Raw genomic sequence first — 144179 nt, forward strand, 5'->3', positions numbered from 1 at the left:
CCCCTCGCTTTAGAGATCTCCTTTAGCATCCACACCCCAGTGTGCCGGAGCATCAGATGCTGTAAGGATAACCTTTCCTATGCATAGAGATAGCCTAGACATGAGCTTGTGATCTACATCCTTTGACACTTACTGCCAATGACCAATGAGAGAAGGTGGTCACCCCAAAGCATACATTACTGAGCACATTTGGGTGCTCCCTTTAGCCACTGAGTGTAAGCGGGGCAACATTCCTGTGTCTCCCGCATGCCTGGAGGATGTACACACTTGATGCTGAAATCCCAATTTCCTTAGTATTTCCCTGGGCAGTGCTGCTGATATTTTCAGTGCTGGTGTTTATTCCCTGTGCAAAATTCTATTCAGGACACAGAGGAAATCACGCTGCTTCTAATCTGTCTTTGATTTTTTTTCTTTGCATTTTTTCAGGTCATTAATCTTAGTAAAAGCTCTGGCAATTAATGAATTACATCCAATAATTAGCAATCTTACAAATTAATTAAATCCAGTAATCATTACTCCTGCCATAACTCCTTAGATGCAACAGCTTTCGGTTGAGAATACGTAAAAGGGATTGATATAATAAAAAAAACATTTTTTACAAACATTTCTCTTGTAAAAATTACTTTCGTTAAAAAAAGAAATATTTTTTCTAATGTATAAAACGTCAGTAGGAAGGCATGCATGCGTATACATGTACTCAATGCCGTACTATAGATCTCTGAAGTAATACAATTAAGGATCGGGCACGCACTAGTGTGTTTGCTGCATTGTTCAAAAGCCACAGTTTGCAGAATGCACAGGACAGGAAAGGCACATTTTTTCCCCTACAAGGAAAAAAGAAAAAGGAGCATCAACATTTCAGCAGCAGCTTCAGCGATGTTTATCACCTAAAAGTAAAAATGGTATAAAACCTGCTCAGGGTTAGACATTAATAAATTAAAAGGAATGAATTCTATTTCCCAAACACTCTTGAAAAAGAAACTTTGGGCCATATGTAACAAACAAAACCTTTGCATTGCAAAGTTAGACAATCTTCAACATTGGAAATCACAACGTGGCAGGTATCAAACATAATCATGACTGAAATGAGAGACACACACATTTGAAGTGCAAACACAACAGGCTGCAAACTTTCAATAAAGATGAGATATCACCCATTCTCCTCTGAAGACATCATCCATCACTCGGAAGTTGCAAACTAAGCGCAACGTGCTGAGGGAACACAGGGCAATCCAGCAGCGCCCTAGAGTGCCCTGCTGCCTTGCGTGCTGAAGAGCACAGGGTGCTGGAGAGTGCAGTTGGCCAAACAAAAAGGGCAAGAGACATCAACCCACGCAGCACTGTCAGCCCTGAAAGAGCAGGAGAGTCAGTGGTGAAGCAGATGATGTGCAGGAAAGGTTTACCTGTACAATGGCTTGAGATCCTTGTGAAGGAAGTGACAGCGGATAGATAAGGCGTGTGAAGAAAGGTCCCAGAAAGTGCCAGAGGCAGTCAAATGTCAAATATGGGACTGCATAGAGGATCTGGGGAAAGCATTGTCCACACTTACCCTGCCACATAAGACATGAAGACAAACTGGCACAATGCTGGCCTCTATGCAATGATTGCAGCACACAACTGTCCAGTATGAAGGACAAGTGGAACCAACCAAGGGACAACGCCCTTTGTCAACCAAACAAAAACAGTTATGGGTATCCCAGAAAAGCAGCCCAGGATGCTAATAATATTAAACCATTCTCGATGGGGACATTATTGGAACTGACCCGGTAAAGCTGCTGCCCTTCAGGGTTAATTGCTTAAATGTTATGAACATGGCCAAATACAGAAGAAACAGACAAAAAAGGCTCTATGTTGTTTCCCTGCCCCGCCGTTCTGAATTCTTAAAATTTGTATATGCACCTCACACACATACATACATACATAAATACATGCACACACACACATTCCCGCTCCCCAAATCCCCTCCTTACCTCTGCTGCCGGCGTGGCGCAAGACCCTTTTATGCAGTCTTCTCCGACAGGCTGCCGTTCAGTGAAAGGGGCCTGTTGGGGAAATCCTTTGAAAAAACTGGCACTTCGGAAAAAAATAATTCAAGTTGTTGCTGAAACTTGGAAGGCATCCTCAGGTAAATACCTCTGGTACTTCCACTATTACGTATGGGATGGATGCACCTTACTTTATGATTATAAATTCACTGATTGCTAATTTAGTAATATTCACTGTCTGAACATCCGCAAATCTTCTGTTGGTCCCACAGAAATCTTTTGTGGATACCCTATCAATATCGACAGTGCATGTTATGGTGCAGTGGTAAGACATAATCATAGGATGAATGTTTATGTCAGAAGCTGTTGCAATATCTCAGGAGGTTTAAGATCAATATGTGAGTACATTTGATGGGTACATTCCTTTTCTTTAGGACAATCAAACCTCCGACCATCAAAGTGACAAATGTCTGTCGTAGGTGGACTCATGGCCTGCCAAGTCTTCTTGGTATCAGTACTTTTACACCTGGATGTTAATTCTTTAACAAGGTTACATGCTACGATGAAATTCCTGACTAACAAACACCATGACTGCCACTTTGACAATACACGTTCAAACTGGATTAATACAAAAACGTGAATTGTTTGTGTTTGGTGCATAAACTGTTGCAACTATGAAATAATTTTCACCCTTCGAGATCATTCTTTATCGGATTTCTTAATTGGAACACAGTTATTCAGGGCTAAGATTGCTGTATATTTAGCTGATGTAGGAAGCCGCTATGCAGCAGCTGCATTTGTCCCATATGAGCAAAATGCATTTTCCTTGAATGACCTCTCCTGCAACAGCACCAGATTAAAGGTGTATTGTTTCTGCAGTGGACATGCTGCTCTATATTTAACTCTGCTAATTATTTTCCATGAACATATTTAAATTTCGTCTCCCTTGATTCGGATTCTGTGACTCGATTATCCTGTTTTTTATGCTCTCTAGTTTGCAATAGCTGGTGAAGTAAATAAAAAAGCTATAGATGTGATCTGTCATCCTCAAAATGTAGTAGTCACTTCAGCCAATAAAAGAAGACAAAAACAGAATACATGCAAAAACACTTGCTCAAAATATATGAGGACAAACTGTTAACAAACGCATATAGATACATTCTGCAGGCATTGAGAGGATGGAGATAATTGTAAAATATCACTGAGTGCCAGAGGCGTTGTTTCACCAAAGTGCAAGTGGCAATGGAAGTGACATCATACGCCCAATGACATCACCAGAATCAATATCATGTGACCTTTGACTCTCATGATGTCAACGCAAGTGGCACCAATAATGTAAGAAAACTATACGCATAAAATATATACTAAAGCAGCCAACCGACTCTTTTAGCTACCAACAATATATTGAATAGTGTGACGCTCTGCTATGCCATGGGTGCAGCCATGATATGCCAGGGACACACCTTGCCACGGAATCATAGACAAAGGGAACAATGTCATATCTATACAGTCGTCAATGGCAAACGTCTGCCAATAGATGGCAGTTATAGCATTGCATGTCACGTATTGTCATCTAATGCTTAATGCAGTCTCACATGCCCCAGTGCTGCCAAAATGCACAGCCCCATATAGCCATATTCTTCCATAAACTGGTATGCACATCAGGGGAGTTGCTAGGTCTGGAAAAGACCCGGGGCTACGCTGATGTCAGAACTGTTGGGACTGGGGGCTAGCTAGTCTTTTGGCTTTAGCTCCTGAGATTCTATCCGGGGCTACAACCAAAAGATCAGGGGCTATAGCCCCCTTAGCCCCCCCCTAGCAACGCCCCTGATGCACATCAATATACATCCAGGTAACAGTGTTTCTAGGCACTGCCTCATATGGTAATGACATCCATCATTTGATATAAATAGCCTCATATAGCCATGCACTGCCATCATATGCACAGCACAGCTTCATATGCCCATATACTATTGTGGCAACCTCACAGGACTAGGCAGATCCCCATATGCAATATATAGTCATATATGTCAGGTACAGCATGTCAACGTGAAAGTCTTGCCTACACATGCTATGATATAATATACAAAGTGCACCTCAAGTGCCCATCTAATTCCCTGATATCATCAATTCAGCCTTACATGGTCAAGGATTGCCCCCATATGTTATGTTATGTTATGTTTATTAATTTTATATAGCGCTTTACTCCAAAGCGCTTTACAATAAAACAACACGATACAATAATGGAGAAGCAATAGCCTCATATTGCAAGTACACTTGTCATGTGACATATGCTAAATGCGCCACAGCTTTTTTCACTTGGAATTTAGATCTTGTTAGCTGGAGAAATAACAGTGGTGCAGGAAAAACCATGAAGCCACCATCACTAACAGTCATGGCAGTCCATGTCACGACCCGTGACCCAGAACCCCACTGGCATGGTCACATGCCAGATGGGGTTAGGACCCGTGGTTCATTTGGGGCCCCAAGGGCCTTATATCATCATCATAGACTCTCCTGGAGTCAGTCCTGGCGCCTTTGGTGCCAGTCTCATGTTCAGAATGGGACTTGAAGGGACTAATTTTTCTGCGAAGGCCTGCAGCCAACATGGAGGCACCCACACAGTATAGTTCCTAAGAACCAGACTGTGCGGTGCAGTGTTTTAAGGTGTGGTAGCCCAGACTACTTTACCTGGACTACTTTACAGGGAGGCTATATAAAACACACCCAAGCTACAGAACGTGCTTCGTGTGATTCTGCAGCAAGCGGCGTGACGCTCATCATGTTCAGAGACCAGCACCCGGCGATCCTGGAATAGCGTACCTGCAGAGGAGACGAAAGAACATCATTAGCAGTCTCTGCTTACCTGCAGCTTTCCATCCGTCGGTTCCTGCTGCTCGCGGTCTTCCATCCAGTTGGCAGCATCATCAGGACACCACGCACGCACCGGAACGAAGCACCTGGAGGGAGAGAGAAAGTAGGACAATGTTAAACAGGTTACTTACGGCATTCACAGCAGTAATCACAAAATCCTCCGCTGGCTGGGCATTTCTTGGCTGGTTCTGCTCCGAAAATCTTCACACGCCCAGAAAGACCATCGCGACCTGAAAAGGAATAAAGAATACAGGTAAGCAAGAAAAGACATTACCGCGCCGCACTTCGCGCTTAACCTACCATCCATCATACGCTCCTGCATCCATAATCCCGGCAGGAGCCTGATCCAAGCAGCGCACCCACCGAACCTCCTTACACCTAAGGGAAACAAATAAGAAAAGACATTAATAGCAAGAAAGGAAAGAAAAGACATTTAAAGACTGCTATAACCAGACTTACCTCCTTTAAGACACTTGAATGGGTTAGCACCAGTGAAGTTATCTTCACCTCGCAGAAAACTACGCACCCCTGCACAGAAGGCAGGATGGAGAGCACGGCAGACATCATAACAAGGTGAGGAAGAGGCCATCAGGCCGAGTCCAAGGGGCTGGTGGTAGGAAACGAAATATGTTCCTAAATCCAGTCCTTCTGTGTTTTCAGGCCCGTCCGCCCTAGAAGACATCGTCCCGAATTGGGAACGTCCAGGGTGAATCCGGCAACCAGGCCATAAGGGCGCCCCCGTGGATACCAGGTGAGTGTAACAGTCCATTAGTGAAGAATGCTGAATGGTTGGGTTCAGAGGCAGGGCTGTCTGTGCAGATCATCCCCAGTACTGTAGCAAGAGGAAGGCTATGGGGACTAGGTCTAGCTAGCTGGGAATGGGTAAGAGCCGCCTGCAGTACTCAGTGACAGCACAGCATGAACGCACATCTCATCAGTGTTTCTCATTGAATGCTGTGCATATGCAGTGAGCCACTGGGCCTGTGATGAGAGAGGTGTGCCCCAGTGCCTTCCGCCACCAATGCTGCCTGGGCACTAGGTAATCTGACCCAGATCTGCCAGACCTGCATCACAGGCACACTGTAGATAGATGCAAGGTGAGATAATTAATTTACATGAAGCTGCCCTGCGCCTTTGAAGTAAACCATCTGTTGCTTCCTCAACCCAAAAAAATAAACGTTTGGACTGGAGGGATAGCTCAGGGGCAATGCACTTGCTTTGGCAACAAGAGGATGCAGTGTAACATGGGTTCAGTTCCTGTTCCAGTGCTTAGAAGCTGGAGGAATCTGGCATTAAGCAAGATATAAAGGACCAAAGAAAATAATGAAATTAGCCTTTTCCAGGGGTGTTGTCATGCTGCTGCTGCTGCTGTTCATATTTAAAACATTTTTTAAAAATCTATTACTGTGACCTGCAACACATTGTTTCCCTCTATCTCCCATGTACCAACAAACAACTGTGGGTTACTTAATAAGCCAAAAATAAAGATGATGGCTGGAAGGTTTCAAATCATTCATAATCACTGGTACGCTCTGGGCAACCCATTGTTTTTCTGGTTGGACTTGTGTCGGTCAGTTGCTGTTTCCAGTCTGTGCTAGACTCTTGGCAGGCAGCGGATGTCTGTGCTTTGGGGTTTAGGCCTCTTCAAGATGTTCAGTCTGTTTACAGCTTAGCCCGAGTGATGTTCAACAGTCCAGGTTGTTGTGTTGGACGTCTGTTTACATTCACAGTAATTTGTTAATATGGGCCTATACACACTGATATTAACGCCACATATGGTGATGAAATGTAAATCACATTAAAGTGATATCGTAACCATATTTTTCTTAGTGTACTGAGGAACAATGCTACGTCATGCCACTGCCTGTTTTGTAAAGTGGTGAAAGGGCATGTGCCATCACTTCATCTGATGTCACTTGGGGTGAGGTCAAATTACATCACTTCCCGTGATGTCATCAAATGTCAATGGTTGTGTGATGTCACTTCCGCTACCCCTGGAATTCTGGGGAAATGACGTCCCTGATCATCCATTTGCACTTTGGAACGTGTCAGAGTAGATTCTTCAATCAGTACAATTTAACTTATTTCCTCAATTTTGAGAGTTCTGCAAATCAACACAACTGCCCTTTATTTGTAGGGCTGTTTTTAATCCGTCTGAAAATACCTGGTTCCTCTCCCACAGTGTATTAAAAATAAAAAAGCAGTGCTCCCCAGCAACTTCATCACCTCAAACTTCCGTTTGTTTCATATGTAGAAAATGTGAGATTACCGGACAATTCTCAAAAAGTAATGCCAATAAAAAAAGCGTATAGGATGTGCTTCTTTTACTTACACAACTTTGAGACATCCATTAAGGTGTCCATTGCATCACTGAGTGTGGGGGCGGTGGTCTTCAGTGTGAGCTATGCTCTGGCCAGGCACCTTCCATACACTAGTGTTAGGAGCACGGTCCTGATACTAATACATGACAGGTTCTCAGCACCACTGTGTGTGCTTTGAACTCTTTGCAAAGTGAGTACAAGTTCTCTAATTGCGAAATGTCAACACAAAAAAAAAAAAACATTTGTATCCCTGTTTGGAAGAGAGAAATGCAAGTGGAAAGCAGCAGGTTAAAGCTTTGCCGCCCAACTTAAAAACAAATGCATCTAAAATTCAGAAATTACCCTGTCATCCATTGTTATGAATTTGGGATGCATATTAAAAGGTACAGGAGTGCCCCTCTATTTGAGGAAAATGTGCAAAAAGCATGAAATATGGCATCTGAATGTGTGCATCCAGATTTCCTTTGCACAGCCTGTGTAATTTCTGTTTATTATTGGTGAAGGAGATGTTCTTAGGAATTGCATCACTTCAGGCCAATCTATTTTCGACAGTCAGTTCGTAAGTGTTCAATGTAAATGCTCACACTAGTGCCTTCTAGTAAAACATTTAAATGAATGAAAAGTCGTTTTTCATTAATAAAAGAAAATTAAAATGTTTAAAAGTTGTCTCCTTGTACGATTTATGGAATCCACGTGTATTCAGCATTACTGGGACAAAAGTACAACTGCAAGAACGAAGCAGCCCAGGTTGTTGTTGTTGTTGTTGTTGTTGTTGTTGTTGTTGTTCTTCTTCTTCTTCTTCTTCTTCTTCTTCTTCTTCTTCTTCTTCTTCTTCTTCGTATTTTTATGGTATTCATTCAGCGTGGACCTAGCAGCGAGAAGAAACAGAGAACTTTACAGAGGTCTACAACTGTACAGATGCATAAGATTGTGCTTTTCAGAGGTAACAACAGAACAGATATACAGCCCAGGGTAGGGTACAGAGGGACACAGACGTGAGGTACAGCTGTACCGGGTGGTGGGGCGGAGAGGAGCGGCTGGTGTCTAGTGAGTCAGGTGGAGTTAAGAGCGACATTATGGCCTAGGTGTTGAGGAGTAGAGACTCCTTGAAGAGGTGGGTCTTGATTTATTTTCTGAATTGCAGGAGCGTGGGGGCGAGTCTGATGCTGATGTGGAGGAGATTCCATAGTCTTGGGGCATAGGCAAAGAAGGCTAGTTTTCTAGTCCTTTCCTTTTTGCAGTGCCGATTTCATGTCTGCCCATGTACTAGCTTCTGGTGGTGCCCTGTCCATGGAAGATGCTGAGTTTCTCTGCAAGGTAGCTGGGTGGCTTTAGGGCGACTGCCGTATAGATGATGCAGTAAGACTTGAAAGTGATTTGTGCATGCAGTGGGAGCCAGTGAAGGTCGATGAGGTCCAGGGCGATCCAATTGTATCTAAGTAGAACCTCGATGAGACAAGCTGCAGCATGTAGGACACTTCTCAGAGGCACAAGGGAGAAAACGCATGGCCTTCTAGGGGTGCATTGCTGGCATCCAGGTGGGATAGGAACAGTGTTTGAATAGTGGCTCTAAAGCTGTCCGCAGGGAGGAAGCGCTTGTATTTCCACAGGAGGGAGGTTGATACCAAGCTGTCTGAGCTTTCTTAGCAGTATGTGTCTGGAAAGGTGTTTGTTGATGTGGAACCTGAGAGACTTGGAGCATGAGATGAGCTTGGGTGTGAACCACTCAGAGTTGATAACCAGGTCTGTATGTCTGGGAGTGGTGTTCAGTGGTGTTAGTAAGAAGTAGAAATTCAGTTTTGGAGGGGTTGAGCTTCAATTATGTACTGGACATCCAAGACTAGATCTGCTAGAGGCAGGTTTTGAGCCTATAAATGTCCTTGATGGAATCGAACTTTAGGTATAGCTGTGTGTCATTGGCGTATTGGTGGATGTGGATGTTTTGTGTGGCTAAGAGGGCTCCCAGCAGCTCCATGTATAGATTGTATGGATTGAAGATCACTGGGGAGAGGATAAAACCCTGTGGCAATACACATGTGACGGGTAGCATTGGTGAACTAGAGGAGTCCATCTAAACAAACTGCTGGAGGATGGCACGGTATGACTTAAGCCAGCGTAGGACAAAGTTGCTAATTCCCATGCGCCAATGTAGGGAGTCCGTAAGCGCCTGGTGGTCTACTGTGTCAAACGCACCTGAGAGGTTGAGTAAAACTAGGAGGCAGGGGTGGACGTTGTCACAGATGATGAGGGTGTCATTGACCACCTGTATGGTTGCTATCTCCGTGCTACATCTGGGTCTGAACCTGGAATGGTAGGTTTTGAAGCGATTGTTGCTGACGATGTCTTGCTGAAGTTGTGTGGCTACAGCTTTTTTGATGATCTTACCTAGGAAGGAAGATTGGTGATGGGGCGAAAGTTACCTAGGTTGTTGGGATCCAGGATATATATTATAAGCAGGAGGAAAACCGGTGAAGCAGACATGAATTGTGTAATTTATTAGTTACATATCAGAAGCGTCCAAACAGCTTTAGCTTGGCCTGGTGTGTGTCTTCATACACAGCCTCATGCTTCAGAGGCAAGTCATTTTGAGCTGGGTCTGTGATCTTCAAGCCAGGGGTTACAATTGTAGTGCCAGGGGTGTTAAAGGGATAGCCAGGGTTAGCAGCTGCTTCCTCTGGCAACCTCTAAATGACATCCCTGTGCATAAAAACCAAATGCTCCCCAATAATTCAGAACCTGTTCTAATGTTGAGAAGTGGCAACATGATATACAGGGCTTACCATACAGGAAAAGAGGGAATGAGCTTCTGTGATTGTGTGCTGACCTGTCACACATACAATAGGCCTTATCCAGAAACTTCACAGCTTGTAAAATAATTTAAGGGGGTTGCAAGACAGCAGAGAGTCGTAAGCCTCCTTCATTTCCACATGCTGCTGAAGTGCTTGCAGAGGCAAATCAGACTACGCAAACCTAGAGATAAGAGATCACATTCTCCTGTTGGGAAGCCAGAAGAGATCGGGATCCAAGCCGGCTGCTGTTTTTATTAACTAAACACGCCAGAATCTCTTCAGCTCTTTCAAAAAGTGTATCCTCCACCTTAGCCCTAAAATACCCTTTTACCTTACTCATGGTTGACATTTCCGTATAGTTTTTTCAGGCTTTGGCCAGATTTCTGTAATACTCAGATCCCACAGGCAATGACTTACGTGAGCCAATGGACCACCCAAGCCCTGTTCATCTGTAGTACACCTGCTTGTGATATGATATAGGAGTGCCATATGATCAACCCATGTCAGGAATGGCTTTTGTTGCATATGGTCTCGATGGGTACAAACACACCTCTACCCTCGTACAGATGGAGCAAATAAAAGCATTTTTAATCTCTGTTCTTTCTTTTTCATTTTTTGACAATTATCAGCCTCCATACTAGATCACTCACCTGTTTCCCTCATCAGATCCCACCTTTGCATAAAATAATCCCACTAACCACTTGAAGAGGCATCCCAACCTTGTAGCTGTCCCTAAACTCATGAGAACCCCCGATGATGAGGTCCATCCGACCAATGGAAATAAAAAAAGAAACATAAGGAAAAGGAAAGCTAAAGGCTAACATTATAAATAGGGATATGAGTAGTAAATGGAAGCGAAAACTTTCAATAAAAAAAGAACAGTTAAATTGTTCATTTAGATTTCCTTTGATGGTTAGTCTGTGCAGCCCAGTGTTTAAGGCCTGTAGTGCAATAGATTAGCCTCCACAGTTTCCCCTATAACAACCAGCGTAGGTTTAGCTGGATTTTATCAAATTCCTTCTGCATCAATGATCTAACATTTTTAAGCACTGATTTAAAACCCAACATCATTCATCAATAACTCTGCTGATATCAGATATCCACATTCTCCTAGGGCTTAGCTATCTTCGAGCTACTGTGGAACTGTAAAGAATTACTCGTCAATGATAATGTTCTATGAGTCTACGGAATACATTGTGATACATGCAATTTATTAATTGTCAACTCTAGTATACAAGGTGGGCACAGGCATTTGCATTTCCACAGACAACTTGTCCCTACTGAACATTTACCTAGACACTTTACATGAAGTTATGGTCTTCAAACTGGTAAACCCGTATGCATCCGTTTTCTGGGAGACTTTAATGCAAAATTGGGTGGTGCATCCCTAAATATAGAGGAATATCTCTTAAATGGTGAGGGTGGCCTACCAGCTCATGCTTTGAACACTGTATACAAACAACGCGTCAGAGATGTCCATGTGCTTCTATAACTTATGTATAAGCATGGTCTACAAACTTTAAGATGCTGTTCAGATCACCTTCACATCTAATAAACATTAAATCTTGGAATAAGGTAATCAACTTCAAGATTAATAAATGTCATCATAATCCACTGGTAGTTTTGTTTGATATTGGAGATTCATTCAAAGTCTTCCTAAGTCCTTTCTTTTCTACTGAGTAGCGCTCTGATGACCGTGAGATCAGAATTCATAAGAAATGTATCAAGTGGAACATGTTAATTCCTGAGCTTGCTCACTCCTCAAACATTTCACCAAGCCTAAAAAATATTGAAATAAATTTAAGTGAGACTGCTAGCCGCATGAGTTTTCTAGCTAGCAATGAATTCAATCACTTGTTCAAATAGCAGAGGAGGGTTGTTCCAAAACCTTTCCACTGGATAGTTCTGAAAAAAGACCAGGAAACAGGTGTGGGAAAAGATTATTATTGTAACTAAAAGACATCCCCACTTTCAGGCCTGCTGTAAGGAATGCACAAATATCTTGTAGGCATTTGACACGTAAGGAAAAGCAAACATATCTGCTCAGTGCATGTGAACATTTATTTGAATCTTCCCTTTAAGGAAACCAACATGCTTTCAGGTAAGCCAGAGCCAGGGGGTTTTGGATAGTGAACCCCTTGCTTTGAGCATCCAGGCGATCCAGTTGTATGGATCATTTTGCTCATTTATATGTATATTATAGTGACCCTAAGATACTCAAGAATAACCCTTTCTTTTAATGACATATACAAACCCAGTGCTCAGCTCCTAGAGTGTTTTATGGGAGAAGTTTTTACAGCAATTTAGTACCTGGCGAGGGTCAATCAAATTGTAACAATTAATCCGATTGCCCCTCGCCTCTCGGACATCATTTGGAGGTCGCCAGGGGTTGGAGATGGGACCCCTGTGGTCTGGTTTGCTACCCGTGTGGTCTCCCTTGCTAACCCTGGATTTAAAAAAAAAAAAAGAAAAAATTATAATAATTAAATAGAAGCTTCTGAGCACTGGAGTAGCGGGGGACCGCCACACCAGGCCAAGTCCTCACCCATTAGGTTGAAGGCTGGTCCAGGTCTTGCAGCGCGAGAAGGAAGTGCTCAGTAGGGTGAGCTGACCATAACATGCCACATGCCACGTTCAGCTCCAAGTCCTTCTACTCTGGCTTCCTCGTGGCTCATATACAGGAACAAGGAAGATCTGCCAGCTTCCTGTTTCCTGTTTGCGAGCAGCAGGGAGGAGCCAAGGGTGGCCTGGAGTGATGGACCAAAGCTAGAAAAAGAGGCAAGAAGGCCTTTTAAATGTTATTTTAATGTGATGGGTATTTTGCCAGTGTGAAGTTTGTGTCAGATGTATGTTTGTGCTATGGGCCAGTGAGTGGTGGGTGAATGAGAAGAAATGTGATAGTGTGTGTGTTTGAATGTTGTGTGTGTGTGTGTGCTGTGTGAAGAATGCAGTAAGAGTGGATGTAAGAGAAGGTGTATGAGTGAGTGACTGGTGGGTGAATGGGTAGTAATATAATAGTATGTGTTTGAATGTTCTGGGTGGAAACACGGGTGTTAGACGCATCTGAAGGTCATATGCCATAATTTCCTGTGATGGCATTTGTGGGCGTGGTGAAATTACAAACCTTCCTATGATGTTATCAGAGGTCAAGGGTTGTGTGATGTCACTCCGCTACCCCTGGAATTTTGTTGAAAACGCGCCCCTGCCTCGCTGTGTCAATACCCGGTCAGGAAAGACTTACCTGCTGCACTCCATTGGGAGCATCAGTCCCTCTGAGTTATTTTCTTTTCTTCTCTGGCTGCCATGGAAAGTTTCTTCTCCCTTTCTATGGTGGCCATTTTGTTTATTTACATTTCTTTCTATTTTTGTAATGGCCACCATGGAAAGGGAGAAGGGACTAAATGTAGTCCCTTCTACGCAATCCCCGGCGGCCATATTTTTTCTTTTTTTCTCGAGTTTCAGAACGTTTTCCACGCCGTTTCACAACTCGTGAAAAAATGCTATTAGTACCCCGGTACAACGTGCCAGGGTACTAATAGCAATAGAAACCTTGGAGGGGGGCATTACCTTACAGGTAATGATCCCGGGGCTACGTTAAAGCCCTCATTTCACTCTGGCAAATAACTATCCCCCCGGAGGCATTACTCAACGCACCCCTCCTCAGGTTATGTTGCTTAATTAAATGCAATCTGATGGTAATGGCTCCGGCCCAACTGCATTCACCCTGTTCTGGCCAAACATGACCCATTCATATGGCGTGCACTATTGACAGTAGGTTTTAACACCATTAAATCTTTCCTTGCAAGTCTGACACAGACGAAACCAGAAATCATTCTTACATTCAAGAAAGTCCTAAAGTAATTTATAAACTGTTACAGACACCCATACAAATTGTTTCAATGAATTTTGCATGCCAGATTATGGACCTGGGTGCAGCAATGTGAGATACTTTTTCCTTGCCATCTTGGATTCCACCTACTTCCGTAGTACTGACCAATCCGAAACGAAAATTGCTTAATCTTCAAACGTAAAGTGATCAGAAAAGAGAAGTTATTTTTGGCATTCTTAGGTCCAGTACAGCATTTAACATGGTAAATCTTAATGAACTTTGGAAAGTCTTGCGTTACACCAGGATTCCTAATGACTTACTGAACTGCCTTATAGCATTAAATAGTAATCATAAGAAAGGTGTCAGGTATAGCATAACAGGGCAATATACCAGACCGTTGTGCATTACCAGGAGGTTAGATTGATAATTTAGACAATAACAAAATAAATATTTATCTTCAAATGGTGAGGCAGGATGTCCCCAAATTTGGCTCTTGGCACACCCCTCGTCTCTTGTTTTCAGATGATGCAGTAGTTCTTGCTATTGCTAAAGCTGAATTCTTCAGACTACTAACTACATCTGAATGCACTTATGCTGACCTGGACGTTGTCATGAATGTTGGTGAATCAAGTTGTATGTTACTTTTCCAACAGAGAAGCCCAGGCTTGTACTTTAAAGTATGTGGTAGAAAACCTCAGGACCCTTATGACCCTTTGATTACCTGGGATTCTGCTTTGCAAGTAACTACTGCTGGACATCCCAGGTTAGGAAGGTTGTTTTGCATATTCCTGCACACTACGACAACAAGCTTTGCTTTTAGTGGAAGGTTTGGACACAAGTCATTCAAATCTGCTCATAACATCAATAGAGTGAAAGCAGTAGCACATGTTCACTATGGTTGCAAGGTGAGGCATCTTCAGGCTAACAGCGATTTGGGGTTTGTGATGAATCTGACAATTTGTCCATTCTCCCAAGAGGATAGACCCCATTTGGGGCTAGGGAGGTGAGCAAGCAAAGTAAGACCGTCCATATGGGTTTTGGCAAATAGGACCACACTGCGAGTGACTCAGCAGTTGGGGACAAGGACTCCCATTCTAGTAAGGAATTCCCAGTCTTTAACACCCTTTCTGCCTATATGGGTGTTGGAAAGACTTTGGTATCTCCCGTTATGACTATAACCAACAAAGAAGTTTCTTGCACTCTCTTATCTTTAGGTAATGCTGAACAGATGGTCTGGAGGGTTACCGAGGGCAATTGCCAGAGGTTTAAGATTTATTCTAAACATTCTATCCATTACCTCTTTGTTTTTGATTTGTTAACCCGAATAGGACAGGTAGGCCCAGACATGGGTCCCATGCTTGCTGGGCCTAGAGACCCAAGCTACTCCTCACTGATACCATCCAATGAGGCCAACACATATCTGGGGAGTCTTGTTGTCTCATGCAGAAGGGACGGACAGTCCCTTTGATTGTGGGACCAAGCCTGATTTTCATATGGTCTTTCCCATTTCTGTAATGGTATGGCTGGTGAAGAACGATATTCTGAAGGGTTGGCCAGAGCAATTACCAGACGTTTAAGATTAATTCTAAACCTTTCGGACATCACTGATTTGTTTTTACATCATCTGAATGTCACAATCAAAGAAAAACGACACAATTCTGTTGATACTGATGACATGTATACAAACGGAATGGGCTGTGAATTGCGAAAAGACTTCTACGAAGGAGAGCAACCGCTCACAGAGGTGAGTCTCTCCAGAGATGACATCCCGGAGGGGGGAAGCTACACCAAGCCATGGAACCATTGGTGGTATAGGAGAAGCAAGACCTGCTAGCTGCAGGCTGACAGGCAGGTGTGCTGACTAAGCAAGAGGCTCCTGTCAAGAGAGGAGTGGAGATGGGAAAACAACCGTCCTCACTGGTGGCACGCCCAAATGAAGGAAAGGAGCACGGATCCCTGAGCTCCACGCGGCAAGTGTTTTGCCACTGAGACGAATACCAACAAGGAAGCAAATGCTCTTAATGTGGGAATGCCAGAGAGAACTATAAACTTTGCTTTATGAGGTGTCCGAAACCAACAAAGTTTGGAGAGCATGAGATAACGGAAAAGGCACATGTCCAAGATAACACGGAGTGAAAGAGATGCAAACACTGTATGTCAAGTCTTGAAAAACCGACAACAGTATGAGAGCCTGAGAGAACGTAACAGAACGGGCACACAACCCGCATACAAAGGAGTGAAAGAGATACAAACCTTGTATATCAAGGCTGGAGAAGCCAAAAACAATATGAGAGCCTTAATGAAAGGAATGGGCAAACAGAGTGAAAGGATACATGTGCTTTATATCTGACAAAGGCACGATGAGCTGATAAAATCAGATGAGCATGCATTCTACGTGAAACAGATCAAAAGGAGTATTCATACTCTGCAACCAGGCTGGCAAAGCCAATTAGGTGTGGTCTACTGCATTTACTGTATTCCATTAAAGCCTTTACATGACGAAGCACAATCTTGTTAGTCAGCTAGTAAGTAACTTTCCATTCACTGCGCTGTCCCAAAATTAAGTATTTCTCTCACCTGTCAAGTAGCTCAAAATTAGGGGTTTTCTCCATGCACTGTTGAATCTCAAATTTAGGCGTTCCTCCATGTGCTGCTGAATCTCAAATTTAGACGTTTGTTCCCACTGCTCAACTATCTCATATTTAGACATTTCTCCATGCACCATTGATTCCCAGATTTAGGCATTTTCTCCCACTGCTGAAGTATCTAAAATTTAGGCATTTCTCCATGTACTGTTGAATCTCAAATGTTGGTGTTTTATCCCACTGCTCATGTATCTCAAACGTGGGTATTTATCCATCTACTGTTGAATCTCAACTTTAGGGGTTCCTCCATGTACTGTTGAATCTCAAATTTAGGTATTTTCTCCTACTGCTCAAGTTATTTTATGTTATGTCATGTTACTTGGCATTTATATAGCGCCTTATGTATAATTAGTATGATCTCAAAGCGCTGGTAGGTTGAACACCCTCGGGAACCGTAGTTCAAGTCAGTAGGGAGAGAGAGTGTCGTATGGTGCGTGGGCGCGCCAGATATGTGTGCAGCTGGTGTGGTTGTTGCATGATAGCTGCTTCTTAGCGGTAGGTGGGGGGCTGAGGAAATCAGTTGGATGTGTTCAGTCTTGAGGGTGGACACCCAGACTGAGTTCTGGCTGCGTTAGGCCTGAGGAGACGCCTAAGATAGCCAGTATGTGCTCAGCTAGCTGTGTTTTATTAAGATGATGAGGTGTTCGTGGGGTCATGTTAGTATGAAAACAGCTAGGCCGAATGTATCATAGTATAGCTGTGTTCTAGTTGAATGATGGTGTATAGGAGAGAGTAAGCGTAGTAGTGTGATATGGTGGTTATCAGTAAAGCGCCTGCGACGAAGCACGAGAGCAGGACAGGCGGGGTACATAGCGGCATACTTATATAAAGCGACAGGATGGAAAGGGGTAAACGTGATACAGATAACATGGGGATACAGGTACACAGCATATACATAGCATATACAGGAGATACAGAGATATAGAGAGATATATCCACTCCCTCCACTCCACCCACTCAGTCCTTTACATCCACTCCATTCACTCTATCCTATGCATTCACTCCATCCACCTTTTCCATCTGTTCCATCCGTTTCATCCACTCCATCCGTTCCATCCATTCCATCCGTTCCATCCACTCTATCCATTCCATCCACCCCACCCTTTCCATCCACTCCATCCTTTCCATCCACTCCATCCTTTCCATCCACATGGTGAACAGGTGTTGTCTCTATCCGCACCATAGTGACGCTATTAGTCACACTTTCTAGATGCAACTTCAACACAGTGACGCTATTAAGGCGCACTCAGTGGTGTTGGGAATAACTTCTAAGTTCAAATTTAACACTGTGATGCTATTAGGGCACAATCAATGATGTTGGGAATAACTTCTAAGTTCAAACTTTAGCACAGTGACGCTATTAGGGCAAACTCAATGATGTTGGAAATACTGTCTAAGTTCAAATTTTAGCACAGTGATGCTATTCGGGCACACTCAGTGATGTTGGGAACATTTTATACATTCAACTTTAACACAGTAACGCTATTAGGCATAATTTCTAGATGCAACTTTCACAAAGTGACGCTATTAGGGCACACTCAATGATGTTGGGAATTCCTTCTAAGTTCAGCTTTAACACTGTAACGCTATTAGTGCACACTCAATGATGTTGGGAATACCTTCTAAGTTCAACTTTAACACTGTGACGCTATTAGGGCACACTCAGACATGTTGGAAATACCGTCTGCAAACCCCCTACACTACTGCATACCCCTGCGCCCCTAAAGCGTCCCACAAACTGCGCAGACCATACTGTGGGCATACTGCCAGCTACACAATACTCTCCCCTTCTCCTCCCCTGGTCACTGTCTGTAGACTTACCCTACTCTCTGCAGTCTTCCCCGCCCACTCCCAACCCTGTCCTAGCCCTTTTCATGTCCCCTCTGAAGCACCCTTGCCTGATCAATATCACCTCCTGACAACCACTCAAACATGCCCCTCCCACCCCCATGTACAAGCAGCTCCTTCTCCTGATGCCTACCTCACAGCAAAACCCTCTTCTTCTATCCTGCATACTCATCAATGCCCGATTGGTTTCCAAAAATGAACATAAGATTTTTGCCCTCAAATCGACAAAAAACCCAGACTTTCTATTCATCACTGAAACCTGGTTTGTCAAATATTGCAGCCCCATCGCACATGAAGCCTTACTCCCGGATACTCCCTGCTCATACACTGAAGGCCCAGCAGAGCGGCGGGCCTAGTCATTCTTCACAAACAACACCTGTCAGTAATTTCTAGGGAGAGTCTTGCTGGTGACACCAAATGCAAATCCTTCCTCGCTAAGTTCTGCCTCAGCCCTTCAGTCACCAACAGCTTCCTTCTCCAATATAGGCCACCCGGCTATGACTGACACTTTGCCGATTTTCTCTGTGACTCCCTCTCACCCACGCTGATCCAGCACCCTGCAATCACTAAGTTAGGAGATTTCAACATCTGGTTTGATGTCTCCGTCCCCATGAGACGCTCCCTCTCTGACAATCTGGAAGCCCTCAGCCAGTCACAATTGATCTCACACCTGACCCACATTGCAGGACACACCCTAGATACATTGTTCTGAACTTCAGGTCAAGTCTCCGCCCCATGCCTCGCCCACTCATCTGGACAGATCACTACGCTATCCCTTTCTCACTTCAATACCTTTCCCCCTCCCCATCACTTACACTAATCAATCACTCATCTACCAGGCCACCCTCCATTTTTGGAACAAAATCATTGTCAATCCAGACTTGGCCAATTCCCTACTTTATACTCTTCCATATTTCTCTTGCAAGGAAAGACACCCCTTCATCAATCTCTTTGACCTATGGGTCTTTGGATCTATTTACCCCCTCACTGTCCCATTGTCCCTCCTGATGAACGACCCCATACCAACAGTTTTACACCCCCTCCCTCAAAACCCTCAAGCAGCGTCTAGACCATGCCCGGAGGACCACCTCCACTCCTCTTAACAAAGCGGTTCTGGCAAGAATAAACAGGGCATACTTGTACAAAATCAAGAAAGCTAAAAAAAAACATTATGGGAACAGAATCTCCAACTCCAAAACTCCTAGGGGAATTCAATTCCCCTAGCTGTCTAACCCTCCGAGCCCCCTGTGATACACTTTCCAACCACTTTCATAACGTTGCGCTTGAAAGACTCCATACCATGGCCATTAAACTACCTCATATCCCGCCATTGACATCCAGACCCTCCACAAACCTGAACAATTACTTGCCCGTCCAACCTACTTTCACTACTTTTGCCCCTCTTTCGCAGGCCAATTTCAGCAACCTACTAGCACTAGAGACCCTTGCCCACCGCCCCTTCTAAAAAAGATCCTTGCCTCCACCTGTGCTGGCAGCGTAGCCCACTCCATTGTAAATAACTTCCTCGTATCAGGCACTTTCCCAGAGGCCTTAAAACCTCTCTTGCAAAACCGCTTCTCAAAAAACCCAGCCTCTAACCACTCTCTCCATCAAGCTACCACCCAATCTCCAAAACCTGTTTCATTACCAAGCTAATTGACTATGCAGAATATACATAACTTGACCTTTTCACAGAATCCAATAGTTTCCTTGACCCAGCCCAATCAGAGTTCTCTCCCCTCTGTGGAATGGAATCTTCTCTGATCTCATCCTCCTGGACTTATCCGCGGCCTTCAATACAATAAACCACACAATACTGAGCAACAGGCTCCTCACACTAGGCATCAAAGTCTCTGCACTTAATTGGATCACTTCCTTTGTCTCAAATCAGATCGTTCTCCTTCGCCCTTTCTCCTCCGCCCCCACACAGTCACAAAAGCAGTGCCACAAAGAACCTCCCTTTCACCACTCCTTTTCAACCTCTTCTTAAGCCCACTGCCATGTTTCATCCACTCACATAACATTACCTGCTACAACTACGCAGACAAAATGCAGATCATTTTCAAAATCCCCACGATCCAAGCCTCCCCTCTTCCAGACCTCACCTCTTGACTGTAAGACATCGACCATTGGATGACTAACAGCCACCCAATCCTCAACCCAGGCAAATCAGAGATACTAATATATGGCAAAACTGCTATTTTCCCCCAACCTTTACTGTGGCCGGCTGCCCTTGGATCCCGACCGGCGCGTCCACCTCCATCAAAAATCATAGATGCACAATGGACGCAGACCTACCCCTTCCCAAGCCCATCACTTTGTATCCAGAACCTGCCAATTGCAGCTAGGCAACTAAGGTTGCAATTCCGCCATGGTGGATGGCGGAATTACCGCCCCATTCCAAGGTGAGTGGGGCGGTAATTCCCCATTCACCAATGGCCCCTTCCCCATTCCCATTTTTGCCCCATAGGGCATAATGGGAATGGGGAAAGGCGATAATTACGGCACCGTAAATTACGGTGCCGTAATTATCGCCAAGGTCCCTTTGCGGCATGGCTTTTAACGGCTGCAAAAAGCAGCCGTTAAAAGCCATCCCGCAAAGGGAACCTTGTAATCAGGTGTTAAGGGTCGCGCCGTTTACGGCGCCGTAAACCCCTTAACGCCTGAGTCGGAATGAGGGCCTATCATGCACCTTTCATGGCCCTACTGCCCCTAAAACACCACTAGCTGATTCACAGCACTCATATAAGTAATGTCACTGGATTGATGAATGACTGTGGTAGAAGCACAGTGGTGTGATAGTCCACATAAATGCTCTGCCTACTTACACCAGACTATGCCTCAGTACCTCAAACAGCAGAATGCAGCGCAGACCTATGACAAATTCAGGCACACCGAACACATTGCAAGTCTCTATCACTGACACCACCCTACTCCTCTCAGCAACCATCCACATGCCTGACCGTATGGGTTGCTTCTCTACAGGGGCCTGGCCAGCCCTGCTTAACATTTTTAGGCCAAATTCACACACGCATTCTAATTGTGCTCCACGATCTCTAACACTCTGGACATCGGTCCTCCAAAGGCGCTCCGCTCCCACTAACAGCGCATTGAGACTATAATAATGCTAAAATGGCGATGTATAAATGATAAGTACAATACAATACAATACAAGAACCTGCAATACCTGAGTGGGCAGATGCCGTAAATGTATTAAATATATTGAGAAGTAATACACCTGTCAAAGAGCCACGTGACTTTAGGGGATGTCCATGCCACGCAGTCGAGACACAGGAAATATTGTTAAAATTGATCATAGAGGGATCTGATCACTTATAATAATCTGAGAAAGCAATCTAAGAATATTTCTTATTTTCCAAGGGGAAGAGAATACAATACAGAAGATTTATCATTTTAATTATCAAAAAAGACTGGGAACTGTGTCATTATGTTCTAAAGGAACTTTGAAACTGAAAATAAGTCATCTATGAGTTGGGCCAGGCAGGAGCTCACACAAGTCTGTTGCTAAAGCCTCCCTTTTTCTTTTTATTTGGATTTTCTAAAGGGGTAGTGCCAGTTAGTCACCTAGGACTTGGAGGCAGGACTGTTTATTTTATACTTCAACAAGTACCCTTAGTTTTGTTTTAGAAGGTAGGGAACTTCCCTCTTAGCGATAGAGCAAGATAGGCATTTTCATTTGATTTAAATAAACACCATTGAACCATGACCCACTGTAGTCCAAGTCCTGCTTCTGGTTTGCCACAGGTTACAAACACATGTGATTTTAAAATGATTATTAGGGGGTTTGCAAATCTGTTAACAGCCTGATTGTACACAATGAAACCAATGTTCCTTATCTCAAAGATTATTAGTATTATTATTATTGATATGGTATTTATTGAACAGGGACCTAGCTTCGAGAAGCAACAAAGCGCTTTACAGAGGTGTGCACCAATACAGAAACATAACGGAGTGCTTTTCAGAGGTAACTAAATAACAGATATACGGTGGTGGTTAGGATAAAGAGGGGCACAGAGGAGGGGTACAGCTGTACCAGGTGGCAGGGAGGAGAGAGATCATATTTTACTAATGAGTGTAAACCTGTGGTAAAAAATATGGTATGTCAAGATTAGCTCATCACTATCATGTTGTTACGGGAACTGAGGTCCCATGAATCCTGGGACAAGTTCACTTGGCCAAAGAACAGGAAGGAAATCTCAATAACAACCAATAAGGATAACTGGTTACATAGATGGACAAAGGAAATCATCAAGCCTTTGTTTGCCAATTACAATCGTTTGATTGGAAGGCACAATTCCACCTTTGCCCGCCTGAAACTTTACCAAAGCACTGAATTACATTAAAGAAACTGTATGGATTAAATGACCTCCAAAACAGTTACTTCTAGGTGGGCTAGTCTTCATCTCTATTTGGAACATGTTAATGTGGTTGTCAGCGTTAAAGAATATAGAGCCCGCTTTCTATTTTCATGCAGTTGCTATGTAAATATAAGGAAGAGATGGCTGCTTCTTTTCAAAAGATCTTTAAATAGCTTCACCTGCAGGGATCCTGAAAGGGGATTGATGTTTATTGATTGGGACCTTTCTCTTGAAGGCCTTAAAAGCTAGGGGCAGACCCATGCATTTAGAATAAGTGTAATTATCAATGGCTATTTGTCGTTAAGGTGGTATGTTTTTGCATGCACCCTGCAGTTAGTCGTTTCTGTATGATTTTAACTTGTGACTATTATTTTTAAATTGGACAAAAGTGTTTTATAACATTTACAATCTAACACTGTTTAGGCAACATGTTTTAGGATTTGCTGCACTCCATATTCATTTTATTGTCTTATTTGTTTTGTTTGTTTGATGCACATTTTATCCAACATAAACAAAGTTATAGAACATAAAATACAACGGTCCTCATTGTGAGTGTGCCGGTCCGGTAACAACGGTCCCGATAAACATACCAGCACCGTTGTTACCGGACTAGCACACTCCAAGTTCTGTGGGCAGCTGCCAGCCGCTCGGCAGGTCAGACCTGGCGGGCGGGATGGCAGCCGCCCACAGACTTTGACGGAAGCACTCGCACTGTTGCACCTGGTGCCAGTGCGCCCATCCTCCCCATTCCCATTGAGTCATAAGGGACTCAATGGGAATGGGGAGTAACACTTTCCGGCACCTGGCTTCACGGACCGTCGGGTTTGTAATTCCCCAGTGATTCCCTGAAGCCAGGTGCCAGAAAAAAACACAACTCCGGCAGCAGCCTGCAGTTTTTACTGGCACGGCTATTGCCGGGTTTGTAATGAGACCCAATATCATTGTTATCTTCAAGCCCTTGAATTCACATGGTCTGTGAGAGTGGCAAAGCGTCATTAGTCATTAGTAATTTCTGAGCTAAAGGTAGCAAAGTAAGCAATTATTGGGTGTTCGGGTCTCACCTTTTTGTATCAATTATTTGAGATGACAAGCGCTCTGTGAATTTCATTGGACTGTCCCATTCCTGTATCGATTTTATAAAATTCCCACCCCTCAGTGATACCATGCTTGTTTTTTGCAAATCATCATTGTTAGTCTTAAGAGTTGTTACTGAGTCCCTCAAGGGTTTCAGCTTTTGTTTAGTATGCTTACAGGAGTTTCTGTGGAAATCCTATGTTCTTCCCTGACCAAGGATCTCATTACGAGTTTGGAGGTAGCTATGCCCTTAATAAGGTCATGGCTGCCTCCAAACCCGGGTCCGGGTCCGTGGTCCCTGAATGGGGAAATACCGGGCCATTCCAACCTTGGAGGACCCGGTATTTCCCCATTCAGGGAACACATCCCCATTCCCATTTGAGCCCCCATAGGGCTCGATGGGAATGGGGAGAGAGCTAATAACGGGCCCGTTATTAGCTCCCTGGTCCCCTCGCAGGACCCGCAAAGGACATCTGGTCTGACCAGACGTCTAGAGCGGGTACCGCAAGGGAACCTCGTAATAGGGCGGAATGGGTTTAACGGCACCGACACCTTTACTGGCGCCGTTAAACCCATTTTGCCTGGGTCGTAATGAGGCCCCAAGACTCTAGTATGAATCGTAGCAAGTTGTTGGGTAATCTGCAACATGATATTTAGCTTTTAACAAGTTATTCACCATTTTTTCTTTATCCAAACCCCACACAACTACACATCTGAAAGAAATGGATTAGGAAAAAAGGGGCAGTTCTAGCATGAACCGGGAACAGTCAATATATTCCTTGTTCATCTTTTTTAAAGGTAGAAGGGATGGTATTTAATGTACAACTTACATCCACAGTTATATCAAGTGATCTATAACATTGCATGTCTGCAGTGGCATCTATAATATGTCTTGATTTGTCCCACGACCAATAACAATTAGTTTAGTCTGAAAAGTTGGTATCGCTCGTTAAGCCCGAATGTCCAGAGAGTGTCGCCTTTATTTAAATGTAAGAGGCTGATTCTTTCAAGACAATATGCTCTAAGTAATCCTCTTTGCCTCCTCAAAGCACAGTACAGTTCTGAAGTCTGAATCCATTGACCAATGACATAATGATTTTAGCATGGGAGATATGACACCCTTTTCCAGAGTCATTATATAATGAAGGTATTTGGCAACATGGTTACTTTACTGCCCCCAGATACACAGAGTGAAGTATAATAGCATAAGCCATATTCATTTGGGAGTCTCTAATTCAAGCAGCTCAGATTTGTGCCCCTGCTGGTTTGCCAAATAACCACAAATAAGCAAGTGTTCTATGCCAAGTCACGTACTTGTAGGGAGACAATTGCGCTCAATATTAGTCAAAATTACAAAGTTAATAACAATTTCAGGAAAATACACAATTTTAGTACATTCAAAGTTGTATATATGAAGTACACAAATGAATTGCTAGAAGTATTGTTGTTTTGCTATGATAATGGATAATAAAAGACGAAATTCAAATGACAATAATATTAGGGAAAATTTAGACATAAGGACAGACATGAAACATAAGGGAATGGAAGGGGAAAGATAAATGATTAGAAAAATATGTCTATTGTGTCTTAGTATTCAAATATTGTATTAATCTATTCCATTTTTTATTGTGTTTATGTAAATAATCAAATAATGAAGCATGGCATTGTTCTTGTCGATGAATCGAGCAAATTGATTTCCACCAGAGATTGTGTGAGAGATCGGTGTCATTTTTGCAGTTACTTAACAGTGATACAGAATCAATTTGACTTATGACCGGATTGATCAAGGGTCTGATCATTAAATTAACTAATGTTAACGGTTCTGAAAAGAGAAAAATGTATTGCATCTGATGCCAAACTTCAGACCAAAAAGCATAAACATATGCACATTTGAATATTAAGTGTGTAAAAGCAGCATTAGGTTTTTTACATGACCAACATTTATTGGAAGCATCAAGTGAACATTTAGCAATACGGGAAGGAGTATGACAAGCTCTGTGAAAAATGAAAAAAAATATGTTTGTGTGATATTAGCAGCAGGTGATGTGGAATGCCAAATGTTCCAGATTTTTGTCCAGATATCTGGGGAATACTGAAGATTCCAATAATTTTCCAAAAGTCTGATAGTATTAAGATTTAAGTGAATTAGAGGAGGGAGGTTCATTCAGATATGTATACCACTTTGCAGCTTTAATCAAGGGATTATTAATAAAAAAGACTTAAAGAGGGGGATGGTGATTTTTGCTTAAAGGTAGTTATAAATTTAGCAATAGATTTGATTAGCGACGTGTGGAAAGAGAGGTCAGATGATGAGATGTTGTACTGTTCACAAATTATCAGAAAGGGGATTGCTGTTTCATTTTGAAATAGTTGTCTGACGTATTTAATCCGTGCGGAATACCATCTATGTATGGTTAAAATATTAGATTTGGTAGAGTTTTGCTCATTGAACCATAAAAGCATGTCTGTCAAATTAATTTTATTAAAGGAATTGTAGGAAGTTTAATCCAAATGTTCTTTAAGAAATGTAGTGAAGGATAAGACGTAATATTAGGCCATGAGGAAGTTCTAAAAACATTAACAAGTGATAATGGGGAAATAATGCCAGCTTCAATGGTGATTCAGAGAGGGGCTTTGTCTAAATGGGATTCATGATAGTTAAAGGAGGTAAGTTGTTTTAAAGTGAAGGCTTTGTGATAGGGTTGAAAGTTTGGGAATTTAACACCACCTAAGGATTTAGAAAGTTTCAATTTGTCAGCTGTAATGCGAGGAGTTTGATGATTCCAAAGAAATTTCAGTAGTAGTGAGTCAATTCTTTTGAAAAAGGAGGAATTTGTTGTGATTGGGATCATGGAATGCGAATAAAGGCTAATGGGACTAATCATCATCTTGATAGTATCTAAACGTCCCCACCAAGATAGAAAATGGGGCAACCATATTTCAGTCATTTCAATGATTTTCTCAGTTAGGTAATTAGTATTTAAATTAATAGTGGTATAAATATCATTAGCTACTAAAAGTCCTAGATATTTAATGTGGGAGGATTGCCAAGAAAGACCTGATAAAGGAGTGTTATTCTTATTGCAAGTGTATGTGGGTGGCATGACTTTTGATTTATCAAAGTTTAACTTATAGCCCGAAACAACAGAAAGGTTATTGATAGTGGGAATGTGTTATAGAGGAAGCCGGATTAGAAAGATATATGATAATATCATCGGCATAAGACAAAAGTTTAAGTTCTATAACATTTATAGATATTCCTTTGATGAATGAGTTCAGTCTGATGTTTTGAAGGAGGGGTTCAAGAGCAACATTAAAAATTAATGGAGATAAAGGGCAACCTTGACGAGTGCCTCTTTCAATTCTAAATGAGGAGGAAAGAGAATTATTAATGAGGATACAAGTTGTAGGTGAGAAGTATAGCATTTTGATCAGGTTGATGAAATAATTAGGGAGACCATGCCAAGCAAGAGAATGAAACAAGAAAGACCAGGAGAGGCGGTCAAAAGCTTTTTCAGCATCTAAGGCTACAAGCACTGAGGGTTCACTTGAATTTTGGGAGTGAGCTAGTATGTTAAATAATAATCTCGAATTAGAGGAGGTATGGTGTCCTTTAATAAATCCAGATTGATCAGGATGTATAAGGTTAGGGAGAAAGGTTTCTAAGCGTTTAGCAAGAATTTCTGCATAGATTTTTGAGTCTCAATTAATAAGAGAGATGGGACGATAATTTTTGATGAACGCGGGATCTTTATCTGGTTTGGGAAAAAGAATAAGAAGGGCTTCACTAAAGGATCCAGGACTTTGTCCCATATTTAAAAAGTGCAAATATAATCCAAAAAATGTAGGGGCTAAGGAATCAATACAAATTTCATAAACATCAAGAGTGAATCTATCAGGGCTTGGGGCTTTGTTATGTTTGATATCAAATATAGCTTTTTTTAATTTCGGAATTAGAAATAGGGGAGTTAAGTGGAGAAAAATCTATTTTGTTCTGTGGATTAGTATTTTCATTATCTTGGAAGAAAGATTTGATGTTATCAGAGTTGATGGAGGAGTCCTCTGAATATAAATTAGAATAGAAGTGAATTAATGCATCATTTATATCTTTTTGATGTGTTAGTCTATTACCTTCATGGAATTTAAATGTGGGAAATAAATGATTTTCTTTTTTCTTTTTGAGATATGTTGCTAAAATTCTACCAGATTTATTAGAATTGGTATAGCATTTTGTCTTAGATCTGAGAAATGAATTGGCTGCCTTTTCTGTGCAGACTTTATTCAATTCTAGACGTTTGTTTAAGAGGGTTTTCAATATATAAGGATCTAGTTTTGCATAGTATGATTTTTCAAGTTCTTTTATTGAAGTTAAGAAGGAATTATGTGTTGAATCAGATTGTCTTTTTTAATGGCAACGTACTGGATAATGAATCCCCGTAGGGAAGCCTTAAAGGCATCCCAGTTCTTGTGTACCGAAGTATGTTGAGGAAGATTGTTGAAAAAAGAATCTTTAATAAAGGAGTTGGTTTTATCTATAAAGGATTGATCTTTGAGAAGGTATGTATTGAATCTCCACTTTTGTGAGAGTTTATTAATTGGGGACCATTCAATAATAGTGGAAACTGGGGCATGATCGGAAGCAGTTATAGGGTCAATTTCAGAATTTAAAATGGAAGGAGCTAATGATGAGTTGGCAAAAATATAATCTAACCTAGAAAATGATTGATGAGGTGGGGAGTAAAATGTAAAGTCAATTGTTTCAGGGTGGCGAAATCCCCAAGTATCTAATATATTTAAATTCTGTATTAAAATAAAAAATAAAAACTGGATCTGGATTTGGAGTTAATAAAGTTAGATTTAGATTTACAATCCAGGACAAAATGTACTATCTGATTCATATCTCTGGAAAAAACTAGATTGTCTGAAGTTTTCTTAGTGAGTTTGCTTAGAAAAAAGGACCAATAAGAAGATTTAGGCGCATTAGGGCTATGTATATTAGGGATAGTTGTAGAAATATTATTAATGATACAATCTAAAATGATTCATCTGCCTTCTGGATCCTTTTCCTCATTGATAAGAGAAAAATGTATATGTTTATTAATTAAAATAGAAACACCTGCTTTCTTATCTAGAGCATTAGCAAAAAATCTGTGGCTAGTCCAAGGGGCTTTAATCTTGAGATTATCTTCATCAGAACATAAATGAGTCTCTTGTAAGCAAATAATATCTGATTTTTGTTTAGTTAACAAGCATATGATCTTACTATGTATTATAGGATGACTTAATCCTTTAACATTCGATGTAATAATTTTAATGGACATTGGAAAACATTAAACACATCTTATCATAAGTAAAATGTAGAGCTAAAGAATTATCATAAATACAATGCTTTGAGTAAATTGTTAGAAATATCAAAAATCTAATGGAATGGATAATATTAGATTCAATAGTAAACTTAGAACATATGGATAAGTACATAAGGAAGGGGAGACAACAAAGTGAGAGAGAATATAGGGAAATGTAGGTGATAGGTATGAGAAGATATGTGTCAATAAGTAATGACGAAAGAGTACAAATAGGATTTCAATAGAGATAGGGAAATAAGAGTCTCATAGAGGGTGTTGAGTATGAAGGTGGAAAAGGTACAACTGAAGAAGACAGGAGCTAGGAGATAATTATAAAGTAATAAGAAGTATTTAAACACAATAGAAAATCTGTATAGTTATATAAAGAGATTGTGTTTGAACATGTATATAGACTAATATTGCAGTTTACCTAAGGAAAGATATTAACATGCAAAAGAAACAAGTTTATCCGGGAGCAAAGGAAGGATCCAAAGTTTTTATTGGAAATCTAGATTTGGCTCTGAGATGACTTGAGGTGGAAGGTGTCTCTAAAGGGATTGATGAATTTGATCTGCGGCGTTTGGGAGTATATTTTATATGTTGGTTCTTGGGCGTTCTGAAATTGGGTATAGAAATCTCTGATTCAGCTGAAGAGTTAGTTGTCGATTTTGGTAATGAGGTATCCATCGGGGAAGTTTGCAAGGCTTGGAGTAAGTTATATAGTTTGTCAGGGCTTGTGAACTATTTGGTGGTTCTGTCAGGAAAAGTGATGATCATTCTTGCAGGGTCAAGTAGACCAAATCTAATATTGAGCGACTTGAGAGTGGGCCTCATGTCTCGGAATCTTTTCCTTTTCGCTTGAGTAGCGCTGGAGAAGTCTGGATATAGGAAGATTCTTTTGTTTTGGAAGAGAATAGGAGATTTCTTATTGGCCGCTTGAAAAATTTGCCGTGCCTGTTTATGACGAAGAAAACAAGCGATGAAAGGTCTTGGTTAAGCGTCTATACTGGTAAAACAAGGATTGATTCTATGGGCCCATTGAAGTTCTAGTGGTGGTGAAAAGGTGATGGCAAGGATAGATGGGATCCAGTTTGTTAGAAAGCTGATAGGATCATCACCTTCATATTTTTCCAGAATTCCATAGAAATGCAAGTTGTCCCTCCTATTCCTGTCTTGCAATTCTGTAACTTCACCTTCTAGCTGTAATGTTTTCATTTGCATACTCTCTAATCCCTCCACTTTTGTCTTCTACGGTACTGACTCTCTCATCTACTTCGTCTAGTGTTCCAGTAAAGAGTTTAATGTCATTTTTGAATCCTTTGAGTTCTTCGTGAATGGAAGATGAACGAGAGCCCAGAGTGGAGATCGAAGAACATATATTGCTGAGTTCTGCCAAAATCTTTTCCATGCATGCATTGAAAGGTGGATTCTCTGAGGACATTATATATATAAATGTCTAAGATTCTTGACTAATAGTTGAAAAGTATATTGATATAAGTAGAATAAGTCTACTTTAATTAAATCATATAAGGCAGAGTAGATGAAGTGTGAGCCTTATTTGATTGGCAACCTGTGGATATTGAGTTAAAAGATGTTCACATTGGTTCCTGTGATACCAAGCAATGGCGCACTTATAGTGAGGTATTTGAAGTTATAAAATGGTAAATGTGGCACTTTATAAGTGTTGAGGCAGTAGTAGCACCTTAGTAACACACTGATACAAGGCCAAACTTGTGTGGAATTCGTGAAAAAGAAGTGAATGAGTAATAATCCGCAATATAATGAGTTCAAATTAGAGATTATGTGCTCTATTATGCGATGAAAATGCACCTTACATGCATATCAATTTGTAGCTTAAATCATGAGAATAAAATTGGGATTAAACTAGTCCAGGTACTTTCTGTCATGAATACAAAAGTGTTTAGCAGTTAAATATACCTCTGAGATCATTTAGAAGTAGTCAGAGAAGCATGCTATGAAGTGCAGAATTAATGTAATAACTTTAAAATAAATTCAGGGTTACTGAGCACTTGAGGTGTTCCAGCAATGTATTCTAATTATTTAATATGAATATATTAATATATGGTTTGGTTTTATTTTTTAGATAAATCTGCTTTAAGGAGCAGAAAACCGTTTTCAAAAATGCCTCAGCAATACCTTGTCATAGCTCTCAACTCACACGCTTTTGGCGGGTGTTACCCGCCTTGTGAAGGGCTGACTCACCCGCCAAGCCTCCTGCAAGCCCATGCATTCCAATGGGCGTCTCACCCGCCAAAAACAAAATAGGGTGATTACACCCGCCTTTGTGACACAAATGGTTGAGAGCTATACCTTGTTATGAAGGATGTTCATATCGATAAATAAAAGAAAGAAAGAAAGATATCCCGTGTTGAGCGGTGACTCGCTGGCGCGTCTTGCCGGTCAGCTGACTAAACAAGTCAGATTGCCATGTACGCGAGCTTGCTGCTGCGAGCCTCAACATTCCATTCCGCATTGGTGCAGAGTTCTGAAAATATAAGGCTGAAGAGGGAGAGCAGCGCTAGAGTGCAGTTACAGCTCACCGTGGTTCACAGGGTTGCTGTGCCGAAGTGAATATATCACGTAGCGGTAGAGAAGTACGTTTGTCCCTGAGGTGTAAAAGTCTCTCAGCATCAGCGTACGAGGTATAAGGTCCAGCAAGCAATTCAAAACTAGTGCAGCTTACTTGACAGCCATTTTGCCGGTTCTAATATTATTCCGGAATTTAATGCAGGCATCTAAAATAATACACAGTTGTTTTAACGTGTGTTTAAGTGAAAGTAAAATCCTCCTGCTCTGTAGCTCGTGAGTTATGCGGCCATCTTCGAAGCCGCTCGGCCACGCCCCCGCCATGACACATTTCTGAGGGGGATGCAAAACTGGCATGGGAACATCTTCTGGTGGTGTTCTGTAATATTTGGTATACCATACCGATCCGGTACCCCCTGTCTTCGGCTGTCATCGTAGATCGCAGACCAAAGTAGGCGAGTTCCAAGCCTCGGTATGGGGTACCAAATGTTGCATAACACTGTCATAACGCCTGAGTTCCATATTGTCCAGTCAGGGGAGTATTCAGCATTGCAAGAGGGAGTGGGGGACAGCCACGGTGAAACTCCTGCTACTTTCCCCTCAAATGCAGTGCACGCAATTCCGGGTTGTCTCATTCGCGCCCACAACCCGCACACCCCTGCCCCAATCTATTTTTTTAGTAAGATTACTAGTGGCATCTCGCATTTTAACACAACAAAATAAAACGGCAGAATCATTACAAATGCAGGGAACTCATCTATTAGAGCTCTGTCCAGGCGCTCTGGGGCAAAATACATACACATCAACTAATTTGCATATGGATTGCATCAACAGACATTACTTCACAGAAAGCACAGCGCAAGGAGCATCATCAGTCTTTGATACTTGGAGGCAGAATGCAAGTGACTTTACAATATGTTGTCATAAATAAGCCAAGTGACAAATAATTTTGTGGTGCAAAATACCTAAATTGCACTGTTATATATGGAGCAAGTCATGCTTTTAAAAAAAAAAAATAACAGCATCATATAGTAACACATAAGCTTTGAAGTGAATCACTTACAGAGCTGCAGATAAGACACAGTCTGATTTCATGATCTGCTAAGGATCACACACTTTGGTTAATAGTGAAACCGGGATGGAGCATCTGAGCACATCTTCACAGTTTTAGTTTATTTAGATATTTATTAATGTTTCCCTTTGTATTTCATGTGCTTAATTAATACTTTATTTACATCAATGCCTTGGAAGCAAAGCACATTACATAACAAACTTTACACTATACATCATTATAGAAATATGTTGAGCAATAAGAGGATGGATTTGCTTTTATTATCCCCTCCCTGCATGCAAAGTCACAAAAGCATTGTGCAGATTAATGTGAGCCTAACAAATTCCCTTTGGGTAAAGCCATAGTCATTATTTCATAAAGCCTGCAGCATTATGCAACCTTTTAACACTTGATCACTCCCTGCCATGCACATTTCTAAAGGGACAAAAGTCCCTGCTAATAGTACCCCCTCCCTCTCAATAGTGCCTAATGTCTCACATTGAAATGCTCTGTTGACACAGAGCAACTTGCGAGCCCCTCTGCTGCTGCCCTGACCTCCTTGGAACATTGTCCTGCTAGAGGTTTCGGAAAGGGTAAGGTGTCCTGCTGCCAGGACAATTACTGTGCTGAGCAGGAATTACTGAGCACACATTGTCCTGCCAGCAGGGCACCTTTCTCGTTGGGCGGGAAGGGTGGCCCACTGACGAAAGTCCCGGTCAGGTTCTAAAAAGAGCCTGTGGAGTGGCAGCGTGCCCCCCCCCCCCAACCCCTGGCTCGGGACGCCACTGTTACTTGATCAGTCAGCTGAACTGCATTGAGTTAAATGAAACTTAGTTGGTTATATGGTTATTTGTAGCTTAGAAAAATCACAGCTGCCAACACTTGGTGGGTTATTTGGTTATTAGTAGCTGAATAAATTAAAGCTTCCAACAGTGATGGAAATGGGTACACAAACTACGCTTGGAAATTGAAAAAATACTCCAGAATACTACCTCTTTAGGGAAATTGTCCCGATAGATGGGTTCACCGTAGAGGGTGTTGTGTAGAAGTGCAGTCATCATGGCAGGCACGTAAAACACATACAAATAATGTTTCATTTTACAGGGTTGACATGAAACACAGATAAATCACACAATAAACGAGACTGACAATATATATATATATTACACATCTCACAGCATAGTGGGAGTATTTGTGGTGTTTCCCTTTTAAGAACATGTATTGCCCCTGTAAGGATGTCAAGAGAGGATTAGAGTCAAAGTCTACCCTTGTTCTAGGCCTTTGACTCTAATCCTCTCTTGACATTCCTCTCTACACTCTCTAGAGTCAGGACCCCTCACAAAAAAAGAGGGTCTCGCCCCATTTTTCTCACACCCTCTAAGGATGTGTCATGACAGCCTAATACCTGACTGGAAGGAGGAGCCCCCGCATGAACATGCAATACCACAGTGGTAGACTAAATGTAATGGCACTCTGTCTCTGTGTCGCACTGTGTAGGGCTTGCAGGCCTACCCCTTGTGATCACAGGCCTGCGGCCCTGCTAGTCTGGGTGCGGTCTGGGTGCCCCAGACCAGCATTTGTAACAGGGTGCCTCCAGGCCACTGGCCCTCTGTGTAATCGCAGAGCAGCTGCTTGTCCGGGTGCCCAAGGCAGCTGCGGTCTTGTTGTGTGACCACGACGATCAGGGTGATCCCTGCCACATTAATTTTGTGTTGCTGCCCCGAGCACCCGTTGGGCTGGCCCAGAGTCACAGTGCACAGAAATTATGTACTCCCCTCCCCAATTCAAGGGATAGTTCAAGCAGAGCGTTGTTAAATGTTACCCCTCAAAAACAAGGGGATATCAAATATTACAACCCTATATTAGCCATTATATTTGGTATCCCCTTCAAAAAAAGGATGGGATCGCTTCCAGAAGCAGCTGTCACAGTGAAGGATTATGATGTACTCCCCTCCCCAATGCAATGGATAGTTCAAGCAGTGCGTTGTTAAATGTTACCCCTGAAAATCCAAGGGGATACCAAATATTACAACCCTATATTAGCCATTATATTTGGTATCCCCTTCAGAAAAAGGATGGAATGGCTTCCAGAAGCTGTCACAGTGGAGGCCTATGATGTACTCCCCTCCCCAATGCAAGGCATAGTTCAAGCAGTGCGTTGTTAAATGTTACCCCTCAAAATCAAGGGGATATCAAATATTACAGCACTATATTAGCTGCAATATTTGGTATCCCCTTCAAAAAAATGATGAGATGGCTTCCAGAAGCTGTCACAGTGTAGGCTTATTATGTAATCCCCTCCCCAAAGCAAAGGACAGGTCAAGCAGTGCATTGTTAAATGTTACCCCTCAAAATCAAGGGGATATCAAATATTACAGCACTATATTAGCTGCAATATTTGGTATCCCCTTCAAAAAAATGATGAGATGGCTTCCAGAAGCTGTCACAGTGTAGGCTTATTATGTATTCCCCTCCCCAAAGCAAAGGACAGGTCAAGCAGTGCATTGTTAAATGTTACCCCTCAAAATCAAGGGGATACCAAATATTACAACACTATGGTCCTCATTACGAGTCCGGCATTACAACCCCGGTTTCCCAGGAATCACGGAGGCAGAATGGTGTTAATCCCCATTCCCATTGAGTCCTATGGGACTCAATGGGAATCGGGATCATGGAAACACTGGCAGCATCTCATAATGCTGCCGGTGTTTCCTCGCCCGCCTGCAGGCGGGCGGTGTTAAACCCGCCAGGTCAGACCTGGCGGGGACATCACCTCCTGCCTGCAGGAGTCGGGATCATGCGGTCTGGAAACAACGGTGGCGGCGGGTTTACCGCCACCGTTATTTCCGGACCACCTGATTTGTAATGAGGCCCTATATTAGCTGTAATATGTGGTATCCCCTTAAAAAAAAGGATGGGATGGCTTCCAGAAGCTGTCACAGTCAAGGGTTATGATGTGCTCCCCTCCCCAATGCAAGGGATAGTTCAAGCAGTGCGTTGTTAAATGTTACCCCCTCAAAATCAGGGGGATACCAAATATTACAACCCTATATTAGCCATTATATGTGGTATCCCCTTCAAAAAAGGATGGGATGGCTTCTAGAAGCTGTCACATTGAAGGCTTATGATGTGCTCCCTCCCCAATGCAAGGGATAGTTCAAGCAGTATGTTGTTAAATGTTACCCCTCAACATCAAGGGGATACCACATATTACAACCCTATATTAGCCATTATATTTCGTATCCCCTTCAAAAAAAAGGATGAGAGTGCTTCCAGAAGTCATTGCCTTCATTTGGCAGTGCTTCCATCTCCTGTTGTGGGAGCTCAGGTGGTGCGCTCTCTGGTTGTGGGCGACTCCTGTCGATGTCTTGCCTCCAATTCGGCCTCCAGTCACTCTCTAGGTTTCTTTCCGCCCAGCTCCACGCTTCTCTGGGATCGTGAAATGCACTGTCGTACCATTGTCGTATATTTTCAGTTGTGCTGGGAACCACTGGCGTAACAGGGGCCCCCGCCCACCCCCCTGGTGCGGGGGGCCCCACCAACACATGTCCTGGGAGGGGCCCCACTTGTAGAAACATTTTTCTTTTTTTTTTTTTGCAAAAAAAATATTTTTTTTTCTTTCTGGATTCCCTATGCATTTATAAAGAAATTATTTCTGTAACAGAAATAATTTCTTTATGAAGTCAAGAGTGACTTCAAAAAGAAACGATGGGCCTCATTACGGGTTTGGTGGCAACCGTGCCATTGCTACCAGCAGGTTGCCGCCAGACCCGTAATGATTTACCGGCGCCCGACTTCCCGGTAACACCGGGGGATTACAACCCTGGCGGTCTGGGAAGTCAGGCGCCGGCAAATGGTAAGTCCCCATTTCCATAAAGTCCTATCGGACTCTATGGGAATGGGGACCATAGAAGCACCGGCACCGTTAATAACGGCGCCAGTGCTTCCGTGAAAATTATGCGGGTCGGTGCCGTTCTGCCCGGCAGGTCTGACCTGCCGGGCAGGATGGCAACCGCCCGCAGAGCTGTAATATGCCGGCCCGGAAACAACAGTGAGCTTACCAGCACCATTGTTTACAGTCCGGCATAGTTGTAATGAGGCCCAATTTCTTTTTTAAGTGTTAGGGCTCCCCTCAACCCCATGATGTGTGCGTGTGTGAATGTATGTTGAAAGGGTTCACACTTAAATGTATAGGTGGCTGCCTGTGCGAGTGTATGGTGAAAGGGTGCACACTTAAATGTATGGGTGGGTGCCTTGGTGTATGTGCATGTATGGTGAAAGGGTGCACATGTAATTTTATGGGTGGCTGCCTGGGTGTGCCTGTATGGTGAAAGGGGGCACACTTAAATGTATGGATGGCTGCCTGGGCGTGCCAGTATGGTGAAAGAATGCACACTTAAATGCATGGATGGCTGGGTGTGCGTGTGTGTATATGGTGAATGGTGTGTGTGCTTGCGTTCAGGGGCGCAACAAAACCTAATTTCGGGGGCAATACCTCTGAGGAGGTGAAGTACGAAGTTTGACTTTTTAGAGACATCAGAGATGTGTGCAGAGAAGGAAAGCGTGTAATCAAAGATGACCCCAAGGTTACTAGCGTCGCAGGTAGGGGTAGGTGGATGGCCAAGGCAGGCCGGCAAGAGAGTGAGAGGAAAGGAGTTTGAGGGTGTGCCGATGAGGAGGATCTCTGTCTTGCTGGCATTCAGGCAGAGATCGTTGGCGGCACACCAATCCTGAATGGCAGATAGGCAATCAGAGATGAGAGATTGAGAAGAGGTGGCCGAAGGAAGCCTGAAAATGATTTGAGTGTTGTCAGCATAGCAATGAAAGTTGGAGCAGAAAATGGCGATGCGATGTGCGAGAGTTGGCAGGTATTGGTTGAAAAGCCAGGGTGAGAGGTTAGACCCCTGGGGAACACCACAGGCAGAAAGGGAGATAGATGAAAGGAAGGAGCGAAGTTGAACCTGGGAGGGTCGGTCAGAGAGGAAAGAGGTCAGCCAGGCCAGAGCCTGATCGGTAATACCCAGGTTATCATGGAGACGGTTGAGCAGGATGGTATGGTTGACCGTGTCGTAGGCAGAAGAGAGATCAAGTAAGATGAGGACAGAGGGGATGTTAGAGTTGAGGTTGGAAAGCAGATATTCACAGACGTTCTGGAGAGCAGTTTCCATGCTTCTGGCAGCTCTAAAGCCAGATTGATGGTCGTGGAGACAACCAACAGGATCAGAGTGAAGGTTAAGCTGCGAGATTGGCCAGCTTTTCTAGTAGTTTGCCCAAAAAGGGAGTGATGGAGATTGGGCGATAGTTAGCAGGGCAAGAAGGGTCGGCAGTGGGTTTTTTGAGAAGAGGGTGCGCAAGAGAGTGCTTAAGGGGGGGAAGGAAAGGCTCTTGAGGCAAAGGAGAGGTCACAGAAATCAGCAAGGGCAGGAGCAAGGGTGTCAATATGGTCCTTGATGGTTTTGGAAGAGCAAGGACAAACCTCTTTTGACAAGGCTTTCATAGATCGGACTTGTCTAGAGAGCTTGTCAGGGGAGAAAAGAGGAAAGGATGAGAAGGAGGGTGGGGGGGAAGCTGTAGGGGCACCAGAGTTCACAGAAGGAGGTGGGATGAGAGAGGGAGGCGGTGAGAGGGTGCACAGGATATCCTGGGTTTTAGAGATGAAGTGGGAGCCAAGGGCTGTGCAAAGGGCCTGGGAAGCGACAGGAGAGGTAGAGACTGCAGCAGGGTTGGCCAGCTCCTTACAGATTGTAAAGAGTTCGGCTGAGTTTTTAGATGCCGCAGAGACACAGGCTTGGATCTAACATTGATCTAACATTTTTAAGTACTGCTTTAAAACCCAACCTCATTCATCAACATCTCTGCTGGTATCAGATATCCTCCTTTTTCTGGGGCTCTGCCTTTGGCTATCTTCGAGATACTCTGGAACTTTAAAGAATTACTCATACATTATAATGTTGTATGTGCTTATAGGAAACATTGAGATACATGCAATTTATTGTCAACTCTATAACTCATTATACAAGTGGGGCACATCATTTGCATGTCCAGTGTCAACCTGGCTCTCTTGAACAATTTCCTAGACACTTTACATGAAGTTATAGTCTTCAAACTGGGCAACCCAGGTGCATCAGTTTTCTGGGAGGCTTTAATGCAAAACAAGGCCGTCCACATCTAAGTTTAGAGGATTATCTCTTAAATGGCGAGGGTGGGGGCTACCACATATAAACAACGTGACAGAGATGTCCATTTGCTTCTATAACTTATGTGTAAGCAGGGTCTGTGTAAGCATGGTCTACAAACTTTAAGGCGCAGCTCAGATCACCAGACATATTCTTTTAATCTATACCTGTTTGACATATTAATAGACTATGTTCTACTAAACACGAAATCTTGGAACAAGGTAATTAATGCCCCACTGTGCTTAGAGAGGCATCAGCTTCACCTCACTGATGATCCCCAACAAGGGTGAAACACGTGTATGGGGTTGCTGGTGGTACTCTCGTTCAGGTTGGAATTGCCATTGTATTTCGGTGCTGGACTGCCCCTGGGCAGGACAAAGACTGATATGCAAATGGATATTTCCCATCTGTGAAAGGCACAGTGAGTAAAAGCAGTGGCTGCGAACTCTCAAGTGGTTAATAACCACTGAACAGGTTATCATGTCTGTTCTTGCGAGAGAGGGGCGCCCGCTACCTTTGTAAAACTATTTTTCAAGGAACCTGGGATTGGTAACCCTAGGTCTCCTGGGGGCAACCAGACGTGGTCTCCCTCTCACTGTGCTTAGAGAGGCATCAGCTTCACCTCACTGATGATCCCCAACAAGGGTGAAACACGTGTATGGGGTTGCTGGTGGTACTCTCGTTCAGGTTGGAATTGCCATTGTATTTCGGTGCTGGACTGCCCCTGGGCAGGACAAAGACTGATATGCAAATGGATATTTCCCATCTGTGAAAGGCACAGTGAGTAAAAGCAGTGGCTGCGAACTCTCAAGTGGTTAATAACCACTGAACAGGTTATCATGTCTGTTCTTGCGAGAGAGGGGCGCCCGCTACCTTTGTAAAACTATTTTTCAAGGAACCTGGGATTGGTAACCCTAGGTCTCCTGGGGGCAATCAGACGTGGTCTCCCTCTCACTGTGCTTAGAGAGGCATCAGCTTCACCTCACTGATGATCCCCAACAAGGGTGAAACACGTGTATGGGGTTGCTGGTGGTACTCTCGTTCAGGTTGGAATTGCCATTGTATTTCGGTGCTGGACTGCCCCTGGGCAGGACAAAGACTGATATGCAAATGGATATTTCCCATCTGTGAAAGGCACAGTGAGTAAAAGCAGTGGCTGCGAACTCTCAAGTGGTTAATAACCACTGAACAGGTTATCATGTCTGTTCTTGCGAGAGAGGGGCGCCCGCTACCTTTGTAAAACTATTTTTCAAGGAACCTGGGATTGGTAACCCTAGGTCTCCTGGGGGCAACCAGACGTGGTCTCCCTCTCACTGTGCTTAGAGAGGCATCAGCTTCACCTCACTGATGATCCCCAAAAAGGGTGAAACACGTGTATGGGGTTGCTGGTGGTACTCTCGTTCAGGTTGGAATTGCCATTGTATTTCGGTGCTGGACTGCCCCTGGGCAGGACAAAGACTGATATGCAAATGGATATTTCCCATCTGTGAAAGGCACAGTGAGTAAAAGCAGTGGCTGCGAACTCTCAAGTGGCTAATAACCACTGAACAGGTTATCATGTCTGTTCTTGCGAGAGAGGGGCGCCCGCTACCTTTGTAAAACTATTTTTCAAGGAACCTGGGATTGGTAACCCTAGGTCTCCTGGGAGCAACCAGACGTGGTCTCCCTCTCACTGTGCTTAGAGAGGCATCAGCTTCACTTCACTGATGATCCCCTACAAGGGTGAAACACGTGTATGGGGTTGCTGGTGGTACTCTCGTTCAGGTTGGAATTGCCATTGTATTTCGGTGCTGGACTGCCCCTGGGCAGGACAAAGACTGATATGCAAATGGATATTTCCCATCTGTGAAAGGCACAGTGAGTAAAAGCAGTGGCTGCGAACTCTCAAGTGGTTAATAACCACTGAACAGGTTATCATGTCTGTTCTTGCGAGAGAGGGGCGCCCGCTACCTTTGTAAAACTACCTCCATCATGTATGCTGCACACAATGCCTATGTTTCTACATGAGCACCTTAGTATACTGGATGGACAAATTAGCAATTGATATTTATTCCAATAATCCTTGAGACTTTTTTTAAAAAATTACAATAAGAAACCCTTGTACAGACGTTTCATGAAAGATAAATGCACATGTGATGTCATCAGTGATGTCATCAATGACATTTGTGATGTCATCTTTGATGTCCTGGGTGTTAGTCTTAGCAGTGCACGGTGGTGGCACGAGTTATGGTTGCTTAGCGAATTTCAAGGGTTTTTCGGTTTTACTTGGAACCATAACATCCCTTTAACAAAGTTTTTTCACTGAATTTCATAGGTTTTTAGTAGCACAACTTAACCATAAAGTCACTTTAACAAAGTTTTTTTCACTGAATTTCATAGGTTTTTAGTAGCACAACTTAACCATAACGTCCCTTTAACAAAGTTTTTTCACTGAATTTCATAGGTTTTTAGTAGCAAAGCTTAACAATAGTAACTTTGACTTTATGTACATGTAATATGGAACATACTGAACCACTTCTACTGAATGTAATGTCCGTGAACATTTTTGATGTCCGCGGACATATTCGGACAGCAGTATCACTACCTAAAAAGTCTGGGGGCGGGGGTATGTTTAATTGTTATATTACAACATGATAACATTTAAAAAATTCACAAAGTAGTACACATACATATTATATGTAGTAATACATAAGAAATGTATTATGTAACCCATATATTTACCACACTAACCATTCATTTAAATACAATATATTCTAAAATGGAATATACCAAGAGAAGATAAATAGGCTTCCAACATAATTACCTCACAGACACTCCACAACTAAGACCAATACCAGACCTACAGAGTACTCAGTTTATATCTTACCTGAAATAGTAAGTGTACATCATTTTACTCATATCTTTATAAACTTTCTGTATTAGATTAAAAAAAAATATTGTATATTTTTTTTCTCACAGAAATGTCTAGTACTCTGGAATGGCTAGAGGAGTACTTCCCACATGACGAAATGTCAGAAAATAGTGAAGCTAATGGTACACACTTTACAATATAAACCATTTAATTGTTATTATTTTATATATATTAACATATATATTTCTTTTTGTACAGAGCATACCAAAATAGAAAATATGTCTGAAGAAACTGTTATGGAAAACACGCTTGACAGCTTAAAAGAAAAAATGGATTTATTATTGAGCAATTTTAATAATTTGAAAACTTTTGTTGAGGATCATTTTAAAACAAAAACCTCATACCATTGTCCCACATGTACTTGTCCCCCTTCACCATATCCCAGTCAATTATCCCCAAACCCTCTCCATAATCCAAAACGTTTTGATGAGACTTCCATCCCTTCTTCACCTGATACCAATCATGTTGTAACCCCTAATTCTCCTGTTTTTGTTTCTGTTTCTGCCTCACCTTCTCTGTCATAAATTATTAATATATGTGAAATAAAGTTAAATTTTTATTTTGTGTTGTAATTACTTCCCATTTTTTATTTTTTTAAAAACAATGTTGATGTCCGCGGACAGCGCGGGTGTTCTGAAATGTTCGAAAATAAACGAAAATGGAGGTGTCCTGAAGAACACTATACCTGTCCGTATTGTTCGCTAGAAAGTTGAAACTGTTCTAAGAACCCAATTGGTGTCCTGAAATGTTCATAATTAAATGAAAATGGAGGGTCCTAAAGAACACTATACCTGTCCGTACTGTTCGCTAGCAAGTTGAAACTGTTCTAAGAACACAATCGGTGTCCTGAAATGTCCGTAATTAAACGAAAATGGAGGTTTCGTAAAGAACACTATATCTGTCCGTAATGTTCGCTAGCAAGTTGAGACTGTTCTAAGAACACAAGCGGTGTCCTGAAATGTTCGTAATTAAACGAAAATGGAGGTATCCTAAAGAACACTATACCTGTCTGTACTGTTCGCTAGCAAGTTCAAACTGTTCTAAGAACCCAATTGGTGTCCTGAAATGTTCGTAATTAAACAAAAATGGAGGTGTCCTAAACAACACTATACCTGTCTGTAATGTTCTCTAGCAAGTTAAACTGTTCTAAGAACACAATTGATGTCCTGAAAAGTTCGTAATCAAACGAAAATGGAAGTGTCCTAAAGAACACTATCTGGCCGATTCATGGAATTAATGTGCGCCGAAAATTCCGGCGCAGAGGTGCCAAAACGTGCGATTCGCAGTAAAAGTGCGAAAATCGCAGTGCAACTGCGAAAATCGCAGGGAAACCAGCGCACATCGATTCATGGAAGTCCGTGCGTGAGAAAAATACTGGATGTGCGCTGAAAAAGTGCGTGGCGCACGCTGGCGCACAGGTCATCCAACGGCGTGCGCCACGGCCGCTGCAAAATCGCACATAGCGCGGCGCACATTACAAAAGTAGGCGGAACACGGGGCGGAACACTCGGAATGGGGAACAACGCGTGAAAATATGGGCGTCACGGGGGAAGAACAGGAGGCAAGTGTGCGGAACGCCTACACGCTCGCCTACAACTCGTATTCATGGAATCGAATAGGGCAAACCAGCGCACGGTCAAAGACGCGCACAGGGCCAAACAAGTACGCCACAAGAAAGCAGGCGGTAGTGTCCCTGCGCCTGAAATAAATGTGCGCCAAAATGTGCGCTAACAAAAAGCCATATACTGCTATGATGAATGGTCCATACAGTGGCCCTCTAGGACAAATGAGGTGCAAAGGGGTACTGACAAACACGGACACCCGCTGTGTGAAAAATAGCGTGTGCGTGCATTACGGGATTCGCGGGAAGTTCCACATGCGATTGGCCTGGGCACATGTATTCCGGGGTGCGCGTGAAGTTTCCCACGCGAATTAGCAGGGTACGTGTATTTCGGTGTGCACGTGAAGTTCCACACGCAATTTCAGCAGGGTACGTGTACTCCGGGAGCGCGGCAAATTCCACACGCAAATCCATCAGCCTATGTGTATTTCGGGGGTGCCGGGGAGTCCCACACGTGAATTGGCGGTGTGGGTCCTCCCAGCTGTTCCCTCTACACCCTCCACGGCCCCTGCAGGCGGCCCACACCACAGGGGACTACCCTGCACCCCTGCACATGTCCCGCAGGCAGACCATCCACCATGGCCATGCCCTCCAGCCAACCCACATGCCACCTTGCACTACTGCCCACCAACGCATGTCTCCCAGCACCCCCACCCCCCAGCATTGTAGGACACCCTCCACCAGGCCCCCACTCCTGTCTCCCTGCACCCCCACCCCCCAGCACTGTAGGGCACCCTCCACCAGGCCCCCACTCATGTCTCCCAGCACCCCCACCCCCCACCCGTGCGATTTGCCTGGGTATGTGTATTCCAGGGGTGCGCGGGTAGTCTCACACGCGATACCATCAGGGTACGTGTATTACGGGGTTCGCGGGAAGTTCCACACGCGATTGCCCTGGGCACGTGTATTTCGGGGTGCATGGGAAGTTTCCCACGCGAATTTGCAGGGTACGTGTATTTCGGTGTGCGCGTGAAGTTCCACACGCAATTTCAGCAGGGTACGTGTACTCTGGGTGCGCAGCAAATTCCACACACGAATCCAACAGCCTACATGTATTTGGCCGTGTGGGTCCTCCCAGCTGTTCCCTCTACACCCTCCACGGCCCCTGCAGGCGGCCCACACCACAGGGGACTACCCTGCACCCCTGCACATGTCCCGCAGGCAGCCCATCCACCATGGCCATGCCCCCCAGCCAACCCACATGTCACCTTGCACTACTGCCCACCAACGCATGTCTCCCAGCACCCCCACCCCCCAGCATTGTAGGCACCCTCCACCAGGCCCCCACTCCTGTCCCCCTGGACCCCCACCCCCCTGCATCCAGGGGCACCCTCCACCAGGCCCCCACTCATGTCCCCCTGCACCCCCACCCCCCAGCACTGTAGGGCACCCTTCACCAGGCCCCCACTCCTGTCTCCCTGCACCCCCACCCCCCAGCATTTTAGGGCACCCTCCACCAGGCTCCCACTCATGTCTCCCAGCACCCCCACCCCCAGCCGTGCGATTTGCCTGGGTACGTGTATTCCAGGGGTGCGCGGGTAGTCTCACACGCGATACCATCAGGGTACTGTATTATGGGTCCGCGTGAACTTCCACACGCGATACCAGCAGGGTACATGTATTACGGGGTTCGCGGGAAGTTCCACACGCGATTGCCCTGGGCACATGTATTTCGGGGTGTGCGGGAGGTTTCCCACGCAAATTTGCAGGGTACGTGTATTTCGGTGTGCGCGTGAAGTTCCACACGCAATTTTAGCAGGGTACGTGCACTCCGGGTGCGCGGCAAATTCCACACGCGAATCCAGCAGCCTACGTGTATTTTGGGGGTGCCGGGGAGTCCCACACATGAATTGGCGGTGTGGGTCCTCCCAGCTGTTCCCTCTACACCCTCCACGGCCCCTGCGGGCGGCCCACACTTGAGGGGACTACCCTGCACCCCTGCACATGTCCCGCAGGCAGCCCATCTACCATGGCCATGCCCCCCAGCCAACCCACATGTCACCTTGCACTACTGCCCACCAACGCATGTCTCCCAGCACCCCCACCCCCCAGCATTGTAGGGCACCCTCCACCAGGCCCCCACTCCTGTCCCCCTGGACCTCCACCCCCCTGCATCCAAGGGCACCCTCCACCAGGCCCCCACTCATGTCCCCCTGCACCCCCACCCCCCTGCATCCAGGGGCACCCTCCACCAGGCCCCCACTCCTGTCCCCCTGCACCCCCACCCCCCGGCATCCAGGGGCACCCTCCACCAGGCCCCCATTCATGTTCCCCTGCACCCCCACCCCCTGCATCCAGGGGCACCCTCCACCAGGCCCCCACTCCTGTCTCCCAGCACCCCCACCCCCCAGCACTGTAGGGCACCCTCCACCAGGCCCCCACTCCTGTCTCCCTGCACCCCCACCCCATAGCATTGTAGGGCACCCTCCACCAGGCCCCCACTCCTGTCTCCCTGCACCCCCACCCACCAGCACTGTAGGCACCCTCCACCAGGCCCCCACTCATGTCTCCCAGCACCCCCACCCCCCAGCCGTGCGATTTGCCTGGGTACGTGTATTCCAGGGGTGCGCGGGTAGTCTCACACGCGATACCATCAGGGTAGGTGTATTATGGGTCTGCGTGAACTTCCACACGCGATACCAGCAGGGTACGTGTATTACGGGGTTCGCGGGAAGTTCCACACGCGATTGCCCTGGGCACGTGTATTTCGGGGTGCAGGGGAAGTTTCCCACGCGAATTTGCAGGGTACATGTATTTCGGTGTGCGCGTGAAGTTCCACACGCAATTTCAGCAGGGTACGTGTACTCCGGGTGCGCAGCAAATTCGACACGCGAATCCAGCAGCCTACGTGTATTTCGGGGGTGCCGGGGAGTCCCACACCTGAATTGGCCGTGTGGGTCCTCCCAGCTGTTCCCTCTACACCCTCCACGGCCCCTGCAGGTGGCCCACACCACAGGGGACTACCCTGCACCCCTGCACATGTCCCGCAGGCAGTCCATCCACCATGGCCATTCCCCCCAGCCAACCCACATGTCAACTTGCACTACTGCCAACCAACGCATGTCTCCCAGCACCCCCACCCCCCTGCATCCAGGGGCATCCTCCAACAGGCCCCCATTCCTGTCCCCCTGCACCCCCACCCCCCTGCATCCAGGGGCACCCTCCACCAGGCCCCCACTCCTGTCCCCCTGCATCCCCACCCCCCTGCATCCAAGGGCACCCTCCACCAGGCCCCCACTCCTGTCTCCCAGCACCCCCACCCCCCACCAGTGCAGGGCACCCTCCACCAGGCCCCACTCATGTCCAACTCATGTCCCCCTGCACACCCACCCCCCAGCACTGTGGGGCACCCTCCACCAGGCCCCACTCAGGTCCAACTCATGTCTCCCTGCACCCCCACCCCCCACCAGTGCAGGGCACCCTCCACCAGGCCCCACTCATGTCCAACTCATGTCTCCCAGCACCCCCACCCCCCAGCCGTGCGATTTGCCTGGGTACGTGTATTCCAGGGGTGCGCGGGTGGTCTCACACGCGATACCATCAGGGTACGTGTATTATGGGTCCGCGTGAACTTCCACACGTGATACCAGCAGGGTACGTGTATTACGGGGTTCGCGGGAAGTTCCACACGCGATTGCCCTGGGCACGTGTATTTCGGGGTGCGCGGGAAGTTTCCCACGCGAATTTGCAGAGTACGTGTATTTCGGTGTGCGCGTGAAGGTCCACACGCGACTGGGCCTGTGAGAGTGGGGTACGTGTATTCCAGGGGTGTGCGGGAATATTTACTCGCGACTGGGCCTGGGAGAGCGTGTTACGTGTATTCCTGGGGTGGGCGGGAAGATTTACACGGTCGCCTACAACGCGCCAAAAAATAAAAGGTCCAATCCTGAAACACGTACGCCAGCATGAAGCAGGCGCACGTCCCGCGCATCATAAAAGAGTGCACAAACAACAAACAAGCTCAGACGCCAGGATGAATATACCGTTCCTAGCAGCAGTGGCTGTGGGATACCGCAGGAGGAGGAGAAGGATAGTCAGGGCCAGAATCTTCACACCCAGAACCAGCCTATTTGGTATGCCTGATGACCAGGTGTATGGGAGGTACAGGTTTCCACCACACATAATACTCGACCTGGTCAGTGAGTGGAAGGATGACCTCACATCACCCACCCTGTGCTCCCAAGCACTCAGCCCCCTGGAGAAGGTCCTCAATATACTGCACTTCTTGGCTACCGGATCATTTCAGCGGACAAGTGCCATAGTGGGGGGGGTGTCACAGGCCACGCAGTCACGGTGCCTACACCAGGTGTTGGCCATCATCACTGCACGCCCATCAGTCCGCAGGCACATATACCTGCCCAGAACACCTGCAGAAAGGCAGGCTGTCAGCCAGGATTTCTACAGGGTGGCACAATTCCCCAAAGTGCTAGGTGCCATTGATTGCACCCATGTGGCTCTACGTCCCCCCAGGGCATCTGAGCACATCTATATAAACCGCAAGCACTGGCATTCCATCAACGTCCAGGTAGTATGTGATGCCAAGGCAATCATCACCTCAGTATATGACAACTATCCAGGGTCCACCCACGACAGCTTCATTTACAGGATGTCAACCCTAAACCGGGACATGGAAGCTGGGTGGCATGGCGATGCATGGCTGCTTGGTGAGTAGAAATGCCAAATACACGCATGCATGACAGATACAGAGTAATGCCAATACCCCACTAATGATCCCCATCACCACCTCCCCAGGGGACAGTGCCTACCCTCTGAGCACACACATGATGACGCCAATTCGGAACCCCATCACGCCTCCCGAGGTAAGATACAACACAGCCCATATTGCAACACGGGGCATTGTGGAGCGCACATTCGGAGTGCTCAAGTCACGCTTTCGCTCCCTTGACCGTTCTGGTGGGCAGCTGTTATACGCTCCCCCAGTAGTGTGCAGGATCATAGTGGCAGCATGTGTCCTGCACAATGTTGCAACACGCCAGGGCCTGGCTGTGGACATGGTGGTGCCCCCACATCCCCAACCACATGCACGCGCGCTGCGCATAGGAGGGGAAAGGGCACGGGGTGAGGCAGCCCGTACGCAGCTGGTGGCTAATTACTTCACATAGAAAGCACACCCCTGTGGAGTGCACACAGCCCTGGCACATACCATCTGACAATCAATGATGACTCAATCTGACAATTCTGATGAATTAAGGGACAGTCAACTGTCAGAACCATAGAAGCCTGAGATTGTTCATCTGGAAGTGTCACAATGTGTGCATTCCTACCTACACAAACACCACCAATGCAGTGTCATCAAAAGACACACTTCCATGCAGCAAAAATGAATACCCACTTGCAAAATACAACATGAGAACAGTGCCATGTCACCCAACCCCTCCCCGGCACGGCCACACAACACACCATGGCATGTCATGCAATGTGAGAGCAAACTAATTAATCCCCACAACATGACCCAAGTGTCACCAACTACAGTGTCCCTAATGGAAACTGGCCACACATGAAATGCTCACAGTAATGCAGGACCAACAGCACACATTACCAAACACTTATCAATAATACCAATCACCTACACAACCTCCAACCTACCATAAACATGACAGTACGGACTTAAAAAATTGGTAGACTCACTACCTGATAATGCCAGCACTTTGAACACTTCCAACTATACAGTGTTAGCGCCACTCAAAAGTGTAGGTGCACTGCTTACAACATGGACTCCAGTTCCAAAGTAGACCGCCTTGTGAAGACATGAGGAATGGACCTGCAAATTAGGAGGATGAGATGGATGCAGAGGCACATATCAATACACCATGCAGTGTACAATACAACAACAATATGAACTAGGAATGTATACACAGTATTGACTACAGACTGCCCACACATCAAATGGGAGTCCAACGTCACCGTGTAAGTCAATGTCACTTAGGCACACCCTTTGCAAGCCCATGGAAACGGGAAGCAGGAGGGGTGTGTGTCACACAAACCCAAGCATCTGACCCAAATTCAGGACAAACCTGCATGTGCCCAGCCACAATACAGTGTATGCCCACGGGAGCCACACAAGGCAACACACTGTCCAAAAAATCAAGAATAAAAAATAAAAAAATAAAAAAAAATGGCCATGAATGGGCCCGGGGGGGGGGAGGCCACCCAGGAGGTCCGAGGACAGGGTGCACACCAAAACCCACCTGTGTGGATCTTGCGGAAAATAAAATACCTCCATGGGCTCATGGCCTGCACGGCTACCCTATTGTGGGAGAATCGCTGCTTTCGCTCTCCTCACCCTCTGCAGCTGCATCAGGAGGTGGTGGCACTATGGGAGGCAGCCCACGCAAAGCCCTAGTCTGGTCCTCCATGGCAGCAAGCATGCGGGTGTGGAAGGTCTGGTTCTGGAGGATAATTGTGCGGAGGTCCCCCATGCAACAACTCACGGGATGGCCAGACCTCCTCCCTAGTTGCCTGCATCTCAGCTGAGAGCATGCGTGTGAGCCGCTCCAGCTGCTGTTCTGTCCTCGTGTTAGCTGAAGCCTCAAACTCAACCAGAGTTGCCCTGAGCTGACTGAGTTCCACCCTCAGGGCTTCCCTGTGGCCCTGGGACTCAATAGAAATGGCTTCCCGCAGAGTCTCCAGTGCCGCCCACCTGTCCCTGTTGGACGCCAACATGTCCTCCCTGTGTGACTGGCTAATGGAGTCTGTTGCCTGCAGTAGTTGTTCAATTAGCCTTTCTTGGGGGACAATGGAAGTGGCCACCCTATCCATGGCATGAGCCATCATCTTAGTTGATGCTGCCTGTTGGTTTGCCATACCGTATATGGATTGCTCCCATGCGGTATTGCCAGGTGGCGTACCGCCACCGCGTCGGCGGGCACCACACCTGTCTGGGGCAAGGCGAACTGCGCCTTGTTGTGCCGGCACTGCCTGAGGCTGCAGGACTGCATTCCCCCTCTGATCTGCTGGCCCAGGAACAGGATCAGATGTAGCGGAGTGTGACCCTGCATCCGTAACCACCAAAGGCGGACCTACCAATACTAACATCCCCATTGAGGGTTCTACCCCTGGTGCAGGTGGGTTGGACAGTACAGAATCCCTCCCAGAAACACTTACCTGTGACGGCACATAGGTCTCATCATCCGAATCGACACCTGAATAGAGCTCGGGGGAAGTGCACCCAGAGACACCCCTTGAGATGACTGTCTGCAGCAAGTGTGGGTTCTCACCCACCACCACACCACGTCCCTCACTGGTGCCCGGTCGGGCTTGAGACCCCTCCTGGGTCTGCACCATCTCCACAACCCCAGCAGTATCAAGTGCGACATCCCCTGCAAAGACATGAAAGAAAAGAAATGGGAACAGGCATTAGCACCATGGAACACAATTAGGGCTGAGAAGCAACAGAAACAGTACTTCATTGACACATGTCCCACATGACTATAACCCTCCCATGCATGCACTGTCACTGCGTATTAAGGGGAGGCAAATGGCACACATTGATGACACCAAGATGGAAGACCAACAAATTTGCTGCATGCTGCCTAGCAGTGCCATCACACATTGGCCTGTGATTGGCATCTCTAATACACGTACATGACACATGCCATCACACAGATGGCATGTACCCTAGCCATTTCACACATGTGACAATAGGACTGAGAAATGCCTAGTGAAAGTGGTGGAATGCAGACAATCAGCCTGAATGAACACAGAATAACATGCAACTATGTTGTGGCAAGATGACACTTCAAGGGCAACTGGTGTGAGGTTGGGCTGAATGTCTACTGTTGCCAGAAGGGATACTGCAACACCCAAATCCTGGTGCGCAGAATGTATTGGATGAAGCACATGGGTGACCCAAACCACTCAGGCACACACACCCTCACCTGGCACTCAATCAGAAGCACTCACACACACACCATGCACATGGATGACACACACTGCATGTGCACTCACCAGAAAATGCCTCGTAATCAGGCAGGTCTCCCACGCCTTGGATCTGTTCCTCCGTGACGTAGGTCCCAGCAACATACTCATGTGGAGTGAGTTCTATGTCCTCTGCCGGAGACCCACCTCCAGTCACTAGAGTTGCGGCATGACTTGAGGCCAGCTTTTTCTTTGCCCTGCGCTTAAGGTAATTCCAGCGCTTGTAGCAATCATTAGCTGTGCGCCTCACGAATCCAAGGGCACTTATAAGTTCTGCAATAGTCTGCCAGTGTGCCTGACGTTGTGCAGGTGTGGTCTTGTATCCTGCAGTAATCACCATTTCGCTGTCATGTGCGGTCACATACTCCACAAGTGCATCAAGTTCGGCCTGATTGAAGCTGGGCTTCCTTGGTGGGCCGGACTGTGTAGCCGTGTCTGGGGCATCAGCCTGTACTGGACGAGCACTCTTCCTCTTCCGCTTGGAAGGTGGTGGTGATACTGAGTGTCCTACGCCGCTCTGGACACTAGGGGCAGGAGCCCCGGTGGACTGTGGACTGGGAGTGTGGGAATGAACACTCACCATGGGACTTGGTGCAGGCATTAGCTGAAGTGTGATGTAGTCAGGGGGAACGTCAGCAGGATGGACTAGGACCAACACTGTCCTGGCTGGGAGTCTCAGAGCTGGGGTGGATGGAGCCGCAACTGCCCCTGCAGCCTCCCCACCCTGCCTACTCGGGGCAGCAGATGACATAGCTGCCCCTGATCCACGTGGGCTGGTGACACCAACGTGCACCGCCACACATGGCCTAGACCTGCTGACCTGGAAGTCATCCATGGAGTCACCCTGTGCCAGGTCTGGTGCCACAATGGGCTGGTCCAACAAGGGCTGAGCAGGGATGGTGTCAGCCACGTTACCCTCAACTAGGGGGGGGGGCATGGGTGTCCCTGACTGGTCACCCACTCATGGGGAGCTAGGGGCACCCAGCAAGTCATGGCACGTCCCCTACCGTATCCACCACGGCCACCTCTTGTGGCTCGCCCACCTTTGCCACCCTTACTGCGTGCTCGCCTCCCAACCATGGCACTGATGTTGTTGTGCGTATGGGAGTTGCAGTAAACTATTGTCATGGGCAATTGGGGGTCAAAGGGGTAGGGTACTAGATGGAATTCGTACCCTAGTGCTCTAGCAAGGCTGTATGTGACCCCTGGGGGAAGATGACGGGTCACGCAACGCACAGGCACCCCGAAAAAGGGAGATAATGTGTACGCAACCCCTCCTAGACCACGTGCGTGGAAAAAAAAACCTGCACTACGCTGTGGCATGCAGAAACACAAAAATGAACATATGCGTGTCACACGCAGCCTAGACTGACCTCTGAAGGGGTAGGCAACACACGGGGCAAGCACAGATGTCAAATACGTGCGCGACGGATTCCTCCGTTTGCTGCAGCTTGCTCTGACCCCCTCCTCAACTGAAAACCCTATGCGCCAGTCGTCCTCCGTGCCATCTTCCCACCCATTTGTCACCTGGGTGCCCTGTGGAGCTGCCTCTGACAGTGCGGCCAGGCTGGTGGAGGAGGCATACCTGCCACAGTCGGGAGTCGGACGTCCAGCAGGGGTGGCCACATCAACGACTGCACCTCAGCCGGTGGAGGATGTGCAGGCAGCAGGAGCCAGGGCACGGGCAGAGGCACAGCAGCAGCAGCAACGAGGTGGGAGCCATGATGGCTCGGGGCCTTCGACATCAGAGGGGCAGGTATTGGCCAGAGGGCAGGAGGACCCAGGACGGGAAGTGTCTTCTGTGTGGCAGCGGTTGGGCCACGCCATAGATGCGGAGCGGCAGCGGGCGGAAGAGGCACGGCTCACGATGGTCAGGGCAGAGAACTCCATACGGAGGGCCCTGAGGCGGGCCGAGTGCCTCGAGGCAATCCGCAGGGAGTTGGAGGTGAACATGTCGTTGGCCCTGCGGACCCTCGGGGCCATGGAGGAGGACCGCCTCTGGGACATTGAGCTGGAGTTTGATGATGCCCTGGCCCGGAACATCCTGAAGTGAGCCGTCGGACTAGTCCGCTGCCCTTGTAAATAGTTCTGTAGTAAGTGTTAGGTTTCCTTTGCTTTTTTATTTATTTTTAGACCTTTTGGACAATGGCCCACATTTTTGTATACAGTTATTTTTTATTAGGTAGTCTTATTAGATAGGTTTCATTTCTTCTGTTGAGATCATGGACCCTGGATTGTTTATCTGTATATAGTTGACTGTTGGGAATTTTTTTTCATTTTGATTTTACCCATGGAGCAATGGTTTTTGGTTTTCATTTTACATTGGATTTACTTTTGTGAACTGTGACTTTGGACACCTTTCCTTTGGATTATGATTTGTGGTTTTACATTATTTTACGGACATGCTGCTTTTTGTTTTTAATTCACATTTTCGTTTGTTTCTTTTTGATTCCATTTATGTTGCTTTTAATACATAATTTTTCATCATACTTCAATGTGTAGTATCGTCTCATTGGTTTCATGCATGTCATGATATGGGTTTTGACATTCCCTGACACCCATTGTGTGTATGTGAGGGAGATGTGTTCATTTACATACTTGCCATTGGGGTTGTATCATGTAATTGGCATTTCTAAGTGGGTGGATGCAATACTTGGGTGGGTGTTTGGCATGTGGAGGCTGCCCATAAGGGCCAGGGATCTAGATTGTGATGACGTGTTGGCTGGGGGACATGTGTGGGGGCCTGCTGGCAGGTGCCCCTGACTGCTGGGGGTGGGGGTGCTGGGAGAAAGGAGTGGGGGCCTGGTGGAGGGTGCCCTGCACTGCTGGGGCGTGGGGGTGCAGGGAGACAGGAGTGGGGGCCTGGTGGAGGGTGCCCCTGGATGCAGGGGGGTGGGGGTGAAGGGGGACATGAGTGGAGGCCTGGTGGAGTGTGCCCCTGGATGCAAGGGGGTGGGTGTGCAGGGGGACATGAGTTGGACATGAGTGGGGCCTGCTGGAGGGTGCCCTTGGATGCAGGGGGTGGGGGTGCAGGGAGACAGGAGTGGGGGCCTGGTGGAGGGTGCCCCACAGTGCTGGGGGGTGGGGGTGCAGGGGGACATGAGTTGGACATGAGTGGGGCCTGCTGGAGGGTGCCCTTGGATGCAGGGGGGTGGGGGTGCAGGGAGACAGGAGTGGGGGCCTGGTGGAGGGTGCCCCTGGATGCAGGGGGGTGGGGGTGCAGGGGGACAGGAGTGGGGGCCTGGTGGAGGGTGCCCCACAGTGCTGGGGGGTGGGGGTGCAGGGAGACAGGAGTGGGGGCCTGGTGGAGGGTGTCCTGCACTGCTGGGGGGTGGGGGTGCAGGTAGACAGGAGTTGGACCTGAGTTGGGGCCTGCTGGCAGGTGCCCCTGACTGGTGGGGGGTGGGGGTGCTGGGAGACATGAGTTGGACATGAGTGGGGGCCTGGTGGAGGGTGCCCCACAGTGCTGGGGGGTGGGGGTGCAGGGGGACAGGAGTTGGACAAGAGTGGGGCCTGGTGGAGGGTGCCCTGCACTGCTGGGGTGCAGGGAGACAGGAGTGGGGGCCTGGTGGAGGGTGTAGTGCAAGGTGACATGTGGGTTGGCTGGGGGGCATGGCCATGGTGGATGGGCTGCCTGCGGGACATGTGCAGGGTAGTCCCCTGTGGTGTGGGCCGCCTGCAGGGGCCGTGGAGGGTGTAGAGTGAACAGCTGGGAGGACCCACACGGCCGATTCACGTGTAGGACTCCACGGCACCCCAGGAATACACGTAGGCTGCTGGATTTGCGTGTGGAATTTCCCGCGCACCTTGGAATACACGTACCCTGCTGAAATCGCGTGTGAAACTTCACACGCAACCAGAAATACACGCACCATGGACAATCGCGTGTGGAATTTCCCGCGCACCTTGGAATACACTGACCCTGCTGAAATCGCGTGTGGAACTTCCCACGCACCCCGAAATACACGTACACAGGGCAATCGCGTGTGGAACTTCCCACGCACCCCGAAATGCACGTAACCAGGGCAATCGTGTGTGGAACTTCCCGTGCACCCCGAAATACATGTACACCGGGCAATCACGTGTGGAACTTCCCGCGCACCTCGAAATACACGTAAACAGGGCAATCGCGTGTGGAACTTCCCACGCACCCCGAAATGCACGTAACCAGGGCAATCGCGTGTGGAGCTTCCCACCCCCCCGGAATACACGTACCAAGGGCAATCGTGTGTGGAACTTCACGCGAACCCCGTAATACACGTACCCTGCTGATATCCGTGTGGAAGTTCACGCGGAACCATAATACACGTACCCTGATGAATTCGCGTGTCAGACTACATGCGCACCCCTGACGTACACGTACCCAGGCGGATTGCACTGCTGGGGGTGGGGGAGGTGGTAGACAGGAGTGGGGGCCAGGTGGAGGGTGCCCCTGGATGCTGGGGGGTGGGGGTGCAGGGAGACAGGAGTGGGGGCCTGGTGGAGGGTGCCCCTGGATGCTGGGGGGGTGGGGGTCCAGGGGACATGAGTTGGACATGAGTGGGGCCTGGTGGAGGGTGCCCTGCACTGCGGGGGGTGGGGGTGCTGGGAGACATGAGTTGGACATGAGTGGGGCCTGCTGGAGGGTGCCCCACAGTGCTGGGGGGTGGGGGTGCAGGGGGACATGAGTTGGACATGAGTGGGGCCTTCTGGAGGGTGCCCTTGGATGCAGGGGGGTGGGGGTGCAGGGAGACAGGAGTGGGGGCCTGGTGGAGGGGGCCCCTGGATGCAGGGGGTGGGGGTGCAGGGGGACAGGAGTGGGGGCCTGGTGGAGGGTGCCCCACAGTGCTGGGGGGTGGGGGTACAGGGAGACAGGAGTGGGGGCCTGGTGGAGGGTGCCCTGCACTGCTGGGGGGTGGGGGTGCAGGTAGACAGGAGTTGGACCTGAGTTGGGGCCTGCTGGCAGGTGCCCCTGACTGGTGGGGGGTGGGGGTGCTGGGAGACATGAGTTGGACATGAGTGGGGGCCTGGTGGAGGGTGCCCCACAGTGCTGGGGGGTGGGGGTGCAGGGGGACAGGAGTTGGACAAGAGTGGGGCCTGGTGGAGGGTGCCCTGCACTGCTGGGGTGCAGGGAGACAGGAGTGGGGGCCTGGTGGAGGGTGTAGTGCAAGGTGACATGTGGGTTGGCTGGGGGGCATGGCCATGGTGGATGGGCTGCCTGCGGGACATGTGCAGGGTAGTCCCCTGTGGTGTGGGCCGCCTGCAGGGGCCGTGGAGGGTATAGAGTGAACAGCTGGGAGGACCCACACGGCCGATTCACGTGTAGGACTCCACGGCACCCCAGGAATACACGTAGGCTGCTGGATTTGCGTGTGGAATTTCCCGCGCACCTTGGAATACACGTACCCTGCTGAAATCGCGTGCGAAACTTCACACGCAACCAGAAATACACGCACCATGGACAATCGCGTGTGGAATTTCCCGCGCACCTTGGAATACACTGACCCTGCTGAAATCGCGTGTGGAACTTCCCACGCACCCCGAAATACACGTACACAGGGCAATCACGTGTGGAACTTCCCACGCACCCCGAAATGCACGTAACCAGGGCAATCGCGTGTGGAACTTCCCGCGCACCCCGAAATACATGTACACAGGGCAATCACGTGTGGAACTTCCCGCGCACCCCGGAATACACGTAAACAGGGCAATCGCGTGTGGAACTTCCCACGCACCCCGAAATGCACGTAACCAGGGCAATCGCGTGTGGAGCTTCCCACCCCCCCGGAATACACGTACCAAGGGCAATCGTGTGTGGAACTTCACGCGAACCCCGTAATACACGTACCCTGCTGATATCCGTGTGGAAGTTCACGCGGAACCATAATACACGTACCCTGATGAATTCGCGTGTCAGACTACATGTGCACCCCTGACGTACACGTACCCAGGCGGATCGCACTGCTGGGGGTGGGGGAGGTGGTAGACAGGAGTGGGGGCCTGGTGGAGGGTGCCCCTGGATGCTGGGGGGTGGGGGTGCAGGGAGACAGGAGTGGGGGCCTGGTGGAGGGTGCCCCTGGATGCTGGGGGGGTGGGGGTCCAGGGGACATGAGTTGGACATGAGTGGGGCCTGGTGGAGGGTGCCCTGCACTGCGGGGGGTGGGGGTGCTGGGAGACATGAGTGGGGGCCTGGTGTAGGGTGCCCCTGGATGCAGGGGGGTGGGGGTGCAGGGAGACAGGAGTGGGGGCCTAGTGGAGGGTGCCCCACAGTGCTGGGGGGTAAGGGTGCTGGGAGACATGCGTTGTTGATCAGTGGTGCAAGGTGACTTGTGGGTTGGCTGGGGGCCATGCCCATGGTGGATGGGCTGCCTGCGGGACATGAGCAGGGGTGCAGGGTAGTCCCCTGTGGTGTGGGCTGCCTGCAAGGGCCGTGGAGGGTGTAGAGGGAACACCTGAGAGGACCCACTTGGACAATTCACGTGTAGTACTCCCCGCGCACCCCTGAAATACACGTGCCCTGATGGAATCGCATGTGATACTTCCCGTGCACCCCGGAAATACACGTACCCTGCTGAATTTGCTTGTGATACTTACCGCGCACCCCTGGAATACACGTGCCCTGATGGATTTGCGTGTATTACTTCACACGCACCCCAGATGTACACGTACCCAGGACATTCGCGTGTGAAAATTCCCAAGAAACAATGAAATACACGTTCCCCGCTTGGCGTTTGCTGTTTGGCGACCTGTGGACTGGTCCAGGGTTAGCGCAGACATTTGCGATGAATTGGGAATTTTGATGGCTTTTCCTTGCGCGAGGGCATTCTTGGGGGCGTAACTGGCGCTGCTGCAGGGTCGCTGCGCCACTCTGCGCCACGGCTGGTTTTGGAGGCTAAAATCCATGAATACGCTTTGCGATGAAATGAGTTTTTTCGCACGCGGCTGGCGCAGTATATCGCACGAGGACACTGTGCGGCAGCCGCGTGTGGCACTTTTGTGCGAAATTCTATGAATTACCCTGTATATCTGTCCGTAGTGTTCGCTAGCAAGTTTAAACTGTTCTAGAACATACGCAATGTCCAGAAATGTTTGTTTGATGTGTGACGCACTTTTAATTAATTCAGTACCCGAACACTGTCCGTAGAACATCAACGCGCATGCGCAAACCAATGTCCGTGCACTTGGTGTCCTGCGGACTGGAGCTTCCTTCCCGTACCTGTTCGCGAAGGGATCATGTGACCGCGCCCATGCTGATCGTGTGTTCTGAATGCGGACACTGTTCGTGTCCCCAAACAATTTAAAAGTACATTTTCAAGTAATCCACAATATTTTTCCATAAAAACTCATCATGGCACAAGTCCCACATAGTAATCCTGAGTTTCTACATATCTTTTGAAACTTTTTGAACCCTTTTTTGTGTTCGATCTGTCCACGGACAGCGCGCATGTCCGCGAACCGCGTACAAGCACCCCTATAATAGACCACGCCCTAGAGCCTATTCTCATTGTGTTTCTGGCTATTCTTCAGAGCACAGCTATTTCTCCAGCAACTTGCTGATTACACCATCGAGATGGCATCCCTGGCTGCAGAACTGCCACCTGGTGCTGCACCTGCAACAGCACCACCCCCACCCCCTCCACCACCACCACCTTCCCAAGGGCCTGAAGAGGGGAACAGGAGTGAGGATGCAGAGGAGGAAGAAGAGGATGACGAGAATGAGGTAGAGGAAATCCCTACTACCCGCACTAGACATGAGTCTTGGGTGTGGGGGTTATTTTCCATTTATGGGAATGGTCCTAAGGCTCGTGCGAACCGTGTTATCTGCAATGAGTGCAAAATGATACTCAGTCGTGGGAAGCACGGTTCGTACAGCTTTGGGACCACGACCATGAAGAGACACCTGAGGTCATTTCACTCTGGGGCTATTCGCAAGGTTGTACCTTGCGAAGAACGTAGTAGGTTGATTTCCTCTACTTCATCCTCCGTTTCTGATCCTGTCACCACAGGGACCACCTCTGTGGGACAGCGTCTTCCTCAAGCTGCCTTAAAGGCCATACAGAATTCTGATGACCCTTACCTTTCGAGGGTCACAGTTGTATGTATGTACTGTGACAAAGTACTCTGCAGGTGTGAGCGACTTCGGAGTGCTTTTGAGACTATCGTCTCAGAGCACGAGAAGACCTGCTCACTACCTAAATAAAACCCACTCTACATCTTCCTCTCTCAGCTCGCCCTTTCTTATCCCTGTGGTTGGTGTTCCCCCCTTTACCCTCCTTTCCCCTCCTCTCCTAGTGTGTCGTGTTTAAAAAACCAAAAAAAAATACAAAATTACAAAAATAAAAAAAAATAAGGCTCTTTTCAGAGCCGCCTTTTACAGTTAAAAAATAGAAGTGAAGATAATAAAGCAGGGCCCTTTGTATTTCTTAAAATTCTGCGGACAGTTCGCGAACATTAAAAAAATTGGGGTGCCACCCTATTGTTACCATTGCATTTTTCTCTGGGAGGAAGTGGTGGCTCTGAAAAGAGACTTTGGGAGGTGTTTGTATGTCAAAAATTATAAATACTTAACACCTACTTCAAAATGGATGCTGTATTTCTAAAAAAGGTCGCAATGCATTTTGTACATTTCTCAGAAGAATCGGATTGCCAGCATAAGTAAGATGGACTCCATCTCTGCGAAAAATGTATGTACTACGAAACATAATATTTTCATTGTGAAAAGAGGACATGCCAAAATCTCTTAGAAATGCACAAACAGCCTTATTAACATTGCCCCTTGCTTTTTCCATTTGTGGACCAAATGAAGAAGAACGAAGCCACATTTGTCTCTGCGCAATCCGTGATAATATTACTAGAGAATTAGGAAGTCCTTCTTTCATAACAAATTGCAATGAAATTCCAGACACATGTCCTAAACTGTTCCCTTCACAATGAATTACAATTATGTCTGGATGTTACTTTGTTTCCTAAGTAGCACAGAGAGGTAGCAAGTCCAACCACTTCATTCCACGTACTCCATGCCAGTGTACTTCCACATGTGGAAATCCAAGATCTACAGCTACTCTACAGCTTTCTGCATGCACCTTTAACCAATGTATCCACGAATCTCCCAAAATCCAAACAATCTGTTTTCTGAAACACACAGCCATAGCTATCTGTTGTTCTCTCAGCAAAAAGAGTATCTGAGAAACTCTCTCCTGGCACAACACACCCACTAAACTTTCTTGACCAATCCCTTTCACTGCTCATTCTCATTTGCATGACTTCTGAACCCAAAAATCCCCGGATGTAACTCCTGATGTCCACGAACTACTGCCATGTCCGCGGACATATCGTAACATGAACAGCCCTTCTACCATTTCCACTTCACTCTCTGTGCCATTCCCTCATAGGATGTAGATAAGAAATCACATGACCATGCACCAATCACATTCAAGACCTCTACATCTAACTGCATCACCATAGATCAGCACTGCAAATGTACTGTGAATCTCTCTGAGTACAAGTGTCATATCATTGGCAAGCACCATCTACAAGAAATACTGTACAAGTCTCCAAGATTTCTACTTGCAGCTCCATGAATATCCATATGCATGAACACAAACTACAGGTATGCATATTTTCTGTACAGTACATGAACACATTTTGAAACTGACTTTTAGCTTGTGTAATCTGTAAAATAAATCTACTGTCTTTTTTCAAATTTCCTAAAATCAACTATCACTTATAAACCTTTATACTATTTACTTTCTTTATACACACACTATCAAATCATGTTAAACTAACATTTTTGAAATGAAATTTATAGACTACATATATTCAAACAAAATTGCATGCATGCACACTCTATGTTCAAATCTTAAAAAATAATACTTATACAATTACATTTATTTATTTATTTTTTTATTTATTTGATTACTTTAATTTAAGCATGACATTAAGGCACTATTACCTAGAAGAGCTTAGTTACAGAAATGGTGGTATTCAGTGGTACATTATAAATTTCACAAGACATACTAAAGATATTTTGTTTGTTACAGTTACTCATTGCAATACAATTTGTTCATTAAGAACATATCATATGTATTGAACTAGTGCGACGTATCTTATGTTAATAAGATAGTTTTAATGGTTTTAAGGAAGGCGCTGAGGATTTCATATCTAAATTAAAAACAATGCTATATACAAACAAAATTACTAATTTGTTTCTTTTACAATTGCAGTGAAGACCATTCTCCTGAAAAGAAGCAGCCGAATTTCAAGAACAAAGAAGAACTAAGAATGCAACTACTCATTTTAGAAAAAAAGTAAGTAGAATATCACCATAATATTTGTATTATTACTCAAACATACTGTAAAGTTAATTCATCCTATTTCTGTGCCTAAAAATAGAGATTGTGCACCATTCTGTCCAAAAATCCCCATGTCTTAAACAGCGATTTACAGCCAGAATGGTGCACAAATTCCTACTTTTGGACACACAAATTACCCAAATCAACCGCTAGAATTTTCATATTATAGAACAAACAACTGTTTTTATTGTATACATTAGATTTACTATTTGTACTGCTCCACACCACTAGCTTGTTTTTTTCTGTCATCTGAACCTGAGTTTAGTAACATATTAATTGAAGAATACACATCCCTACTAGTTGTAGTTCCCAATGCACAATCAGACACCATTACATACATCATTTTACTCAAACACTCATGCACACAGCACACATACATTGCAGAACACCCCAAACCATACCTTCTTTTTTTTCAACAGACCCTAAAGAATGCCTACCAAAAGTGAAGTCCGTAGAAAGCAACGCAGAAGTAGAGCAAATGAAAATAAAAGTGTCCAGAATAAGCATCCATCTCTAGCAGAATTTGTAAAAAAAGTTGAAACAAAACAGCTAATACAGTAATTTAGTGAAACACAAGAAGTTTCAAGTGCAAAAACCTTGCCTCCTCTATCCAAATGTAAAACAAACCAAAAAACAATTAACAGAAAATCAGCTATAACTACAAATATAACTACTTCTTTAAATTTTAATATAGTGCAAAGTAAGCATACCAAGAAAAGTATTTTAGCCAAAATGTTCCGTCACAAAGTCCTTCAAAATCTTATAAAAACAGGAGAGAAATCAGGTCCAGTGCTTAAAACCTATCGTAGGAAATTAATTTTAGAAGCGTTGATAGTGCAATTATTCTCAAAGGAAAGTTATTTATTTTAGTGTTAAACAAAATGAAACCACTAACAAAACTAATAACTAAATTACAAAAAAGACTTCTCAATAAACAAAATGTCAACAGAAAGAACTTCTTAAGTATCTGCGGAGGTGAATGGAGTCACACTATGAGCACAGAACCATACTTTAATGAAGAAGTGTACAAACAAAAGCAAACAACTACAATTGCCATACATAGCAGTGGTCGAGGTTATGAAAAAGTTAATAATACCATAATGGAACAACAAATACTCCTTACAAAAATATGCCCTGAAAACTTACAATTACCCCTCCATTCAACTGAATCAGAATGTCTCGTGTACAAATGGCCATGCACATCAATGTGTAACATTCCCAAACAATTTTTCAAGTCTTTACGCCAATTCCTCAATCAATATATAAAAAGCAAAGACAAAATCAAAATTAAATTACTGCAAAATATGGATACCTGTCCGGGCGGTGGCGGTATTGGCGGGTTGTCGGGTCGTAATGGCCCGGACCCATTAACGATGCCGGTAATGCCATTCCGCTTTCCTATTTTCATTACCTCCATACTCGTAATGAGGCCCATACTAATAAAAAAACTGCACGCCTACAACTCACCATTGGCGATGCAGAAAATATGGATGCACCACATTATAAATACCTTGGTATGGAATTTGACCCGAACAGTGATTACTTGTAAACAGGCCCGCAAGACAAAAGCTACCCAGGTTACCGCATTGATTTCCATCTGTACTAGCAAACAAGGAGGTTATACTTGGTGAGGGATGTGACAACTGAATATTCAGGTCCTCTTCCCAATGATCACTTAGGGTCTAGAAGCATTGTTACTATTGACCTGAAGTGGTTACAGATTATCAAAGGTAAATTTTGGCGGAAGATATTGGACCTCCCAGGATGTGTTCCCATGGCCCTTATACGATTGGAGCTAGGCCTAATCTCTTTAAAAGCTATTGTAGTAAAAAAGAGAGCTGCTATTTACCTGAAGATATGTTACTCTACAGATAATGCGCTATTGATGGCCATGCATCAGGAAACATCTAAAGCATCGCCAACCTGTGAACTGAAGGTCATCATGGAGAAACTTTTTGCTGAATTGTGTTGATAACCTAGAGGGGGGGAAGGATATGGCAGGAATGCAGAACACGCTAGCAAGGCGAATTGAGCTGTGGGACTGGTTAGAGAATTATGCCCATTTGAGTATGTTAAAAAAATACCAGTTTGTTACACAAATATACATTTACGAAGCCGCAGGGCTATTTTACTCTCAGCCCATCCAAGAGGCTCAGGCGCTTTATATTGCTAATGAGAGTAGCTCAGCTCCCTAATTTGAGCGTGACAGGTATCATTAATAAAATCCCCAAGGAGGAACATTTTGTAGATTATGCAAAAATCACGATAAACTGGAGTCAGCTAAACATCTGCTAAACATCTGCTGACGGAATGGGCTATACTGTCGCAAACTCATTTGAGTTATCTTGGGAGGTATGTCCATAGACGGGAAACAATTGGGGAACTGTCTTTTTGACACTATTGTACCAATACTATGAGTATGCGATTATTTATTGCCCTCTATAATGTCTGGCTGAAAGTGGAAATGATGTTGGATATATAGGGCCTCATTACAACCCAGGCGTTAAGGGGTTAACTGCACCGTAAAAGGTGTTGGCACCATTAAACCCTGAACGCCTGATTACCAGGTCCCTTTGCGGGTTGCACTTTAACGCCTGCTTTTACCAGGCGTTAAAAAACCAACCCGCAAAGGGACCTAAGAGCTAATTACGGCACCGTAATTTACGATGCCTTAATTAGTGCCTTCCCCATTCCCATTGAGCCCTATGGGCCAAAAATGGGAATGGGGAAGGGCGATGGCGGCATGGGGAATTACCGCCCCGCCAACCTCGGAATGGGGTGGTAATTCCCCATTCCGCCATGGCGGAGTCGGTAAGTTACCGGCATGGACCATGGTGCTATTAGCACCATTGTCCAAAGCCTGGGTCATAATGAGGCCCATAGTGTGCTGGTGGCTTCTGGATGGAGCAACCAGCCTTTAGATGATTAATGTGCATGGCCAGGGGAACAACCTTGCTTTAATGGACATTAAAGGCTGATATCTCTTGAAACTGTATGTGAATATGGGAATTTGACTCCCCCACCCACCATTTTTTGACTGAACAAGTAAGCCTTGAATTGTGGAGATCTGCAGGATGTTAAGCCCGTACAGTTATTGGGCCTCATTACACGGCAGGCGGAGAACCATGGCGCTATTAGTGCCATGGTTCATGCCGGTAAAATACCAGCACCGCCTTGGTGGAAAGGGGAATTACCGCCCCATTCCAAGGTTGGCGGGGCGGTTATTCCCCCTTCCACCATTGCCCTTCCCCATTCCCATTTTTGACCCATAGGGCTCTATGGGAATGGGGAAAGCGCTAATTACGTTACCGCAAATTGCGGTACCGTAATTAGCTCCACTGGTCCCTTTGCGGGTTGGTTTTTAACGCCTGCAAAAAGCAGGCGTTAAATTCCCCAACCCGCAAAGGGACCTCGTAGTAAGATGGTAAGGATTCACCGGTACCGGTAAAATACCGGTACCGGTAAACCCTTACCGCCTACCGTGTAATGAGGCCCATTGTGTCCTCAACAAGAAAATATTGGTATGAATTATGAAGCATACATAAACGCTTTTTAGTCTGATATAGAGATGCATTTGCAATCTGATCATCAGTTTTACGTATTAGCTGTTGCTTGTTTTTTTCATCTATGGTGTTAGTTTTAAAAGATACTAATTGTGTTTTTCTTTTTAAAGATGAATGTAATGTAAAACTATGGGCCTCATTACAACCCAGGTTTTAAGGGGTTAACGGCGCCGTAAAGGTATTACCCAAATTGTTCGTTTACAATTGTTCGAATGAACAATTGACCGAATTTAAAGTGTCACAATTCACCTTTTCACAATTGACCATATATATATATATATATATATATATATATATATATATATATATATATATATATATATATGTGTATATATATATATATATTGGGGTTTTTGGGGGGTTTGGCGTTGGGTGGGGGTTGTGGGGGGTTTCCCCCCACATATATGTTACAATTGACCTTCACAATTCAGTCAATTGTGAAAAGGTCAATTGTAATTCCAACAGTTGTAAAACAAACAATTCGTATACAACCGCCGTAAAAGGTGTCGGCGCCGTTAAACCCTTAACGCCTGATTACGAGGTCCCTTTGCGGGTTGCACTTTAACGCCTGCTTTTAGCTAATTACCTAGGAGCTAATTACGGCACCGTAATTTACGGTGCCGTAATTAGCGCCTTCCCCATTCCCATTGAGCCCTATGAGCCAAAAATGGCTTTGTTTTTGCCTTCACTTTCTATCTTATTAATATCACAGCTAATAGCGTTATCATGACAGTTGTGATCACTGAACCTAATCTTCACACCCCCATGTACTACTTACTTGCTAATCTCTCCTTGCTCGATTTTTGTTTTTCATCTGTCACAGTCCCCAAGATGTTGTCTGACTTTATGGTGGAAAAGAACATGATCTCCTTCGGGGGCTGCATTGCACAGCTGCATTTCATCCACTTCTTGGGCTGCACAGAGGCTATGCTGCTTATGTCCACGTCCATGGACCGATATGTTGCAATCTGCCACCCATTGAGATATGTGACTGTTATGAATGACAGTGCCTGCATCTGGTTGACTTCCACCTCCTGGTCTGTTGGCTTCTTGTACTCCTTTTCCCACACCATATTAACAGCCAGGTTGCCGTTCTGTGCTTCCAATCGGGACAGTCATTTCTTCTGTGACATCAAGCCCCTTTTGAAGCTGGCTTGCACCAACACCTTCATCAATGAAATCCTGGTGACCGTAATCACTGGCCTTTTGGCAGTCGGCACATTGTTTATGATCTTAGTGTCCTACGTATATATTGGCTCCCACCTGATGAAGATCAAATCCTCTGAGAGCAGGCAGAAAGCCTTCTCCACATGTGCGTCACACTTGACTGTCGTCCTTTTCTACTATGGTACTGCCATCTGTATATACCTACGCCCATCCACCAAGGATTCAATGGATCAAGACAGGATGACTGCCATTTTGTTTACTGTTGTCACTCCTACTTTGAACCCAATAATATATGCTTTAAGAAACAAGGAGGTGAAACAATCAATGAAGAAGTTAATTTATGGTAATGCTGTATGGTGGCTTCATAACACATTTACTACCTTAAGGGGTGTCCCACGCTGTCAGGTCATCTGTGAATTTTGCACTTACTAGCAAAACACCACTACCATTAAGCAGTGTCATAGGCAGGATGGACACAGCACTGGCCATAAAACATCAGATTAGTTGTGGTGTCCAACTACAGGGCCTCGCAATGTGTATCCTGAACAAACTAAGAACTGATTAAAAAAAACAATGTTTGCTTATTTAATTAATAAGTGTATAGCATGAACAGCACTTTTTCAAGTGGAGAACATGTATTATGCCTGATACAATCTGAAATAAATACATCTCAATGCAGCAATAAGGGACACGCTTCCTACATCCTTTCATCCACCCGGAATACGATTTCTGTCTTTTTCCTTGCCATCTCTGATCCTGCTGTTAGTGAATAGCATGGCATTGCTACTTCATTCGTGCCCCTCTACCCCCCAGCCCGCAACACTGTTTACTGGTCAGGCAATGATCATATTGCCCAGAAGGTCACACTTTAGTCTGTGCATTACAAAAGCTCTTCCTTCCCAGGATTTTCTTCCGGCTTTCCTTGACTATCTAATGTAAGCCGTGCCTGACTAGGCCTTATTGCCAAAGCCAGGAGTCTGGTGTGTTGGCTATTTTCTCTGCCTGGAAGATTCATCCCACCATTGTCTTTTTAGTTATCTCACAAAACATGAATTTTCCTACATCTGTTGTCATGCATTTATTATGTGATTCATGCTTCCTTCGTCCTTCATTTCACTTGTCCCGCAATGTGAATATCCAAAACAACACTAAATTACTCTGCCATGAATCCATTTTGATTCTTCACTGCTTTCATCAATAGCTCTGACTCATCAAAATGCAAATATTTACCTATAAATTGGCTAACCAGGCAACTCTCCTGTGCTTTTTCTCCTGCTTTTTCTCGCACTCACTTCTAAAGTTTCTGGGCCAACAACACATTGTCATTCTAATATAGTCACATCAATGAGCCATAGATGCCATTAATGCCCAGGCCTTCTGAGGGGGATTTGCAGCCATGTTACCAGTTGATGCGGCCCACCAACATAGGTATTATAACCACAACCACCCTAGTCCGACCATCAAGGGATGCTTCATTTTTAATAACATTGTTTGAGCAGCAAGCACAGCATCCTCGATAAACAAACACGTTTACAAAAGTATTGGTGATACTTATTGCATACTGAGATTTCTGATTGGCTATGACTCACCACGCCGGGGCACATTCCGTTTCTTTCCATGACTTTTCTTCAAACTCTGCATTTCACCTTTACTTTGTGTCCTCTCATCCCTAACCATTCTGATCATGCATGGTGATGGTGGCACCCTGCACTCCCCTTGTGCCCATCTTGATATTTGCCTTTCCTCCCATATTTTCATTCTTATTCCTTGCACTTTTAGTTTTGCTCTCCATTTTACACATTCATCCTTCCCTTTGTCTTTTTTCCCAACAGTTCTCTACAGGCCCAGAGTTGATGTTTTATTTTCAGGCGCGTTGCTATGGCAGTGTACGATCCCTTAGTGATCTCCCAGATATTGATCCTCTCTCCTCTGCCAGGATCATCACCAGTTACTTCAGCGGACCATTTCCCATAAAATCGCCCCACCCTCATATCGTCATGTATGAAAAATGTTTACTTACCTCCACTGTTCTTTGAGACATTTCTCTCCTTCAATGCCATTATTCAGGAGTTCTTCATTATGCTAAGGAGGTTTACTATAAACTAGATTTAAACAGGAATATCAGTTGATCTATCAATCTCTTCCTGTGCTCTCTACCTCCACTCCAGAAATTACTGACAGCAGCAAAGGAGGGGATGTTTTATGGTTAGAGATTGAATTTGATCTTCAGCAACAGAGCCATCCCTTAAGGTGGTCAGCACGGGAAATTAACCATTGCTTTCGTGCTCACTGAAGAACCAGATCATTGGGTTTCAAAAGAACATGACGCTTTGCAAGATGCAAGAATATTTTGGTTGACACAATTGTGTGTATTCTTCTCAAATGAGGGTATTAAAAAGGGACATTATTTAATTATCCTCACATTTCAAACTTTCTCATGTTTTAAATTGTACATGTTCATTTGTAATGATCATGTCCAGTATATATTGTAGTCGTAATGATGATGCTCCACTTTTCTTACTGAGCAAAGCACCTTAAAAACCTAAAATGATATAAAATAACCACATACATTATGTTATGGTGGCAGATTATCATTCCAAGATGGACAGAATTGTAGTAAACCCCTATTCTGTACTTTTTGTACTCTTTTGAAATACCCCTATGATAACAGGGAAGAGGGACAAATAACACCAGTGAGGGTTTCTGACTACTTTGATACAATTAAGCAGCAGTTAAGGAACATAGGAAAGATTCCAGATCTCTATAGTTGACAAGCATGTTTGTGATAAAAAGGTTGTATGCTTGAATCAATAGGTACTCAAAGAACAATGGGCTTGGTGCTCATTTCATTTTTCATAACACTCAATTTAACATTAAAGCAATTCTAACCATGAACCATATATACTGTTTAGGACAGCCTCATAATTTTGCTTTGAGGGGACAATGGCTTAAATATATCACACTTTTGGGATCCATGCAAGGAGACAGGCCCACTAGAGCCATAACTTTAGAAGAGAATGGGAATTGTGTTTCAGGGTAGGGATGGCTTGTTAGCATGCTTCGTCTCCAATGCAGAGGCATCTTTAAAGAATTGCAGACATATGGCTTTCATACTTCTTACAGCCATACAATCTTACATAGTGAATAGATTTCCCATGGCTATCCACCGGATAAATCATGCAGACCGACTCTCTCAGTTTCTGACTTTGCATATTGTTAGAATCCCAAAATGTGTTTCTAACACCCTTCTTTGGCCTCTCCACCTATCTCTTCTATTCCCCATCATCAATTTCTCCCTTCCTTTCAACCTTGCTAAATCTAGAGTTCTATTCTTCACAGCTCATGGTGACCCTTGATTTTCTCTTTTGATCCTCATTTCCAGAAATACATCTCACCTCTGTTTACATCATTTTCGGATCATTTGCTGAAATACACACTTTTAAAAAGATGACTCCATTTACCTGGTTACCAAGGATCCTTATAACGGCTCATCTCCTCAAGAGCATTGTCCTTTCTGCTTCTCTTATGCTCTTTCTAGCGACACTCTAGGAGTGGTTGCTTATTTTCAAAATCCCATCTTGTTTGGTTTTCCCTACAATGTAAGCCTGATTCTATGAGACTGATCCTTGTCTGTCACTCCCTATTTTTAAATGATCACCTACCACCAATTGTCCAGCCCTTTCCTTAGGGTCTGGTTCACCAATTCACACTTCTGAATCCTTTCTAATCCATTGGAATCACTGAGTGTTTTTTTTATTTAATGGCTACCCTCTCATACCTCTTTTTATCTCTCAGATTACCTACACTTCAACCAGGAATACAGTGACAGGAATCATATATGAATATAATCGTTAGGATTATTAACCTAACTATGATCTCATCTCTTACCCATCCTATCCAGTTCCCACCTGACACACTCCCCTACTCTTCTTCTGCTAGAAACCTTGGCTTCATCAATGACCCTTCTCAGACCTTCTCTACTTTCGTCTCCAAAACTGCTGCAATGTCAGCTTGCCTCAACCTCCTAAATATTAGTAAAATCAGCACCACTATTTCTTCTCCAAACTGGACTACTGTGCAAGCATCCTCTTTGTTCTCCCAAACTATGCTTTCTGTCCTCTCAGCAAGATCATTAACTTTTCTACCAGGACTCTCTTTGAATGCCCTCAGTCCACACCTCATTGCCTGTACCGTCACCAGGCTGGATGGCTGACGATGCAAAATAGGACCAGATTTGAATTTCTTCTCCTGGTTCACCAATTTAACCACGGTAAGGCACCAATGTATATATCCTCCTCTATCCAACTCTACAACCCCTCTCGTAACCTTTGCTCTTAATTCTTGACTACCCTTGTGGCACCTCGCCCTCCCTGTGCTTCCTTTGCTCCACTTTCATAGAATTCGCTTCCCCCGGACATCCAAGAAACAGTTCCCATAGTTTTGTACAAAACCAAACTAAAATCCTACCCCCTCGCCACCGAGTTACCCACTTAACCTAACTCACATCTGCCTTCTAGCTAACATTTTTTCCCTCGCCTCTAACCATCCTCTGCCCCTCACTTTCTCTGCCTGCACTATAGCACTTCATCCATCATGGTCACATTCCTAAAACAGCAGGGCTACCTCATACATGCACTTAAAAATGTCCTATGTTGGTTGTCCTTAATCTATGTAGGTCCACCCATTTGTTGTCCCCATTGAATGTTCCATTTATGACCCGCCACAATCTGGTCAAACGTCACTAAAACTGACCACATCGTAAGAAGCTCAATGGGCCTCATTCCGAGTGGGGTGGTAAGGGATAACTGGCACCGGTAAGGAGACCGGTGCCGGTAATCCCTTACCGCCCTACTACGAGTTCCCTTACCGCGTCCCTCCTTTAACGCCTGGTCTGACCAGGCGTTATGGACGGGACCCGTTAAGGGAAATCAGAGCCAATAACGGTACCGCAAATTGCGTTACCGTTATTAGCTACTTCCCCCTTCCCATTGAGCCCTGTGGGGGCTCAAATGGGAATGGTTAATGTTTTTTTCAATGGGGACTTACCGGTCCCGCAAAGGTCGGACTACACCGGTAAGTCCCCATTGAACGAGACTGGTGTCGGTACCGTTATTGGAGGTAGTCATGGCATAAAAGGGCCATGACTACCTCCAATCTCGGAATGAGGCCCACTGATTCCCATCAGATCTGATTTCTTATCTATTGCACATTCTTTTGTAATCAAATGAGCATTGTTCATCCCTGTATCTGAAATAAATAAAATAAATAAATAAATTAAACTGGAGAGGTTTTCTTTCATAGGGTAATGGCCACATTCAATTTTTATTTGAATGTATTTAATTAATTAGGCTTCATATGTAGGTTTAATTTCTGCTGCCGCCTTCCTGTTTAACATTGTAATTATGTTACAAAGCAATACATTTATAAATTCTAAACTGAAAATATCTCTTAATTATTCATGAAACCTTATGAATTATGAATGAGAAAGTGTTTGAATTAGCCAGTTTAATACATTTTGCCAGATTAGTATATCCAATGCCAACAATTGGACAGTTCTTTCAAGAGCTCATTTGAATACTTTTTTAACCATTGATATGATGTGATAATCACGAATGGTTCATGTATTTTACAAGCCTGTTTTATTGTGTTAATTACAAATGTATTTATCACAGAAATTAGTTGAGTTTCTCTGCTAAGGGGGTTCTCTGGAGACATTCTTGGCCAATCAATGTAGGTGTACATTTAATATTGGTTGATAGAACATGTTACATTTTTAAGCAATATGACCCGAGCGGTCGGTAATGCCCCCGCCACAAGGGTCATATTGGTATTAGTACCCCAGCCCGCATTATGTGTGTGACCGGGGCACTAGAAGCATTTTTTTCTGTCCTGAAACGCTGCAGCGTTTCGGGACAAAAAGAAAAAAAGAAACGACCAAGAAAAAGACCGCCAAGTAAAGGGAAAACGGACGCGCTGGGAACACTTGTGGCGGCCACAAGTGTTCCCAGCGCGTCCGCTCCCGAAAAAGGATCAAAAAGAAGGCAAGTGGGACTGGAAGGGCGGGAGTGGGATGGGAATAAAAAAATAAATTAAAAAAAAAGCTTACCTGCGTCCCCGGCGAGGGACGATGGATGCCTCCAGCCATGTGGAGACACGGAGCGGGATGGCCCTGCTCCGAGTCTCCAAGTGAAGAAGCTAAGTGGGGGTGGGCGGAAGGATGGAGGAAAGGGAATTAAAAAAAAAAGGCTTAGCCGAGTCCCCGGCAGGGGGGCGAAAGCAGCCTCACAGCCGCGGGGAGTCTCGGAGCGGGGATGGCACCACTTCCAACCTCCTCATTGGCTGAGGGTCTGCCACGCCCCCTGCCGAGGACAAGGTGGCTGGAATCCCAGCCGAGAATCACCGGGTACTAATATTCTTTATGCCTTGACAATTAATAGCAAGTTCTGAGTAGGAAGCGCACTTATGTGCTGGATTACCAGTTTGTGACCTGCATCGATTACAATCAAGTGTAATTCGAGAATTAAACTTATCTATTTTACATGGAGTACAGGTTCTATTGCATAAAATATGTATTATTTTTGGAAGGATCAAATTTGAAAAACTAATGATTATATGTGAGAGTTAATCCTCTTAGATTTCTTAATATTCCTAAGGTTTAATAGTCTGGATCTACTTGTCTATCTTTTCCTTTGATCTCTGGCGTCTGCCAATAGCTGAGTCCACTTCGCTTCGCCAGCTAAATTGATGTTCCCTTTTTAACTGAACTCTCATATTCTTCTCACCACTATGATTCTCGGGAGGTAAATGTCCTGTATCTTCAAAGTGCTGTTTACTACCCAAATTCATCTTCAATCATTGCCTAGGAATCTCACTGCTTCCTTGGTCTCATCTATCACAGCTGAGCATGCATTTGATCGTCATTGTCCCTTTCACAATGACAGTTGATTTATACTTCTCAACAGTTAATTTAGCCTTTGGGATAGGAGTCTCCTCATCAAATGATGAGGATGGGCCTGGAGGGGTAGAGGAGTATTGAATAGTCGGTGCCTCTTATATTCCCCTAGCTCCAGTGTATTCAAACTCTGCAGCTGTGATGTGCTGCTCCCCAGCATTTCATAATTGGCATGTTTACTGGGGCAGGATCATGACTGCTGCCAAAGCACTTCAGGAATAGCCAATCTGTCCTGCAATGGCCTAACAATGTCACAGATGGCTTGCAAAATGTTCTGCTGATCGGGTCACTCAATACTAGCTTAGACCTCACTGTGAAGACTCTGCCAGGATAATCAAGGCCTTCTACCAGATAGTGGAATTGAGTTTCATGTCACTCTACACCAGAGCCATGTTGGGAAGAGTTAAAGTCCATATGAAAATTAGGTAACCTGAGGGGAATGCTTTGCTCAGACAGATCAATTTCCTCGGTCTGATTGACGCATGTTATACACTCTCTAGTCCTTTGAGTGAATGTGAGGATTTCATCAATCAAGTAGGCTTCCTTTTTAAGGATCCTTCGGAATTTCTCTTTAAAATACTAAAGCGGAACATTTTATTATGGAGTTGGGGATCTAATTATACCTATGTAGAGGACAAATGCCTGATTGCTGAAAATATCATTTGTTTTCTCAAATTTGTTACTATCCAGCACTGCATAAAAAATAAAAAATAAATCCTTGCAGGCTTTATACAAGGCAATGTTTGCTTCAGTTTACTGCAAACCTATGAAATTATAGGGGTGAAACACAACATTGATAGAAGTCAACATATATGTTGGATATGTAAACCCCCATACACATATTGATTATTTAACACATCTAGGTACAGATATATATGCCACTGGGTTCTATTGCTGAATTCCTCCTCCTTTGTCGCTCTACTTCTCTGCTGTCTCTGCCCTCTCCTTCCCAACCTGCCTTCCTTTGTTCTGCATATTCCTGCTGCATTTTACCATGTCTCCATTGGGTCCTTACCTTATTACTGCACATGGTCTGGAACTGCCTCTACTAACATCTGCTTGACCAGCTACTGATGCCATTGCGAGCAGCTGGACTCCATATCCTCACTGCATCTGTAAGGATTTACCCTTTGGTTGGTTTTTTTCTTGGATGGGAGCCCTATGTGGGTGTCTTCTTGGTGGTTGTTGACTATAACCATTAGGGTCGCTCTCTCAGAGGATGCCCCATATTCATCAAAGAAAATGGCACATTTCAGGGGGTAGGACCTGCAATTAGGAACCTACAAATTCATGCTTGGAGAAAAATGGAGAAGGATCAACAGTTGATTGGTGCCATGTAGAAGCTTGACAATACTGGGAAGAGGGGTGGGAACCGCTGAAGTCCAGGTGATTCACCAAGAAAATGTGAACTTCTGGCAGATGATCACTGCTTGGGATGCTGTAGTGCTTGATCATCCACTTGAAGAACTATCCTGCAGGAAATACTCCAGGCATCCAAAAAGGCTTATAAAGTTCCTGAAGGTGTGCTTGGTCCCCTTTTTGTTACGGCCTGCATATTCCACCTTGGATAAAGCTAAAGTAGGCTTGATTAGGCAAGTGTATGTGAGCGCCTTGGCATTGGCTACCCCATTAGTAGTTTGGTAGTGGTCCCTAGCCCCTTTTTGGACCACTATGTAGACTTTGTGCAGGTTTTGCATGCCACGTTTGGAAGGCCAAAACTCATTTATTCAGCCCAGAAATGTTTGTTGGACTGCCAGCAAGGTGACTGAACTCTTCTGGAGTACATAACCCACTTAAAAAAAACTAGCTGAAGAAAGCGCATGACAGGACGATGCGCAATTCCATTTCATCAGGTGAGGTTTACATGATGACCTCAAGGATTAATTGGCTCGAGTTCCCAGACTAGCAAGCTTTTGGTAATTAGTCACAATGGTTCTTCAACTTACTTTTCGGCTACAAGAAAGGTGGGTGGAGAAGTAGCATTCCAGATCTTGCACCCTGCATGCCCACTCAAGACCTCTACTTGAGAAGACTCTATGCAGTTGGGAACCTCCAGGGGTCCTCTGACATCGGAGGAGAGGACTCACTGCTGACATCTAGGCCTCTAAATGTATTGTGGGTTAAAGGGGCATATCATTAATGATTGGCCCCAAGCTCACAGAGAAGGTCAGGAAGCGATACATCTCAGTTGTAGGAGGAACAATGATTGGTATTGAAGATACTTATTCTCCCACTAAGGAACATCCTCAGCAAGCATCGGACCCCAGAACCTCACCAGTGAGCCTCTTGGTGGTACAAATGAAGCTTGCTTCAGATCATTTGACTCCCATCCTAATTCCTGCCTTGGTGGATTCCGAGGCTGCTGGCAGCCTAGTCAGGGAACAGTGGACTACTCAAATACAGATTCCTCCTCTTCTGAAGGAGACAGCTGTTTCTATTGAAGGGGTCAAAGGGGAACCTCTAAATTTGGGGTCATTAACAGAAAACACAGCCTAATTGTCAAGGAAACTGACCCCTTACGAATGGAACTTCGTAAACTGACCCCTTACGAATCAGCCAAATCCTCCTAATTGTCATTTTTTGTATCTGTTTTTTTCATGTTTGTCACTTGAAGCCTGTCTATGCCAGAAGAGATGTCCCAGAACCTGTTCCTCCACCTCCTATTTTGTACGATGGTCACTCTGAATATATTGTGAAGGGATTTTTCAATTACAGGATTCACAGAGGCTGCTTACAGTAACTTGTGCATTGGGAAGGTTAGGATCCTTGCAATAGATCGTGGGAATCTGCCCTCTATGTATGTGAACCCCTTTCCAATCAGAGAGTTCTTCCCTTGACATCAAAGGAAGCCCGGGGGCCCCCTTCTTTTGGAGGGGGCATGCTGTTACACCTTACCTGCTCTTCTACTGCCATTGTGGGTCAGTGGATTGTGGGGCTTTCAGCCGCTCTGTCCAGTGGTGGAAGTGGGCGGGAGCAGTCGGGAGCGGTGCTCATCTACTTCTTTTAATTACGTTTTACTGCTCCCATACTTTTATTTGAAAAATAAATCGTTCCAGAATGGTTTCGTTTTAAAATACAGTATAGGAAGAAGTTGAAACTTGCACTTTCAGCGCAATGCACTGAACGTTCCCCTAAACAGCTGGTGCATGTGTTTTGGGGTTTGTATTGTGCGTGTGAGGGTATGTGGCAATGGGGTTTGTGGGAAGCAGGCGCAGGCCAGTAGGTAACATAGTTCCACTGCTTCTTTCCCTACACTTCGACCACTGGCTCTGGCATCACTTCACTGCAGCGTGATTACATTGTTGCAGCAGCGGCTGACTCACTCCCTCCTCCGAGATGACAGCCACCATACCCGAGGTCCACTTCTTTTGAGATGGTGAATTTCCGGGTCAAAAGCGGTGGGGGCATGACCACCTTTACAGGCTTAAAATATAGGACGGACTGCTGAAACACACACCCACCTTTTTAAGAGTGTGAATGCCGCTGGGTTCCGTTTCCAAATTCCTCTTCCTTTGTCCTGCATTTGCATTGTTATCTCTTGCCTCTCCTCTTATGAACCTTGCTTTCTTTGACCTGCCTATTCCTTCTGCATTTTCCTTCTCTCCATTCGATCTTATTACTGCACCTGGTCTGAAACTGCCTCCCCTAACATCTGCTTGGCCAACTACTGACACTGTTGCGACCAACCGGTCTCCATCTCCTCACCACATCTGAAAGGGTTTTCCCTTCCGGGTTTTCCACTAGGGCAGGTGCCTACTTTGGGAGTCACCTTGATGGTTGTTGACTATCGCCATCAAGGTGGCTTTCTCAGAAGAATGCCCCATATTTACCTAAGAAAATAACAAGCTTTAGGAGGTCAGGCCTGCAATTGGCACTGCACCACCAAAGTTAGAGTTTAATTTATGACTGCATGCAGCAATATACAACCCCCTCTGAACTCTTAAATAGGGAGTGACGAAACTAGGGATCTGCATGATGTTAACTCATGTAGAACTTCCTCCATGCTTACTATGGTAACCATACTTTTGTTTGGTGGTATTTGCAAATAACTACCTCTAAACTCTAAATGAGACCATTGACTTTCTTTATTGAATCATTGGTCAACCTGATTCAGACTCATTGGCTGTAGCACGAGAAGAGAAGAAAATGGTCAGACATGTGAAATGGCTGCAAATTCGCCATCAGCCAAATCCTCCGCAAAAATATGCAAATACAATAATCAGTTCTGGTCACGTTATGAAAACTTTAGAAGATTATAATAGCTTGCAATGTTTTCCCAGTTCTTACACTCTCCATGGCCTTCACTCCGCTAAAGATTTTCACCCTGTTATTATCACCATGTTATTCCCACCAGGAAAGTAACCGTTTCCCTGATGTCATTACAATGTTAATGTTGACATCTTTTCTAATGAGTCAAATATGTTCACAGCACATCTGTTTACCCTTTCAAAACTATATCAAGGCTCCCATCTCTGAAGAAAAAACAAGCATTGCAAGAAACTGGGCATTTCTCTTTGTTCTGATTATTGATATTTTAACTAGATATATCTCAGTGCACACCATTCAGAAATTGTGCAGTGTCATCGGCTCACATTGCACACTTGTGAAACACTAATCCCTGCTAACATACAGAGCTGTATAGAAACCACACAAGGTATGTGTTTAATATTAATTAGTGGATCTTTTCATCTCCATGCTTCTGCTGTAAGCATTAGAAGTCATATCTAATGGGTGGAACTTCATGTCACATTTTGTTACTTTATCATATGTGAATGCATGAGGACTTTATGTGCAATGAAGACATTTTCTAAGCTGCCCCTTTAAGCCCAGTCTCCCACTCGCGTTAGAGATCTCCTTTAGCATCCACAACCCAGTGTGCAGGCACATCAGATGCTGTAAGGATAACCTTTCCTATGCACAGAGATAGCCTAGACATGAGCTTGTGATCTACATCCTTTGACACTTACTGACAACGACCAATGAGAGAAGGTGGTCACCCCACCTCATACATTACTTAACACATGTTGGTGCTCCCTTTAGCCACTGGGTGTAAGCGGGTTGACATTCCTGTGTCTCCTGCACACCTGGAGGATGACTACACTTTATGCCGAAATCCCTATTTCCTTAGTATTTCCCCAGGCTGTGCTGCTGGTATTTTTAGGTCAGGTGTTTATTCCCTGTGCACACTGCTTCTAATCTGTCTTTGCTTTTTTCTTTATATTTTATCGGATATTAGTAAAAGCACTGGCAATAATTAATTAATGGAGTGACTATCAAATAATTAGCAAATAGCAATCTTACAATCTAATTAAATCCAGCAATAATTACTCCTTCCATAATTGCTTAAATGCAACAGATACCGGTTGAGAATATGTAAAAAGGAATTGGTAATGAAAAACATTTTTGTACAAATACTTCTCTTGTAAAAGATACTTTTTATAAATTATAAAACGTCAGTAGCAAGGCATGCATGCGTATACATATACTCAGTGCCAAACTATATCTCTCTGTAATAATGAAATTAAGGGTCAGGCACATTTGATCACACTGGTCTTTTTGCATCATTGTTCAAAAGCTACAGGAAGTTTGCAGAATAGATGGGCCAGGAAAGGCACTTCTTTTCCCCTACAAGGAAAAAAAGAAAGTGAAATATCAGAATTTCGGCAGCAGTTTCAGGAATGTTTCTCACTTAAAAGTAAAATGGGATAAAACCTCTCAAGACATCAACCATCACTGGGCAGTTGCAAACTAAGTGCAAGGTGTGGAGAGAACACAGGGCAACCAAGCAGAACCGTAGCCTGTTACCTAGGGTGCTGAGGAGCACAGGGTGCTGGAGAGTGCACCTGGCCAAACAAAAAGGACAAAAAATAACGAAACCAACGGATCACTGTAAGCACTGAAAGAGCAGGAGAGTCAGTTGTGAAACAGACGAGATATAGAAAGGTTTACCTGTATAAGTGCTTGATATCCTTGTTATGGAAGTGACAGCGGATCGATAAGGTGTTTGAAGAAAGTGCCTAGAAGGTTTCTGGGACTGTACAAAGGATTGAAGGCATTTTCAACACTACCCACCTCCATCAACCCCTCCCTCTTACCTGCCCTCCAACACACTTACCTGCAGCTTTCTCATCCCACGCCGCCCCCCAGAATACTGAGCGTTCCAAGCTCTTCCCCCATCTTGGCAATGGCCTCCATGGAAATGGGACACAGGACTACGTGCAGTTCCTTTCTTTCTCATCAATGGCAATTTAAAGTTGAGATACAGCATCCTCGCTGCTTATCAACCAAAAAAAACCCAGCTATTAGCATCCCAGAAAAGCATTCCAGGATGATAATAATATTAAACCCCTCCGGATGGGGGCATTATCAGGTCTGACCCGGCAATGCAGCTGGCCTTCGGGGTTAATTGCTTACGTTTTATGAACATGACTAAATACAGAAAAAACAGACACAAAAATACTTGTTTCCCTGCCTTCACCTTTCCAAACTCTTTAAATATTTATACGCACCCCACGCATATATATATATATATATATATATATATACATACATAAATACATACACACACACACACATTCCCCACTCCCCAATTCCCCTCCTTAGCTCTCCGCTCAGCGTGGCGGATAATGCTTCCCAGGCATGCAGGGTTCCCCGACAGGCGGCCTGTCGGGGAACCCTGCAATAAAACTGGGCACGCGGGAAAATAAATGTCAACATTGTTGCTAGAACTTGGAGGGCATCTTCTAGCAAATACCTCAGGTACTTCGCCTACTTCCCTTAGGTACTTCCCCTGTTATCTATGGGATGGATACACCTTAATTACTTTCGGCAGTCCCACAGAATCTGACAGTAAATGTTATGGCACAGCAGTAAGACATAATCATAGGATGAATGTTTATGTCAGAAGCTGTTTAAGTTTAAGATCAATATGTGAGTACATTTGATGGGTATATTCCTTTTCGTTAGGACGACCAAACCTCCAACTATCATCAGCTGGCTCATGGCCTACCAAGCTGTCTTAGTATCAGTACTTTTACCCTTGGAAGTTCATTCTTTAACCAGGTCACGTGCTATGCTGGAATTCCTGGCTAAGAAACAAAATCACTGTCTATTTGTCATTACAAGTTCAAATTGGATTAACAAAAAACTTGACTTATTTGTGTTTGGTGAATAAACTGTAGAAACTCTGATGTAATTTTCACCATTTGTATGATGTCATCCATATCGGATTTTGTAATTGGAACACAATTATTCAGGGCTAAGATTGCTGTATGTCTAGCCGATGTACTAGGACGCGACTGTGCAACAGCTGCATTTGCCCCAAATGAGCAAAATCTGTGATCCTTGATTGACAAATGCATCTTCTGAAGGAGCGCCAGAAGTGCATTGTTTCTGCTACTGACATCCTGCTCTCTGTTTAACTCTGCTAATTATTTTCCATGATCATATTTAAAGAACCTCTCTCTTGATTAAGATTCTGTGACTCGATTATCCTGTATTTATCCTCTCTAGTTTGCAAAGGCTGGTCAAATAAATCAAAAAGCTATAAATGTGATCTGTCATCATCAAAATGTAATAGTCACTTCACCGAATAAAAGTAGATAAAAACATTAAAAAAAGCAAAAACACTTGTTCAAATATATAATAACAACAACCTGTTAACAAACGCATAAAAATACATTCAGCAGCAATTGAGAGCATGGAGATAACTATAATTGTAAAATATCATTGAGTGGCAGGAACATTGATTCACCAAAATGCAAAGGGTAATGGAAGGGAAATCATACACCCAATGACATCACCGGAATCTATATCACGTGACCTTTGACCTTCATGAAGTCAACGTAAGTGGCACGAATAATGTAAAATACAATTTTAAAATATATACTAAAGCAGCCAAAAGGCCCTTTCAGATACCAATAACATATTGCATAGGGTGACGCTCTGCTATGCCATGGGTGCAGTCATGCTATGTCAGGGACACACCCTGCCACGGAATCATAGATAAGGGGAACAATTTCATATCTTTACAGTCCTCAATGGCAAACGCCTGCCAGTAGATGGAAGTTACAGCATTACATGCCACGCATTGTCATCTAATGCTTAAAGCAGTCTCACATGCCGCAGTGCTGCCAAAATGCACAATCCAATATAGCCATGTTCTTTCATAAACTGCTATGTACATCTACTTACATCCAGGTACCAGTGCTTCCAGGCACTGCCTCATATGTCAGTGACATCCATTGTTTGATATAGATAGCCTTACATACCCATGCACTGGCATCATATGCACAGCACAGCTTCATATGCCCATTTACCATTGTGGCAACATCACAGTAGTAGGTAGATCCCCATATGCCAGGTATAGTCACATATCTCAGGTACAGCATCATGTCATTGAGCCAGCCTTGCCTACACATGTACTGACATCATACAAAAGTGCCTCTCAAATGCCCATCTAATTTCCTGATATCCTCAATGCAGTCTTACATGGCCAAGGATTGCCCCCATATTCCAGAGGTAGCCTCGTATTGCAAGAACAGTTGTCATGTGACATATGCTGCCATCAAATGCCAAGTGCTGCCTTATTTGGCTTCATACAATATCACTGCGCCCCATGGCACTTTTACCTTAAGCAGGAGCCTGTAACCTGCGGGTCTTCAGAAGTTATGATCTACAACTCCTATGATCCCTCACCATTGACTATGCTGGAGAAGGATGATGAGAGTTGTAGTAAAAAACATCTGGGGAGTCAAAGGTTGCAGGCCCCAACATCAAAATGGCTTTGCAGGGCATCACATACAGGTTTCTTTGGCTGCGCACATATCTAAATGAATATTTAATATAGTACATGTCATAGATCTCTTGTTGCCCATGTCTTTTGTGAAGTGATTGTCCAGTTCTTACCTTTTCTTTGCATTTTCGAACTTTTAGTTTTTAGTCCATGATAAAGGCAGCAACAAATACTAAAGTGCAAAGTAAAACTTAGGAGATTGTGGACTGCTCAGACCTACTGTAAAAACTGGAGATTCTTCAATCAATACAATGAGTTCTGCACATCAACACAACAGCCGTTAATTTGCATGGCTGCTTTTAACCCATCTGAATATACCTGGTTCCTCCTCCCTGAGTGTATTAGAAATACAAAAGCAGTGCTCTCTAGCAACTCCAACACCTCAAATCTTCCATTTGTTTCATATGCAGAAAATGTGAGATTACCGGCCAATTCTCAAAAAGTAATGCCAATAAAAAAAACGTTGAGGATGTGCTTCTTTTACTTGCACATCTTTGAGACATTCACTAAGGTGACCATTGCATTACTGGGTGTGGGGGCGGTGGTCTTCAGTGTGAGCTATGCTCTGGCCAGGCACCTTCCATACACTAGTGTTAGGAGCACGGTCCTGATACTAATACATGACAGGTTCTCAGCACCCCTTTGTGTGCCTTGAACTCTGTTCACAGTGATGGGTGGCACAAGTTCTCTCATTGTGAAAGGTCAACAGAAGGGAAAACAAAAACATTTCTATTCCTGTTTTGTGGACATACATACAAGTGAGACAGCAGCCGGTTACAGCTTTGCTGTCTGACCTAAATAGAAAGGCATCTAATATTCAGAAATGACCCTGTCATCCATTTTTATGAATTTGGGATGCACATTAAAATGTACAGCAGTGCCCCTCTATTTGAAGGAAATTTGCAAAAACCATGAAACATGCCATCGGAATTTGTGCATCCAGATTTCCTTTGCACAGCCTGTGTAATTGAAGTTTGTTATTGGTGAAGGAGGTGTCCTATCACATTAAATCACTTCAGCCCAATCTATTTTTAAGAGTCAGGTGGTAAATGTTCAATGTAAATGCTCACACTAGGGCCTTCTAGTAAAAAAGTCAAATAAATAAAAAGACACTTTTCAACAAAAAGAAAATTGAAAAGTTAAAATGTTTTCTCCTTGTACGTTTAATGGAATCCAAGTATATTCAGCATTACTGGGACAACATTATGATTGCAAGAATGCAGCAACCCAGGCTATATCTGATATGAAGGATGAAGCAGACATGAAGTGTGTAATTTACTAGTTACACTTCAAAAGTGTCAAAGCAGCTTTAAAATGCATAGCGTGGAGTGTGTCTCCATAAACAGCCTCATGCTTCAGAGGCAAGTCACTAAGAACTGTCCCTATGATAATCAAGCCAGTGATCACAAGTGAAGTGTCAGGGGTATTAAAAAGGATAGCCAGAGGTACCAGCTGCGCCCTCTGGCAACCTTTACATGACATCCCAGATGTGAGTGCATAAAAACCAAATGCTCCCCAATACTCCAGGCCCTGCTCTAATTCTGAGAAGTGGCAACATGAACTACAGGGCTTAGCATACAGGAAAAGAGAGAATTAACTTCTGTGATTATGTGCTGACCTGTCACACATACAATAGGCCTTATCCAGAAACCTCTCAGCTTGGAATATAGTTTAAGGAGAAGTGGGTACGTGTTTGCACTCCGTGAAGCTTGCAAGACAACATACAGTTGGGAGCCTCCTCCGCTTCCCCATGCTGATGAAGTGCTTGCACGGTGAAGTGCTTGCATGGGCAATCGGCCTATGCAAACCTAGAGTCAAGAGATCACATTCTCCTGCTTAAAGCCATAAGAGATAGGGATCCAGGTCGGCTGCTGTTTTTATAAACTAAGCACGTCAGGATCTCTTCAGCTCTTTCAAATAGTTTATCCTCCGCCTTAGCCCAAAAACAACCAAGAACAAAAGGCTAAAATTATAAATAATGATATGAACAGTAAATATAAACGAAAACCTGACTAAAAGAAGTGCGCAGGTAACTTGGTCATTCAGATTTCCTTCTTTTTATGTTCAGTTGCTGGTGGTGAGTGTGTGCAGCCCAGTTTGTAAGGCTCAGACATCAACAGTTTAGCCTCCACAGTTTTGCCTTTTACAACCAATTTAGACTTAGCTGGATATGATCAAATTGCTTCTGCCTCAATGATCTAAGATTTTTAAATATTGCTTTAAAACCCAACATCATTCATCAGCATCTGTGCTGCCTAGGGCTGTGTGTGTGGCTATTTTTGAGGTACTGTGGAACTTTAAAGAATTGCTTGTCAATGATAATGTTCTAAGTGTCTATGGAAAACATTGAGATGCAGGTGATGTATTAATTGTCAACTCTATAGCTCAGTATACAAGGGGGACACATTTGTTTGCATGTCCACGGTCAACTTGTCCCTTTTGAACATTTCCCTTGAAGTTATAGTCTTCAAACTGGCAACCCCCTTGCATCTGTTTTCTAGGAAACTTTCATGCAAAAGTGGGCATCTACTTTTAAACTAAGAACAGTATCTCTTAGATAGTGAGGTCATGGGCCTATCAGATCCCACTTTGACCACCACATATATAAAACGTCATACAGATGTCCATTTGCTTCTATGACTTATGTGTCAGCATGTCCTAGAAACCTTAAATAGAAGATGCAGTTCAGATAGCCATGCAACATCTTCTTTTAATTCATGCCTGTCTGACACGTTAATAGACTATGCTCTAATAATCATGAAATCCTGCAACAAGGTAATCAACTACAAGATGATTAAATGTCCAGAGAGTCATCATTATACCCTGGTAGCTTTGTTAGATATTGGGGATTCATTCCAAGTCTTCCTAAGTCCTTTCTCTGCTACTGATTAGCGCTCTGATGACCCAGAGGAGATCAGACTTCCTTAGAAATGTATAAAGTGGAACATGTTAATTCATGATCTTGCTCACTCCTCAAACATTTCACCAAGCCTTCAACATATTGAGATCATTTTAAGTGAGACTGCTAGCCCAATCAGTATCCCCTGCTATGTGAACAAGGGATGGGATTCATAGCTAGCTAGACAACTGATTGTGCTAGCTATGAATACCATCCCTTGTTCACATAGCAGGGGATGTTTGCTCCAAACCCTTCCCATTGAATTGTTCTGAAAATAGACAAGGCAACGGGTAGGGGAAAACAGGCTGGTTTGATAAAGAATTGAGGCAGTACAAAGAAAAATTATTACTGCAATTAAAACAGGTTCACACAGGACGGCATACTGTAAGGAATGCAAATAGATCTTATAGGCAGTTGAGGAAAAGCGAACATATCTGCTAAATGAATGTGAACATTTACTTGAATCTGCCCTTTAAGGAAATCAAAAGAGTTTCAGGCAAGCCATAGTCAGGTGGGTTTGGATAGTCAACCCCTTGCTTTGGGCAACTGTGCGATCCAATTGTATTGATAATTTTGCTCATAGTTGTGCCTTAGTGCTCAGTTGCTGTATTGTGTTTTCACCTTGCCCTGCTGAATTCGTTTTTAACTGTGCCCAGTTGCAGTATTGTGTTTTCACCGTCTCCTGCTGAATTTTAATACAGTTGTGCCCAGTTGAAGTATTGTGTTCTCACCTTGTCCTGCTGAATTTAAACTTAGTTGTGCCCAGTTGCAGTATTGTGTTCTCACCTTGTCCTGCTGAATTCAAACTTAGTTGTGCCCAGTGGCAGTGTTGTGTTTTCACCTTGCCCTGCTGAATTCGTTTTCAGCTGTGCTCAGTTGCTGCATTGTGTTTTCACGTTGTCCTGCTGAATTCGAACTTCGATGTGCCCAGGTGCAGCATTGTGTGTTCACCTTGTCCTGCTCTAATTGAATCTAGCTTTGCCTTATGACTGCTTGGTGTCTTCATTAGCTCTGCCTCTGTCTCCACCCCCTTGCGTCCCCCACCCTACCCCCTTCCTCCGAGTGCATTAGCGCCTCAGACTGGCAAGTGTTCTCACCCCCCCTCCACTGCAGCCAACCATGTCACTATCTATCTCTCCTATCCTCTCCACTGCTTCACTATTTCCTATCCTTCTCCTATCACTAAATTTGGCCAGAACAAACTTAAGAAGGACATACTGGGCTTCAACCAGGTCTTCCTATTGCAGACACCTATGTCACGGCTTCCGCCAGGGAAACTATCACTGACATCCTCTTCTTCGTTAATGCACCCAACCTATGGACTCGCTACATGGTTGCTTTCTCTCTCCTATCGCCTCTTCTCCCATTAATGGTGGCACTCACTGGGAGGTTCTCCTTGACCTCTTTGCCATTTACAGAGTCATCATTAATGTTTATCTCAAAGGAACCATCATGGTTCAGGGTCCTCAACCCAACCTTCTTCTCTTTGACAGGCTCCTCCCTCACCTCCCTCACCTCACTTACCTCACCTCTCCCACCGGCCAGGCAACCTTGCCTTCTGTACCTTTCTCATCCTCTGCACAGGCTCCCTTACCTTCAGTGACTTCTTTCTTCCCTGCACAGGTTCCCCTGCCTTGCCATACTGTGCCGGCTCCCTTGTCGACCTTGGCTCCTGCACCATCCTTCACTATACCTCTCACCATCTGGCTGCCCTCGATGGGGACCACTGTCCCCTGTGCCCCCCAGAGGAAGACCTTCAAAGATGGTAAGTTGCTCCACATTGCCACTCTCAACACTTGCTCTGCCGTCAAACACCCGTCTGACATCAGTAACCTCCTCGAACTCATGGATCTTGATGTGCTTGTCATCACTGAGACAGTTCAAGGATAGCTCTGTCACAAGCTTTGACACATTCCTCCCTGAAAGCTACAAATTCCTCTCTGCACCCAGGCCTAAGAGGACAGGTGGGGGAGTGGTGCTTATCTTCCCAGAATGGATACCTGTGTCCATCATCCAGACTCAGGCCTACTCCTCCAGCGAGTGCCTAGCTTGCAGACAATAGCTCTCCCTTAAATCTTCTCTCACCATGGCCACCTTCTATTGGCCACCAGGTCAGTACACTCTCTTCCTCACAGATTGGGCTGACCTGGACTCCGCCCTACTCTTCTCCTCCTCTCAACTCGTCCTGATGGGTGATCAGAATATACATATGCACTCCCCTGACTTCTCAGGCCTTTTCCACAACCTTTGCGACTCTTTATCTCTCTCTATCCTACCCTATGGCTACACGCACATCGTGGGCCACACCTTGGATGCTCTCATCTCTACTGACATACCTCTCTCTAGCCCTCTCACTACCTCCCTCTCTTGGACTGATCACTATCTTCTGTCAACACACTTGAAGCTCTCCTCTTCTCTTGCAGCATCACACCCGGCACAGCCACCCGACTTCAAAGTCACCAGACCCATGAAAAAAGTGAAGTGGCTGCCTTTGCCTCCACCTACTCTCCTCAACCCATTCCTTTGGCTGACTCCCACCCTGACACAGCCCTTGCTTACCTGAACACTCTTGACACTCTTGCCCCTGTCATGAGGGTCCGACTGAAGCCATCCAAAAAGTGCAACTCTTGGTACGACTCTGCCCTAAACACAAGTGTAGGGCAGCTGAGCGGAAATGGAATGCATCGGTCAAACATCTGACAAACTGACCTGCTGCCTCCTTCAAAGGCATTATCGACTCGGCATCCGCACTAAGAAAAGAATATTTTTTCAAACCTGCATCTCTGCAACATCAAACAACACCAAAGTTTTCAAAGTCTGCAAGGAACTGGCCAATCCTGAAGCACCCTCCTCCCTTGTCACACCTACCCAAGACATTTGCTGAGCCCTGGCTGCACACTTCACCATTAAAACCCAAGACATCCTTTCCACCCTCTCTTCCACACCACAGCATACACCAACATTGGAGCCTCCCTTGGCCCCCCTCCACTTACCCTCTCTTCTCTCTCACCTTTCACACCTGATGAGGTCACCAGGCAAGTCTGATCTATGAAGGGTTCATCCAAAGAGGTGGATGCCTGCCCCTCCAAAACCATTAAAGACAATATTGACTCCCTCAGCCCAGCCTTGGCTGATCTCTCCAATCTCTCCGTTTCCATTGGAGTTTTCCAAACTGCCCTTAAGCACTCCATTGTGCACCCTCTGCTCAAAAAACCCTCTGCTGAACCCTCCATTCCAGCAAACTATTGCACTATATCCATCACTCCTTTCCCGGCGCAAATTCTTGGAGAAACTGGCTACCTCCAGCTGACCCTCCACACTGAATCTCTTAGTTGCTTCCATGACCATATATCTGGCTTTAGAGCATCCAGGGGCATGGGAACTGCTCATCTGAATACCCATGAAGACCTGCTCTCAAATCTTGACACTAACACCCCTTTTATCCTCATTCTCCTTGACCTCTCCTCTGCCTTCGACATGGTTAACCACAACATCCTGATCGCATGCCTCTGTGACATCCTCGGAATCCCAGTTCAGGCTCTGGCATGGTTAACCTCTTTCCTCTCAGACTTCCCATTCCAGGTGGAACTCGAAGCCTTTCACTCGACTATCACTCTCTCAACCTATGGCATTCCCCAGGGATCTAAAATATCCCTCTAGTTCTTCTACGTCTATATGGCTGCCCTGGCATGTGTGATTGTCACTTTCACCTCTAACTTCCAGTACTACACAGATGACACGCAACTATCTTTCAGGCTACCCTCAGACGTCTCCTCCTCCATGCTCATATATGACTGTCTGTCCTCTGTTCAGTCACGGTGTTCTACAAACAACCTCTGACTCAGCACCAGTAAGACTGAGATTGTTAGCATTGTGACCCCTGCTCCCACTTTCCCACTTTCACTCTGGCCGGTCTCCCTTGGTCCTGAGCCCACACCTACCTGCGAGGCAAGAAACCTTGGGGTCATCTTTGACTCCACTCGCTCCTTCTCCTCTCACATCTCGGACATCCTTAATAAGTCTAACTATCAGCTACACCTCCTCAGAAGTACTCTACCTTTTCTCACTTTCCCCCAGTGGCTCACTGTCTCCAGAGCCCTGGTTCTCTCTAGGCTGGACTATTTCAACAGCCTCTTCCTCAACCTCCCTTCTTCTCCTCTGCGTCCTCAGCAACTCATCCAGAACAAAATTGCGATACTTACCCTTGGCCTTAAGCCCAGGGACTGCATCGCTCTGGCACTGAAATCACTTCACTGGCTCCCTGTGGCTACAAGGATCAATTTCAAGACCCTCTGCATTGTCCACAAGGCTTTCTGGGGCCTAGGACCTACCTACCTGCAGCACTGCCTACCTAAATACAGTCCCTCACGAGCCCTCCACTCATCTACCTCCAACCTTCTGCGAGTGAGCCGGTTCTCCAAGCAGAGATTTGGAGGGAGCTCCTTATCCTCAGCAGCTTCCTCTCTCTGGAATAGCCTCCCTGCCACCATCGGTCTTGAGCCAGATCCCTTTAAATTCCAGAAACTCCTCAAGACCTTCCTCTTCTCCTTTTCCTTCTCTCTCCCTCTACCCTGCTAACCTAGTTCTCTGTTTTTTCCGTCTCTCTCTCCTCTTGCTTACAGTTTGCTGACTGGCTTCCTGGTGTACCTCAGAGTCCAACAGGTCCCCGGCACCCCCGCCAATCCTCCGTCGCACTTGCCTCAGGCCCCTACACCCCACTCATACGCACTGCACTTGAGAAATAACCCAAGAGAGTGGCTTTCTCTGCACTTACCCCAGTCTCGACTGACTGGGTGCACTTGTTCCTCCCCCCTCCCTTTGACCTTCTGTGTACCTGTACGATCCATACGCACCATTCCTGAAGATTGTCTGTCTGTTCTCCCTTGTCTTCACCCCTTAATTGCACTGTTCAAAGACTGCAGAATCGCTGTCAGGCCTATTTGCTGTATCTCAAACTGTTAAATGTATTTGTATGCACTTACTCTACCTGTGCAGACTATTATCGTCTCAGAATTTCAAGGGCTCTGAGCAACTATTGGTTTTTTCCCATGTTCTCACCCTCCTTGAGCACTTTGAAACACTTGCATGTGTAGAGGAGCTATAAAAATAAAAAATACCATACCAATACCATCTATATCTATATTCTAGTGACCAAGAGCTACTTGAGAACACCCCTTTCTTTTAATGACATATACAAACCCAGTACTCAGCTCTTAGAGTTTCCTCTGAGAGATGTTTCACAGCAATGTAAAAGCTATCCAGTGGTAAGTCGCCCAACCCGACTGTATTTGACCTGTTCGGGACAAACATTACCTATGCATATGGTTTGCACTACTGACAGTAGGTTTTAACAACATTAAATCTAACCTTGATCTTCTGAAACAGAGGCAACCACAAATCATCTTCATATTCAAGAAAGTCATAAAGTAATCTCCAATCTGCTACAGATCTATATTTTTGTCAGACACCGATGCACAACTTTTTAAAGAATGTTGCATGCCAGATTATTGACCTGGGGGCAGCAACGTGAGGTACTTTTTCCTTGCCAACTTGGTTTCCACTTACCTCCGAACTACTGACCAATCCTTAGTGACGATCGCTTAATCTTCAAACATGAAGTGATTAGAAATGAGAAGTTGGTTTTGTCATTCTAAGGTCCCAGTACAGCATTTAACATGGTAAAGTATATTAAACTTTGGAAAATCTTGTATTACACAGGGTTCCTAATGACTAATTGAAACTTCTTATAGCATTAAATAGTAATAAGACGTGTGTAAGGTTTAACATGACAGAGCAATATGCCAGACCATTATGCATTACCAGGAGGTTAAACAGGGTTGTGTCCAGGATGCATGATTGCTAATTTAGACCTTAACACAATAGATATATATTTTCAAAATGTGATGTAGGACTCCCTCAACATTGGTACAGTTAGATATATTTTGTGGTTATTCCTATTACTTTGTGGTATTTGTTTATTATGTTGTTATTGTTATAGTGGTGAGACTTATTTTTGAATATTGCCTAATAACTGTTTTTACTAGGGTCACTAACACCAAACAAAATACAGGACTTGATACACTCTGGCTGAATGATTCATACTTCCTCATGGTATCTTATGCACAATACCACAATAGGCCCTTTTGGCTGAGTTTCAACAATTTTAAGGCATGCCCTTGGAATACCGCACATTAATACAATCTCTCTAGCTAATAATACACTTCTGTCTATTTATGCATGTCAAATAAAAAGGATTAAACAAAGTAATATGCAATATTTTCTGTTTCTTTATCTTACAATAAAAGATATGCAAGTTACACAGAGTAACAATGTTACTCATATTATATTTCACAGTGTGAATACATTGCGAATACTTTCAGGGTTCTTATCTGTGTCAAGTATTACCAACTGTACTTGGCAACGTGGAACTTGGCAAGAAAAATACACTTTTAAACAACAACAAAAAAACAAAGCTTTTCCACATAAATGCAGGCACGTTTAAAAATAGACAGAAGCTAATATGAAATGACCTAACTACCTGACCTCACTCAAAACAGCAGCTCCTCACTTAAACTGATACTTACCCAGACATGTTGGTGATGTTTCTGATTCAGTTTGGCATGGAAATCCTCATCAATCTTTCTGCCTGCTTCTCCCATGGTCGCTCTGATAAGGACTCTTCAGCATCAGACAGCTTGCCAACAGTGAACTCTGTCTCCAGCCAGCTCTCAGTTATTTCATCTCTCAGTGCCCGAAGATATCTCACCCTCTTCTCCCTCTCAAACCCTTTTTATTATATCTCCCTGCCACTCAAGAGAAACCCCTGCCCATGCACATATCATTCCACTGAAAATGGCACGTGATTTCATTGCTGGAGAGCAAAAGGATACATCTCTCCTTCTTTTTCCTGCTTCATACAATGCCCTGTTTTCAGTGCAATGGATCTTCACATTTTTTATCACCCAGCGCACAAATTCAGCCTGCACGTCTAATTTCCAAGTCACAGAGCACCGTGCATTTTCCAAATCTGCCTTCAGGCTATTTCGTCATAGACTAATTTGCACTCAATATTATTAAGGGATTCAGATACATGTTGACTGGGATTGGTTAGGTTAGTATGATAATGTATATTAATATTATGTTTAGTGCATTAAAATACCATCCTGAGGTAACATGCAATTTCAATCATGTGCTCTATGTAATTTCCTCAATTTAATTCTGCCTGAGACACACACTCTTGAATCCAGAAATGAGTTTCCCCAGGGCCCCTATTGCAGTTCAAACCCACGCTAACATGTGCATGCTAAAACGACAAGCTACATGTGCATGTTAAAATTCAGAGTCCCTCAGAGTCCCTACTCCTACACCACTCCTATACTCCCTCCTTTTTTTACTGCTGGGATATAACCTGAAAGCACTGCAGGAAAAACAAACATAGATAATCTAAAACACATGTGCTTCGCCCAATTTATGGGGTAATTCATAGAATTTCACGCACAAGTGGCGCACGCGGCTGGCGCACAGTGTGCGCGTGCAAATGTCTGCGCCAGCCGCGTGCGCTAAAATCAATTTCCGCGCACATCATATTCATGGATTTTAGCCTCCAAAACCAGCCCTGGCGCTGTCAGGGTGCAGGGCGTTATAAGGGGGAATCAGGGCTCAAAGAGGGGCCCCAGACATAGAAAAACCAACCACAAAACAAAACAAACCCAAAGGAACAGCCTCCAGCCTTATAGGACACTTCTCTGTCCCCTTTGCAGACAAAAGGCCCTCCGGACCACAACTCCCAGCAGCCTCCGGGCCGGGAACTACTTTTCCACTCCCAAGCTGGGAGGGGCTCGCGCACGCGCAAAGAACAAAGGCACGGGGCTTGTGCTTAAGCTCCCGACCGGAACGGACGCATCCTCCAGAGCTCCTGCCGACGGGGAACACGCGAGGGGCCACGCCCCAAGGAATCACCATTCCGGCCCCTCGCATAGACAAGATAAGTACAGCAAAGCCCTGGCGACCCAACCCTGCTTGGGAATTAAAAGCGCAGCTACGGGAGAAAAAGCGGAAGAAGCGGGAACGCATAGGAGCTTCCAATCCTTTGAGGGGTACTAGCAGGGGGCACCGCCCGCCCATACTACATCCCCTGCTAAAGGGAAAAGCTAAGTGCCTATCAGCCCCATAGCATTTATCCGACGCAATCGGCATGCTTCACTGACTAACGCGCACAACGTTTGCTTTCCAACCAGTCTTCAGCCACGTGCGGCACACTTTGGCAGCACGGGGAGCCCACAGCCACGTGCGGCATACTTTCGCAGCACGGGGATTCCACAGCCACGTGCGGCAAACTTTGGCAGCACGTAGTGCTTAATATTAGGCCACGTGCGGCAAAACTTTGGCAGCACGAAGGATCTTATTCTCTAAGGCCACGTGCGGCGAACTTGAGCCGCATGTTCTGAACACCCTTTTAGTTGGGCACTATTAAGCTCTGAGAGCAGATTAACCAAATAGGTGTAATGTGCATGTGCTAGCACTTACCAAACTCAAAGTGGCATGTGTCACTAATATCGGTTTGTGGTGATAGTATTTCGCCTTTGTGAGTTAACACAGGCCACTAATACTAAACCCTCTTGCTGCATCGAACTGCTCTGAATTCCGCACCTGAGAGTGCGCAGGCAGGAGGCCAGCACTCAACCACAGAGCTAAGTGCCTTTTGCATCAAAAGTAATCGTACAGCACTGTGTGTATGTGGGGGAATAGAATGTAAATATGTTGCGACTGCTGTTTTTTCCCATGTGTCCCCTTGCCTGTCCACTTTCCCTTCCCTTAACCCTTTATCCGGTTACCCGTTGTTCGAGACCGATCCAACCAACGAGATCCTAACCCTCTTTCCCTGCTGGGGTCTCGGAGGCCTGTGTGAGCTTAGACTTGCAGGTGCCCAGACCGTAGTGGTGGTAGTTGGTTCGCGCCACTCCTGCACCTGGATTTTGGAGCCGTGACAGGAACACAAGCCCAAGTATTACAGGTGCCCGAGTGGCACGACCCAGCTAGGCTATGGAGGAACTAACCAAGGTCCTGCAGGACTTACAAGCCAAGCTCACTGCCACCAGATAGGACTATGCTACCCTGGCCACCCAAGTGTGTTCTTTAACAGCCCAAACTGCTCCCCACTCCCGTCCAAGTGAGTGTGACCCCAGAGTCCATAGTCCCCTTAGCTCCCCCAGAAAGATATTCAGGTGACTCGCAGAAATACCAACTTTTCTAACTCAATGCCAAATCCACTTTTTCACTAAACATGCGGCTTTTCGTTCAACCCAGGCCAGAACCGCCTTTGTCATTTCCTACCTTACATGGGATGCGGCGGCTTGTGCAAATCCGTTAGTACAAAGGGATGATGCAGTTCTATATAGCTGGGATGAATTTTAAATCGAGTTTGGTAAGATCTTTAATCGTCAAGCTGCCGGTATGTGTAAGGATAGGGAGTTACTCACCTTACGTCAAGGCAATAAGGAATTAGTCACATACGTGACTCAATTCAATCGACTGGTGGCAGAGACAGAGTGACCCCGAGAGAAAAGGATGTTGCTCTTTTATCAAGGTCTTCGTGACGACATGAAGGACCTAATTGTTCAGGTCGACCCTCAATCCCGAGATTGCCCAGCAATAGACCTAGCATTGTGTCTAGATCATCGCCAAGCTGAGCGACGAGGGGATAAGAAACGAGGGGACAGGTTAGACCATACTCATTTAACTCGTACCCCGGAAAAGTCAGGCGGGGATGAGCCGATGCAGATTGGGTCAGTCCGTGGTCCCCTTACTAAAGACGAAAAAGAATGACGGCGTAAGGAGGGGCTGTGCTTGTATTGTGGAACCACTGGACATTTTGTCAAGGACTGCCCTACGAAACCTAAAGCACAGGGAAACGCTTCGGCTCGGTGGTTGTAGGGGTACTACAGCCGAGCCCAGTGAAAGAAGTTACCCCAGACTCAAACTTGGAAAATGATGCCCCCCACATCACTCTGCCAGGGGTTTTGCATTTCTTGGGGCGTGAGGTACGGGTGGCTTTACTCTTAGATACTGGTGCCACGGGTAACTTTATGGACGTTTCGTTTGCTGCTAAATTGGGGGTGCCCTTGTGTAAAAAAAGGACACCAGAACCAGTAAGGGCGGTGGACGGGACTGCTTTGAGTTCAGGCCCCATAACTCATTGCACTCAAACCTTGACACTCAGTTGTCAGCAAGACCACAGAGAAACAATCAGGTTTGATCTTATAGCAGCACCACAATTTGGCGTTATCCTGGGACTACCTTGGTTTGCAAAACATAATCCCCTGGTGGACTGGTCCACGTGTACAGTATCCATGTCCTCTCCAGACTGTCGTTCCCATTGCACTGCAGTGGTTCAGTCCTTATCTTTAGTCCGGGAGCCAACTATTGCCAATATAGAAGCACTAGATCTCAGTAACTTGCCGCAAGAATACCAAGAGTTCAAGGATGTCTTTAGCAAGAAATCAGCTGAAACTCTGCCACCCCACCGGCCTTTTGACTGCCGGATAGATTTAGAACCTGGAGCAGTACTACCTTGTAGTCGCGTGTATGCCCTAACAGAGGCGGAGATGGAACATCTTAAAGAATATATCGATACCAATCTGAAAAGTGGTTTCATCCGCCATTCTAATTCGCCTGTCTCGTCGCTGTTGTTCTTCGTATCAAAGAAAACGGGTGACTTGAGAACATGTATTGACTATAGGGGAATAAATCGTATTACGGTTAAAAATCGGTACCCCTGATTCCAGTGCTGCTGTATCAAGTACGAAACGCAACGGTATACACAAAACTAGATCTCCGGGGGGCTTATCAACTGGTGCGAGTGCGGGCTGGAGATGAATTGAAGACCGCATTCAGGACCAAATTCGGGCTGTACAAGTATCAGGTGATGCCTTTCGGGTTGTGTAATGCCCCGGCAGCGTTTCAGCACTTCTTGGATGAAGTATTACGTGAGTACCTGGATGTTTTCGCCGTGGTGTATATCGATGACATATTGATATACTCAGCCAACATGCAGGATCATGTGAAACATGTTAGGGCAATCTTACAACGGCTTCGGGAACACAATCTATTTGCTAAACTGGAAAACTGCGAATTTCACCGTACCATAGTAGAGTTCTTGGGGTACTTCCTGACCCCATCAGGGGTGCAGATGGACCAGAGGAAGGTACAGGCGGTGGTGGATTGGCCGGCTCCAACATCTGTAAAGGAAGTGCAATCCTTTTTAGGTTTCGCCAAATTTTACCAGCGTTTCATAAAAAGTTTCTCCGACCTGGTGATGCCTATTACAGCTTTGCTCAAAAAAGGGAAGGCGTTTGTTTGGGACGAAGCCGCCGAACAAGGTTTTCAGCGGTTAAAGTCAGCTTTCACGTCTGCACCAGTGCTATGACATCCAGACCAGAGCGAGCCGTTTCTAGTTGAGACGGACGCCTCGAGCTATGCCCTAGGAGCAGTTCTATCTCAACGAGACCCCAAGACAGGGTTACTATATCCTGTGGTGTACTACTCTCGAAAATTACTACCGGCGGAGATTAATTACACCATAGCCGACTGCGAAGTATTGCCGGTAAAGGCAGCATTTGACGAATGGCGTCATTACCTATTGGGAGCCCGCCATACGGTCACTGTCATGACTGACCATCGGAATTTACAATTCATTAAGACCGCAAAAACACTTAGTCCCCGCCAGTTACGTTGGGCAATGTTCTTCACAAGTTTCGATTTTCTGATTACATATCGCCCAGGAACCAACAACATGAAAGCTGATATCTTGTCTCGATATCCAGAACCAGAGAACAAAACCGTGGATGAGGTTCGTCTGATCGTTCCGACCACTCGGATAGTGGGACTAGTGGGTAGACCTAACTTCTTTGATGATGTATTAAAGGCCATGACTGCCCAAGAATTGCAGGAATGGTGCTCAAGAGGCCCGCAACATACATTAACAGGCGGCATCCCATATTACGCTAAGGCTTTATATTTGCCTACATAAGCACTCAGAAAAGAAGTGATGCATTGGTGTCATGACTCTACGTTAGCCGGACATCCCGGTATTGCCAAAACCAAGCAGAACGTGAGCAGACATTTTTGGTGGCCTACGATACTTCGTGATGTGCGGGTTTATGTAACAGAATGCACCACTTGCAGCAGACAAAAAGCTAGTCATCAGAAACCGGTGGGTTTACTCCAGCCGTTGCCGACCCCACCAGCCCCATGGCATACAGTCACAATGGACTTAATTGTGGACTTGCCACCAATGCAAAAGTACACCTCTATCCTAGTGGTTGTGGACTCTCTTACCAAAATGAGTCACTTCATTCCATGTATTGGAGTTCCCACTGCGTGTGAACTGGCAGACTTATTCTTGAATCATGTGGTTCGTCTTCACGGTTTGCCTACACATGTCATCACGGACAGAGGCCCGCAGTTTACCTCACGATTTTGGCGAGCATTTTGTCAGTTGATTGGGATGAAGGTCAGCCTATCGTCCGGTTAGCACCCGGAAGCGGATGGTCAAACCGAACGCGTGAATCAAGGTTTAGAACAGTACCTACGTTGTTACGCAGCAAATACCGAGGCGTCATGGGTCCAGTATGTCTGGTTGGCTGAAGTGGCATATAACAACACCGTACATAACTCCACCAAGCATACGCCCTTCTTTGGAGCTTATGGATACCATCCTCAAGTATTGCCCACAACACCCAGTGACCATTCAACAAACCTACCCACCCTATTGGGGCGTCAGGCTTACGCGTAGCCGGTTTGGAGGGACAATGAGGCAAATTTGGACACCGCCAAAAAAACATATAACCATTATGCAGATGAAAAAAGAAGGGTAAGTCCCCAGTACAAACAGGGTGACAGGGTCTGGTTGTCTACCCAAAATATTAAATTGTCCGGACCTCGCAAACTACAGCCGAGGTTTTTAGGTCCATTTACTATTTCGGATGTGATTAACCCGGTGGCAGTGAGGCTGGCATTACCTCCACAAATGAAAATCCATCCAACTTTCCATGTGTCCCTGTTGAAACCAGCCCGACCATCCATTCGCACAAAGAAACCACCACCTATCATAATTCAAGGACACCCAGAATATGAGGTCCGAGCCATTCTGAACGCGCAGCGTCGCCCAGACGGGCTGTACTATTTAATAGATTGGGTTGGATATGGTCCCGAAGAGCATTCCTGGGAGCCAGCACACAATGTGCATGCTCCTAGATTGGTGAGACAATTCCATAAAAATCATCCATAGAAGCCCAAGCCCGAGTCCTTCCGTGCGGGGGGGAGTACTGTCAGGGTGCAGGGCGTTATAAGGGGGAATCAGGGCTCAAAGAGGGGCCCCAGACATAGAAAAACCAACCACAAAACAAAACAAACCCAAAGGAAAAGCCTCTAGCCTTATAGGAAACTTCTCTGTCCCCTTTGCAGACAAAAGGCCCTCCGGACCACAACTCCCAGCAGCCTCCGGGCCGGGAACTACTTTTCCACTCCCAAGCTGGAAGGGGCTCGCGCACGCGCAAAGAACAAAAGCACGGGGCTTGTGCTTAAGCTCCCGACCAGAACGGATGCATCCTCCAGAGCTCCTGCCGACGGGGATCACGCGAGGGGCCACGCCCCAAGGAATCACCATTCCAGCCCCTCGCCTAGACAAGATAAGTACAGCAAAGCCCTGGTGACCCAAACCTGCTTGGGTATTAAAAGCGCAGCTACAGGGGAAAGCGCGGAAGAAGCGGGGACGCATAGGAGCTTCCAATCCTTTGAGGGGCACGCGCAGGGGGCACCATCCGCCCATACTATGTCCCCTGCTAAAGGGAAAAGCTAAGTGACTATCAGCCCCTTAGCATTTAGCCGACGCGATCTAAGCTCGCATGCTTCACTGACTAACGCGCGCAGCATTTGTTTTCCAACCAGTCTTCAGCCACGTGTGGTGCACTTTGGCAGCACGGGAAGCCCACAGCCACCTGCGGCACACTTTGGCAGCACGGGGAGCCCACAGCCACGTGCAGCAAACTTTGGCAGCACGTAGTGCTTAATATTAGGCCATGGCGGCACAAAGGATCTTATTCTCTAAGGCCACGTGCGGCGAACTTGAGCCGCATGTTCTGAACACCCTTTTAGTTGGGCACTATTAAGCTCTGAGAGCAGATTAACCAAATAGGTGTAATGTGCATGTGCTAGCACTAACCAAACTCAAAGTGGCATGTGTCCCTAATGTAGGTTTGTGGTGGTTGTATTTCGGCTTTGTGAGTTAACACAGGCCACTAATACTAAACTCTCTTGCAGCATCGAACTGCTCCGAGTTCCGGACCTGAGAGTGCGCAGACAGAAGGCCAGCACTCAACCACAGAGCTAAGTGCCTTTTGCATCAAAAGTTATTGTACAGCACTGTGTGTATGTCAGGGAATCCAATGTAAATATGTTGTGACTGCTGTTTTTTCCCATGTGTCCCCTTGACTATCTACTTTCCCTTCCCTTAACCCTCTATCCGGTTACCCGCTGTTCGAGACCCATCCAACCAACGAGATACTAACCCTCTTTCCCTGCTGGGGTCTCGGAGGCCTGTGTGAGCTTAGACTTGCAGGTGCCCAGACCGTAGTGGGGGTGGTTGGTTCGCGCCACTCCTGCACCTGGATTTTGGAGCCGTGACAGGCGCAGAGTGGCGCAGTGACCCTGCAGCAGCGCCAGTTACGCCCCCAAGAAAGCCCTTGCGCAAGGAAAAGCCATCAAAATCCCCAATCCAGCGCAAAGGGTTGCGCTAACCCTGGACCAGTTTACAGGGCTGCCAAACAGCAAACGCCAAGCGGGGAACGTGTATTACTGGGGTTCGCGTGAAGTTTCACACGCGATTGGAGCAGGGTACGTGTATTACAGGGGTGCGCAGGAAGTTTCACACGTGAAAGGGCCTGTGTGAGTGGGGTACGTGTATTCCTGGGGTTCGCGGGAAGTCTCACATGCAATTTCCGCATGGTACGTGTATTTCAGGGGTGCGCAGGAAGTTTCACACGCGAAAGGGCCTGTGCGAGTGGGGTACGTGTATAACTGGGGTTCGTGGGAAGTTTCACACGTGATTGGAGCGGGGTATGTGTATTACGGGCGTTTGCAGGAAGTCTCACACGCGATTGGAGCAGGGTACGTGTATTATGGGGGTTTGCGGGAAATTTCACACGCGAAAGGGCCTGTGCGAGTGGGGTATGTGTATAACTGGGGTTCTCGGGAAGTTTCACACGCGATAGGCCCTGTGCGAGCAGGGTACGTGTATTACTGGGTTCGCGGGAAGTCTCACACGCGATTTCAGCAGGGTACGTGTATTACGGGGGTGCGCAGGAAGTTTCACACGCGAAAGGGCCTGTGCGTGTGGGGTACGTGTATTCCTGGGTTTCGCGTGAAGTTTTACACGCAAAAGGGCCCTGTGCGAGTGGGGTATGTGTATTCCGGCGGTTCGCGTGAAGTTTCACACGCGAAAGGGCCCTGTGCGAGTGGGGTACATGTGTTCCTGGGGTTCGCGTGAAGTTTTACACGCAAAAGGGCAACGCCCGTGTGTGATACGTCACAGACACGCTTACGCTCTAAGGGCCTTTGGTCCAATGAAATCGCGTACGTGTGCTGACCCGCTTACGCGTTAAGGGCCTTTCCTCGAATTACACGCTGACGTGCAATTTCTGCAAGTGCCAAATCACTCCATATCAAGCTGGCCACGCACACACACACGGAAGACCACGCTACTGCCCTGAAGGCCATTTTCCTGCCCCCTAGAGCCCCGAGCACGCTCCCATCTGCCATCTGCTGCTGCCTGACTGTCTGCTGCCCACGTGCCCTGCTATTTGGTGCCTGCACATCAGCCATCTGCAGGGGGCCAGTTGCTGTGTCCACCCCTGCTGGAACAGAAGACTCCCGACTGGGATACCATCGCTCCACAGCCCAGCCCCAGGACCCAGTTGCCCACCCACTCCTGCCTCTGGGGTTGCCATGTCGGGCACATCTCCATCTGGCACCACTGGCAACCCCCAGCCAGAGAGGCAGAGGGCCACCAGCTTCACTGCCACCGAAGTTGGTGTCCTGGTGGAGCATGTCCTGGGGCATTATGAGGCCCTCTTCGGAACATCACGCGCCAACAAGGAAGGACGGGAGAGGATCTGGGACGACGTAGTGGTTGCCAGCGACATCAAGCACGTCAAGAAGCACTGGAGGACTTCAGGTCCAGGACCCTCCACAAGGCCCAGCGCCTCACAGAGGGGGGCCGGGCACGCATGAGTAACATCCAAATGAGGGTCCTGGAACGCGTAGGCCCAGCGCTCCACGCCCAGATCCTTCAGAGGCAGACCCGTCTGGAGTTGAGCGGTAAGTGGCCAAGCATTGCTGTGTGAGACAGGGCATGTTGCAGTGTGCTGGTAGTCTGATGCTTGCCTGTATGTGTGACATAGGCCATGTATGGATGTGTGTGTGCAGGGACATCATGGTCATGCATGTGAGACCAGTTATGTGTGAACCACATGGTTGGTGCATGTGTTTTAATGCAACATGGGGAGCTCTATGCGGAATGCACCCATGAAAGCATGGCTGTCTCTGTTCCTGGACCTGGAGGGGGGGTGAGGAATGGGTGCTGATGTCATGTACATGTATGGTACACGTGTGTGTGTGTGCCTGAGAAGTGTGTGTGGGACTTTGAAGCACCATGGATGCATGTGACTTTGAAGGCAACATCTTGGTTTACAGGGGCCCTTGTACATGGATGTTGATGTTGATTGCAGGTGCCAGGACTGTTTCTGCATGTGTGTTGTGTGCATTCACCCATGTGTTGTGGAATGACAGGATGGAAGTGACATTTGACAGTGCCACTCATGTGTTATTGCTTCCTGTCTAGGGTATTTTGTACTGTACCCTGATGCTTGTGTTTTATGTCTCCCTCTACGCAGCGTCAAGTGAAGAAGAGGGTGGAGACGGCACTGTGGAGCCAAGCGGCGGGGATGCCTCCACTGGGCGGCGACGCAAGGCCCAGCCACCCTCCCAGGAATTACCATCATCTGGGAGTGAGGGGGCTGGTGCTGCGTCTGCCACAACAGCTGTGGCGGAAGGGCCGGGTGAGCCCCCACAGGAGCTTCCAATGGCGAAAGACGGTGTGGAGACATTCAGGTTGGTGGTCTCCACAGAGGAGGAGGAGCCAGCTACTGAGCCGCACATGGGGCCTGGTGAGGGTAGTACCACTGGTGCAAGTGGTGCAGTCCAGGGCCAGGGTCAGGAGGCAGCACAGGTCAGTGCTGACCCTGACCCTGTGACTGCACCACCATGCACCAGCAGGGAGGCCCCGTCCCAGGCCCGTCCGCAGGTAGGGGAGAGTGCCATGTCATCTGCCTCTCCACTACCTGTGGACGAGGGGTCCCACGAACGTCTGGGCTCCGTCCTGGTTGGTGGGTTCCAACATGTGTCGTGCACTTTGGCGGACCTCTCCTCCTCTGTGGAGACCATGCGCCAGTCGTTCTCCACACCGTCCTCCGGCCCAGATTCCACCAGGGCCCCCTGTGGACCTGGCCTGACCAACACAGCCAGCTTGGTGGAGCTCACATCCCTGTCACAGTCGGGAGTCGGCAGCCCAGCAGGGGTGGACACCACAACTGGAGACCAGCTGATGGAGGATGTGCAGGCACCATCAGACACGACACATGGACAGCAGCAGCAGGAGCAGGCTCTAGGTGGGAGCAATGATGGCTCGGGGCCATCAACATCGGAGGGGCAGGCATCGGCCAGAGGGCAGGAGGACCCAGGAATGGGAGTGTCTTCCGTGTGGCACTGGTTGGGCCAGCAGATAGTTGCGGAGCGGTGGTGGCCGGAAGAGGCGTGGCTCACCATGGTCAGGGCGGAGTTCTCCATGCATCGGACTTTGAGGTGGGCAGAGTGCCTCGAGGCAACTCACAGGGAGTTGGAACAGGCCATGAGTGCCTCCCTGCGAGACTTCGGGGCCAGGACAGAGGCCCACCTCCGGCAAATAGACATGGAGTTCGATGATGCCCTGGCCCGGGACACCACAGAGTGAGCCGCTGGACTTGCCCGCCGCCATTGTATATAGTTAGATAGTGTTAGGTTTCCTTTTGTTTTTTCTTTATTTTGGTTGCACTTGGACAATGCACCACGTTTTTGGATATAGTTTTTTATTAGGTAGTATTTTTGATAGGTTTCATTTCATCAGTTGGGCTCATGGACCCTGTATTGTTCATCTGTACATAGTTCACCATTGGATTGTTCTCTTTTTTGTTATTTTCACCATGGAGCAATGGTTTTCACTTTCTTTTTTCCCTTGGATTTGCTTTGTTGGACTGTGACTCTGGACACCATTTCTTTTGAATTTCTTTGGATTATGATTTCTTGTTTATTATTCTTTTACGGACATGCAGCTTTTCTTTTATTATTCCCATTGTTGTGTGTTGGTTTTAGATTACATTCATGTTGTGTTCAATACATTTCTTTCTTCATACTTTGATGTGTGGTATTATCTCATTGGTTTCATGCATGTCATGATATGGGTTTTCACATTCCCTTGCACCCATTGTGTGTGTGTGACGGACATGTGTTCATTTACATACTTGCCATTGGGGTTGTATCATGTAATTGCCTTTTCTATGTGGGTGGATGCAATACTTGGTTGGGTCTTTGGGCTGGGAGGCTGGCCATAAGGGCCACGATTGAGGATCGTCATGACCTGGGGGCAAGGGGACATGAGTGGGGGCCTGCTGGCAGGTGCCCTGCACTGCTGGGGGGTGGGGGTGCAGGGGACATGAGTGGGGGCCTGCTGGCAGGTGCCCTGCACTGCTGGGGGGTGGGGGTGCAAGGGGACATGAGTGGGACATGAGTGGGGGGCCTGCTGGCAGGTGCCCCACAGTGCTGGGGGGTGGGGGTGCAGCGGGACATGAGTGGGACGCCACTCATGTCACACTCATGTCCCCCTGTACCCCCACCCCCCAGCAGTGAAATGCCGATCTCATGACACAAACCAAAAGTCAACTATGTACATCAACACATGTCCGCCACACACATACACTGGTTGGCATTACTTGTGTAAACCCACATTTTCACATGCATCAACCCAATGAGCGAATCCCACACATGGAACAAAAAAATGAAAATGTATTATGTACATAAAATCAAAAATGAAATGAAAGCATACCAAAATATAAAACATGAAATGAAAAGCATGTGAAAAAGATGATTGAATGAAAATGATAACCAATCCAAAAAAAATAGAAAGAAAAGCAGTCCAAAGTCACCCTCCAACAACGCAAATCCAAAGGAAATGTAAAAAAAAATCTCCATTGCTTCATGTTCATAATATAAAAAAAAGAGAAATCAATCCATAGTCCAACTATTTACAATCCATTGTCCGGAAAAAATAAATCCATTGCTCCATGTACATAATGCAAAAAAAATAAAAAATGAATACATGATGAAACTATATACAATCCATTGTCCAAGGATGTAAAGGTTCCATGATCCCAACCAAACAAATGAAACCTAACTACCTACAAATATAACTATATACAAATTTGTGTGGCATTGTCCATTGACCACAAATAAAAGGAAAACGAAAAGGAAACCTAACTCTAAAAACTATTTACAAGGGCAACGGGCTAGTCCTACGGCTCACTTTTGGATGTCCCGGGCCAGGGCATCATCGAACTCCTGGTCAATGTCCTGGAGGCGGTCCTCTTCCATGGCCCGAGGGTTCGCAGGGACGACGACATGTTCTCCTCCAACTCCCTGCGAATTGCCTCGAGGCACTCGGCCCGCCTCAGGGCTCTCCGCATGGAGTTCTCCGCCCTGACCATCGTGAGCCGTGCCTCTTCTGCCCACTGCCGCTCCGCATCTATAGCATGGCCTAACCGCTGCCACACGGAAGACACTTCCAGTCCTGGGTCCTCCTGCCCTCTGGCCGATGCCTGCCCCTCCGATGTCGAAGGCCCCGAGCCATGATGGCTCCCACCTTGTTGCTGCTGCTGCTGTGTCTCTGCCTGTGCCCTGGCTCTTGCTGCCTGCACATTCTCCTCTGGCTGGGGTGCAGTTGTTGAGGTGGCCACCCCTGCTGGACGTCCGACTCCCGACTGTGGCAGGGATGTGTCCTCCACCAGCCTGGCTGCAGGGTCAGAGGCAGCTCCACAGGGTACCCAGGTGATACATGGGTGGGAAGATGGCATGGAGGACGACTGGCAGGTAGGGGTTTCAGGTGAGGAGGGGGTCACAAGGAGGTCCAGCACACGGATAAATCCAGCACTGGTGACCCGTCCCTGCCGGTCAACACGGTCAAAGAGGCACCCGAGATGACGTGCAGTCTCTTCACGAAAAAACTGCATGTCACCTCGCATGACCCGTTGACGCAACGCTATCCCAGCAAGGACAGGCTCAAGACGGTCCCGGATAGCCACGTCCGCAGGGAGAGGAAGGCCAGTTGTTGTGCGCTCATCCCCTCGCTGAAAATGGGTCTGGACGTAGGCATTCCTGCTGGTGCCAGATGATGCAGTGACAGGGTCAGGGACAGGATTGCACACAGGCACCTCCGCGGCGGCCTGTGCTGCCTCCTGTCCCTGGTCCTGCCCTGCACCACCAGCACCAGTGGAATCCCCACCTCCAGAACCCGTGAGTGTCCCTTCCACAGCCTCCTCCTCCACCAAACCCCCCATCAACCTGGATGACTCCATGCCATCTTTCTCCATCGGACCCTGTGGGGTCTCAGCTGCCCCTTCTGCTGCCGAGGAGTCCACCTCCAACCTCCGCCTCTTGGACCTACCCTTGGCAGCTGCGGCCTGGGACGCAGCACCAGACTCCTCACTCGCCGACGAGATGACAATCTGGGAGGGGAGCTGGGCCTTGCGTCTCCGGCTGGCGGGACGATCCCTGCAGCTGTGCTCCACAGCACCCTCTCCGCCCTCTTCTTCAGTTGATGCTGCAGACAGGGAGAGATAAAACACAGGCATCAGGGCACTGTACAATGGACTGATACACACATGACAGTTGCACATGAGTGGCAATGTTCAATTTCAGACACGGCATCACACTTCATGAGACAGATGTCATTTTAACTCACACACATGAACATTTCAACAGCAATATTGCACCAGGCAGCACCATCCATACACATACAACAGCATGAACAGCCAAAGGTGAGCCTAATATCACATGAAACACAAGGAGTGCACTAGACATGCACACACGCCACCACACTCACATCTCCTCCAACTGTTGCAGTGATGAAATCGCCATACAGGTCACATCTGCCATTCATCCTTCTACATATCAGTGTCACGTGCATCCATGTTGCATCACAGTTTCACACTTGCCAGATACACATACATGCACATGTACACAGTGCAGATACATGCATTATGAACCACCATCCATGCCACAACCATGCCAATGTGCATACACAGAAATTCAAACATGTGTGCTCCCACACCTGCATTTGCCCAGCATGCTTACCAACACACACACCATCAATGTGTCTCACAACTGAGAGGACTCACATGTGGCAGTCTCACGCCCATGTTCATACACATCCCTACATGGCCCTACATAAACACATGTGTAACCTGCACACTAGTGGCACACCACGACACGCACAGCGTACTATCAACAAGCATGTACACTTACTGCTCGACTCCAGACGGGTCTGCCTCTCAAGGATCTGGACGTAGAGCGCTGGGCATATGCATTCCAGGACCCTCATTTGATGGTTCGACAGCTGGCCTCGGCACCCCTTGGCATCCGCTGCCTTAGCACGGCGCCGGGCCTTGTTGAGGGTCCTGGACCTGAAGTTCTCCCAGCGCTTCTTGACATGATGTAAGTCGCGGACTGCCACCCCCTCAGTGTTGATGGCAGTCACGATGTCCATCCAGATCCTGGTCCGTCCTTCATTGTCGGCATGCAAACTTCCAAAAAGGGCATCATACTGCCCCAGGACTTGCTCCACCAGGACACCAACTTCGGTGGCAGTGAAGCTGGTGGCCCTCTGCCTCTCTGGCTGGGGGTTGCCAGTGCTGCCAGATGGTGTTGTGCTGGACATGGCAACCGCAGAGGCAGGAGTGGGTGGGCAACTGGGTCCTGGGGCTGGGCTGTGGAGCGATGGAATCCCAGTCGGGAGTCTTTGGTTCCAGCAGGGGTGGTCACAGCAACTACACCCCTGGCTGACGTGCAGGCAGCAAATGGGAGGGCACGTGGGCAGCAGGCAGTCAGGCAGCAGCAGATGGCAGGTGGGAGCGTGCTCGGGGCTCTGGGGGGCAGTAATTCGGCCTTCTGGGCAGGAGCGTGGTCTTCCGTGTGTTTTCGCGTGGCCAGCTAGCTTGATACGGAGTGATTTGGCACGTGAAAAAATTGCACGTCAGCGTGTAATTCGAGGAAAGGGCCTTAGCACGTAAGCGCGTCAGCATACGCACGCGATTTCATTGGATAAGTTAGATTACGGGCGCAGGCGTTTCCCTCATAGCACGTGATGACAGAGCACACGTGGAAAAACTGCACGTCCGAGTGTCATCGCGTGTAATTGGAGGAAAGCGCCCGCGTACACGCGTATCTGATGTGTACGTGTGGACCGCTTTAAAAGCTACGTGTAGGACGCCATTTCCTTGTACGTGCTTTTCGTGGAGAGCGAGTGGGTGAAATGTGTACTTCTTGTCGGTTCACACGCGATTACTTCACAGCGTTTCTAGTTCGTACTCCCTATTACCTCTGACAGCTCTTTTCTGAATTTTTGTTGGGCCTGTTTCCTCAAACAGAGTTCACTTCTCCTTTTTTCCTGTCTCCTCAGACAGCGTACAATTCTTCTTTTGGCGGGGGTGTTGCCAACACGCACACGCGCGTATTTTTCATGTTCTTTTTCCAGGCAGACGGTGAGTTCCGCACGTACTTAGCAACTGTGCTTGCCCCGTGTGTCGCTTCCCCTTCAGAGGTCATTGTAGGCTGCGTGTATTATGCGTACGCTTAGTTTTGTGTTTCTTAGTGCCACAGCGTAGTGCAGGTTCATTTTTTCACGCACGTGGTCTACGAGGGGTTGGGTGCACGTTCATTTTTGATTTTGGGCTGCCTGTGCGTTGCGTGACCCGTCATCTTCCCCCAGGGGTCAAAGACAGCCTTGTTAGAGCACTAGGGTACAAATTCCATCTGGTATCCCACTCCTTTGACCCCCAATTGCCCAGGACAATAGTTTACTGCAACTCCCATACGCACAACAACATCAGTGCCATGGTTGGGAGGCGACCAAGTGGTAAGGGAGGCAAAGGTGGCCGACCTTCAAAAGGTGGCCGTGGTGGGCGCGGTAGGGGACGTGGCTGGGATTTTCAGGGTACCCCTATACCCCCATGTGTGGAGGAACAATCAGGGACACCCATACCCCCCCATGGTTGAGGGAAACGTGGCTGACACCATCCCAGCTCAGCCCCTGTTGGACCAGCCCATTGTGGCACCTGACCTGGCACAGGATGACTCCCTGGCTGACTTCCAGGTCAGCAAGTCTAGGCCACGTGTGGCGGTGCAAGTTGTTGTCACCAAGCCACGTGGATCTGGGGCAGCTATGTCATCTGCTTCCCAAATTATACAGGGTGGGGAGGCTGCAGGGGCAGCTGCAGCTCCATCCGCCCCAGCTCTGACTCTCGCAGCCAGGACAGTGTTAGTCCAGGTCCATCAAACTGACGTTCCCCCTGCCAACATTACCCTGCAACCAATGCCTGCATCAAGACCTATGGTCATTGTGCATTCCCACACTCCTACTACCCAGTCCACCAGTGATTCTGCCCCTACTGACCAGAGAGGCGTAAGCCACTCTGGCTCTGCTCCACCTTTAAAGAAGAGGAAGAAGGGTGCTCTGGCACGACAGGCTGAGACCCCAGACACGGCTACACACTCCGGTACCTCAAGGAAGCCTTGCTTTAATGATCCGGAACTTGATGCACTTGTGACCTATGTGTCAGCACATAGCCGCGAAATGGTGGTGACTGCAGGGTGCAAGACCACACCTGGTCAACGTAGGGCGCACTGGCAGTCCGTCGCGGACCGCATAAATGCCCTTGGATTTGTGAGGCGCACAGCTGATGATTGCTACAAGCGGTGGAATGACCTGAAACGCAGAGAACAAGCTGGCCTCCAATCATGCCGCTACTCTGGTGACTGGCGGTGGGTCTCCACAAGAGGACAACAAACTCACTGAACATGAGTCTGTTGCTGGGGCCTTCATCACAGAGGAACAGATCCAAGGTGTGGGAGAACTACCTGATTATGATGCATTGTCCGGTGAGTGCCCATGCATGTGTGTGTAATGCATGTGTATGTTGTTTGGGTGACGGGTTCTGATTGAGTGGCAGGTGAGGGTTTGTGTGCCTGAGTGGTATGGGTCACCCATGTGCTTCATCCAAAACATTCAGAGGCCTTGGATTTGGGTGTGACAGTATCCCTTCTGCCCACAGTAGTAATCTAGCGCAACATTACGGCAGTTGCCCTTGAAGTGGCATCTTGCAACAACATTGTTTGTATTTTTCAGTGTTTGTTCAGGCTGATTGTTTCAATTCTCCCACTTTTGCTATGCATTCCTCATCCCTATTGTCACATTTGTGACATGCTTCTGTGATTGATGAACCCCACATTGGCCCACATGTGTTACCTTGTTAGGTGAATGATTTGACCATTCAGGCTGATTGAGTATTGGCCTGATCACATACATTTTTGGGGCCTGTTTGAATGTGGAACATGATAGTTGTTTCCTGTCATGTTGAAGTGCACAACCATTGATGTGTACATCGGCCTGCAATCACTGTATTTTTGTACACTGGATGTGTTGCAGTGTGTGGCACTTGCCTATTTTGTTACACTATATAGCATTTTTCATCTCATCATGTCCATCTCACATGGATGGCTGACAGTATTCATTCACTGACATATGGATGTACTTGTGGAATGTACCATGGCTATGGTACATGCCATCTGTTTGATGGCATGTCTCATGTATGTGTATTGGACATGCCACTCACAGGCCAATGTGTGATGGCAGTGCTACCCAGCATGCAGCAAATGTGTTGCTCTTCCATCTTGGTGTCATCAGTGTCTGCCTTTTGCCTCCCCTTCCAACTCAGTGACAGTGCATGCATGTGAGGGATATAGTCATGTGGGACATGTGTAAATCATGTACTGGTTCTGTAGCTTGTCAGGCCTTTTTGTGTGCTATGGTGCTAATGCCTGTTTCCATTTTTTGTCTTTCATGTTTTTGCAGGGGATGATGCACTTGATGCTGTTGAGGTTGAGGAGATGGTGCAGACCCAGGAGGGATCTCGGGCACGACCGGGCACCAGTGGGGGACGTGGTGTGGTGGTGGGTGAGAACCCAATCTTGCTGCAGGCCATTCTGTCCAGGGGTGTCTCTGGGTGCACCTCCCCAGACCTCTATTCAGGTACTGATTCGGATGATGAGACCTGTGTGCCGTCGCAGGTAAGTGTTTCTGGCAGGGATTCTGTTCTGTCCAACCCACCTGCACCAGGGGTAGAACCTTCTATGGTGATGTCAGTGTTGGTAAGTCCGCCTTTGGCGGTTACGGATGCAGGGTCACACTCCACAACATCTGATCCTGTTCCTGGGCCAGCAGATCAGAGAGGGAATGCAGTCCTGCAGCCTCAGGCAGTGCCGGCACAGCAAGGTGCAGATCGCCTTGCCCCAAACAGGTGTGGTGCCTACCGACGCGGTGGCCGTACGCCACCAGGCAATACCGCATGGGAACAATCCATGTACGGTATGGCAACCCAACAGGCAGCATCAGTTGACATGATGGCTCAAGCAATGGAGAGGGTGGCCATTTCCATTGTCCCCCCTGAAAGGCAGATGGAGCAACTACAGCAGGCAACAGACTCCATTTGCCAAACACACAGGGAGGACATGTTAGCGTCCAACAGGGACAGACGGGCGGCACTGGAGAATCTATGCCAATCAATATCAATAGAGTCCCAGGGCCACAGGGAAGCCCTAAGGGTAGAACTCCATCACCTCAGGGAGACTCTTGTTGACCTTGAGGCTTCCACTAACTTGAGGACTGAACAGCAGCTGGAGCGGCTCACACGTTCGCTCTCAGCTGAGATGCAGGCAACTCGGGAGGAGATCCGGGCATCACGTCAGGTGGTGCATGGGGATCTCCGCACTATAATCCTCCAGAACGAGACCTTCCACACCCACATGCTTGCTGCCATGGAGGACCATACCAGGGCTTTGCGTGGGCTGCCTCCCATAGCACCACCACCTCCTGTGGCAGCAGCAGAGGGTGATGAGAGCGACAGCAGCAGTTCTCCCACATTGGCATAGCCGTGCAGGCCATGAGCCCACGGAGGTGTTTTTTTTCCCAACATCCACACAGGTGGCTGTTGGTGTGCACCCTGTCCTCGGACCTCATGAGTGCCCCCCCCGCAATCCCCACATGGCCATTTTTGATTTTTGATTTTTGATTTTTTTTTACAGTGTGTTGCCTTGTGTGGCTCCCGTGGGCAGACACTGTATTCCGGCTGGGCATATGCAGGCTTGTCCTGAGTTTGTGTTAAATGCTTGGGTTCGTGCGATACACACCCCTCCTGCGTCCTGTTTCAATGGGCTTGCAAAGGGTGTGCCCAAGTGACAGTGACTTACACAGTGACGTTGGACTCCCATGAGCTGTGTGGGCAGTCTGTAGTCAATACTGTGTATACATTCCTAGTGGATATTGTTGTTGTATTGTACACTGGATGGTATATTGATATGTGCTTGTGCATCCATGTCCTCCTCCTAATTTGCAGGTTCATTCCTCATGCCTTCACAAGGCCGTCTACTTCAGAGATGGAGTTCATGTTGTAAGCAGTGCACTTACACATTTGCGTGGCAGCAGCACTGTACAGTTGGAAGTGGTCGATGTGCTGGCATAATCAGGTTGTAAGACTACCACTACTTTAACTTAGTACTGTCATGTTTATGCTATGTTTGAGGTTGTGTAGCTGCATTTTATTGTTGGTAAGTATTTGGTCATGTGTGTTGTTAGTTCTACATTACTGGGAGCATATTGTGCGTGGCCAGTTTCCATTAGGGACACTGTACTTTGTGACACTTGTGTTATGTTTTGGGGATTGCTTTGTTTGCTCTCACATAGCATGACATGCCATGGTGTGTTGGGTGGCAGTGCTGGGGAGGGGTTGGGTGACATGGCACTGTTGTCATGTTGTATTTTGCAAGGGGGTAATGAATTTAGCAGCATAGAAGTATGTCTTTTGATGACACAGCATTGGTGGTGTTTGTGTAGGTAGGGATGCACACAATGTAACACTTCCAGGAGACCAATCTCAGGCTGGTATGGTTGTGACAGTTGACTGTCCCTTATGTCATCATCATTGATTGTCAGATGGTATGTGCCAGGGCTGTGTGCACTCCACAGGGGTGTGATTTTAGGTGAAGTAATTAGCCACCAGCTGCGTACGGGCTGCCTCACCCCGTGCCTTTTGCCCTCTCATGTGCAGCGGGCGTGCATGTGGTTGGGGATGTGGGGGCACCACCATGTCCACGGGCAGGCCCCCACATGTTGCAACGTTGTGCAGGACACATGCTGCCACTATGATCCTGCACACTACTGGGGAAGCATATAACAGCTGCCCGCCAGAACGGTCAAGGGAGCGAAAGCGTGACTTGAGCACTCCGAATGTGCGCTCCACTATGCCCCGGGTTGCAATGTGGGCTGTGTTGTATCTTATCTCGGGTGGCGTGGTGGGGTTCCGAATTGGCGTCATCATGTGGGTGCTCAGAGGGTTGGCACTGTCCCCTGGGGAGGTGGTGATGGGTATCATTAGTGGGGTTGTGACATTACTCAGTATTTGACATGCATGCATGTGCTGTGGCATTTATACTCACCGAGCAGCCATGTATCGCCATGCCGCCCAGCTTCTAGGTCCCGGTTTAGGGTTGACATTCTGTAAATAAAACTGTCGTGGGTATCACATACTACCTGGACGTTGATGGAATGCCAGTGCTTGCGGTTTCTATAGATGTGCTTTGATGCCCTGGGGGGACGTAGAGCCACATGGGTGCAATCAATGGCACCTAGGACTTTGGGGAATTGTGCCACCCCGTAGAAATCCTGGACAGCAGCATGACTTTCTGCAGGTGTTCTGGGCAGGTATATGTGCCTGCGGACTGATGGGCGTGCAGTCATGATGGCCAAGACCTGATGTAGGCAGCGTGACTGCGTGGCCTGTGACACCCCCCCCACTATAGCACTTGCCCACTGAAATGATCCAGTTGCCAAGAAGTGCAGTACATTGAGGACCTTCTCCAGGGGGCTGAGTGCTTGGGAGCACAGGGTGGGTGATGTGAGGTCATCCTCCCACTCACTCACCAGGTCCAGTATTATGTGAGGTGGAAACCTGTACCTCCCATACACCTGGTCATCAGGCATCCCAAAAAGGCTAGTTCTGGGTGTGAAAATTCTGGGCCTGACTATCCTCCTCCTCCTCCTGCGGCATCCCACGACCACTTCTGCTAGGAACGGTATATTCTTCCTGGCGTCTGAGCTTGTTTGTTGTTTCCGCGCATTTTTATGCTGTGCGGGTCCACGTATGCCTGCTTTCTGCTGGCGTACGTGTTTCAGGATTAGCGCGTCTTTTTTGGCGCACGCGTCAGCCCCGTTCGAATCCATGAATACGTGTTTTTAACGTGCGTGTGGGCGTTCCGCGCATTTGCCTCCTGTACTTCCCCCGTGACGCCCACATTTTCACGCGTTGTACCCCATTCCATGAGTCACACCCTCTGTTCATCCTACTTTTGTTGTGTGCGCCGCGCTATGTGCAATTTCGCTGTGCGCGTAGCGCATGCTGTTTGGAGACGTGTGCGCCAGCGTGCGCCATGCAGAATTTTGGCGCACATCCTGGGATTTACACACGCACAGACTTCCATGAATCGCTGTGCGTGGGTTTCGCTCCGATTTTCGCAGTGGCACTGCGATTCGCACGCTTTGCACGCTTTCGCACGCTTGCGCTGAAAATTTCAGCGCACATTAATTCCATGAATCGGCCAGTAAATCTTCTCTTATCACTCGAAATAAATAACATGCAAATGACAAAATCCATATATGAGAAACATAATGTATACATCTAGCCTTGAGCAAAAGAATTATCAGTCTTGATCAGAAGAAGAAACAACAATACCTTTAAGAAGGAATACAAAAAACATGTTTTTTGTCTTTTTGTAATCTCTTGATCACCTTTATCTTTTTATCTTTTTTTGTTTTTGTTTTTTTAAATTGGTTATCTGTTTTTTTATCTTCTTTTGAACATCTCATTTTTTGTTTAATTGGTGAACCAGTTTTAAAAAAAATCATTAACATTTTCAGAAAACATACATCTAACAAAATTGTCATTGGCTTCAATCAAATGCAAAATCAGTTTAAATAAAAAAATCAGTTTGTGATAATAATCAATTTGTAATATACAAAGTATGCAATTACAAAACAGTCTTTGTAAATACATCCTGTAATAAAATAGTTTCTGATAAAAATAGTAAAAATAGTCTGTAATAGAAATAGACTTTGTAAACAATAGTTTGTGATAAAAATCACACAGGAAACCGTTCTTGGTCAAACTCCTCCATTTTGGGACTTCACTGGACTTCTTTCAGGGTCATCATCTTCACCCCCTTCTTCATTCCTGAGGCTTTCCAGGGGACTCTAATCCAGTGGTATCCTCCAGGGTTCCGGTGCTCCAAGGATCCAGCGCTGACGAGGAAAACAATTATTTTTCTCGAGTAAAAAGAAAAGACAACTTAAGAATCAAGCACATCAAACATTTTACTTTCCTTTCTCACTGGAGCATCTGAAACCAAATTTAGTTATGCACGCAAATACAAATTATAGAAAACATGCCATACAGCCAAGACATGACTACTGACAAAATATAATAAAATTATATATTTCATTTGCGCAATCACGTTTCAAAAACTGCCCAGTCTTTTAACTTCCTCCCACAATCACACACGCCCTAGCCACAAAGGAAGCCACAAGAAGGGAATTGGCTTCCAGTTTGTTCAGTGAAACTTTGAAAACCATCACAGGCCCAGTAAAGAAGAAACCCACATCGCCAATAGAATCTGATGAAATCACATTGTTAAAGGAACATGAAAAACTTTCCAAAAAAGAAATCAGTAAATGGTGGGAGGAGCACTCACTCCAGAATTATATTGATATCATATTGATGTCAAAAGAATTCCGAGAGGTCTAAGGATACTAACCACACCCTCCTTTGAGGAGCAAGATCCAGATATGTTAGAGGAGTGGGGTGGTGCAACTAATTACTGTTCTAAAAATCTACTGGAAATTCTGGTTAAATATGCTGGGAATGACAGGAAAAAGATCCTAACCAAAATCGCCGAAATTTAAAAGAAAATGGAGAAAATTAAACTCAGTGAAGACAGTCTGAAATTAAAAACGAATATTGAGAAAAATCTCATAACCTTTGAGGAAGAAATACAGCAGAGGAAACACCGTAAATTCCTGAGGGATAAGGAAGACTATGAAAATGGTTGTGTGTACACATTCGCCAGATGCTTTGACCAAATGAGGATTCAGACAAGAACACAGAAAACACCCACTACCGGCAATACAGCTGGAACCTCTAATGAAGAACTCACAGCCTCAGAATCAGATGTCACCGAAAACGAGGATGAAGAACCTCCAGTCCGGCTTAAATTTTTAGAAGAGATGAGCTTGCTCTGTCAAGATGGGAGGGCAAGCAAGCAAACCGGAGGGAACAAAATACAGGGATGAGGATGAGGAGGAAGACAAAAACGAGGAGGGGGCAGAGGGGCAAACAAGCCTACAAAGAGTTCCTCAGGGAGATCATTGCGCTCTGGGAATTAAAAGAAACGACTGTAGAGGAAAGTTTGAAAATGTCTATAGTCAATCTGTCTACACAAATTTTAACTGAGTCACAACGTGCAGTATTAAGTCTGGGTCTTAATTTCTGTCCAGCACCAGAATTTGACTATCCACAAACAAGGATCGATTTTGACCATTACATTCGAAAAATCAGACTACGCAAATTCTTTGCCATCAACCCTGCCAAAGAAAAAACTAAAATCATTCAAGGAGGGTGGAGGAATATGACAAAGCAAGATCTCGATACCTTGTCTACTCTCATGTTCCTCCAAGAAGGTGGTAAAACCACTTCTGATAACATTGAGATTGATCCGGACGAACTGGACATAAATATAGAGTGGTACAAAACCACCAAGCTGAGAATCAAATCCAAATTCACTCCACCAATGATAACAGGCAGTTCAATAGAGACATTTCAGAGCCTGGTCATCTAAGACCTAAAGAAAATGAGACTTAAAGAGGCAAGACAGTATAAACCCAATATATGGAAAGAATATACAAAAGCTCTCAAAGAATTGAACCTCTTGCCTAATTGTATTATCAAGGCGTCGGATAAAGGTCGAAACATTGTATTAATGGACAGAGATCAATACGTGCACAAGGCCAACAGGCAACTGAATGACAAAACCTGTTATGAGAGGTTAACTGAAAATCCCATGAAGAATTTGGAACTTAAAGTGCAGAACTTTCTCAGTGAATGGTCAGATAAAGGAATGTTGGAAGATCATGATGTCAAGTTTCTCTACAAATCCCACTCCACTACACCTACAATATATTTCCTTCCTAAAATACATAAGTGTCTCTCCAAGCCACCAGGTAGACCCATTGTCACACTAACAGGGTCATTATTAGAGAACATGTCTAAATACATCGACAAATCTCTTTTTCCCTTTGTCCTAACATTACCCTCATACTTAAGGGATACAAAGGACTTTTTGTCCAAAATATCTGAGCTACCATGCGACTCAGACTTCCTTCTAGCAACAATGGACGTGGTTTCCCTATATATGTCAATAACACATGAACAAGGAATGAAAGCCTGTACTCACTATCTGAATACTAGGTCATTAAATTATACCAGACACTCAGAAATGATCATGGCTATGATCCATCTTTGCTTGACGAATAATGTATTTCTATTCAACCAAAAATACTATAGACAAAAACAGGGAACTGCGATGGGCACAAACTTCGCCCCGTCCTATACAAACCTTACTATGGGCTACTGGGAGAAATATGAGGCCTGGAAAGAGGAAAATGAAAGGTTCACCAGTAACGTCGTCATGTGGCATCGCTACATTGACGATGTATTTGTCTTTTGGAAGGGTACTTCTGGAGAATGGATGGAATTTGTGAGCCAGTTAAACATCAATGAATTTAATCTTAAATTCACTGAGACCAATAGTCCCAAAGAAATCATTTTCCTGGATGTCACAGTTTTAATAGAAGATGGGAAGATCAAAACTAAATTGTTTTGGAAACCAACAGGAGTCAATGCTCCATTACATGCCAAAAGTGCGCATTGCCAAAACCTAATTTGGAATATTCCATACGGAGAATTTATACGCCTAAGGAGGAATTGCTCTGAAGTCAGCACTTATGGCGAGGAAAGTAAAATAACAGCATGGGGGTTTAAAAAACAATGCTACCCCAAACAAATTATTCAACGAGCATGTCTCAAGGCACGCCAATGCGATAGGTCGTTGCTACTACTGGATCGCACCAACAGGACATCTAGTGCGGACAAAGAAGAAGATGCAACTCGCATGATACTGACTTATGGACAATCAGCCAAGACCATCAAAACCATCATTCGGAAGCATTGGAACTCCTTGGTGGTGGACACAGATCTGAAACAATCTCTGGGAAACTACCCTAACTTTTCCTTCCGGAAATGCAATTCCATTAAGGATAAGCTGGTCAGCAGTTTCATGTCACCTGTAACAACTTCCCACCAGTCAACATGGCTAAATTCAAAGAAGAAGGGTTTTTATCAATGTAAGAAATGTAAGATATGCGAATTTGCGGACGCGTGCTCCACTTACTTACATCCAGTACTCAAAAAAACCATTACCATCATGGATAGAAACACCTGCGATTCAGAGTACATTGTGTACGCATTGAAATGCACATGCAACAAATGGTACATAGGGAGCACCAAGTGCAAGTTGAAGATACGCATACAACAGCATATTAGAGCTATTAAGAACCAAGATTATGTATACCCGATTGCTAAACATTTCTGGGAGAGACATGAGGGGAAGCTGTGTGACTTTTCATTCATTGGGCTACAACAAGTTAATACCGGACCAAGGGGAGGAAACAGAGAAAAATTGTTGAGACAACGGGAGACAAGATGCATAATTGATTTCGAGAGTAAATTCCCGTCATGACATAACATCGACGAGGAACTTTACACATTCCTGGGCAAAAAACATACTGAACCACCTCCACGCCTGTGGACATTATGGGGAATACCAAGAAAGAATTCGTTCACAAACTCACTGAAAGCCTATCCCTTCGCTTCTTTCCTAATATTGTAATTATTTTAATCACTCCCATTCAGCAATTGCTGGGTGGGAGCTTTTTAGATGCAATTTTTCGACACCCTGAGTAAACCCGCTTACCCGACTGGGATCCTTTTCAGTCCACCCCCCCTCAAGATGAAACACTAGAGGATAATATGATAGATAAAGATCCATCTGCAGTCCTTTATAGGAACTCGTTATGGGATGCACTGTGCACTTTATGGTAATCGAATGGGAAGATTAAATGCCATGTATCGCCAACCTACATCCTTTATAGGAACTAGTTATGGGATGCACTATGCACTTTATGGTAATCGGATGGGAAGATTAAATGTCATGTATCGCCAACCTACATTGGGAGCAAGCACTTAAATTATGGCATCGAAAAAATGCACTAAGCATTTCAGAATTGAGGTACGGGTTCAGTAATTGTACACCCATAATATCTTGATTATATGTTAGGCAAATAATTTACAATTTTGCCCATTTTTGCCCACAGCATGGGGTTACACTATGTACTATACCTGGCTAACATGCTGGCACCATGAAAGTTTTCGCACTATGCACTTTAAAGATAGGGAGTTTATGGTTAACCATCAGGTATCTGCCTAAGTTCTTAATATGTACTCACAAATGCCGGGAATACCATAGATATGGCACCTCTCACCCCAGTTCCCGCTAAATTCGAGTGGTAGAACAGGGATTCACATCAATCTGATTATACAGATGTAGGGGGAGCTAAACTTCGTACAGGGACTTATGAGCCCCACTACTAGGTAATTCTATCAAAGCGGATGGGATTATGAGGGAGAACGATAACATTACCTAAGGGGTCCCAGTCCCTTTTCTTTTTTGATTACCATCAGAATAAATGCCTGTGGGAAAGGGAATAAAAGGTGTGTCTATACCAAAAGGAAAATCATGTGACCAAGCTACGAGCAGTAACAAAACACATCATCATCGTTGGACTTCCGTTTGGTTGGAAGTGTCACCTATGAAATTTTAAACAATTTTGATATAATAAAGGATGACATTTTTTTTAATCTACTTGGACTGAGGCAAGATTTATTTTTTGAAAACGAATGCGTGCAACCCGATAGCGGCATTCCACTGCAGGAGTGCGGCTCAGGACTTTGCCGAGAAGTCGGAAAAGAGAAGTATATATATATATATATATATATATATATATATATATATATATATATATATATATTTTATTTTTACCACTTTCAGCCTCCTTTTGATATCTTCGCACTTTTTACACCTCACCACTTGCTATGGCAAATCTATATTTTTGTACTCTCTGTTAGTTTCAACTTGCTCGAGTCTTTTCACTTCGTGTTTTGGGTGAAAAGGATTCATTTGATTAACATGTACAATCTGTTCCACTGTTAATTATCTGTCCTTTTGAGTAATTCTGTAGACCACAGGTGAAACCTTATCTACAATTTTATATGGCCATTGCCATACTGCAAGAAATTTAGAGTTTTTATGTTTCCCCTTCCTGAAATGAAACTTGTATACCTGGTCTCATATTTCATATTCTCCCACAGATGTCTTCCTATCATAATATGTCTTTGCACCTCAGCTGCCTTTTCAAAATTTCGCTGCACTAATGCAAATGCATATTGCAAGTGCTTTCACAATTCTTCCACATATTCATGAATTGTGGACGCATTTACAAGCACCTGTTCATTTGTTCTGTAAAGTAAGTGTTATGGCAGAACCATTTTCCTTCCTGTCAATATTTCATGAGGGCTGAGATTAGTTGATTTCGAGGGCGTCAACCTGATAGCCATCAGTACCAATGGAAGCCGCAAATCCCAACTAGATCCTGCTTCAGCTACAAACTTTTTACATGTCAACTATTGATCTGTTACACCGTTCCACTCCCCACGAAGAAGAGGGCCAGTAAGAAATGTTTAGTTTTCTCTTCACACCCAAGACTTCCCATAGTTTTGTCATCAATTCCTTAGGGAAATGACTTGCAACGTCTGATTCTATTCTTTGAGGTAAACTAAATCTTGAAAAAATATGATTTACAGGTAAAGTCTCCACGGTTTGCGCACTGCAGTCTGGAGCTGGAATGCACCCCACCCATTTGGACAACAGACAAGTCACTGTCAGCATGTATCTATTTCCCCTTGGTGATCTTCTTACGGGCTGACATAGTCGATATTACTTCATGGTATTTTTTATTATGGTGGTATTGCTGTATTGGTGAGACTAATTTTAGACTATTGCCTAATAACTGTTTTTACCAGGGTCACTAACACCAAACAAAATACTGGACTAGATACACTATGGCTGAATGATTCATGCTTCCTCGTGGTATCTTATGTACAATATTACAATGCGCCATTTTGGCTGAGTTTCAACAGTTGTAAGGGATGCACTTGAAATACTACACATTCTCTCTAGCTAAATAACTCAGGGCAGGTACTTTATTTTTAGATATCTCTCATTACACTCTGTCTCTTTATGCATGTCAAATAAAAAAGACTAAAAACTGTAATATGCAATATTTTCTGTTTCTTTATCATAAAATAAAAGACATGCAAGTTACACAGAGTAACAGTTTTGCTCACATTATATTCCACAGTGCTAAATCATTGCGAAAATGTTCAGGGTTCTTATCCGTGTCAAGTATTACCAACTGTCCTTGGCAACGTGGAACTTGGTATGAGAAATACAATTTAAAACAACAACAAAAAACCAAAGTTTTTACACATAAATGCAGGCACGTTTGAAAATAGACAGCAGCTAATATGAAATGACCTAGCTACCTGACCTCACTCAAAACAGCAGCTCCTCACTTAAACTGATATTTACCCAGACATGTTGGTGATGTTTCTGATTCAGTTTGGCATGGAAATCCTCATTAATCTTTCTGCCTGATTCTCGCAGGGTCGCTCAGACAAGGACTCTTCAGCATCAGGCAGCTTGCCAACAGTGAATTCTGTCCCCATCCAGCCATCTGTTATTTCATCTCCCAGTGCCTGAAGATCTCTCACCCTCTACTCCCTCTCAAACCCTTTTTTATTATATCTCCCTAACACTCAAGGGATACCCCTCCACTTGCACAGATAATTCCTCTGACACGTGATTTCATTTCTGGAGAGCAAAAGGATACATCTCTCCTTGAATTTCCTGCTTCATACAATGCCCTATTTTCAGTGAAATTAATGTTCACATTTTGTATCACCCAGCGCACAAATTCAGCCTGCACATCCACTTTCCAACTTACAGAACACCATGCATTTTCCAAATCTGCCTTCAGGCTATTTCATCATAGACTAATTTGCACTCAATATTATTAAGGGATTCAGTTACATGTTGACTGGGATTGGGGTAGGTTAGTGTCATGACCCTTGCCCCTGGCCCTCACTGGCAAGCCAGCCTTCCAGTTAGGGCCAGGTCAAAGGCCTTAAAACCTCATCCAAGGCTCTCTTGTAGTCAGTCCTGGCGGCTTTGGCGTCAGGCTCATAGCCATCATGAAGACCAACATTAGAATCAGACTATTTACTTGGGACTATTTAACTTGGGGGGGTTCAGCCAACATGGAGGCACACACATAGCTCAGTTACAAGGAACTGAGCTATGCGGTCTAGTCTTTTGGGTGTGGTAGGCCTCGGACTACTTTACCTGGACTACTTTGGGTATGGCAGGCCTGGGACTATTTTACCTGGACTACTTTACATGAGACTATTTAAACCACACCCAAACAGCAGAACATGCTTTGCGTTATTCTGCTGTGGGCAGCGTAACGCTCACTGTGTCCAGTACTTTGATGCCATTTTACCTGAAACCAAGGACCTGCAGCTAGAGAAAGAACACTATGAAAATTACCTGGAACAGTATCCTGTCGTCAACCATTGTTGACTTCAGTTCCACTCACCTGAAGTTACGAACTCCATCATCCGGCACTGCATGCATCCTGGAATACCATAACCTGGAAAGAGGAGAAAGAAAGACCGCATTAGTAAGCGTTTACTCGCGTTTCCTCCCGAATGAAGACAGCCACACAATTCTTACCTGGGTAGTCATCTCCTGGTCAGTATCATTGCTAGAACATTATGGCACTTGGCGAGGAACATCAGAACCTGCACAGAGATTAAAGACACAGGAAAGCAATATAAAAGGCGAAACAGTGCCACGCATCGCGCATTGCTCACTGGACAGCATCGCGCACACCGCGCTTTCGCCTACCGACCCATGCTTATCTTCAAACTGCATGACAACACCAAAATACCTTTCCATACCTAAAAGGAAAGAAGCAAGACATTATTATTCAAACTAAACAGAAAATAAGAACTGCATATAAAGACTGTAAAGCAGCAAATCTACGGAGTCGCAACAGGCCTGGATTCCCACAGGGGGGCTTGCACCAGTGAAGTAACTTGGTCACTGCTCGCCCCCACATCTACGCGCCCCTGCCACGAGGAGAAGGACGGAGAATCCACCTTTTACAATATTAAGGCGAGGAGAAGGCCCAAGGGGGAGGAAGGAGTTGAGGCCAAGGGAGGTGGGAAAACATAAAGACAATCTGCTATTGAATCCAGCTCTCCTATATTGCAGATCCATCTTTAACCAGAGGTTTACCAAGGGACCGGGAGAGGGTTCAAGAGTGTAAATCATCCAACCAGGGCTGGGTGGCGTCCCCGTGGATACCAGGTGAGTGTAACAGAACGCAAAGCCTCAATAATATTATCCACCTGGGCGTCATGGAGACTTCAGAGACTGACCAGTTAGTTCAGTTGTTGGACAATTAGATGCTGAAGTACATTCATCCAGGTAAGAAACCAACGCTCTTAGGAGGGATTTCATTGTTACTAAGGATCGTACCGATGAAATAAGAAGACAATTGCTCCAATCACAGGCAAGACAGACCCCATTGCCTGGTAATCTTCCGCCAGCACCTGTACCAACTTCTTCCACCAATCCAGTACAAATAACCCTTCCTGGGGCAGTTCCTTTACTTCAACCTGAATGATTTACAGGGGACCCCAAGAAGTATGCAATGTTTATGAACCAGTGTCGTCTTCATTTCCTTTGCAGACCTGGGGCTTTTCCTAACGACCAAGCGCGGGTTGCTTTTGTTTTGTCATATCTGAGTGGCAGAGCTGCGGATTGGTCGGTACCATTGGTAAGTCAGGATAGCACGTTGTTACATGACTTTGGGGGTTTCCAGATGGAAATGGAAAAACTCTTTGCTCGTCATACCCAAGGCCAAGCATTAGACAACAAACTTTTGTCACTCCGTCAAGGAAGTCAAGACTTGCTTACATATATAGCAACATTTAACAGACTAGTCGTTGAAGCTGGGTGGCCTGAGGAAAAAAGGACCACACTATTTCATTGGGGTCTACGAGTGGAACTTAAGGATGTCCTTGCTCAAGTGGTTAACCCACCTAAAGACTGTGGAGAATTCATCAACCTTGTGGTGCAATTAGATCACAGATTACAAGACTGAAAAGCGGACTGGATAAGGTTAGACACTCGAGCTGTGTATGTCCGGTCAAAGGATCATGTTCCACGTACATTGAAAAACACAGTAGAACCCATGAAAATAGGAGGTGTACGGCCCCCTTTAACTAAAAATGAAAGAGACAAGAGAAGGCAACCACAATTATGCTTATATTGCGGAAAATCAGGCCACTTCCTCAAAGAATGTCCAGTGAAATACCAAGGAGAACTGTTGGAGCCACAGAGAAGGAAGATAATAACAAGGAGTCGGAAAACTACCAAGCCCGGCAAGCGTAGAGGTTTGCTTGTCGAGCGAGAAGGATGAGCCACAGATCTCACACTTTGCATTACCAGTAATTTTGATCAATCACCAACAACCATCTCGGATGCATGCTTTCGAAGCATACATAGACAGCGGAGCAGTTGGGAATTATGTAGACCAAGATCTGGCAGCAGAAATGGGGCTTCCCTTATGCTCTAAGTCGACTACTGAAAAAGTTACTACTGTTGATGGGACAGAAATAGCTTCCGGACCAGTAACCCAATGTACAGCAGACTAACACTACTCTGCCAGGATGGTCAATGAGAATCTATTGCATTCGATCTCATCAAAGCTCCTCAGTTTCGACTAATCTTAGGGATGCCAGGGTTGGTAGCTCACAACCCTCTAATATATTGGCGTGCCAAGAAGTTGGCCTTTTCTGATGATTGTGCTCGCACCTGTTATTATCAAGAAAAGGGGAAAACAGACTTATGTACACCTGCTACTCCCAGTACGGCAGCGATTGTACTAGGTGTGATTAGTACTCTACCAAATGAATACCAAGATTTTCAAGATGTGTTCCAGAAAGAACAAGCCAATACTTTGCCACCGCACAGGCCCTACGATTGTCAGATCGACCTCATACCTGGTGCTCAAATTCCTTGTGGTCGAATCTATGCACTTACTGAACCAGAAAACCTCAATTTGAAATCTTATCTTGATTAGTACCTGGCAAATGGATTTATCCACCCATCTAAATCACCGGCAGCCAGTCCCTTATTCTTCATACCAAAGAAGGAAGGAGATTTGAGGACTTGCATCGACTATCGTGCATTGAACCAGATCATAGTAAAAAAAAAGGTTATCCACTGCCCCTTATTCCCGAATTATTGGATCAAGTAAAAGACGCCCAAATCTATACCAAACTAGACCTTAGGGGGGCGTACCATCTTGTTCGAGTGAAGAAAGGAGACGAATGGAAATCGCCTTTCGTACCAAATATGGCTTGTATGAATACCAGGTAATGCCTTTTGGACTTTGCAAAGCTCCTGCTGCATTCCAGTACTTTATGAATGATGTTTTGTGGGAGTTAATTGACGTTTGCGCCCTGGTTTACATTGATGACATTTTAGTGTATTCTGCTACAAAAGAAGACCATGTCAGGCATGTCCGCTCCGTTCTTACTAAACTCTGCCAACCTAAACTGTATGCTAAACTCGAAAAATGCTCTTTTCATGTCACCAAAATGGAGTTCCTCGGTTTTATCCTCACACCAAAAGGTATCAGAATGGATAGGCACAAGGTAGATGCCATTCTTAACTGGCCGTCACCAACTTCATTTAAAGGAATCCAGAGTATGTTGGACTTTGCAAACTTTTACCACCGATTCATCATAGATTTTTCCCAAATAGTGCATCCAATTACATCACTATTGAGAAAAAAAACAATAAAAAGTTCCATTGGACTGAAGAAGCAGAGAAGGCCTTTCAAGAATTTAAGAAAAAATGCACTTCTGCTCCTGTTCTACGGCATCCTCGCCTAGACCTCCCTTATATAGTTAAAAACAGATGCCTCTAGCATGGCTGTGGGAGCTGTTATCTCACAAAGGGACCCAGGAACTGGCCAGTTACATCCTGTGGCCTTCTGGTCATGAAAATTCTCACCTCCTGAACTCAACTATGCTATCACAGACAAAGAACTCTGATCATCGAAACATGCAATACCTAAAAACAGCAAAGGCTCAATCATCCCGTCAACTGTGGTGGGCTCTTTTCTTTGCTGAATATGACTATGTGATCACCTACCGACCAGGAGTCTGAAACAGAAAGGCTGACGCCTTGTCCCGCATGGGTGTTGATGAAAAGGTATACATAACTCCAGATCCAGTAGCCATCATTCCAGAAGACAAACTCCTGGGTCTTACGACAACGTTCACACAGGGTGAACTCCAAAACAAGATCCAACTCTTAATGGATCACACTTTGTTACAAGAGTGGTGTACTCAAGGAGAACATTACACCATTAAAGACCAGTTACCATATTTTAGGAACCGTCTTTACTTGCAAAGTAGAGATTTACAAGAGCAGGTTATTTCGGGTTATCACGACTCCCTGATTGTAGGTCATCCTGGAATTGCCAAAACTCTAGCTAAAGTAAAACAAAACTATTGGTGGCCCGTATGGCGTAAAGACATCACATAATTTATTCAATCTTGCAGTGTGTGTGCACAAAACAAGTCCCAAAAGCAAAAACCAGCTGGTCTTCTCCAACCATTGGAAATTCCTCCCGCACCATGGCACACACTGTCCCTTGATTTCATTACAGATCTACTTCCCAGTCAAGGATTCAAAACCATCTTAGTAGTTGTAGACTTGTTCTCTAAAATGGCACACTTTATTCCTTTTAAGGGTCTTCCAAATGCATCCAATTTAGCAAAAGTATTCCTGGAGGAAATCGTACGGCTACATGGCTTTCCATCGGTCATGATCTCAGATCGAGGTAGTCAGTTCATATCTAACTTCTGGAGGAAATGCTGTTCAATGGCCCAAATTGACATTCGACTATCCACAAGTCACCATCCCCAAACAGATGGCCAAACAGAAAGAACAAACCAAACCCTTGAGCAATACTTATGTTGCATGTTACATCAAGTGGATAGAAATTGGAAGGACTTGTTATGGATAGCTGAATATGCCTATAATAATTCATTACACACCAGCACTGGACAAACCCATTTCTACACTATATATGGTAGACATCCACGTACTTCAGAATTGGATCTCCCAACCCCTTTGGAAATGCCAGCGGTTAAAACCCTACATACGACTATTTCCCAGGCATTCAAAGAAGCAGCAGAACATTTACAACAAGCCAAGAACAGAAAAAAGAAATTTGCTGACCAACATCGTAGTAAAGCCCCTGACTATCAAATTGGAGACAAGGTCTGGTTAGCATCAAAATATGTGCCCATAAAAGGGACTTGGACCTTTCGTACCCAATATCTGGGACCTTATTCTATTGAATTCATAATAAATCCAGTGGCAGTTAAATTAGCCCTACCACCCTCTATGCAGATTCATCCTGTGTTTCACATATCACTCCTGAAACCCGTACAACCCGGTACTGGGGTTACAATACCACCAAAACCAGTATTAGTTGACGGAGAACCAGAGTTTGAAGTAAAGGATATCCTAGACTCAAAATACACCTGATCCAAACTATACTACTTAGTTGATTGGAAGGGATACGGCCCTCAAGACAGATCATGGGAACCTAGTGAATACATCCATGCACCTCGCTTAATTAAACAGTTCCATCAGAATTACCCAGCCAAACCAGGACCAGGCAGAAGTGCCACCGTGAGAGGGGCCTTGGCGGGGAGTGCTGTCATGACCCTTGCCCCTTGCCCCTCACTGGCAAGTCAGCCTTCCAGTTAGGGCCAGGTCAAAGGCCTTTAAACCTCATCCAAGACTCTCTTGGAGTCAGTCCGGGAGCCTTTGGTGCCAGGCTCATAACCATCATGAAGACCAACATTAGAATGGGACTATTTACTTGGGACTATTTAACTTGGGGGGTTCAGCCAACATGGAGGCACACACATAGCTCAGTTACAAAGAACTGAGCTATGCGGTCTAGTCTTTTGGGTGTGGCAGGCCTGGGACTATTTTACCTGAACTACTTTACCTGAGACTATTTAAACCACACCCAAACAGCAGAACATGCTTTGCGTTATTCTTCTGTGGGCAGCGTAACACTCACCGTGTCCAGTTCTTTGATGGCAGCTTACCTGAAACCAAGGACCTGCAGATAGAGAAAGAACACTACGAAATTTACCTGGAACAGTATCCTGTCTTCAATCCATCGTTGACTTCAGTTCCACTCACCTGAAGATATGAACTCCATCATCCGGCACCGCATGCATCCTGGAATACCATAACCTGGAAAGAGGAGAAAGAAAGACAGCAATAGTAAGCGTTTACTCACGTTTCCTCCCGAATGAAGAAAGCCACACAATTCTTACCTGGGTAGTCATCTCCTGGTCAGTATCATTGCTGGAACATTACGGCGTCGGCGAGGAACATCGCAACCTGCACAGAGAGAAAAGACACAGGTTAGCAATATAAAAGGCGAAACAGCGCCGTGCATCGCGCATCGCGCATTGCTCACCAGACAGCATCGCGCACACCACGTTTCAGTGGTCCATTTATATGTTCTGCAAGTGGGTGTGTGTGTTGGTCATAACTAAACTTGCCCCTCTCACTTGTCATTGGTCCAGCTTTCATTTCTCCCCTGATTGGGGGAGCTAAATTGTGTCAGAGTGATGTCAGCCATTTATGATCTCTTGAAAAAACTCCCCTGTCATCTGTGCACCCAAATCTATATATGATCAAAATACATATTTCACAGTTACACAGTTGTTTGAAATTACATACCCATGTCACATATCACATGAGGTATACTCTGTCCCAAATCTGCTGTTTCTAAGAGCTTGCATTCAAAAATGGCAACTTTTAGCACTTTTTAATGTGCTAAACAACATTGGATCTTCATTAAATTTTATACAACTGTTCCTCACATATCTACCCACATACCAATGCATTTTCGTTTGTCTAGCTGAAACAGGGAGTCTGTAATATTAATAAACAGCAGGGTTTTGTCCCAGAATATCCCACAATTTGGACTTTGGGCTTGAATTAAAGGTACATTTTTTAAATTAAGTCTCTCAAAGTTATACATTTCTGTCATTTGATTACAAAGAGTTATCAGTGTTTTTGTAAAATATATATTTTACTTTCAATTCAGTCCTCAGAGTGTTGGAGTCCGCCTCCAAGACTTGGGTGGGTCAGTCACAGGTCTTCTGGCAGGCAGGCCTTTGTTGACAGTAAAACAGTAAAAATCAACATATTCCTTTCAGAGGAGAGGGGCCATTGTGTGGTCTCTGGGAAGCTGACATCAGGAGGCCAGGGAGCCACTTTGCATTTAATTAACAGAACCCTGTGATTTCCTGGCTTCTTGTGTTGAGTTCTGAAGTGTCAAGAGTTCTCAGGACAGGCAACCCCTTTGAACTTTTGATGAAATGAGACCCCTTTCTTTGCACTAGACAGTTTTGCAAGACAGCTCTCCTGTCAGAGTTTAGACCGCTAGTGCCGCCTTGAGGATTTTGTTGGTACTGCATGCAATTTTGGGATCTTTCTTGGATTAATGCATTCTAAACAGGAATGGTTCTTACATGGTAGTAAATCCTTGCTTAACATTGTTTTGATGGGGCTCCTTACAGTAAGATGGTTATGTGGAACCCCACAAAAGGGTTGAATCTTTAAAGTGGTCCAATGAGTCACGATATCAGCAACTTTTTGACATCAGTAACAGTGGATTTTGTTAACAAAGACCTTTCTTTACACTGGTGGGTGGCAAGTTAGGTAACCATTTTGGTGTGCGCACAACTGTGCAGCTCTCCTGGATTCTGGGATGAAATAATGGGCGGCGACAGCGCATCCCCATCTTTACCCACTCCAATGATTTATTTTTGTTCTGGGGTAAAATGATGGGCAGCGACAGCTTAATCCCCATATTTACCCCGTCTAATGATTCCACATGGGTCAAAACCCTCCACAAACCCCCCCGCCCGACTGCGCTTTGACTTGAGTCGAGGGGGAGTCGGTTGCAAGGGAGGTTTTGAACCCTGGCGCTGGTATGTCCACATTATCTTCTTCCAATTCTGTAGATGGCACAGTTCAGCATCTTCCTCTCCATCCGGTCAGATCGATCAGTTCTCCTCGCCGGTCCTGATGGGAAGATTGGGCGGTACCCCGGGCCCGTTGCGTCTCTGCTCCCGGTCTCCGGATCGTCCTCCTTGGCCCGTCTCCCGGTTTTCTTTCTCCTAGGACGACAAAGGAAGAGCGGCAATACCTACTCATAGACGTCTTTCCACCACTGTTGAGATAGTGGGGCAGCATATGCATTTCATCATAACGAAACATTACATTCTTATTTTGAAAAAAAAAAAAAAAAGTATAACTAAGATACAGTTTCATGCAAATCACAATATTTAAGAGACTAGATGTGGTATGTTTTATGATTGGAACTGAATTAGTCTGAGACAGTACCCGCTAGGATTCCAGAGGATTCCTCCAGTTGTTGCAGAGCGTGCCTGGGATGGCAACACTTCAACTGGTTTATGTGGACCCACTTGTCTTCCCCCGCTGCCAAAGGACCTTTGGGGATGTGGATTTTGTAGGCCACTGGGGAGATTTTGTCGATGATCTCAAAGGGTCCCTTCCATGTAGGCAAAAATTTGCGCTGCTTGGCTTGGTTCCTTTGGAAATTGTATAGATAGACCCGGTCTCCCACCTGATATTCCTTCCTGGAAGTTTTCAGGTCATAATGGGTCTTCATGCTATCAGCTGATCTTTCTAGATTCCGCTGAGCATAAGCAAAAGCATGTTGAAGGTGTTTCCTTAAATTCTCCACATACTCATGAGTTGTGGAGGCATTTATCAGTATCTGCTCTTGGGTCCTGTAGAGCAAATGCTGCGGAAGCACCATCTTGCGCCCAGTCATCAACTCAAATGGTGACATTTTGGTGGCAGATGAAGGGGTAGATCTGATGGCCATTAGGACCAGAGGTAATCGGATATCCCAACTTGGCCCAGAATCTGCCACAAACTTCTTTAACATGCTCACAATGGTTCGGTTATATCTCTCTACTGCCCCAGAAGAAGCTGGCCTGTAAGCAATATGCAACTTCCTTTTGACCCCCAGTATCTCCCACATCTTTGTCATTACTTCACTGGTGAAGTGGCTACCCCTGTCTGACTCAATCCTTTGAGGTAGACCAAAACGAGAAAAGATGTGGTTAATCATCAAGGCAGCTGCCGTTTCTGCCTTGCAATTTGGGGCTGGGAGACATTCCACCCACTTGGTAAACAAGCATGTCACAGTCAACATGTACTTATTCCCCCTAGCAGAGCGAATCACAGGGCCTACAAAGTCGATTTGTAAATCTGACCATGGCAGTGTCATCCCCCTCTTTTGGAGAGGCGCACGGTGCGTGAGGGATGATGGCTGGAATTGTGCACACACAAGACACCCCTTCAAGTATTGGTCAAGGTCCTGCCCCATGTGTGGCCAGTATGCAACCTCTCTTAAGATTTCCAGTGTTGTGTGAAACCCCCTATGACCGGCGGTGGCCGCATCATGGGCGTGACTTAACATCAGGCTTTGGAATGAGGTAGGAACCACCCACTGATCGTGGCCAGCTTTGGATTTCCTTACCAACAAACCGTCTTGGATTCGGAACCTTTTTGGACATTTCATCAACACTCTTAGGTCCTCTTTCCCAATGTAATCGGTATCCGTCAGGGGAAAGTTCTCAGGGTCCTCAAGGTGCTGGTAAAATTTACCAATTATTGGATCCCCCTTCTGAGCGGTAATCAAATCAGCATCAGGGGTCTCCTTGCTCCATTGTGCAATTGAAAGGTCGTTGTGAGCATTTGTCTGGGACCTAGTGATAGCAGTGACCTGGATTTCCCCCAAAAGGGACTCAATCTCAATTAGATCCCTTTGGATGGCCCCGGTTTTGGCCAGCTGATCAGCTAAATCATTTCCAGTTTTGTCTGGTCCCTCTACTTTGGAATGACCCTTGATCTTTTTCCAATAGATGGTCATCTCATTCGAGGTGACCAGATCATCAATGTTTTGGATCAACTTCCCATGTTTCAAGGGTTTGTTGTTAGCACATAACATGACTCTGGTTTTCCAATTAACCAGGTGCTCCACGAACCCGTTCCGTACATAATCCGAATCTGTGATTATGACCAGTTCGTGGAGTTGATGCTGGACAGCAGTGAGGATGGCCTGATGCACAGCCATCAATTCTGCCACCTGACTACTTCGGGGACCAATTTTGTATCCAGCGGAGGGTTCTGGGGACTCATTCACCCATGCATTCCCTACGCCAGCCACCAGTTCTTTCTCCCCGTCGTTGTCAACAAGGTAAGAGCATCCATCCACATAGACAGTGGGCATTCCCTCATACTTGTCCTCTTCAAAGACTTTGTGTGGGGAATTAAGGTATGCCTCCGTGTTGTCCTTGACTTTTAGACTTTCGTCCTCGAGACAGTTTTCTCTGGCACAATCATGCAAGTCAGCCAGACCTTGCGCGAGGGGACTCTTCTTGTTTTGGCCATATCTGACCTCCACAGGAAAGCCTTGCATTGACAGAATCCAGGAAGTAATTCGGGAATTACTCACATTTCCGGCCCGGATTCTGTCACTTTGGAGATATTGCAGAGGCTGGTGTGGAGTCTCCACTATGATGTGTTCCCCCTGGATAAACGGGCGGTAATTCTTCAATGCCCACACCGTCGCCAGGAGAGCCTTCTCACAATCGTTGAATTTTTCCTCCACAGAGGATAAAGTTTTGCTCGCATAGGAGATTACTTTATTGACCTTGTCATGCTTTTGGTATAATACTGCCGTCAAGCACGTATTAGAGAACCCCGTCTCCAGGAAGAACTCCTTGTTTCTGACAGGGTAAGCTAGGCAAGGCGCTTGTGAGAGGCTTCTCTTGAGTTGTCTTACTGCCTCGGCTTGTTCTGGACCCCATTCCCACTTGACCCCCCCCTTCAGGAGATGAATCAGGGGTCTGGTGATCTCTGCGTAGCCCTCAATGAACTTTCTGCTGTAATTAGTCAGTCCAAGGAGGCTCCTTAGTTCCCGCAGAGTTGTGGGGTCTTTCAGTTTCTGAAGTGCTTCCACTTTCTTTTCCTGGGGACAGAGACCCTGAGGAGTAATCTCATGCCCCAAGAAATTAACACGGGTTCTACACCACTGTGCTTTCTGAAAGGAAAGTTTTGCTCCGGCGGCCCTCAACTGCGTCAGAACATAACGGATCTCCGCTATGTGTTCCTCCACAGATGAACTTTTGATGAGGACATCATCTACATAAGCCAGGTTACCCCTCGCGCCCAGGTCGGGCATGGCCTTATGTAGGAAAATATTGAACTCATTACCGGAGTTGAGGTATCCGAAGGGAGTCCGGGTCCATGTATACTGCTGGCCCCCAAAGGTAAAAGCCAGTTTGTATTGGTCCTCCCTACTGACAGGCATGGTCCAGTATCCATTGGTCAGGTCTATTGCAGTGAATACCTGTGACCCATGAATCTGGGCCAGCCCTTGGTCAATGTAGGGAAGAGGCCATCGGGAAGTATGGACCCGTTTGTTGAGCTCCCTGAGGTCGGCGCAGAGTCTCCACTGGCCGTTTGGCTTCAATATTCCCAGCACCGGGTTATTGAAGGTGCTGTGGACTGGACGGATTATTCCCCTGGACTCAAGGTTCTTAATTATTTCAGTAAGGGACTCCATTGATGCGAGAGGCAAGCGATATTGCTTCACAAACACAGGAGTCATGCCAGGGTCCGTGGGGATTGTTGTGGTGTGGATGTCGGTGCGACCACAGTCATATGAGTCTACCGCAAAGAGATCTTGGAAATCCAAGAAAACTTGTTTCAACTTTTGCTTTTGTTCCAGAGTCACACAGGCATCAGCTAGGTTGACTCTCTCTTCCACCATCTGCCTGAAGCCTGGAAAGACTTCTGGTTTGGCTATCTCCGCGGCCTCCTCCAGCTGGGTGGAGAAGTCCCTGGTCAGAGTGCTGATTTGGACCGGAGGCTTCAGGTGGGAAAGGCAGCCCTCATGGACCTGGAAAATCACCTCATCCCTCCTGAAGTCACACGTCACATCTTCCTTACCATAAGGGCAGGAAGTGTACACCAGGAAGTTCCCCCCATGCCGGGTAAAAATCCTGTCTGGTGTTGTATTGTCCTCACTGTCACTGTCAACGCAGTCCTTGGGGATTGGCCCTAACAGTTCATTTCCAAGATCAAAGGAGAAATGTCGGTCATCAACCGCCATTCCAATAATGGTGCCTGTGGCTAGAGTAATACTCTTTAAGTCGCTGTTATCCACCTCTATTGGAATGGTGTCATGTTCTATGTTGACTAATGGAGTTGGGTTTACCCCCAACCCTTGCTGTTGGAGAGAAGCATTTAGATGTATGTAAGCATCAGGGTTTTTCAACTCTTGTCCCCTTTTAACTTTCACTTCCAGGGAGAATTGTCGGGTCCTTTCTGGGATGGTGACTTCCTCTTTAACCTGAATTTCAACTGCATAAGGTAGCAATTGAGCTGACCTAAATGCTTTTTCTGGATCATCAAAGCTCATGCGATTATCCGCTAATCGGGACCAAGCTTTGAAGTTTATTAGGTCCAAACTAATGGCAAAGCGATTGAGAATGTCACTGCCTAAGTAAAAGGCGGCAGGGACGTCTCGCACGGCCCAACAATTGTGGACTATGCTCTTGTTGCCAATGGAGATTTTGAGCATACACCTGCTTGGCAGGAGATGTTTGGAATTAGGTGCTTCCAGGTCCATTTCCCATTTGTCTATCAGTTTGAAGGTGGGAATGGCTGGATCCTTTGGGAGTTGGCGAAACATGGCTTCGCTGATGAAGCTCTTACCGTTGTTCACACACACTCAAGCGAGAACAGAGTCCTTCCCATCATTTAACTGAACAGGGATGAACAACTGCTCCCCAATTTGCTGAATATCAGCCAGGCTTTGAGCTGATTTCACATCTTTCTGGACTATAGGAGTGGGAGTTTCTGATTGTGGATTAGTATAGAATTTCAGAGTGTTTCCTTCCAGCGTGGAATACCACCTTAAACTGGGAGGAAGGTTGATTTTCAGAAATAGAGAGGACCCCCCATCACCAGTCTGTTGTCCTACTGCTATTACTGTCACGTCTGGAATTTGGTTGTTCTGGAAGTGAAATTCTACTTGGTCAGATTTTTGTTCAACCATGTGGCAGGTGCCGTTTAAACTAACATGGTTGACACTCTTTTTTAATTTTATTGGTCGGCTAGTCTGGGTCCAGAGGACCTTGTTTACGCAATCTATTAGGGGTGACAACCTTCTCAGGAGGTCATTCCCTAGTAAACAAGGGGTGCCCTCTGGGGTCACAACTATGACCGGGTGTTTCAATTTATGTCGCCCAATTTTAATGTCCAAATCTGCCGTCCCCTCGACGGGAATTTCCTTCCCGTCAAAGTTCTGCAGTTGTCCAGGAAGAGAGGTGAGAGGAATTTGGTAATTCTCTCCCCTTCCTGCATTCAGTTCATCAAAGGCCCTTCTGGACAGAAGGGTAGCTTGAGATCCAGTGTCCACCAGTGCCAAAATTGTACCCTGTCCCTGTACTTGTACCGGGGCATAATATCTTCCCTCCTTCTCCTCAAGGGGGCACAGATAATGTACATTTTTTGGACAACTGGTGGGCTAATTTTCTGGTTTTGGACATCGCTAGCGAAGAGATTTGGGCAGAATTCTGTGGAGAGCCTTGGGAATCTGAAAGAAAAATTTGGCAACTGGAGATCAGAGCCATTGTGGGTTCCCCTGGCTCCGGTTCTGGGCCGCCCCCCCCTTTTTGGAGGCAGTCACCAGGATGGGTTTGAACCAGGGGATTTTCTTGTTGTGGGTTCTGGGATGAGATGGTGGGCGGCGGTAGCTCAGTCTCCACATCTCCCCAGTCTGGATTTGCATCCCTAGGGACCCATTTTTCTTTGGGAGGAGTTCTCCCCTCTCTGAAGGAGAAGATCCTTTTCCCAGGATCCTCTGAGGATCCCTCTCCCTCAAATTGGAAGACCTGTACCTCCTCCTCAAACTGAGTCTGTTTGGGTCTTTTGTTTCTCCTACCCCCCCTCTGCTCCTTAGGAGGCAGACTTTCAGGGGCAAGAGATTTTGTTTCCGGTTCCTGGGTTTCCAGGGGCTGTTTACAAGTGAGGAAGGAAGCTTCCTCCAAGGCTTTACACCCCCCTTCCCTTTGTGCCTCCTCCCTGGGAACCGGTGAGTTATCGGGGTGCTGCCCCCGTCATTGTTCTGGAGCACCAGGTCCAGAGTTGGGTGCGTTCTGCGCCGGCACGCCCATCTGAGGGTTCTGCTGAGCCCTCAGTATGTGACCCAGATCCCGCGCCATGTTTTGAACCTGGCGCTCTAACTGGGAAACCCGCTCAGGCTGATACGGGGCCCTGTTTTCTCCCCTGGGCTGATCCCGGGAAGGGTAGCTGTCCCTCCTCTGGTAATACCCCGGGTTGGGAAGATTTGGGTACCCCTCCACCCTTGGCCTCCCCTCTCCCGGATTCAGTGGTCTGGGCTCAGGGAATTGGGGAAAGAAGGATGGATGGTTTTGGGGCTGAAAGTCAGGTGGATATCTGGGGAAAAAGTTCTGCCCAGGGTTTGGTAAATTTCTGCCCTCCTGTGGGAAGTTTGGAGGGAAGTTCCCTGGGTTAGGTGCTTGGCTGGATCCCCCCCCTTGGGCTGGAGGAGTCCACACATAACCCAGGATGGGTCGATTTCCCTTGTAACGGGGACTTACATAATCAGGAGAGCGAGGGACCCCATTTGTGGGGCTGCCTCCTTGGCTCCCTGTCTGTGACTGACCCGAGGACCTCCTGGGCCTAGCATTATTAGGTGCAGGTAGGTTTTTAGGCCCCCCCATCTCCAAATCCAAAACGGGGGTGACCTTTACCTCTGCCACCTTGGCAGCAGCAGGGGTGCTGTTGGCTTTGGGGTTTTTCTGGGCATTACTTTTGCTATCTATCGGTTTCTGCACCTCATAGATCCGGGTAGCCTGTTCAATGACCCAGTCTAAAGATCTTTTCTCGTGAAAATCCCTCACGAGCTGGGTCATGATATATTTGGGCAAGGCATGGAAAAACGTATTAATAAATTCTCTGCTATCCGTGCGCACCCTTCTTGTGGTCTGTGCAAAAGCACGCTTTAACTCCTGCACAAATTCTTGTGGGGCCTGATCCTCCCCACATTGCAAATTGTAGGCTGCCTTGCGAGCCTCTTGAGGATTTCTGTGAACAGAAAAATGTTTCAAGATGGCCGCCTTATAGGTGGACCATCTTAAATGATTTTGGTCCTCCAGCCCCGCAAAGAAACTGGAGTATTCCGGGGAGAAGGTCCACTTTACATATTGAATACAGCTTTGGCTGTCCTTCAAATGGAAAGTCTCCATCATTTGTTCAAACAACTCTAAGTGCTCCCAAACAGAATACTTAGCGTTCTTATGGTAAGGCGTGATGACGCTCCTGATCGCCTTAATCTGCTTTAAGGGGTCCTTAAGCAAGGCCCTTTTTGCCTTATTGGCCTTTTTGGTTCGGGTAACCCTTGTCCATTCATCCTCGGACTCAGAGGCACTGCTCCCAGAGGTTCCCGTCTGTTCTTCCAGGTTTTCCCGGATTTTGCGAGCCTGGGAATGGCTGGCAGAATGTGGGGACCTGGTCTCCTGTGTCCTGCGCAGTTCAGAGGAGTCTTCAGATTCCTCCTTGCTGCCAGGATTTGATGGGTACCCCTCCACTGACCTAACTGGGCAGAGGTTTTCAGGATGCCCTTAATGGGCCTACTCTCCTGGGGTTCCCCATTGAACTGTACTGTACTTGGGTGCCCATACCCGGATGCCCACCCCTCCATTCCTGAGTGGTACTGCCCTATGAGCCCCATACTCTTAGCTGGATAGTAATCTGCCATCCCTGTGGCCCTGTGCTCATGTGCGCCAGGGGACATGGGGGTGGTAGAGTCCAGGGACTGGGGGAGATGAAGGCCCCTGGTGTTAGGGCTCCTGCGGTTATGGTCAGGAATCTCTCTTTCCCAGCGGACCTCATCTCTATCCGCCCCTGCTCCCTGTGGCAATGCAAGAGCCTGCATTTGTGCTTTCAGTTCCTCTGTTAAGGCCTTACTCGACTCTATCAGTTTCTCCTGCATCGCTACCTGTTGCTGGAGCCTCTCATTGTGCTGGCAGAGAGCCTCATTTTCCCTCCGTGCTTCCTGGTTGGTCCTGGAGAACTGGGCCAGTCTTTGCTGCAGGAGGGTTACCTCCTGAGCTGTGTCCCTATTGGCCTGCTCCTTTCTTGCTAGAGCATCCTCCACCCTCCTGGTGTGCTCTAGCAAGTTCTGGTGTTCTTTTTGGAGGTCACCCAGTCCCTGGTGGGCCAGGTGATTTTCTTCCATTTTTCTTTTTAAGTGGCAGACTTCCTGGCCTAAGGTGTCCCTTTCCTGACTAAGAGTCTGCATCTGTACCGTCAGGTCGTCCCTTTGCCTTTGGAAGGCACCAGCTTTCTGGCGCTCCTGATCAAACTCTGCCTGGGTATCCAGGTCTTTCAGAATCAGTTTATTGCTCTCTGCCTTCTCCCTATCTAGGTGGCTTTGCAGGGTGACTACCTGCTCAGCACATGCCCTATTGAAGTCTAGCTGTTGCTCCAGCTTTTTCTGGCTTTGCAGTAGGGAGTCCAAACCTTCTTGGTGTTCCTTCTGCAAGGCCAGAAATCTGGTATCCTGTTCTGACTTTTCCTTTTGCAGCACATCCATATCCTCCTTTATTTTAGTGATGTACTGTCTAGTCTCATTTTCTGACTCCTGGCTTCTGTGCAGCCTTTGCTCAGAAGAGTCCAGATCAGATTGGGCCTTCTCTAACGCCATCTGTTGCCTTTTTGCCAGATCATGGCCTTCAGCACATTTATTCTGTATGGCTCCCATATATAAATATAAATATGCCGCTATCCTAACGATCTTGTCGTGTTCATCTTTGGCCTTAGGAGCCATATATAGTTCACTCAGGGCCACATGTAATGGACCCTGATCTCTCCATAAGTCTGACCCTGTTTCAGTGACCTGTCGCGTGATGGCCTGCAACCAGGCATCCTGGCCCTGCTCAGCCCATTCACCTCTCACAAATAGTTTATGTAAGAAGTGCTCTCTGGCTATTTTCATATCTACCAAGGTCGTCATTCTAGAGATTGGTCTCTGTCCTGACTTACAGAAGTTAGTATTTTATTTTTGCAGAACAGAACTTTTCTTGGAGTGTCCCTTTTGAGGAATGCTTCACAGCGTAATGCAGCGTGGTGATCCGTCTGGATGTATGTATCCCGTCAGTTAGCACACTGTATTAAGCTGCACAAGTGGTATTCTAACCCAGAATCCCGGATACGAGCCCCCAATTTGTAAGAGGATTCAATTCAACACTACAGCTAAGTCAACGCCTAGTCTATAATACTGAATGAAAACCCTTATTGATATATCTTTATGTCCAGTTCATGCGTCCTGGATGACTACCCCTATATAACACCCCTCTCTTGGAATCCTCCTGACCCCACTGAGCCAAGAAGTAGTTCTGTTTTGCAAGTTTAAAGGTTTATTTGATAACTTAAACAATATATATTATATCACGCCTTATAATAAATTAATAATTGGATATCACACTTAATCTGGTATGATAAAGATTAACAACGGAGAATCTGGCACTAGCACACTTCTTGATAATCACTAAGGAGTTGACATGAAATGGATAAGGTAGCACACTGGTAAATAGGTACAGAAGTATAATGTGGTAGAGAATGCTTTATAGGGTTCAAGGAAATGCAAGGTTGAATGAATGAAATGCAGTATAGAAAATACTCAATATGATTTCAACAAAACAATGTAATCACTTTTCTCTGGCAATCCACCCCCCCCTTTTATGCAATGCAAGGAAATGGAAGGAAGGCACACAGTTCTCAGAAATGCAATCAACTGTAATTCAGTTCACCCCAGCAAGCTTAGACAACAGAAGTTTAAAACACAGCCCAAAATGCTTTGATATGTGCTGGCATTGGAGTGAAAAATATATGCTAAAAATGCTTTTAATTCCCTCTAGAGGTTCATGGTGAGTGGTATCTAGTTAATATTAGTCCAGGCTCACTCTAGCAATGATTCCGGAATGATTGGCAGGTTAAACAAATTTCTGGCAAATGGAAGGCAAGCAGCAGCAGATTTTTACACGTGGAGAAATTTGCAAATCGCGGCAAAATTCGCGAATGCGTGTTCCACGATTGCGGTAAAACTATAAGGGCTAGGAATGTGGTTCTTGGTGCGATTAAAAGCTAAGATTCTAAGCTTTCAGATGAAAGTTACTGCAAGTCTCTAGCCCAAACGGTTACAGAGTTATGACCGATTTAGTAGAGGTCATTTTGGTTTTGCAAATTATAAACGCAACACTTTTTCAGCTTTAAAAATGATGGCAGAATAACACAATTTCTAAGCTGCAGTTCTACTTAGATTAAAAATGGATTGAATTATATGATTTTAACTAAGAGATGTGTTCTGAGTTTTGCTGAGTACTCACAAGAGATTTTGAACCGGAAAGCGACTTGGTCACGGACTTCAGTCTGGTCAGGTCTTCCCGAGTTCCGCTCACAGCGCCTGGCCTCTGGAACTGCTCACAGCATCGGGGTCAGCACTCTGGATACAATGGCCTGGTCTCTGCTAGGCACCGGTTCTCTGGGTCGGGTCCTGCCTTCTCTTTGGATATTTCTGTCACCGGGTTCTTGCAAAAGTTCTTGGCAAAATTCAGACGGCGTCAGCCGGCTGTCTGAAGAGTTCAGTTGCAAAAAGATTTTCAGGCCTGTTGACAAATACTCTTGCTGGCAGTGGCCTTTTTGGTTAAGGTTCTGTAGTCTCTGTTTATCTTGGAGTCTAAGTGTTGGCTCCTTGAAGGATGATGGAGGTAAGTATGGATTTTTCCGGCAGAGCGTCCCGCTGCAGATGGAAATGAATGTCTCTACCTAAGTTTCAGTGGTCCATTTATATGTTCTGCAAGTGGGTGTGTGTGTTGGTCATAACTAAACTTGCCCCTCTCACTTGTCATTGGTCCAGCTTTCATTTCTCCCCTGATTGGGGGAGCTAAGTTGTGTCAGAGTGATGTCAGCCATTTATGATCTCTTGAAAAAACTCCCCTGTCATCTGTGCACCCAAATCTATATATGATCAAAATACATATTTCACAGTTACACAGTTGTTTGAAATTACATACCCATGTCACATATCACATGAGGTATACTCTGTCCCAAATCTGCTGTTTCTAAGAGCTTGCATTCAAAAATGGCAACTTTTAGCACTTTTTAATGTGCTAAACAACATTGGATCTTCATTAAATTTTATACAACTGTTCCTAACATATCTACCCACATACCAATGCATTTTCGTTTGTCTAGCTGAAACAGGGAGTCTGTAATATTAATAAACAGCAGGGTTTTGTCCCAGAATATCCCACAATTTGGAGTTTGGGCTTGAATTAAAGGTACATTTTTTAAATTAAGTCTCTCAAAGTTATACATCTCTGTCATTTGATTACAAAGAGTTATCAGTGTTTTTGTAAAATATATATTTTACTTTCAATTCAGTCCTCAGAGTGTTGGAGTCCGCCTCCAAGACTTGGGTGGGTCAGTCACAGGTCTTCTGGCAGGCAGGCCTTTGTTGACAGTAAAACAGTAAAAATCAACATATTCCTTTCAGAGGAGAGGGGCCATTGTGTGGTCTCTGGGAAGCTGACATCAGGAGGCCAGGGAGCCACTTTGCATTTAATTAACAGAACCCTGTGATTTCCTGGCTTCTTGTGTTGAGTTCTGAAGTGTCAAGAGTTCTCAGGACAGGCAACCCCTTTGAACTTTTGATGAAATGAGACCCCTTTCTTTGCACTAGAAAGTTTTGCAAGACAGCTCTCCTGTCAGAGTTTAGACCGCTAGTGCCGCCTTGAAGATTTTGTTGGTACTGCATGCAATTTTGGGATCTTTCTTGGATTAATGCATTCTAAACAGGAATGGTTCTTACATGGTAGTAAATCCTTGCTTAACATTGTTTTGATGGGGCTCCTTACAGTAAGATGGTTATGTGGAACCCCACAAAAGGGTTGAATCTTTAAAGTGGTCCAATGAGTCACGATTTCAGCAACTTTTTGACATCAGTAACAGTGGATTTTGTTAACAAAGACCTTTCTTTACACTGGTGGGTGGCAAGTTAGGTAACCATTTTGGTGTGCGCACAACTGTGCAGCTCTCCTGGATTCTGGGATGAAATAATGGGCGGCGACAGCGCATCCCCATCTTTACCCACTCCAATGATTTATTTTTGTTCTAGGGTAAAATGATGGGCAGCGACAGCTTAATCCCCATATTTACCCCGTCTAATGATTCCACATGGGTCAAAACCCTCCACACTGCAAGGTGTGGCAACCTCAGGTGAACAGCGTTTTGGGGTTTGTGACAACTCTAAACACTTTGTTGCTTCTCCTCAGAGAGGAGCCACCAACTTTGAGGCTAGGGAGTTGAGCCTGCTAAGCAAGAACCTCCCTAGGGTTCTGCGCAAGTTGTACCTCACTGGGATTTGCACTCCTCTTGGGAACAAGTACTCCCATTCTGGTAAGGAATTCCCAGTCCTCAACACCCTTTCTGCATATATGGTTGCTGGAAAGACTTTGATATCTCCAGTTATGACAATAACCAACAATGTTTCTTGGCTTCAGGTAATGCTGAACATCATCTGAATGCTATAATCAAAGAAGACAGATACAATTCTGTTGATACTGATGACGTGTATGTGAACATAACGAACTGCAAATGGTGTAGAGACTCCTCCAGAGAGAGGAGAGCAACTGCAACACAGAGGTGAGTCTCTGCAGAGATGATGTCCTAGTGAAGCGGAGCTACGCCAACAAGCAGAAGTAGCGGTGGCATGGGAGAAGCAAGACCTGCTAGCTGCAGTCCTACAGAGGGGCATGCTAACCGATCAAAGGTCGGGAGAGGAACAGAGATGGAAAACAACTGTCCTCACTAGTTGGCTTGACTGCTGGAGAACAGTGGTGGGACTTGCACCCTGCAACCAAAGCTGCGACTAGCCAAAGAAAAGGAGCCTGGGACCCTGATCTCCATGTGGCAAGTGTCCTTGCTGGAGAGGCGACTACCGACCAGGAAGTGAACGCTCCAAAAGTGAAAACGCCATAGAGGGCTATCAAATTAATTCTCCAAGGTTGACAAAACCAAGAAAGGTACAAAACCCAATAGAACGGAATGGGCTCATGGCCCAGATAACAAGGAGTGAAAGAGATACTAACACTGTATATCAACTCTGGAGCAGCCCACAACAGTATGAGCACCTGAGGGAAATGAATGGGCATACAACCCCCATGTAGAAAAGAGTGAAAGAGATATGAACACTGTATATCAAGGATCTATGTACGGGAGCCTGAATGAAATGAATATCACACACATTATGTAAAACAAAGTGAAAGTATACATGTGCTTTTAACCAAGACTGGGAAAGCCGACACAGGATGAGGAACTGATCAAATCATACGAGCATGCGTCCTGCATGAAACAGACCAAAAGGATTATGAACACTCTGCAACCAGGCTGGCAAAGCAAATTAGGTGACAAGAACCTGCAATACTTAAGTGGGCAGACACCCTATGTTTATTAAATATATTGAAAAGTAATACTCCTGTCAAAGAGCCACAAGACTTTGGGTATTCCCCGTGCCAAGCAGGTGAAACACAGAAAATTTATTTTAAAGTGCTCCTGTACAAATCTTTAAAATAATCTAAGAAGAGTTCTTCTTTTCCAAGGGGACGAGAATACAATACAGAGGTTTTATAATTTTAATTAACAAAAAGACTGGAAACTGTGTCATTATGTTCTAAAGGAACTTTGAGACTGTAAAGAAGTCATCTATGAGTCGGGCCAGGGAGAAGATCCCACCAAAGCTGTTGCTAAAGCCTCCCCTTTTTGTTTTAGTTAGATTTCTCTAAAGTGGTAGGACCAGTTAGGCACCTAGGATTTGGACTGAGGACTATTTTGGATTTTGACGAGCCCCCTTAGTTTTGTTTTAGAAGGTAGGGAACTTCCCTCTTAGCGATAGGGCCAGATAGGCATTTTTCTTTTGATTGAAATAAACATCCTTGCATCAGGACCCACTGTAGTCAGAGTCCTTCTTCTGGTTTGCCACAGGTTACTGTAATTTTTTAATGATCACATGAAGTTTGCAAATCTGTTAACAGTCTGATTGTACACAATGGGCCTCATTACACGGTAG

The 144179-nt window shown here is 45.9% G+C and overlaps 1 protein-coding gene across 1 annotated transcript; it reads left to right on the top strand.

Annotated features, from left to right (window-relative positions):
• Positions 1 to 14057: 14057 nt before the first annotated feature.
• LOC138522070 (olfactory receptor 12D1-like) lies at positions 14058 to 115308 on the top strand. Its single transcript, XM_069635344.1, has 4 exons — positions 14058 to 14142; positions 14321 to 14431; positions 65889 to 66737; positions 115142 to 115308. The coding sequence occupies exons 1-4, from the start codon at positions 14058 to 14060 to the stop codon at positions 115306 to 115308; spliced, it is 1212 nt and encodes a 403-aa protein (XP_069491445.1).
• The last annotated feature ends 28871 nt before the right edge of the window (positions 115309 to 144179 follow it).

The sequence above is a fragment of the Ambystoma mexicanum genome, chromosome 1p (genome assembly GCF_040938575.1).
Source record: "Ambystoma mexicanum isolate Mex_15411 chromosome 1p, UKY_AmexF1_1, whole genome shotgun sequence".
NCBI lineage: Eukaryota > Metazoa > Chordata > Amphibia > Caudata > Ambystomatidae > Ambystoma > Ambystoma mexicanum.

What these genes read in the sequence shown, in the direction of transcription:
- LOC138522070 (XM_069635344.1), top strand. Translation starts at nt 14,058, where the DNA reads ATGGTAAATCTTAATGAACTTTGGAAAGTCTTGCGTTACACCAGGATT. An exon ending in CTGCCTTATAGCATTAAATA is followed by an intron (nt 14,143 to 14,320) that starts GTAATCATAAGA and finishes TCTTGTTTTCAG; the next exon opens with ATGATGCAGTAGTTCTTGCT. An exon ending in GAATGTTGGTGAATCAAGTT is followed by an intron (nt 14,432 to 65,888) that starts GTATGTTACTTT and finishes GAGCCCTATGAG; the next exon opens with CCAAAAATGGCTTTGTTTTT.